The sequence below is a fragment of the Geotrypetes seraphini genome, chromosome 13 (assembly GCF_902459505.1).
Source record: "Geotrypetes seraphini chromosome 13, aGeoSer1.1, whole genome shotgun sequence".
In the NCBI taxonomy this organism is placed as follows: domain Eukaryota; kingdom Metazoa; phylum Chordata; class Amphibia; order Gymnophiona; family Dermophiidae; genus Geotrypetes; species Geotrypetes seraphini.
The window spans coordinates 76904933-77049111 of NC_047096.1; the positions used below are offsets into that span (position 1 = coordinate 76904933).

At 44.8% G+C, this 144179-nt stretch overlaps 4 protein-coding genes and 1 non-coding gene across 5 annotated transcripts in view; 4 read left to right on the plus strand and 1 right to left on the minus strand.

The window, feature by feature from the left end:
* Nucleotides 1–11075: 11075 nt before the first annotated feature.
* Nucleotides 11076–11147, plus strand: TRNAC-GCA. The gene has a single exon. It is a non-coding gene; the product is annotated as a tRNA-Cys (tRNA).
* Nucleotides 11148–29271: 18124 nt separating this feature from the next.
* RPL23 (ribosomal protein L23) lies at nt 29272–38285 on the plus strand. The gene is made up of 4 exons (XM_033917412.1): nt 29272–29343; nt 29580–29663; nt 31595–31723; nt 38141–38285. Exons 1-4 carry the CDS (start codon nt 29331–29333, stop codon nt 38263–38265), a joined length of 351 nt encoding a protein of 116 aa, XP_033773303.1. The 5' UTR covers nt 29272–29330; the 3' UTR covers nt 38266–38285.
* Nucleotides 38286–45273: 6988 nt separating this feature from the next.
* CWC25 (CWC25 spliceosome associated protein homolog) lies at nt 45274–55727 on the plus strand. The gene is made up of 5 exons (XM_033917564.1): nt 45274–45387; nt 49181–49359; nt 54269–54367; nt 54516–54677; nt 55589–55727. The coding sequence occupies exons 1-5, from the start codon at nt 45274–45276 to the stop codon at nt 55701–55703; spliced, it is 669 nt and encodes a 222-aa protein (XP_033773455.1). The 3' UTR covers nt 55704–55727.
* A 15470-nt stretch (nt 55728–71197) lies between these two features.
* On the plus strand, nt 71198–117097 carry PIP4K2B (phosphatidylinositol-5-phosphate 4-kinase type 2 beta). The gene is made up of 10 exons (XM_033918193.1): nt 71198–71721; nt 79828–79925; nt 80306–80402; nt 88280–88432; nt 89766–89912; nt 95265–95303; nt 111558–111671; nt 112309–112564; nt 113067–113170; nt 113345–117097. The coding sequence occupies exons 1-10, from the start codon at nt 71572–71574 to the stop codon at nt 113423–113425; spliced, it is 1239 nt and encodes a 412-aa protein (XP_033774084.1). The 5' UTR covers nt 71198–71571; the 3' UTR covers nt 113426–117097.
* Nucleotides 117098–130696: 13599 nt separating this feature from the next.
* PSMB3 (proteasome 20S subunit beta 3) overlaps nt 130697–144179 on the minus strand; it is a 24187-nt gene continuing 10704 nt past the window's right edge. Inside the window, exons 3-6 of the mRNA XM_033918833.1 lie at nt 143931–144038; nt 141571–141748; nt 131735–131829; nt 130697–130814 (exon numbers count right to left, since the gene is read on the minus strand). Of these exons, the coding sequence (XP_033774724.1) occupies nt 130766–130814; nt 131735–131829; nt 141571–141748; nt 143931–144038 (430 nt within the window). The 3' untranslated portion in view covers nt 130697–130765. The remainder of the gene's footprint in view (nt 130815–131734; nt 131830–141570; nt 141749–143930; nt 144039–144179) is intronic.

Genomic DNA, 144179 nt, shown 5'->3' on the forward strand with positions numbered 1-144179 from the left:
GGTAGCAGTCGGGAGGACTTCCTTGGGCGTGGGAGCACACTCCTCCCCTCCCCAACGCTACAACTGCCAAATCACTTAAAAGGCACAGCCGTTCGATGCACCGTCTAAGGTGCACATCAAAGGTGCCTTAGCAAGCGCCTTTGCGAAGTGACCGAACCTCCACCTTTTCAAACCCACCTAACCAACCTACTGTTCTGTTTCCTTCAATTACAATACCTGACACAGTCATTCCCAAAATGTTAAGTACAACACAAAAATACACACAAGCTATCCTACTGATTACCCTGATCCTCGCCAACTGGAAGGCGACAGCAAACAACATCTTCCCAATATCAACTATATCAAATACTAACGGAATTCTCCACCCATCCAGACGAATCACAGTAGACAGAAACACAAACTACCAGACCTACACCTACCACCCCAACACACAAATAACAAGAAGAAGACTGACAAACCTCTACAAGACCAAAACACAACCTCACCAAAGATCACTCATCTACCCGAAAACAACTCACAGCGCTCCAACAAACTACACCAATCTCACATGTACATACTTAAACATAAGGGCTATAGGCCCCAAGACAGAGCACATAAAAAAATGGATAGAAAAGGGAAAATCTAGACTGCTTCTTCCTCACAGAAACCTGGCTTACTTCTGAATCAAACCCCAGAATAACGGAAGTCTGCCCCAAGGGATACAAAATGATAGTGGTCTGCAGAGAAAATAAAAGAGGAGGAGGATTGCCATCATAGCCAGAAACACCTTAGACCTAAAAACACAAGACAAAATTACTACCCCATACATGGATTTACTAGCCTGTCAAATCTCAGGCATTTCACTCAAAGGTACCCTAAACTGCATGCTTTGCTACATAACACCAGGAAACTGGAACACAGCAAAACCAAAATTCAAAGAATTTATATACCAAAACTCATTAATGACCATTTACAACTTAATCCTAGGAGACCTAAACCTCCACCTCGAAAACCAAGCCTCCAAACAAGTAGAAATCTTACTATCTTACCTCGAGGCCTTAACATACAAGATATTAGACCTTCAAGCCACACATGAAAAAGGTCACCAACTCGATATTGCAGCAGCCTACATGTCCCAAGAACCCACACAACCAGAGTTTCACACATCAAATGGAAACTGGTACCATTCCCTCTGGTCAGATCACTATATATACTCCTTCAATATCAACTGGACCAAAAACAATAGCAAACCAATCGCACAAAAAATAACCTACAACTCATGTAAGCACATCAATCCCACCAAATTCTGGACGAAAACAGATGCCATAATCCAAGACTATAACCCCCAAAACTTCATCTCACAATGGAGCCATCTAAGTATAGCAACCCTAGATGAGCTAGCCCCAGAACAAACCAAAACCAGAATCTATAGAAAATCTGACAAATGGTTTGACAATGAACTACTCCTACTAAAAAGGCAATGCAGACAACTAGAAAGAAAATGGAGGAAAAGCAGTCAAGATTCCAAAAAACAGCATGGAGGAAACTGAACCAAAAATATAAACAAAAATGAAAAACATACTACACAATGCAAATAGGAGAAGAATCCCAAGACACAAAAAAATTATTCCAACTACTAAAAGAACTCAGATACCAAACCCTACCTGACAAGTAACAATGCCCCCACACCCACAGCCACCCTCTTAGCAACATTCTTCAAAGACAAAATCGCAACTATCAGATCAACTTTCAATGGAATGCCTATGCATCTAGAAGAGATCACAACACCCCCCACAGAAAACGAAGCAGTTGCAGCAGACAGAACATGGTCCCACTTCTCACCCATACAATAGTCAGATCTCAACAAACTTTACAATAAATACAGCCACGCAGCCTATGACCTCAACCACTGCCCCCCATACCTATTGAAAACCTCCAGTACACTATTTCGCACCCTGCTCTTGCAATGGATACAAACTTTACTCACGGACGGTCTTTTCCTATAAGACCTCAGCAAAATCATCATCACTCCAATCCTAAAAGACCCCAAAGGAGTAATAGACCCACCATCCAATTACAGACATAGGAAAGCCTAGTCATTCAGCACAGAGGCGGCTTAAGCCCCTGTAATCACTGCATTGATAATGAAACATGTGCACTCCCCTATACACCCCCAAAACCCTTTTCTACTGGCATATAAGTGGCTCCTGCAGCTATAAGGGCTATTAGGATGGTAGATAAGTGGGTCTAGGGGATTCTGGAGGTGGTTTGGTGGGCTCACCATGACCTATAAGGGAGCTGCAGTGAGGAGAAGACATGGCACCCTTTTTGTGAAGTTCACAGCAGTGTCCTGTAAGGTACCCTACTATTTAGGTGCCATGTCTGGGTGTCACTTTGCAGACCCCTCCCACGTCCAACAGGGCTTGTTCTAGGCATTCTTGATTTGGACAAAAAGTTGGACGAAAATGTGGTATAAAGATGGATGATTTAGCAACTTGGATGATCAGATCGGCAGGACGTATACTTAGACAATTTTCGAAACAAAAAAATTTTTAGATGTATTTTTCGAAAATGTGTCTAGGCTGTTTTTTACTTTGGATGACTTGCAACTTAGACAAAAACAGACTTAGATGTTCCTTTCGATTATGCCCCTCTATCTGTATCACATAGAGGGGCATAATCAAAAAATATGTCTAAGTCTGTTTTGGGCCTAAGTCTCTAGTCGCCCAAAGTCAGAAATGTCCAAAGTCCATTCTCGAAAAACACATCCAATATATATATATATTTTGAGAATTGTCTACTTATACGTCCAGCTGTTTGATCGTCCAGACTGCTAAGTCGTCTATCTTTATACCCCATTCTTATCCAAAAATTTGTCCAAGACAAATTTGCCTAAATGCCTAGAAGAACAAGCCCTATTGGATGTGGGAGGAGCCAGCAAAGTGATGGACTGGCCACCCAGACATAGCAACAGAGTAGTGGGGCAACTTACAGGGCACTGCTGCAAACGTCACAAAAATGGTACCACATAAACATCTCACCACAACTTCCTTATAGGCAGGGCCGGATTAAAGAATGGGCCCAAGAGGCACGTGCCTAGGGCCCGACATTGTCAGGGGGGCCCCAGGGCCGGCGTTATAGGGAGCAAACAGGGCAGCTGCCCTGGGCCCCACTTATCCAGGTGCCCCCGCGGTCCGAAGTGCTTTATTAAAATGCTACATTTTCCTTTACAGAGGGGCCCGACATGGCAGCTTGTGGGAAATGCTGCCATGTCGGACCCTTCTGAAAATGAACCTCCCGGACGACGCTGCCTGCACTTCCGCTGCACGTGCCTCTGCTCAGATTAGAAAAGATGATGGGCAGACGAGACCCATCCCCACCGGCTCTCGTGGGTTCCAGTACTCCAGTACACCCGCCTTCCTGCTGCTGCTGGGTCTCCCGGTTCGGATCTGCAAGGGGAAAGGATCTTTGACAGATGCGGGAAAATAAAAGATCATGGGGATGGCAGGTATGTTTTCCTCAAAAGCAATCTTCTGCAACTGCCAGCAAATGAAAATGGGCAGGGTTTTGTTTGCCAGTGACAGGAGGCTACCCAATGATCCACACACCCCAATCCAAGGCCCTCCCCGACCATCCTAGGCCCCTTATTCCAGTCCCCCTCCCTCCCTCCCTAAATTCCTGATGATCTAGAAGGTGTAATTGGGGCAGGAGTGATGCCCATTCACTCCTGCCTATGGCCACAGTTGCATCCAATATGGCAGCTGCAAATTTTACCACAGATTTATGGTACCACTAGGGGTCTTGGTAGTAACATGAGACTATTGTAGCCACCCTATTCAGTGTGGCTGCAGCTATAGGCAGGAGCGAATGAGCATTGCTCCTGTCCAAACATCCGACTAGACCATTAGGGATTCAAGTAGGCTTGGGGGACCAATGCGGAGTGTGGAGGGTGCAGGACTAAGGGCCTCCTCCCATCCTTTTGTTGCCAAAAATAATTTTCAGGGTCCCCCTTCCAAGAGCAGATAACCCCCCACCTTCCCCAAACAAAATGAACATTCCCCTAGAAGACACGGGAAATGATATAAAGTGAAAAAATTTTGGCTACCTATCCTTAATATGTGCCTATGAGAAAGGGTTTGAGGGTCTGTACTGGAGGAGAGTGAGTGTGTGTGCGTGTAACTTTGAATGACACAGATGTGACCCATCTTCACTCCAGGCTAAAGGACTTGGGGATATCTGTTGCTGTTCTCACCTGGTTCCACACGGCCTAGTTCTCATTAACTTCTCTCTTCTACTTGCTGGGCACCACATGGCTCTATCCTGGAAAGTGTATAGAGTAAGGAGAGAGGTCTGCAAAGAAACTAAACTGATTGGGGATAGCTCAATAGGGAGACCTGATCCTGACTTTCAGAAAACAAAAAGTAACCGAGCGAAGCTACTTCTGGCCTACAGTCCTTACAGGAAAAGGACTGGATGCTGCTGAAAGAGAGAGGAGGTGGGGGTCCAAATCTTGGGTGCTGTTGATGTGCTTTGTCTAAGTGAACAGGAGCACTGGGGAATGGGGAAATGAGGAGGAGACGGAGGGAGAAAAAGAGAGATTGGAGCTTTTGAAATATAGTGAGAGGAGAATTCAGGTTTTGGCTTACGTCCAGAAGCTAGAATATAACTGAATGATTGATAAAGAGCAAAGGCAAAGCATCACATAGAGAATTTTAACAATTGTCTGTCAAGAGTGAAAGATGTGTGATCTTGAAAGTTGCTCTGAGGAGATCAAGAGGTACACTCCTAAAACCTTTGCAACCTTTTGATGCTTTTGCAACTTCTTGTTTTTTTATCTACATATTTCTATTTTTAGTTTGTGATTATTTATTCCATACTGGGTGAGGGTGTATCTGTGTTCTGTGTGTATGAAAGACATGGTTTTCTGTTAGCGTTGACTAGCCTTGTTTTGCGAAATGCATCGCGCATGATTCTAGGGAGCACTTTGAATAAACCTGATTTGAATTTCCTTATTGTCTGTCGATCTTCTTTTGTTTCATGTTGGATTCTTTGAACTGCTTGCCTTGTTGTTTTGTCACAAGTTAACATACATGGAGTGGAACGTACTAGAGGAGTTACAGATTTGGTTGTCTATACATACATATGGGTTATAGTTGGTCGACATAGAGTGAGGCAGTTGAGAGGCGTTGTAAACTTGGTTATTAATATAGACATATTTCGGATAGTATTACTGCTTTACAATATATTTGAACACTTTTATATACGTATTGAAAGGGTTCAGTAGGTAAATAGGTGGGAAGAGAAGGAAGAGGGATTTGTTCAGAGATGTTTGGGGTTGCATAGAAGAAAAACTGTGTACTGGTATGCTGATCTTTGTTTTGAATTTTAAAAAAAGAACTAAGGGTGGAAATAAAAAAGTAAATAAAAAACAGATAAATGGGGGCGGAGCAGGGGGTGGGGCAGGGCCTGGGGGCCCAGTGTACTTGTGTGCCTAGGGGCCCTCAAAGAATTAATCCTGCCCCGTTATAGGTCATGTTGAGCCACCCAAAACCTACTATACCCACCTGTCTACCACCCCAATAGCCCTTATGGATGCAGGTGCCACCTATATGGCAGTACAATAGAGTTTTGGGGGTTCACTAGCCCACCCTCCAGACTACTTAAGCCACCTCTGTGCAGCTCAACTATGCTTTCCTATGCAGGCAGGTATGTACGTTTTTATTCTGATTTTTATGGCAGTGTGGGGGGGGGGCATTGATCACTGGGGGAGTGTGTGGAGGTCTGTACTTTATGTCTGTAGTGGTTATCTGGTCACTTTGGATACCTTCTGGGCATTTAGACCTGTTTTTAGATTACCTAAGTCACTACGTATAAGTTCCGTCTAGGCAGTCTCATTAAACTTTCAGTTATACTTGTAGTATAACTTGTACTAAGTCTAGGTCGGCCCACATTCCGCTTACTTCCCACCCTAACCACTCCTTCAAAAATGCCCCTTTTCACTCTGGGCGTACAGCAGCAATGAAAAGGCCTAAGCTATTTTTAGATACGTCTAAAACCTGTTTCGATTATTGGCACTTGGACAACCTGTCTTTGATCGTCCAAGAACCAATTTAGGCTGGTTTTTAGACATATTTATTTTTTGATTATGAGCCCCATATTATATACAGTATAATCTTAACAAGAATTGAAGCATACAAGACATTTTCAACATAGTTTCATAGGCTTCCCTGATCATATCCTCTGACCACAACTTTGCCAGTTTCACATAGTATACTTCCAGTGTGGTCATATGCATCTCCATATGATAGAATTTTAAAGGTACAGTACCTTAAATTATAACTAAAGAATGACATGGTGGTTGTTACCTGTGGCTAGCCATGGGTAGCCGTGGGTAACCCGCCGAAACAGGGAGAGAAAAAATAGTGGTCGCTGCATGGACGGGGACAAAATGGTCTTGTCTCCACAGTGAAGCAATCATGGATCGCGTGGTCCAACATCCCCACCCGATCATCGCATCCCACATCCTGCCATCTCCCACCCTCCACCTCACCTTAGGTGCCAACTTTAATTCTTCTCCCAGCCGCATGCTTTCAATAAACTGTTTGCGTCAGAAAAGATTTAACAATTTAAGCAGCTGCACGTATGTGGTTTATTGAAAGCGTGTGGCTGGGAGAAGAAGAGTTAAAGTCGGCACTTAAGGTGAGGTGGAGGGAGGGAGATGGTAGAACGCTGCGATTGGTGGGAGGGGGCTGCTGGACCAGGCGATCCGTGATCGCGCGTGTTCACGGCTCACACTATGAAGGAGGGAGTGAAAAAGAAAAAGATGCTGGGCCAAGGGGATGAAGAGGGAGAGAAAGAAACCCACAGCAGGAACGAAAGGGAAGGACAGGCAGGTGAGCCAGATGTTGGAAGCAGGGGGGGTGGAGAAAGAGGGAAAGAAGCTAGATGGGGTTGCAGAGAAGAGACTCATTGGTGAGGAAGAGAGGGGAAATCTGGACACAGGAAGGTAACAGAAACAGAAGATAAATTATGTGCATGGGGGCATAGGGACAAAGACATAAAAGGGAGATACATGGGGGGAATTATGTGCATGGGGGCATAGGGACAGAGACATAAAGGGGGATGGTATATGGACACATGGGGGCCAATACCAGATACATAGGGGAGATATTAGAAATGGGGAAAATAGGAACACAGAAGAGAGATAGTTTGTGGGGATGGAACAGGGACCAAGCTCGCAGGCTCCGGCGGCTTGCACAAATTACATTGTAACACGCCATGAAGGTAAGAGGGAGGGAGGGGAGCTGAAAGGCGGTAGAAAGGAACAGACGCTGAAGGGGGTGGTGAGAGGGAAGGGTGGTGGTGGAAAGGAATGGAACAGATGCTGAAGGGGGGTGGAGAGGAACAGACGCTGAAGGGAAATGTGGAAGACATAGCGGGAGAAGACGCTAAAGGAAAATAGGGAACAGAGAGTGGGGAGAAGACACTGAAGGGAAATGGGGAACAGAGAGTGGGGAGAAAACACTGAAGGGAAATGGGGAACAGAGAGTGGGGAGAAGACGCTGGAAGGGAAGAAGACAGAGATGCCAGACTATTGGGGGGGGGAGCGGAGGGAAGAAGATGGGTGCCAGACCAATTGGGGGGGTTTAAGGGAGAGGCACAGTAACAGAGCAAATGGAAGACGCAGAGAGAAGACAGACAGTGGATGGAAGGAATTGAATGAGAAGATGAGGAAACCAGACAACAAAGGTAGAAAATTTCTATTTTTTTATTTTTTTTTTTGCTTTAGGATAAAGTAGTATATTAGTTATATTGATAAAAATTTATAAACAAAGTCCTGCCAGCTGAACATCTCTTTCTCTAGTTCAGCAGCCAGAACTTTAATTTACAAGGAAGGAATAAGCTAAGTATCACAGTACTGAGGCTTGTATGGATGCTACAGGGACAGTAGTCGCGGGGACAATGGTCGCGGGGACGGGGATGGGGCAGGGACAGTGGTTGCAGGGACGGGGACAGGGATGGTGGTCACGGGGATGGGGCAGTGACAAGGATGGTGGTCGCAGGGATGGGGCGGTGATGGGGACAAATTTTTTCCCCGTGTCATTCTCTAATTATGACCCAAATGTGTAGATTGTTGTTACTTCTTCAGTAAAGGATGTGACAGGCAAACTCTGTACATAATGACAAAGCTGCATATAGAGTATTCAAAAGTGTCCACAGTTGCAGAAACAACAAGGGGACTTCTGCATAGTGAATATTATGTTGATGTTTTTCTTGTTTTGTTTTTTTTTTTAATCTTATTTTATTATATGGTATTATATGATGGGCTGTGGGATTGGGGTATTATTGTGCACTGATTACTTTGTGGGCTATATCGAGTTGTTGTACTATTCTACAGAAGTGTTATTGTGGTGATTATATTGTTATTGTTTTTATTATAAAATTCTAATAAAAATTGAAAAAAAAAAAAAAAAAGTGTCCACAGTTGTCAAAGCAAAGTCATTTTTAAGCTGAGGTATAGATTTAACCGTACTATCTTCAGATTTCCTCAAACCGTGCATTTTGAGCCTCAATGCAATCTAGAAATGCTTGTTTAAAGTGTCATGCATCAAGAGCATGACTGTGGCATATGTTTTGGCTTTGTCCTCCAGTGATGATCATTCAGATTGAACTGCTTATTTGTATCCACCATCTGGAAATATAAAATAGATATTAAGGGGCTCATAATCAAAACTTAAACATGTCTAAAAACCTGTCCAAGTCGGCACTTGGATGACCTAAAAGACAGGTCGTCCACGTGCCAATAATCAAACCTATTTTTTGGACATAACCAGGGACCTTTTAGGCCTCTGAATGCCACTATGCACACAGAGCTAAATGGGGTGTATCTGGAAGAGTGGTTAGGGCAGGATGTGGGCTGACCTAGACTTAGTCTCCTGCAGAGATAATCGAAGGTTTTAGGAGACTTCCTGGATGGAACTTATAGGTTGTGACATAGATGATGTAAAAAGGGGTATAAGTGCCCAAAAGATATCCAATATGACCAGATAACCACTGCAGAGACAAAGTAAAGACCCTTACACACTCCCCCAGTGATCACTGACACCCCCCCTGCAAAGATTGGAATACAAACATACATACCTGTCTCCAGAACATCAGCACCTGGTATAGAAAAGCCTAGTAGAGCTGTACATAGCTCTCTTAAATAGTCTGGGGGGGTGGGCTAGTGAACCATAGAGAGGAGGACCCAGACCCATAAGCCACTTTAACAACTACATTTATGGTGGAACATCTGCGCCCACCAAACCCCCTACAAATTCTACTGTACTGACATATAGGTGTCACCTGCAGCCATAAAGGCTATTGGGGTTGTAGACCGGTGGGTATAGTGGGTTTGGGGGGGTTCTGAGGGGGGTTCAGCATAACCTATAAGGAAGTTCTGGTGAGATGTTTGCATGTGGCACCCTTTTTGTGAAGTTCACAGCAGTGCCTTGTAAGGTGCCCCACTGCTCTGTTGTCATGTCTGGGTGGCCAGTCCATCACAATGCTGGCCCCTCCCTCGTTCAAATGGTCTTGTTCTGGGCGTTTGGAACTTGGACAAAAATGTGGTCTAAAGATAAATGTACTGGCAGTCTGTATGCTCAATGGTCTGGACGTCCAGATATATGATTTTCGGTGAAAACAATTTAGATGTCTTTTTTGAGAATGGGCATTTTCCCCACTGCCGACTTTGGGCATCTAGCGCTATATGTCCCAATCAGACTTAGACATGTGTTTTGATTATGGCCCTCCACTCCTTTATTGCTATTTGGACAATACAATATTACACATCCTCTTCCCAAAGGAATTACGGACTTTCTGATACCTGAGGCTCCAACACTGTCCCTGTAGTGAACACAAATGATTCACCTTCTTACTATGGAAAGATATGATGTGAAAGATCTTAACTCATTGGGCAGGAGGAAATTTTCTGTTATATGGGAACCTTTTGGTAGCCAGTTGCATCATCTAATGGGGCAAATCTTTTGTCCAGCAAAACATCCAGACCCCAAATTATCTCTGCTGCGACATCCACAACCCAGGTAGCGCTCATCAAAAAGCTAGTTGAACTTGGAGGCCAATTTGTCCTACTGGGCACGGGACTTTTCTTGTTTCTGGGCGGCTTAGATATCGCAAAAGGAGTGAATTTAACCAGCAGGGGTAGGCAATGGTGATACACAACCACATTCTGGCAATGGGGAGGTCGAATCATCAATCAATTGACAGATATTGACAAGATGGAGGTAAGGTAGTCAGAGAAGCAAGACTTAGCTGCTTCCCTGGATCATTGTGTCACATGACCTCTCCTAGCTGCCAACATTTCAGAACAATTAAGGGTGCCAAACAGTACAAATTACCCATCCCTGGATGAAATGAAGGAGCTTGCTCAATATTGGGGGTGCCCTGCACCCACAGAGCTAGTTCCTATGATTTGAGCCTGGCTCTGCTAAAGACTAGGCTGCAGCAGTAACTCTTCATGAGCCAATAACTTTGGTGTGGTGTTTTCCAGTCCTCATGTGCTGGCAGGCTTTATGCTGCTTCACCCTGGCCTCCAACAAAGGCTTTTTGTCACTATGGAAACCTGAGTAAGGGGCAGAGTGCTACAAGGCTGTCAGGGCCTGATCTCTGGAGAGCCCTGCACTGAAGTTACTAGTTCAGGCCAGCTTATAGCTCAGCAGCAGAGGTAAAAGGGGCAAGGCTATAAGAAGGAAAGAATATAGTCAGAGACGGTTGGGAGATAGTGAGAGACCCCCTGTCTGGTGGTTCTGAAAGGGAGCCCACATTCTGTTGCCCATGGATGCCTATAATTCAGATCCAGTCCTGGCTCTGGGTTACTTCCTGTAAAGCTACCTTTCTCTCTGAAAACACATATTATTACATTAGCATCCTGTATGCTTTTGGCATTTTAGGAACTGAGGACCAAAATAATGCATCTGATTTTACATCAAACATGTCTTTTGGCCTTGAGATGTGAGATTGCATATTAAACAACAATGAAATGATATCATACACCAGAAGCTAAGACATTACCACTAGAAGCTGCTTTAAAGTAGTATGGGGGTATAGCTCAGTGGTAGAGCATTTGACTGCAGATCAAGAGGTCCCTGGTTCAAATCCAGGTGCCCCCTTGTGTGTACATAATTTTTAAATCATTGCTGCATAGTTGCATTCTTAGTCCACTCAAATGTATAAAAATAAAAGATATATTCCAAACTAGACAAAAAGTGATACTTTTTATTAAACCAACAACATATTTTTGACAAGGTTTTGAGAGCTAAATCCTTTTCTTCAGGTCAGTGCACTGATCTAAAAACATAAGGGTTGCCATACTGGTACAGACCTAAGGTCCATGGAGCCCAGTATCCTGGTTTTCAACATTGGCCAACCCAGGTCACAAGTAACTGGAAAAAGTAAAACAGATTTTTTTTGCTGCTTATCCTAGGAATAAGCAGTGGATTTCCCTAAGTCTATTTTAATAATGGATTATGGACTTTTCTTTTTTTCTTTTGTTTTTTTCTTTTTGATGTTATTGTGGTCAAATAAACCAAAAAAACAAAACATTAATTATGCACAGATCTCTATATAAGTCCACATAAGGGAGGAGACAATACACATTACAGAGAGAATGTATATTTCAAGAAATGATAAGAAAATCAAATACACAGTGTTATATTACTTCTTCAAATAATCATTAGGACCTTCCTATCTGGGATCAATTGGTGTTACTTCACATTGAAGCACTAGGCATTACTACTCCTTTTCCCTCAAGAAAAAATTGCAATTGGGAGGGTTAAAAAAAATATAAGAATTTTGATCCAATTGAATCAAACACTTACAGTGAAATCTTAACTGAAATTTTGCTCCCAATGTTACCACATATTGTTTTAATTCAAGAAACCTTTTCCTCCTTGTCTGAGTAGTTTTCGAAACATCAGGAAACATAGAAATCTTACTTTCTAAGAAGGACACCTCTTTAAGTCTAAAAAATAACCTCAAGAGTGCCTCCTTGTCTTGATTAAAGACAAACGTCACCAGAAGGGTTGAACAACATATAATTTCCTCTTCTGAGGTTTACAAAATTTTTGTGATATTCAAAGGGCTAACCACCTCCGGTAAAGCCGTAGAAGAAGATTTATTTTTTGATATAGGTAAAAAATATATTTTTTGAAGGGGAGGCAGACCATTCTCTGGGTATTTTAATACTTCCTTCAGAAACTTATAAAAGGAGTTTTTCGGAGATATTGTCAGCAATTTAGGAAAGTTCAGAATCCTAAGGTTCAATGATTTAATATAGTTTTCAAAGTTTTCCACCTTTCTTGCGAACAATAGTCTGTCCTGGGTTAAGGAAGTCTGAGAAGTTTGTAGTCCCTGGACCCGCTGGTCTAGGTAATCAACTTTTTCCCCCTGAGTCTTGATTTGCTCCTCCATTTTATCCATTCTATGAGCCTGAACAGTGATCTGGGGAAGGGTTCCAACACAAAATTTGTGCAAGGAGTCTAATGCCATCCAAATTGATTCCAGTGTGAATTCAGCTGGTCTTACCAGTGAAGGGACAGACAGAATCTGACCAGCACTCGCTGAAGATTCCAACGCCTCCTCTACATTAGATGACCCAGCCGTGGTTTGAAGTGGAGTCAGCAAGCCCTCAGACTCCATGAGTGATGTTAACTCTCATCCTTGTGGAGCTCCTTTTTTGTTTTTTAAATCATTTTTATCAGAAAGGGGATAACAGGAACAACACTGAGACCAAAAGTGCAAATACAAAAATGCAAATACAAACAGCAGGTGAAAGACCAGAACTTCACTCTCTTTAGAAGTTTACATAGATAGTACAGTTGCAGTAGAGCATCAGAGGGATACTAGCCTCTCCTGGCAGACTAAAACAAGGAAATAGCAAAAAAGTGATTGTTCAGTATAGCCCATCGTTCCTTGAAATGCTCAAACGATGTGAATGTGCCCGTCCCGTCATCGATCATCTCATAGAAGGTACAGGCCCCATGAAAAGCCCAAGTTACAAAGGGGCTGCGTCCCAGACCCGATGGAAAAGCAGGGTTACCCATCAGCTGCAAGAATGAAGGTGCCAAGGGTGTTTTGTCCTGAGCTCTATGACACCACCGCCACGCCAAACAAAAGGGTTTCAAAAACTTAGCTTAGAGGGCAAGCCCCCCCCCCCCCCAGCGTTACGGGGGAATGCAAAAGGTTCAGAAATGTGAATGGAGCGCACCAGTCATTCAACCACCCCGGAGGGGAAAAAACGAGCAGATCCGGTAATTCCCTCATGGATAAAGCACAGAAGAGCCGCCACATTAAAGGCTCTAATATCTGGTAGACCGAGACCACCATGCCCTCTAGGGAGGGTCAGCTTAGCATAACTAATGCGCGCCGAACGAGAGCGCCACAAAAAGGTGGTAAAGACAGAACAAAGTTTGCCAATGTCGTGTTGCAAAATCCAGAAGGGCACCGTCTGTAATGGATAGAGAATTTTAGGTAAAAGGATCATCTTAATGAGAGCAGCCCATCCAAAAAGGGACAGGGGGAGAGCCTTCCAAGTATCGCCAAGAAGTCTAATCTTCTCAATGGCATCCAAGATATTAGCCTTGTAAAGAACCCGGGGATCAGGGTGTAGGTATATGCCTAGGTACCTCAATGGTTTTTTCACCGGTGGTATGGGCAGATGGGCATGCCAAGGCTCCCATCCAAGTCCCGTGAGAGGCATCACCTCCGACTTATCGCAATTCACTTGGAGGCCCGAGATGACACCGAAATTCGCCAACAAGCGAAGAGCTATCGGTAATGGATGGGAGCCTGGTTGAGAAAAAGTAAGATGTCATCGGCAAACAGAGTGAGGCGGCCTTGTGGAGCTCCTAATACTCCCCAATCCCTAGGCTGTAGAGGTGGGGCAGGTCCCGTGGGACTGAGCGAAGCTTCGCTCCCGAGAGCTGAAATCTCTCTCTGATTCGGCGCAGCTGGTTCGTCCCTGGGAGAAGAAGGAAGGGAGGGTTCCGTCTGCCGGGCTGAAGCAGCGACTCTCCCTCTTCTTTTAGGCATCGCGATTCCAGATTTACCCCGAAGAACAATGGGTAAAGCAGGTAGGAAATATAATGTCCGCAGGAGGTAACTTCTCAGTGTCCTCACTGCGATGCCATCTTGTCTCTCTCCGATTATGGACTTTTCTTGTAGAAAGTTATCCAAATCATTTTTAAACCCTGCTAAGCTAACTGCTTTCACCACATTCTCTGGCAACAAATTCCAGAGTTTAATTACATGTTGAGTGAAGAAATGTTTTCTTTGGTTTATTTTAAATCTACTGCTTAGTAGTTTCATTGTATGGAAAGAGCAAACAAGTGATTCACATCTACCTGTTTCACTCCACTTAGTATTTTATGGACCTCTATCATAACTCCACTCAGCCATCTTTTCTCCAAATGCACAGCTTTGGGGCGCCTGGATTGAGGCGCCAATTTATAGAAGTACCCTATATGTATTTTCTTGTCCATGGAGGGCTTAGAATCTAAGGGCTTGCTTGATATTTTTTTTTTTTTTTTAAAGCTGAGTTTGTAAATTTAAGCTATTTTTTTCAGTCACTTTTAAGACAATAAACTTTTCAGCTGAAAATTCATCTTCATTAAGGAGATTAAAAGTTCTGCTTATATGGCTTGTCCCTAGATCAGTGTATCGCAAACTGTGTGCTGCTGCACCAGTGTGCCTCCTGAGATTTCAGGTGTGCCACAGTACAGTGGAGAAGAGAAGAAGTGCTGGCACCTGTAAGCAATCTCCTGATGCTGGCACCTCTTGTATCTGCTGGCCCTTTTCTTCAGCGCAGGTCCTTCTCTCAGCTCAAGGCCCGTTTGAAGGGCCTTTGTACATGTGCTGACATCACGCATGCATGTGACATCATCACGCTGACACCAGTGCACTTCCGGGTTTCTCGAGCCGGCGACACTAGATTTAGTGTGTCCCGGCTCAAAAATGTTTGCGAGACATTGCCCTAGATTTATGAGCCTAGAGCTACAAATCAGTGCTAAGCTCATAATTTTTCATCTTCCTATATCCACCCCTATTCCCACCTACTTTTTATGCTCCTGAATTTTGGAGTTTATTGAAAGTTTGAGTACATTTTTAAAGTGACCAATTTAGGAGCATAACTTTCAAAAGGGCATTTTTACTAAGCTCTGAAAAAAAAGTGGCCTTAGCGCACCTCTACATAGGTTTCACACTATTTATTGTCAAATATATTTTATTGAGCTCAAAGTAAGAAAATACAAAAGCAGTAAGAAATACAAAAACATGCTCAGTTTTTGTCAATAATAAACAGCTCAACGTAACTCCTCATACCTTCTAAACCCCATTGTCCCCTTAGTTGTCCCATCACTAAGAGAAAAGATGAGAGAGACCAACAAGAAGCATCAACCAACAATGTAAGCTCATGAGAAATTCAAAGTAGAGCTCCCCAATTCCCCCTAACTCTCCCCCTCCCCAGTCCTCCTTCAAGGCAAACCCATATCTCCCAAGCAGGGAAAAAAGAAAAACAGTTCCAAAACAAGCAACATAAACCTAAAGTGGGTCAAAATGATAGATCAACAGTTCAGGAGGCGGCTACGTGCCACCGAAGTCATAGTGTTCCAAAAGGGCTCCCAGGTGCGCTGGAAAGTGCATCCGTGGAGAGAAGAAAAGTCCTGGATGTCTCTCCGCTCCCACTGCAAAAGAGTGATCAGGCGACTTCGCCAAAGGGAGTAGTCTGGTTCCTTCCGGTTCTAGCCACTAGAACAGAATACACTTGAGGGCTATCACCACAGTCCACCGGAGAAATGCCGCAGTCCCTGGTCGTCGTGGGGAAAAATGTAGAGGAACCCCAAAAAGAAGCACAGGGGAACGTCGAATAACAATATTCCAAATACTTTCCACAAACCGAAAAATAGCTTCCAGCACATATGTCCCAAACCTGCTTCAGGAACATCACAGCGGGGGACAAGCAGCAGATGTTCGAAGCCCCGACAGGTGGACTCTTGTAGGAGAAATATACAAGCGTAAAACCACTTTGTAATGTTGTTCCCGAAAGATAGTATATTTACGAAACGCAGGCAATTTGCGTACAGTGCTGAGAATAGTACCATGAGATCACGTGCCCACGCTTCTCTCAGTTTAACATGGTCAAGCATGGGGGGCTCATCCTTCAAGTGGCGATGATGAAATTTAAGGGGAACAGAGAGCTGCGATCCAAGGGTAAAAGCTGTGGACAGCAGCTCCTGACAAGAAGCTGCCAAATGCAGGGCGGCAAGGAAGCAATAGAATGATGGATTTGTAAATAGTTTCACACTATTTACAACCACGTGCAAATGTTGTTAGCGCATAGCTATTAAAAAAAAAAGTATCTCATGAGCACTTACTGCTACCCATTTTGTAGACAGTAAGGGCTCAAGCTCAACGATTTGCTAACCAGTTAGTGCACGCTAATATAACTGTGCTAACTGATTAGTGAAGGAATGCCAACTCTCTGCCTTGACACGCTCCCTCAAAAAAACATTTTAACACACAGTTAGTATTCAAAGAATTGGAAGTTACCAGTAGAGTAGTAAAGGGGTGGGGGTAGACCGCCCCAGGCGCCGTCTTCATGGAGGGCGCTGATGCCAGTGCCTCTCCTCTCTGCCCCCCCATCTGCATGTCTCTTTAATCCCCCCCCCTTTATAAAACTGTACAAGAGGTTTTTAGTGCTGGCCAGCGTGCTGAATGCTCTGCACTGCTCCAACAGCCATAGAGTCCCTATGAGCATCGGAGCAGCACAGAGCATCCAGCACGCCGGTCGGCGCCACAAACCTCTTGTGCAGTTTTGTAAAAGGGGGGTAAATGTTCGCCAGCACGAGCAGCATCTTACACTTGCCGCCTGTGCTGGCCTCAGTTCCCTACTGATGTCACTTCCTGGTCGCAGAACCAAGAAGTGATGTCAGAAGGGTGCCAAGTCTGGCACGAGCAGCAGGTGACAGATGCTGCTTGCACTGAGAAGCATTTCAAGAGGTATGTGGAGGGGGGGGGACCCAAGCGGTGGGGAAGAGTGGAGGGAGAGCGCTCAAGCAGTGTGGAAGAGTAGGGGGTGCCTAAGTAGTGGAGAAGAGTGGGGAGTGCATGGCACAGCAATGCCAGGCACCACTTCCCTGGATGCCAACCTCCCTCACTACGCCACTCACAGTTACCACAGGACATCTGAGCTTATCCCATGATATGCCATTTTAAGATGCATTAGGTGCACATTAATGCCTAATGCAGGTCAGTAAAAGGACCACAGAGTAAAGAACATATGGCTATCAGGCCCTAATTATGCTGTTTTTCAGATACTAATGTAACCACTAGGCTACTCCTCCACTCCATTAGAGTGCTGTACTGTACTGTGTCCATTAGAGGTGCCATTCTAAATCCTTCTGTCTGCCTAAGAGACTTATATGCTCATTTTCAAAAATAAACTGCTTACAGTGCTGAATACTTAGAGGTCTTTGTCTATGATGAGCTTTCTAAGACTCTATGATGAGCTTTCTCAGACTATCATTGTATGGTATTCTCAGAGACTCTTCATAAAACTGGAAAACATGATGTAGTTACAAATAAACAAACTTACTTCTAATATGTAAAAAAAAACAAAAAATAATCACATCTGTGTTTCTGATGTCATATTAAAATGACTGTTCTCAAATTCAGCTGGCCTCCGCCTCCATTGTATCTGGTTTTAATGCAGCCCTCAGCTTGAGAATCTCCACATGTGTGACTGTTTGTCCATGGAAAAAGCTGATGTTGCACACCTGTAATAGATGTGTGGACAGCAGGATAAACAGTCACACAATCCCGCCCTTCCCTTCCCTTGCTGAATTATAAATATAAATGTTACCTATATGACTTTGGTATATTAACTGAAGGAAATTTAGAATGGGAACGTTAATAATGCACTGAATTGAATTCTCCACCCATACCACAGTCAACGGCAGGCTCCACCGACCAATGACAGCTCTCCCGCATAAAGAGCTGTTTCTTGAGCGGACTTTGACTGGTTGTGGAACTGGAAAAAAGAAAAAAAAAGCAGATAGACACCTAAAAAAGGCCAAAAAACATCCTTCTGCTGAAAATATCCAAACCACAATTTTCGAAAGGCAGAATTCGGAAGTTTTAAACTGCAGTTCATCTAAATAGCAAGGGGGCACATGGAGATGTGTTTTGATTAGAACTAGATGGAGACCAAAATTAGGACATCTTTCAGCAATAATGGAATGGGAAGAAAAGTCCAAGACAAAAAATGACATTTTTATCTAGATCTTTTCAGTCATGTCCCTCCTGGGTTCTAAAAGGTGCCCTGATTGAGCAGCTGACCACTAGAGGAATGAAAGCATGACCCCCTCCTTAATCTCACAGTTGTTACAGACCCCCCTCCCATCCCTCTAAGAAGTGAAAGTGATGGTGGATACTAGGCTCTATGACAGCTTCAGATATTATAGCCAATAGAGCAGCAAACAAGTAAGGAGTAGCCTTGTGGTCAATGCAGTGACTTTGAACAACGGGATCCAGATGTAACTCCCATTTTATCTTTTATTTCTGTACAGAAAGGGTTACAGAAACTTCAGACACGTTGTGCCAAGTGTGTTGAACTTAGCGGTGAATATGTGGAATAACTTGTAAGTTTCATGGCTCCAGGTCATTCCCTTCTTGGTTGGGCTGAGAACTTTTTAACACCCCCTTGTAGTTCCCTACTACTTCCTTACTTTTGTGAAGAGGGACCATATCCACTCTTCTCCAGTCCTCCGATACTACTCCTGACTCTAGAGAAGCATTGAAAAGGTCAGCCAATGGAGCCACCAGAACTTCCCTAAGTTCCTTCAGTACTCTCAGATGTACTCCATCTGGCCCCATCGCTTTGTCCACTTTTAGCTAGCTACTCACGAACACAGCCCTCTGAAAATTGATCAGGGTCTACCACTCCTTCATCCCTATTACTACTACTATTAATTATTTCTATAGTACTACTAGATGTACACAGCGCTGCACAGAATCACAAAGAATAAGAAAACAGTCCCTGTTTTAAAGAGTTTACAATCTAAACTGGCAAGCCAGAAAAAAACAGGATGTCATGGATACAGTCAAGGGGAACGGTCAATCAGCAGGCTGGGTTGGAGGGCAGAGGAGTATGTCTTCTGTGGTCCCACTCCCAGTGCTTCAGCCATGAACACAGAACAGAGATATTTGTTAAGCAAACCAGCCTTATCTTTATCAGCTTCTACATATTTCTCCCCTTCACCTTTGAGTCTCACAATGCCTCTTTTGTACTTCTTCTTATCACTAATATATCTAAAAACCGACTCCTAAAAAGCCTACCAATCACACAGCCCATAACCCCCCCAGAGCACCACACAATCACTGGGGCCTATCTGAACATTCGCTCGGCTAGAAACAAAGCCCAACTGATTAAAGATTGGCTAGAAGAAACCACCTCGACATACTTCTCTTAACCGAAATATGGCTAATTTCCGATCAAGACACCATCATTGGAGATCTACTTCCTATAAACTACAAAATCATCCCGCTATCAAGACATACCAGGAGAGGAGGCGGCCTAGCTATAATCCTCCGAGACCACTTCCAATTACAAACTCTAGACTCCAAAATGACCAATGACCTGGAAATCCTCTCCTGCAAACTATTCAAAGCAGACTGTAAAGATAACCTGACCATTACAGTATTCTACTCCCCCCCCCTAACAAATGGAACCAAGCTAAAGAAGATCTTTACGAATTCCTCCTTGCAAACTCCACCGCTGGCACCCACACCCTTCTCGCCGGTGATATAAATCTACACCTGGAGCAGGCAGAGAATTCCAACGTTTCTGATCTCTTCTCCTTCCTAACATCCCTAGGATTCTCTAAACCACCCCCAACCAAAACACATACCAAAGGACATCACTTAGACCTGATCTCATTCCTTCCTAATACCCCCGCTTCCCCTAGCATAAGCTTTAAAGACGAAACCTGGACCACCACCCCTTGGTCAGATCACCTCCGATGCAACTTTAACTTACACTGGCTCAAAAAACAAAACCAAAGGCCACCAAGAACTACCCATTAAGAAAAAATAATTTGAACTAGAGGTCAACTAAATCCTGAAGAATTCTGGTCCCATTACAACCCAACACCCATCACAGACCCAAACCCCAACTTCATCCCAAGTTGGAATAACTTCAGCATCCAGGTTCTAAACGACCTGGCTCCACTAAAACCCTGCAAGAAAAAACATCGCTCATCTGCCAACTGGTTTTACGCCAACCTCCTAGCTCTGAAACGAGAAGTGCGCAAACTAGAGAGAATTTGGTGCAAATCCGGCACAGACACTGACAGATACTCCTGGCGCATAAAAGTTATTGAATACAAAAGAATGATCAAAGAGAAACGCTCCAAATATTACGCCCAATCAATCAATACCCCATCCCTGAACAGCAATAAACTCTTCAGACTAGTCAACTCTTTATTTGACATCAACTCATATAAAAGCTCCCCCACAGATCTTCCACCCTCCCCAACAAACCTAGCCAACTACTTCACCAAAAAAATTCATAACTTAAAAACTACTCTTACAACAACAAATACCAGCCCACCAACCAACCTACCTACCCCAAACAATGAAGGTGCAACTGCTGACATGACTTGGAATCGCTTTGAAAACCCAGACTTAAACCTATTTCTCGAGCTATACTCTAAATATTCCAAATCCAACTGCCTACTAGATAACTGCCCACCCTCCATCATGAAAATAGCTCCCCCCCCTTCAAAGTGGAGCTCTTCAACTGGGTCACCCTCTGCCTGTCCACTGGTTACTTCCCGCTGGAGCTCGGCCACATCCTCATATCTCCAACCATCAAAAACCCCAAAGAACCACTCTCCACAGCCACCAACTACAGACCCATTGCCAACATTCCCTTCTTCCTCAAAATCATGGAAGGCCTTGTCAACCGGGACCTCATGTCATACCTCGAGAAGTTCGACATCCTTCATGACTCCCAGTCTGGATTCCTCACTAACTACAGCAGGGAAACCGTCCTAGCGTCACTAACCGACCACCTCCTCCAACTATTCTCCCAGGAAAACAGCGCTCTGCTACTCCAGTTTGATCTCAGTAGTGCCTTTGACCTGGTAGACCATGACATTCTGCTTAGTTGCCTCGATTCCATAGGCATTTCGGGAAAGTACTAACTTGGCTCACAGGCTTCCTAAAAAACTGCACCTACCAAGTCCACAATGAGGGAACCTACTCCCATACCTGGTCCAACCCCCTGTCACCTTCCCTATTCAATATCTACATGGCTTCACTGGGACACATATTATCTGCCCGAAAGTTGAAATCCTACATTTATGCAGATGACATTACAATTGTCATCCCCATCTCCTCACTGTCACAAGAAACAGAACAGCACATCTCTTCAGTACTCACCATGGTCAAACACTGGACCACCCGGTTCAAATTAAAACTAAATCCAGAAAAGACTAAACTCTTCCTTGCAAGTCCCAACCACCCTACAACTCAACGGTCTAACTTACCCTATCAATCCCACCATCAAAATCCTTGGAGTCATTCTAGACCGCTGCCTGACCTTCGAAGACCACAACAATGCTCAGGTCAAAAAATGCTTTTACACCCTCTGGAAACTCCGAACCATCAAACATTACTTTGACTTCCCCTCCTTCAGACTACTGGTCCAATCCCTAATATTAAGCACCCTGGATTACTGTAATATAATATATTTGGGCTCCTACAAGAAAACCATCAAACATCTGAGACTCATTCAAAACACCGCCATCCGACTAATCTATGGCCTTAAAAAGTCAGACCATATCAGCCCTTACTACAGAAAACTTCACTGGTTGCCAATAGAAGCGAGAGTCATCTTCAAATTCGCCTGCTCTGCTTCAAAACCTTATCTGGCTCATCCCCAATATATCTGTATCACCACTTTGCGTTCCCAGGCACCAATCGAACGCGCAATGCCTATCTATTTACTTACCCTTCCCCAAAGGGATGCACCTACAAAAGATTCCTTAATAGAACTCTCTCATTCCAAGCTGGCAGATGGACAGATTGCCTGACCACCCTCATCTCATCTGCCCCATCGTACTCTTCCTTCAGGAAATCTCTCAAATCTTACCTCTATGATAAATTTCTCGAACCCCTCCCCTCCAAATAACCAAACTCTACCACCTCTCCTTCCCCCGACCTCTCCTTGCATAGTAATCCACTTCAACCGCATTATACAGTCTCCTGCATCGTATCTTGTTCTTAAGTCGCTCGCACTGTATTTTCACTGTATAAATATCTCCACTGTAAATGTACAGGCTCTTGCATTGTAAATCTGCATTGTATCTTCGCTGTATAAACACCCATGCTGAATATGTACAGTCCCTTGCATTGTAAACTGCGCTCAACTGCATAGTACATTCCCTTGCATTGCATCTTCGCTGTGTATGTACAGTCTCTTGCATTGTAAACCGCTCCGAACTGTTTGTGGTATTGCGGTATACAAAAATAAAGTTATTATTATTATAAAATATGTCTTGTCCCCCCTTTTTACCATAGTATTGACTCTGTAGGAATACTTCTTGAACATTTTCTTTGCTGATATTGATAACACTTTAGGAAAGCTAATAAACTTTAAATGACAACAACAAGCTGCATTTTCAAGAATTCCATTTTACTCTTGAGTGAATGATTACGTAACTTTAATGAAAGCAGAGATAGTTACCTCGAGGGACTGTACCTTGTTTTCTATATCAGACATTACTACCGAAGGTCATTTCATAAATAATGCACTTTTTTAAAAATTTACATGTTTATTTTTATTTTTAACCCTTTCAGGACCAAGGGACATATTTGTCCCATAACTTTAAAATCCTATAAATTTTGATTGGGATAGTCTATAGTTCTAAATTTGATATGTACGGATTCCATATGATACTGCCTTTATGTAAACAAACTGGTTCCGACATTCATTCATTAGCGTCGTTGCCAGATTGACGAGAAGATTCACTTGCCACACTGTCCATAAGCCAGAAGTTTGATTTTTTTTTTTTTAAAATAATGATATTTCACAAAAAAAATCAATTTTTTGGCATCTGCAAGCCCTTTTTACCATAAAAATGTCGTCAAAACCACAAAAATTGGCCTACGATCCTTATGGTCCTGAAAGGGTTAAAGTATTTCTTTACAATCCTTTAATATAGTCTCCCTGCTTTGCAATGACGACGTCCCAATGTCGGGGAAGCTTCATTATTCCATCCAAGACACTGTTTTTGTTCAGTTGAGAGAGAGAGTGGTTGATCCTTGGAACGAGCTCCTGGTGCAGGTGATCGAGGCAAACAGCGTGCAAGAATTTAAGAGCAAATGGGATGCCCATGTGGGATCCCTTAGAGCAGGGATCTCAAAGTCCCTCCTTGAGGGCCGCAGTCCAGTCGGGTTTTCAGGATTTCCCCAATGAATATGCATTGAAAGCAGTGCATGCACATAGATCTCATGCATATTCATTGATGAAATCCTGAAAACCCGACTGGATTGCGGCCCTCAAGGAGGGACTTTGAGACCCCTGCCTTAGAGGGTTAAGCCAAGGGAACCTGTCACCAGGAGTAGGATCCCTAGGATAGTAGACTTGGGGGTGGGTCAGTAGAGTGGGCAGACCTGATGGGCTATGGCCCTTAACTGCCGTCATCTTCTATGTTTCTGTGTTTCTTCTATGTTTCTAAGTTGCCGAATGGCTCAGGTAACAGCAGAAGAAAGCTCTTCCAGAGATGCAACATGATGTCCATGCATGTTTTGTTTTTTTTTTCCCAAGTATTTCTTTACAGTCCTTCAATACAGTCTCCCTGCTTTGCAATGACTGAGTCCCAATGTCCTGGAAGCTTCATTATTTCATCCAAGAAACCATTTTTGTTTAGTTGCCGAATGGCTCATGTATTGGCGGAAGAAAACTCTTTCAGAGATGCAAAACCATGTCCACATATAGGTTGTGTCAACTTTGGAAAAAGGTCGAAGTCTGGTGGACTCATGTCTGGATTGTAGGGAGCATGAGGTAAAACCTCCCAGCCATATTTGCGTAGTTTTTCAATGACATTCCCTATGTACAGGCGAGCGTTGTAAAGAATGAGTGGCCAAGCCAAGAGCAACTGAAGTTGAGTTTTGTGCATTTTTCTGCACATTTTTTGCACAAAAATCACGATAATACACTGCTGTGACACTTCTTCCACATGGAACTTTGTCTGTGATGATGATGATGCCTTCATGATCATAAGCAAAAATCATTATTTGTTTGACTTTTGATTGAGCTCGCTGAAATTGTTTTGGTCGTGGGGAAAATGGAGCTCTCCACTCGTCATTGAAACACTATGTGAATACGGCTGGGAGGTGTTACCTCATGCTCCCTACAGTCCAGACATGAGTCCACCAGACTTCGACCTTTTTCCAAAGTTGAAACAACCTATATGTGGACATTGTTTTGCATCTCTGGAAGAGTTTTCTTCCACCAATACATGAGCCATTCGGCAACTAAACAAAAATGGTTTCTTGGATGAAATAATTAAGCTTCCAGGACATTGGAACTCAGTCATTGCAAAGCAGGGAGACTGTATTGAAGGACTGTAAATAAATACTTGGGAAAAAAAACAAAACATGTTAATTAAAAAAAAAATAAAAAATAGTGTGCATTATTTATGAAATGACCCTCGTAACATTCTTAGTCTTGTTAACCATCCTTTTTTAATAATTCCCAACATCCTATTTGCTTTCTTGGTTGCCACCGCACATTGGGTGGAAGGTTTCATCATATTGTCTACGATGAGACCCAGATCCTTTTCGTGGGCACTAATCCTCTTTCTTCAGTGGGAACACAGTAGAGGGAAGCATGGCAGGTTGCCATTGACTGGAATTGGGTCACTGAGGTAAGGAATGCTGGATTGGGGACAATGGAGAGAGAGTGAGAGTTGCTGGCTGAAGGGGGGGGGGACAGGGGTGAGAGATGCTGGCTGAGAGGGGCAGGAGTCAGAGAAAGCAGAAAAGGGACTCTGAGACCTAAGTGAATGGAAAAATAAATGGCTGATAACACAAAATAGAAAAAAGCTATTCTGAATTTATTGAAATATGTCAGCTTTCACAAATGTTTTTCAACAACTTAAAGGCAAAATGAAGTATTATCAAACAAACCAACCAAACTTCACTGAGGTGGGCTTTCACAAAGGTGTGCTGCTAGAAGAAAGTGACTAACGGGAAGATTCTTAAAACTTTGTGGTAAAATCCGATGGGCCACTGTTGCAGGCATATTAAGGTTTTGCAAAAGACAAGTCATTCTCAAAAACCTATGCATGCAAATGAGGTTTGTGGAGAGTCAAAGTAACATAGTAGATGACGGCAGATAAAGACCCGAATGGTGCATCCAGTCTGCCCAACCTGATTCAATTTAATTTTTTTTAATTTTTTCTTCTTAGCTATTTCTGGGCAAGAATCCAAAGCTTTACCCTGTACTGTGCTTGGGTTCTAACTGCCAAAATCTCTGTTCAGACTTACTCCAGCCCATCTACACCCTCCCAGCCATTGAAGCCCTCCCCAGCCCATCCTCCACCAAACGGCCATATACAGACACAGACCATGCAAGTCTACTCAGTACTGGCCTTAGTTCAATATTTAATATTATTTTCTGATTCTAAATCCTCTGTGTTCATCCCACGCTTCTTTGAACTCAGTCACAGTTTTACTCTCCACCATCTCTCTCGGGAGCGCATTCCAGGCATCCACTACCCTCTCCGTAAAGTAGAATTTCCTAACATTGCCCCTGAATCTACCACCCCTCAACCTCAAATTATGTCCTCTGGTTTTTACCATTTTCCTTTCTCTGGAAAAGATTTTGTTCTACGTTAATACCCTTCAAGTATTTGAACGTCTGAATCATATCTCCCCTGTCTCTCCTTTCCTCCTGGGTATACATATTCAGAGCATCCAGTCTCTCCTTATAAGTCTTCTGGTGCAAGCCTCCTATCATTTTCGTCGCCCTCCTCTGGACTGCCTCAAGCCTTCTTACATCCTTCGCCAGATACGGTCTCCAAAACTGAACACAATACTCCAAGTGGGGCCTCACCAATGACCTGTACAGGGTTGCTATATTTGCATGTGACGAGTCACTGGTGATAGCAATCGGCACCCACATAGAATACATCTGCACATTAAAAAAAAAATGATGACCCCAGAATTAAAGGATGGCAGGAGGGATGCCCATCCCTCCTGCCACTAGTGATCCCCCTCCCCAATGATCCCCCCTCCCGGAAAGAGGGATGGCCACTCCCTCCTGCCACTGGTAATGCTCCCCCCAACACCCCATACCTCTCAGTCCAAGGCTGGCTAGAGGGATGCTTACTTTCTCTAGCCGGCAGGCCCGCCTCTTCAAAATGGCGGTTCTTCCCTTCCACAGTGCATCCTGGGATATGCTGGGGAGGGGGCCTAACACTCTAATTGGCCCAGATGCCTAAGGTGGGACTCACTGGCAGCAGGAGAAAGTGGGCATCCCTCCTGCCAGGGGCATGTCGGGCGGTGGGAATCACTGGCGGCAGAAGGGCGTGGGTATCTCTTCTGCCAGGGGGATAAGAATCAGTAGCAGCAGGAGGGAGTGGGCTCCCTTCTGTCAGGGATTGTCAGGGGGTATGGAGCAAAATTTTCTGGCAGGTTTGAGCTGTCAAAAGCCTTACTTTCCTGTCTAAGCCTGAGCCAATCACAGCTCAGGCACAGACTAGAAAGTAAGGCCATGACAGCTCAGAACTGTTGGAAAAGTTTGCCCACAAATGTAGGTTGAGTGACCATCTTTAAAGGCATGGTGGGTTTTGAGACTCTTCCCCTAAGTGAGAAAAACTTGAAGGCTGTTTGTTTTCTCTTAGAGAATGACATGGGGACAAATTTTCCCCCATCCCCGTGAGTTATTTTCCTGTCCCTCCTCCATTCCTGCAAGCTCCATCCTCATCTAAACAAGCCTAAGACACTTTAAAATCATAAGTGTTCGAGGCTTGTGCGGTTAAGGCAGAGCTTACAGGAATGTGGCAGGGGACAGCGACAGCAACAAAACTCATGGGAACGGGGACAAATTTTCTCTCCCACTCCTCTAAGCCCTCTCCCAGTCCCCCCTTCCTCAAATTTCCCTTCACAGCTTGCAACTCCTTCCCTCCAGGGTCAGCATTAGGAAACGCAGTGCTTTGATAAAGAGGCTCTCCTCAACCATGCTGTGCTCTCTGCTGGTCCCATCCACTCTGAAATACACTTTCTATTGTCATGAGCACTGCACTTCCTAATGCTGACACTAGAGGGAAGGAGCAGGGAGCACAAAGAGACCTTAGAAGTGAGGGACTTAGACTGGCAGTAGGTGGTGGCAAGAGGGCAGAGAGCTGGATTAGGTGAGAGGAGGCAGGCAGGGCAATGAAAACTACACTATAGCACCTGACTGTCCCCATTATTAAAACCAGGGACAGATGGATGTCAAACTAGGAGGAATTGGGGACAGAGGTCCGAAATTGGGGACAATACCAAAAATCACAGATGTCTGGTCAACCTTAGTCTTACACTGTCTTCAGAGAATCAGAAGGAGGGATTGCCACAAAAGAGAGAACAGCAATGGTGCAAAAGCAGAGATTACCATAGAAATGATCAGTTTTGCCAGTAAGTTCGGAGATCCAGTTAGCAGCCTTAATATAGCTGGCAGGGATCTCCGGTTCAAAACATCTGCAGCATGATTCCCCCATGCAAAAAACTATGGCAGCCTGTGGTGCTACTCCAAATGCAAACACCAATTCTTTAGACATACTCAATTCTCGTGTCTATTCAGTTCATGTGTAAGAATTGAGCATGCCTGGGGTGCTGGGGTTAGTGGCTCATAGCACTATCTTTGAGTGCTGCACTTTGTGTGGCACAGTGTTTACAGCTACAGCCTCAGCTCTCTGAGGTTGTGGGTTCAAACCCACGCTATTCCTTTGTGACCCTGGGCAAGTCACAATCCCAACGAATATAAACCTCACTGGTTAGGGTTCAATTATAGAATGGCACACGAGCCCTCAATACATCAGCATATATGATTGTTCTGATTGAGTGTAGTTGGTATGCTTACTGCTGTTTAACTTTCCTCTTTTTTCAAAAAGTATAAATCAAGACTAAATACAGCAAACATTTCATTTTTTACTTATCCTTTTAATGCAGTGTCTCTAGTATGCTGTTTTTAGTCTTGATTTATACTCTTTGAAAAAAGGAGGAAAGTTAAACAGCAGTAAGCATACCAACTACACTCAATCAGAGCCCAAGAAAAACAATCACATATGCTGATGTACTGAGGGCTCGTGTGCCATTCTGTCTTTGAACCAGTGAGGTTTATATTTGTTGTGGGAATTTCCAATTTGCCTCACTTTCTCATCTTCACTATTTTTTTTAGTGTTTACCAAATCACAATCCCCCCATTGCCCAGGTATATTAGATAGTGAGCCCTCAGGCACAAACAGGGAAAATGCTTAAGTACCTGAATAAATTCATGTAAACCATTCTGAGCTTCCCTGGGAGAACAGTATAGAAAATTGAATGAATAAATAAATAAAACATGGATTGGAGGGTTGCGGCTGGGGTGGGAGGCAAGAAAGATGAAATGTATGCCCACCCAAAAATTGATTCCTCCTGGCTACACCACTACAAATTGATTTTTTTAAAATCATATCTGCACCCTTCTCTACTTCTAATCCCAGACTTCATTCCTTTCATCTCACTGCCCTGTACCTGGAATAAAGTACCTGAGTCCATCCGCCACGCCCATTCCCTTGTTCAAAAGTAGGCTGAAAAACCCACCTTTTTGAGATAGTCTTCAACTCATAACCCTATTCCCCTCTGCTCACCACCCCAGCCAGCAGTTTAACTATCCCCTAGCATCCTGTTTGTCTGCCTTGATTGTTTTTAGGCCATAAGCTCACTTGAACAGGGACTGTCTTCTTTGTGACTCTGTACAGTATTGTGTACGTCTGGTGGCGCTCTAGAAATAATTAATAATAGTAGTAGTATGTTGCCAAGTTCTGTATAAACTTGGACAGCCCTGATTTATAGTCAACATTTACTAAAATCCGAGACATTTTGGGGGAACGTAATCAAGAAATTCACACCCCACCGAGCACTGCTTGCCCCTGAGTCACCTGACAGGAAGAATGGCATCTTAGCAACTCCTCCAACCAGTACCACGTGAACGGGATCCTTTCTTCCCGGCATGCTTTGCTTTCTGCTTTCTCTTTCCGGGAACCAAAATGTCTAAGAGAGGTACTGGGCTGAGCGAGCTGCGGGTCGGAATCCGTCGCCATCCTCCATCCTGGTGCCGATACCGGTGCTGGATGTCGCGCGGTGCAGGAGCGCCTCACAGCTACTCGCGGCAAGGCTGAGGCTGCGAGTGGAAAGCGGGAAGGTTGCGGGGAGGGGGGTAGTTTGGCCTTGTCGACGGGACGCCATGTCGGGCATTGTGCTCTGTTCTGACTTTTTGCTTTTCTTCTCTATCCCAGGACGTGGTGGTTCGTCTGGTGCGAAGTTCCGCATCTCCCTGGGTCTCCCTGTGGGAGCTGTTATTAATTGCGCCGATAATACGGGTAAGTAAAGGGGGGGGGGGGTCCTGTTAAATGGTGCTCATATACCGCCCTTCCCTCTCTCTCTCTTGCATCCTCTGTTGCTTTGCTGCGAGCTACTTTCCTATATCCTTTCGATAAGCTGCAGCTGAGTTCCCCTTCGCTCTGGCAGTCAGACACGCTTGCTTTGCTCTCTTTTGTGGGGCTGTGTATTAACTAAGTAAGAGTTGGGGTAGCCCGGTCCGGCCTTTTTAGTAGGATTATGCTTACAGCTCCTAAACTATCTAGCACTTCCTGGGAAACCTTGCGAGAGAGATTGCCATGCACCAGTGGTCTCGAACTCAAACCCTTTGCAGGGCCACATTTTGTATTGGTGGGTACTTGGAGGGCCGCAGAAAAAAATAGTTAATGTCTTATTAAAGAAATGACAATTTTGCATCAGGTAAAACTCTATAGTTTATAAATCTTTCCTTTTGGATAAGTCTTAATAATAAGATTGTAATTTATAGCTAAAGAGACATATGATCAAGAAACTGTTTTATTTTACTTTTGTGATTACGATAAACATACTGAGGGCTTCAAAATAGTACCTGGAGGGCCGCATGTGACCACTGCCATACACCAATTCTTAGGCCCAGTGCTGATTCTCTCTTACTCAAGTGCCTGCTGAAGAGGAGGTTTCGTGGTCTTAGAAGTGGTGCTCTAGTACTGGTCAGAATTTTGTACTGGAGGCCTGATTAGTAGTAATTACTTTGTAGAGCCTTTGATATAAAAGTGTTGAAAATGCTATCAAACCTATAGGTCAGAGGCATTAAATTAGGGTGTCTGGATGAGTTGGTAAAAGGATCAAGTATCACACAAATTACAAATCAAAATAGCTAGTACCCTGTCCCCCTTCCCCCCTGATATTTCCAATTTAGCTATGATGGTCAAATAAGACAAGTTTATTTAGGTCCAAATCCAATATAAACTGAGGACTAGGCCCATATTCATAAATTCTGATCGCTTCATCACAGTTAAGAATGTATGACTAAAAATGTATATGCAACCACAAAAAACAGGGAGGAATGGAGGGAAGTATAATACAAAAATTCAAAAATATCACTCCAAAACAAAAGCAGCACACAAGCCAAGAAAGCTAGCTTATTACTTAAGCGAAAGAAAAGCCTTAGACAAATGGAGAGATGTACCTGCACTCTTCTACCAAAGCATCATAGACAAAAACTTTTGCACAAGTTTAAAGTTAGTAGATGGGAGCAAAAAAAAATAGCCGATTATGATTAATGGTAAAAACCACTGAACACAAACAGGCCAGGCCAGCGATCGTTTTGTGGCCGGTAACCACTGCTTCAGGGCCTTAGTGCCAAAACCAGGCTATCTGGTACACAGATCCTAACTGCTGCTGGTTGAAAGCAGCAGTTAGGATCTGCGTACTGATAGCCTGGATTTGGCGCTAAGGCCCTGAAGCAGTGGTTACCGGCCATGAAACGATCGTCGGCCTGGCCTGTTTGTGTTCAGTGGTTTTTACCATTAATCATTCTTGGCTATTTTTTTGCTCCCACCTATTAACTTTAAACTTGTGCAAAAGTTTTTTGTCTATGATTCTTTGGTGGAAGAGTGTGGGTACACTTCTCTGTTTGTCTGAGGCTTTTCTTTCGCTTAAGTAATAAGCTAGCTTTCTTGGTTTGTGTGCTGCTTTTGTTTTGGAGTGACTAAAAATCTGTGCGTTCAAGTATTTTTTTAAATGTCACATATAGGTTAACTGCTATAGTTCCAGAGGAAAATAAATATACAGTTTGCATGTAGTATGGCATTGAAATCATTAGGATCACAGTTTATCTTGTAATCATTCCATCATTTAAAAGAAATAGATGGCTTATGAGCTGGGAAAACAAGCAATGTGTGTTAATAAAATGAAATAAATAATGGTTAGGTTTGAACTGGATCTTTCTCAGGTGCCAAGAACTTGTATATTATCTCTGTGAAGGGCATCAAAGGACGCTTGAACAGACTGCCAGCTGCTGGAGTGGGTGACATGGTTATGGCCACAGTGAAGAAGGGCAAGCCTGAGCTCCGGAAAAAAGGTGAGTGAGAGTAGTACACACTGTGGTGAGCCGGCACTAGCATTGGTGCTATGTCCAGTTCCATGAACTATGCCCCTTCTAAAAAGCACTTGCTTGGTCTGTGTGCAGTGGCCCGGTGAGTTGTCGTGGAAGGGTATAGTAATCCCACCACTTTGGGTGAGACTGCAGCTGTGAGTGCTGTTAATCTCAATCGGTGGTGTAACAGTAGTAACAGAAATATCATTCACACAACAGCTTTAGGAACCAAATATGATTTTTAAAAAAGCTTTTAAATAACTAAAATGGGAGAAAACTATGCACTCAGATGGGCAGAATGTCACATGTTAAAATAGAGGTTTGTCATCTTGGGTTAATGTCTCTAAATGTTTACTTTTGCACATACTATAATAGAAAGAAATCTCACCCCAGACATAGTAAATGGAATATTATCTAAAATCTGATTCACTTCTAGTGTTCACCTTAGTATTTGTATTATTCAGAGAGCTGCCTTTGGAAGTGTAGTATGTAAAGGCAGCATATCAAAATATGCTTGGAAATTCTCTTGTATCAGGCCTGTGGCAACCAAAACAATTGATTGTTATCTGGTTGTTGTGGTGGTTTTTTTGTTGTTGTTTGTTTTTTATACCACATTTTCTTAGTCTGATTGCATTTGTTGGCATATGTGTGCTAAAATCAGTGGCATAGAGGATCTCTTTTTCTCATTTCCAATTCACAGCTGTTCTGTATTGCAGAGGCTACTTTCACTTGTTCCCAGCTGGTCCTGATATTACCTCTCCTTGGAGGTCTGCTGTATCTCCACCCACTCTGATGCCAGCATCTGTTAGAATGGGTAATGGCAGGACAGGTGCAAGTGTAGTGAAAGTCTTAGCTACCTCTGCTGCAGATGAGCTCTGGAGCCAGTTGCAGATGTCCACTGCAGCAGGGAAGGGAAAAAGGTGACGTGTTGGAATGGGTTTCTAGCCTATAGTATGAGGAGGAGAGGGCAGGGAGATGTTGGGGGTGGGAGATAGTGGAGGAGAAAGGGATTGGGATTTGTCATACTGCCCTTTTGTAGTTTTATATAACCATACTCGGTGGTTTACATACAGGTCCTTCAAACATTTTCCCTGTCTGTCCTGGTGGGCGCACAATCTGTCTAACGTACCTGGGGGCAGTGAAGGATTAAGTGACTTGCTCAGGATCACAATGAGCAGGAGATGTTATAGTGCCAGAGGATATTTCTGGACTGAGGTGTGGTGTGCTGTATGTATCTGCTTGTTTAGTAAAGTGGTATAAGACGTCTGCAAATGGAAATACTTTTATAGAATGGCCTTGTAGGATCTGAATAGTTAAAAAAAAAAAAAAAAAAAGAATGCTGTTTCAGTAAATACATTTTCAAATGAGTTTTGTAATGAATTACTGTATTGCATAACAGTGTAATTCTGACAGAAATGTTACTGATAATTTTTGTTCACAGCAACTCAGTCCTTTGTGGGAATTTTTCTTACTTTTCAAGAAAACTTCAAAGTGCTAGATGCCGTTAAAAGCTTTCTTATAAGTAAATCCTTCCTGTATTGAGATTTCTATTTTTAACTGATAGGAATAACAGATTTATTCAGCATTGTGATCTTTGGTTCAATATGCTCCTCTTATTTACTGCCCTTTCATTTCTACCTTTTGAAAAAAAGAATATATGATCAATTTGTGACTTCAGTTAGTCAGATGTCGGTAGAGGTATTTTTTATTTCAGATTTTTTCTTATTGAACCCATTCTCATAACAATAAATAGTAAGATCAGCTATATGTACATATAATTTGCATGATCCAGGTATCGTGCAAATTATGTGTACATATTTCACATATTTGAATGCTCCTTTAACCTCTTACTTCAGGCTTCTTATGACCCCCTAGGCGCTTGTATCACCCTCCAAAAAAATTATCCACAGCAAGGGATTATCTAATAATCTCCAAAGCCAAAACATATTCCACTTCCCTATCCTCTTAGATCAAATTTCTTGTTTGTGGAGGCAGAATTTTGAGTCCTCCCATATCATTAGATTAATTTTTTCTTTTTAAGAGTCATTGAAGTCCCACACACTATGAATTAGGGAAAAATATTCCTCTATCTCTAAAAGTAGAGGATTTTATCCTCTACCCAGTGACTCAGAATATATTTCTCACCAATTGTGTATGCCTTCCTCTGCAATAATCATGCTACCTTCTCTACTTGGTCTAACATATTCCCCTTGGGTTAGGAAATACTCCTTGGCTCAGTAGAGATTCCAAGAAACACATTGCCACCTTCCAGTATATTTAATTTTGGGCAGGTCTATAGCATGTTCCAGGGTTCTCTCTTCCCATGACACTTCAGCCAGGCTTCTGGCACTGTTCCTGCTTAGACATACTGGTGAGAGTTAGAAGGATTTAAAATGTTAAGCCGAAAGTTGGGTACTGCATCTGGGCCAAGACTCTTCTCACTCCAGTTTCCAATTTTTTAGCTGTCTTAATTTGATCCATTCTATAACCTTTGATGGCTTTGCTTTTTCCGTTAACTGTCCATGCTTTTATAGGATTTTCATGTAAGCTTTTCCAGAACTTTTTCTGTTTCAGCTTTAACTGGTAATGCTTTAATTGTACTATATTCTTCCTCCATTCCCTCTAGAATTGCTTTGGGTTCTTTCTAAATTTTGTTATCTTCTATGAGCATGAATTGAATATGGTGGTATATACTGAGTTTCTCTGTCAGTGTTGCTTGCCTTGGTCTTTGTGTGGCCCTTGTGAATATATCCTTGTGAAGAGAAAGGAAAGGTGATAGGTGGTTTGGGACAGGGTGTTGGGATCCTGTCAGTTCAAGCCTTCAATGCCAAATAAAAAGAAATAGTATTGCTTTGGGAATGTTGCTTGAGCTAAATGACATTCTTGTAGAGCAGGGGTGTCCAACCTGCAGCCCATGGTCCGCATGCGGCCCCGTGAAGTATTTTGTGCGGCCCTGCTCGCACTCTAGGGCAATGCAGTGTTTTCCTCTGCCGCCCCCAGGTGTTTACCATCTTGTTGGCTCCCTCCTCCGTCTTGCTGCAGTGTTTGCTCAAAGCCGCAAGCAGTGGATCCTATGTGCCTGGCTGACTTAGAAGTGTTCCCTCAGACGTCACGACATCAGAACATTTCCAGATCAGCCGCAGGAGGCACGTGGAAGCCGCTGCCCGCGGCTTTGAGTGAACACTGCAGCAAGATGGAGGAGGGAGCAGGCAAGGTGGTAAACATCTGGGGGCAGCAGAGGAAAACACCACGTCAAGCACGAGCGGGGCCACACAAAATACTTCACGGCACAGAAGGGAGGGAGGGAGAAGGGTGTGTTGGGACTTTAGAGGGAGGCGCTGCCCATGGCTTTGAGCGAACGCTGCAGCAAGATGGAGGAGGGAGCAGGCAAGACGGTAAACACCTGCGGCACAGAAGGGAGGGAGGGAGAAGGGCGTGAGACTTGAGAGGGAGAGAGCACAAACTTATGAAAAATGATGGCAGGAAGGAGGGAGGGGCATGAACTTAGGGCACAAAATGAAGGGAAAGATAGAGGGGAGCATGAGCCATAAGATGGAAGAATGGAGGGAGTGAAGGAAAGAGATGCAGAGGTGAGGGAGATAATAGAAAGGGAGAATTGGATGTCAGAGAGGGAAAGAGATGGTGCAATTGGGGAGATAAAGAAAGAGGAGAACTGTTGGGCAGAGAGAGCAGGGATGGAGACAGAGATAATTATTGGACATGGTGGTGGGAGAGGAGTGAGGTAGAGATGCATGGGCGCAGAGAGAAGGAGAACATGCTGGGCCGAGGAAGCCGCCTGGACTTTTTTTTTTGGGGGGAGGGGAAGGTATTAAAAGAAGTGCCAGATTGGGCGTGGAGGGAGAGCATATGAGACCAGAAACAGATGACAGAGAGAGAGATGGTGGGCATATGTCTGAAGAGAGAGAAGTTGGACCTGGGGTGGTGTGGAGAAAGAGGGAAAGAAAAACTTGAAGAGAGAACTGTTGGGAAGAGAAAGAAAGAAATGGTGGGCCTGGGGAAGGGAGGCAGGCAGGCAGGGGGAGAGATGGAATGGGGACAATTGGAAAGAGAAAGGGAGAGAAGTTGGATCTGGAGATGGGAGGGAGAAATATTAGGCCTGTGGATGGAAGGCAGAGAGATGCAGCATTTCTTTTTTTTTTCCCCTCTCCATTTCATTGTTCAGCATCAAGGGGGAGGTGAGAAGAAAAACAGAAAAGAGAGGGAGCAAAATGTTGGACCATGGAGATAAGAGGAGTAGAGAGGGAAGGGCAGGAGGGAAGAAAGCTGGGATAAGATGATGCTAGGGGATGGAAAGTGACAGGGAGTTATAGCCTGGAGAGAGGGAGGGGGATTCTGAAAGTGGTGAGCCATGTGGCTGAGGTCAAAATGGAGATGACAAGATGAGTGATAGAGCAGTGAGGTATAGTGGTAGAAATGTGGTAATGGGAAGTAGATAGCATGAAATAGGAGGCTGGGAAAGGAGTGAGATGGGAGAGCTAGGGACTGAGAGAAGATGGAGAATTGAGAGGTAGCTGAACATTTAAAAAGAAGGGTGAGAAAGAAGGCAAGATTTGAGAGGACAGAGGCAGAAAAGAAAAAGTTAAGAAAGCTGAAAGGGAAAAATCAATACGTTGGAGACAGGCATAAGAAGGAATTGGAGAGAAGAGGAGAAAAAGGACAGACACTGGAAAGAGAATTAGTTGAAGATAGAGAAAAAATAGAAAGAGAAACTGGGACCAAGATGATGGAAAAACAAAACATCCAGACAACAAGGTGGTATAAAACTGGAACGCTCTTCTGGAGTCTGTCATAAGGGAAAATACCCTCCAGGGATTCAAAACAAAGTTAGACAAGTTCCTGCTGAACCAGAACGTGCTCAAGTAGGACTAGTCTCATTTAAGGCACTGATTTTTGATCAGAGGGCCACCGCGTGAGCGGACTGCTGGGCACGATGGACCACTGGTCTGACCCAGCAGCGGCAATTCTTATGGTCTTATGTTTTATTTTGAATTTATTAACTGGAATATGTTAGCTTTGGGATATGTGCATCACAATTACTTTTACATTCAGTGGCATAGTCATATACAGCTGATTTGGGGGAGGGACTGGAGCCCCATATTAGTGGATGGGCACCAAAGTTTTTCCCTGCCTGAGTGCAATTTAAAAATACTTGAGCTAGTGGGGATTCCCAAGCCTACCAAATGAAGACATCTTCCTCCAGTCTGGCAACTCAAAATCTCCAAGCTTTGCAGCCAATGGTAATATCCTCAAGCTGCCCCTGCTTTCATGCATGCATGAAAGCCAAGGGGGGGAGGGAAGGCAGTAGCTCTGCAATATTGCTGCCAGCTGCAGAACTTGGGCACATGGAGGGGGAAGAGGTGGCCGTCAGTTGGTGAGGCTTGGGGATCCCTATAGCAGGGGAGATATTCATTTTGAGGGAGCCTAAGCTCAAAGTGGGAGGCCCAAAAAAGTAATAATATTTACCCTGATTAAACGATCTTCCATGTTCACTGCTGACAGCTGATTCAGCATACCTTCTCTGATGAGGCTCACTTCTGAAGAGCTATCACCGTAGCTGTAATAGAAGTGAATGAGAGAACCAGGAGCGCACATCCCTGCTCATCAGAGTTGGGATGCAAAAGCCTGTGGCTGCTCCCACTGTCAGCGGTTCACATGGAGGGATCATTCAGTCAGTATTACTGCTTTTTTTGGGTTCCTCTCCACAGTGTCCATTTAATGAAGGTTTATTATTAGATACATACATCTTCTATATTAGTGATTACAGATTTGGGCAACCTGCTCAACCTTTTTTTTTTTTTTTTGCTCATCGGCTAGTGTTAGTGTTTGTGCAGCCCTAGAAAAATTTTTCGGCCAATGCAGCCCAGGGAAACCAAAAGGTTGGACACCCCTGTTGTAGAGGGTATTTAGTATGTTCACTTATTTTGTCATTTTCTATTGAAAGATGAGATATAAAGCCAAATAGAGAAATTTTCATGTGCAAACTGTTAAAATGCATAATTCCATTTAATAAACAGTTGTGCTGCATTGCAGCCTTTGTCTATTGAGGCTTGATGAGGCATTAGTATACGCTTCATTGTATTTATTGGGCTGTCCTGTTGCAGGTGCTCTTTTCTAACTATTGTGTTCCTGAAGCTAAAGCCACGAGGGCATTAGTCTCTCTGTAGTATTAAAGTTGGTGTTAACATTTTAATAGAAAATGTGCTGAATCAGTTAATTACTGTTGGGTAACAGTAACTGCTCTGTTGGAACATCAGAGGAGATGCTTGAGTGGTTTTTCAGGATCAGAGCCTGAATGTTTCATTGCAGTTCTGATACCTGGTCTTGAACAGCTTGTAGAGAAAGATACTGACTGTTGGCTTTGTCCCCCCTTCTTATGAGCAGTTCATCCAGCGGTGGTAATACGACAACGGAAATCATATCGGAGAAAAGATGGAGTGTTCTTGTACTTTGAGGACAATGCGGGGGTTATTGTGAATAACAAAGGTGAAATGAAAGGTATGGGATGAGTTTTCAAGATCTGCGTACTACCAAATGCTGTATATGAATCTCTAGTTTTAAAAAAAATCCTGAATGTAGAAAACTAAGTCGGGTAACTCAACTATAAGTTCATTTGCTTATGTTTAAGTGTCTAGTGGTGAAAATGCTGCTAGTAATTAACTCCTCCCCCCCCAAAAACAAAACCCACTCAACCCTCACAAAACACCATCTGACCTGTATTCATACTGCAGGAGGCAGGCTGGCTAACTTCTGCAGTTGGTAGGTAGTGTGGATATCCAATGCCATGCCATTTTCAGTGACTGGCATTAGAGAATGACACGGTAGTTGTTACCCACGGCTAGCTGCGGGTAACCCGCCAAAACAGTGACCAAAAAAAAGGTCACCGTGAGTTTGGGGACAAGGCCATTCACCACCCTGTGGAGTGGTGAATGGTAGCACGGGGCAGTGAACAAGTAGTGAACGAGCGTTCGATCCGGCAGCCCACTCTCTCCCGCCGGCCGTCCATGCATCTCCCTCCCTCCTTTTCCCTTACCTTTTCTTCTTGAAACTGGTGATTTCTATAAGACTATGAGCTGTATTACAGCCAGAGCCTTGAAGTCGCGTTGCGTTGCCTGCTGGAAAAAGTCTCCTCTGACGCAACTTCCTGTTTCCGGTTGCATTGGAGGAGACTTTTCTAGCAGGCAACCCGACGCGACTTCAAGGCTCCAGCTGTAATACAGCTCGTAGCCTTATAGAAATCGCCAGTTTCAAGAAGAAAAGGTAAGGGAAAAGGAGGGAGGGAAATGCACGACTGGCTGGCGGGAGGGAGCTGCTAGACTGCGTGAAGGGTGCTGGGATGGGAGAATGGAGAGGAGAAGACACTGAAGACGGGGATGGTGACGGGGCGGTGAAAGAGACAGCGGGGACGGTGATGGGGCGGTGAAGGGGACGGCAGAGACAGGGACGGGGCGGTGAAAGGATCAGCGGGGACGGGGCGGTGCAGAGGATGGTGGTCCCGGGACGGTGACGGGGACAGAATTTTTCCCCCGTGTCATTGAATATCCAGTTTATTTTGGGCTGGTGCAAACTTAACTGGCTAAGGCTAGATGCACATAACTCCGATCATGTACCGATGGTTGCTAAACCAGTTTTACTAGTTTAGCGACTTGACTGAATTTGCTGATCTGATGTTGAAAACAGCTCACCATGTGATTTTCCATGCAGTCGTACATGCTCCGATTCTGACATGAAAATGACCTCATTACTATCAAAATGAGGTCGTTAATAGGCCATGAAGCAGATGGCCCGTTTTAATAACATTGCATGCCATAATCGGATCGCTAATGCCAACCTGAAAAAAGATCCAATTTGTCATTCGGAAATGGATATCAAAAACTCATATCGTTTGAGTAAGCCTCAGCCCCACTACTCCACCGCTATGTTACCTCATACTTGCGGGAAGAATTACGTGGCACTTCATCATTGGCTGCCCATATACGTTCTATTATTTAACAACAAATTATTAATATATTTATTTTCTAGTATCTTCTGTTGTATATACGTAAAATTTTTTTGTATGGATACTTAGCTTTATAACTATCAGCCAACGCCTGGGAGTCTGACCCGACATAACATGTTTCGCACCAAAGAGTGCTGTATCAAGGGTCTCCCTATAGAAAGGGAAGCTATTAAATGTGTTCATATGCAGCTGCCTCTCCTAATTCATACGTTATCCTTATCTCACTTTTAAATCTATACACTGAAAAATCTAACCTGAGAAAAAGAACAGGTCTGTTTTGTTGTTTGTTTTTTTTCTTTTCTTTTCCCTATGGGCACAGATGGTGTGTGTGTGTGTGTGTGTGCCACAAATGCAATATCTGCCCCATAAAAAAGTCAAACAACCCCCGGAAGAAAAGTAGAAGCAGGAAAGATGCCTACTCCTTTCTCTGCTAACCAGTTCTTCCCCCCCCCCCACCTCCCTGACTCCACTCTCCCTATTTTAGAAAGAATCGGCAGGAGGGATGACCACTCCTTCCTGCCAGCAGTTGCCCCCCCCCAAAACCACCCCTGTACCTGTACAGAATGATGACAGCAGGAGAGATGCTCACAGACCCATCACTCCAAAATAGCTGGCCTTTCCCGATGCAATCTGGGATGCAAGGGGATTGGCACAAATGCCTAAGGCCAGGGGTGGGGTCTTAGATGTCTGAGCCAATCTCAGGATGCACCGGGAAGGGCCGCCATTAGAGTAGTGGGCCTGCTAGCAGGAGGGCCTGGGTATCCCTCCTGCTGTCATCTTTCTATAGAGGTGGGGGCATCCCTTCTGATGTTTTCTAAAGTAGGGGGAGGGGGGTCATGTGAGGGGAATGGTGTTGGTCAGTGGAGGGGGTTCGTGGAGGCAGGAGGGAGTGGACACCACTTCTGCCTCTATTATTTTTCTAGGGGCGACTTGACTCTTCCCCCCCCCACACACTTTTATTTATTTATTTTTTTTAATAGGGCAGATATTGTGTGCATGTAACACGCACACATCTGTGCCTTTAAAGAAAAAAGCTCAAACAGCTGGGTGGCAGGAGGCTGCTTTAAGACTTCCCCTACTGCTCAGCTGTTTGGGCTTCCCCAAACTGGTTCTCCGCATGTGAGAGAGCTGGTTTCTAAGTAAGCGATCAGATGGGATTACAACTGCCCTCCACAAAACCCATTTGCTTGGACAGCCGTTTGAACGTTGATCGCTGTTTAGAAATCGCATGATCTTAGTGACTGTGCTTTGTCCATCTTAGCCCTAAGTCAATATTTAGTGCTGGCCAGTTGAATTTATAGCAGCCCAAAATAAGACTGCTATTTGTGTGGCGGGTTATTGCACAATGTAGCTAGTTAAACTTTAGTAGCTAACCAGGAATATTCAGCAGAAATATCCAGTTATCTTAAGCTGAATATGTGGATTTAGCTGGTTAATTGCTGTTGAACAAGTCAGTGCAGTTTCTGGCTGGTTAAACAGCATTGAATATCGCCTGGCTTGTCTCCATCTCCATAACAACCAAGTCTTTAAATGTACACAGCTTTAATGTTTTGGGGGGAGGAGTCCCAAGGGACCAAAAAAGACATTGAGCCCAATATTCAAAAGATTTATGCTCCTGAATTGACCGCTGAAAATTTACTACGGCTGACTGCCTCACTTTATACTCTAAATTCACTAACTCCTAAATTTAGAAGCATGAAATGGTGGGGGGGAGTTAGCTTAGCACTAATTTTCAGCACTAGCTCATAAACCTAGGGAAGTGAATTGACAGTCCCTAAATTTATAAGCATAACTTTAAGTTCCTAAATTAATATGGCTATTTAGTTGAAAATAAGTTACAAATTTAGGAGCCTAACTTAACTCAGTTTCATTTGAGTAATAAGCCCTTGTGTCTGGGCTGTGATAGAGACTGATTCTGGAAGGATATTAATTTTAAAGTGGCATTCCTGGGGTTCTACCCAGCTGCATTCATTGCTTGGCTTTTTCTCTCTTTGGGTGGGGGGAAGATTTGGCGTGGTTTCCCAGCAAAAGTAGGAAGGGTATGCCTCTGCAGCTCTTGTGATGTGATCTCTTATAATGTAAACCATTCCAGGTTCTTTTTTGGTTAAAAGAGCAGTATATAAGTGTAAATGTATTATCCCAGGACAAGCAGGCATGATATTCTCACATGTGGGTGACGTCATCTACGGAGCCCCGATGCGGACAGCATTTCAAGCAAACTTGATTGAAGATTCAAGCTTGCTGTGCTGCACCACGCATGTGTGCCTCCTGCTCCACTAGAGGGCGCATCCCCTCCTCGTGGTCTCCAGTTCGTTTTTTTCCGTTGTGCTAAGAAGACACGTTTTTTCTTAGCTCTGCCCCAGTGCCTTCTTTGCACCGCGATTTGTTGTTTTTTCTTCGTTAAAAGTCGCTGTGCGTTTATTACTTCTTCTTCTTCTTCCTGCTCATCGCGCTTAACGCGCTTTCTTTCGATCCGGGGGCTCCCGGGTCGTCGCGGCCGCGTGGCCTGATAGGCTGCGGTCGCCTCAATTTCCTATGTCCCGGCCTGCTACGGGCTTTAAAAAGTGCACCGGGTGCGAGCGTCTACCATCACTCATAGACCCGCATCCTCTGCCTGGGGGCCGACCATCCGACAGAAACTTGCCCCCAGTGCGCAACCTTCCAACACCGGGCGCTGCGCCGACGACGGGCCCGCATAGCGGACCTGTTTGCGACCGATCAACCCTCGACCTTGAGATCGGCCCTGGCTTCGATCTCGGCCTCGAGTACCTCGGCCCCGCCTCAGTACTCGACTTCGAAGACCCCGAGCTCCCAGAAGTCTTCGGCTCCGGGTAAGTCCCCTCTTCCTTCCTCAGGTTCCATACCTCCAAAGAAGCCAACCTCGGGGACAATGGCCGGACAAGGGGGGAGTCCCTTACCCACGGCCCCGGCGAAGCCCCCGAAGACCTCGGGACGTGCCTCCACCACTCGGGAATGCTCTGAATTGAGATCGCCTCCGGTGGAGTGCACCGTGGCCTCGGGTATTCCAGGAGCTGCTCCGAGCAATGATCACAACGGACTTATCCGCTGCCATGGCTCACCTTCAATCGACCTCGACCTCGCGTGCGCCGGACCAGCCTGAGCAACACATCGAGACCCCTCGGGGCAAAGTGCACCGTTTTCGCCGCCTCTCTTCTTCTTCGGATTCCTCTTTGAGGCGCTCGTCCCTGGCGGAGCTACGCGGGGCGAAACGAAGATCGAAGCCCCTCGAAGCTTCGGGCCGTCGACACTCAAAAAAGGCCCGGAGTTCCCCTCCGGCTCGAGGCCGCTCACCCTCGACTCTATCGGGGGGACCGCTACGGGTTACCGAACTATCTCTCACTAACCCAAAGCTTCTACTGACTCCCCCCCGGTCCGAGGCTCTAGGCTTTCGCCGAGGGAGTTCGGGGAGAGGTCTCCGACCCGACATCGGTCGGTGCCCCTTACCCCGGCGGTGTCCCCGAGGGGCTCCTCGAGGCGACGCAGGTCCTCGACCCCGGAGCGCTTCCACAGCGCGTCCCCGGTGTCGGATCGAGGGTCCGAGCGAGAACCTCGCTATTCAAGGGAGGCTTCCCCCTCCTCAGCGAAACGGAGGTCTCGGTCACCGTCCCCGCGAGGGGCCACAGGATCCCACCGACCTTCCTTCACGAGGTTCGTCCAGGACATGGGACGTGCCCTTGACTTGGACTTACAATCTGACTCGAGGTACTCCAAGGAGTACTGGCGGAGCTGGATATGCCTTCCCCGCCCCGAGAGTCTCTCCGGCTACCGCTGAACCCGGTGCTCCAGCAGACCCTTATCAGGAACCTCGAGACCCCCTATATGGTGACGGCGGTCCCATCTAAAATGGAGTCTAAGTACCGAACGGTGCCCTGCCCAGGGTTTGAGCAACCACAGTTGTCCCACCAATCTTTACTGGTGGAGTCTTCTCTGAAGAAAGCTCACCCCTCTAGGGTGTCCGCGGCGGTTCCCCCGGGACGCGAAGGCCGGACACTAGACAAATTTGGCCGCCGTTTGTATCAGAACTCGATGATGGCCTCAAGAGTCCTGAACTACACTTTTACCTTTTCCTCTTACCTGAAACACCTCATTGGGCTGCTGGGCGCCTTCTCGGGGGATTTACCTGCCCCTCGCCAGGCAGCGTTTGGCCTCCTCCTCGAGGATTTTTCCAACCTCCGACTGCACTTGTTCCATGCCGCTTACGACGGCTTTGAACTATCTTCTAGGGTCGCAGCCTTCGCGGTGGCCATGCGCCGACTGGTGTGGCTGCGGCTCGTCGATATGGACCCTAACCTGCAAGATCGATTAGCAAACCTCCCTTGTGTCGGGAAGGAACTGTTTGATGACACTATCGAGGCAGCCACGAAATGGTTGTCGGAGCACGAACGTTCCTTTGCTTCCCTTGTTCGGCAAAAACCCAAACCACAGGCCTCTCGCTCTTTTCGGGGATTGCCTCGCTGCAACCCCCAGAAGTCTACACCGGCCTTTTCCAGGCCGCCGCGGCGGCGTCCCCAGGCTCACCCTAGGGCTCTTCCAAAATCACAGCCTACGAAGCCGTCTCCGTCCTTTTGACAGGCTGAGCGGACAGGGGCTGGCCCCCTCCGCACCTCCACCTGGCCTCCTTCCCATCGGGGGCCGCCTACGAGCCTACTATCCTTGCTGGGAAGCCATAACGTCGGACTCATGGGTCCTTGGCGTGATCTCATCGGGGTACTCACTCAACTTTCGAGAGGTTCCTCCCGACAGCCCACCAAGTGCATGCCCTCCCAATCGAGCGCAGTTGTCCCTCCTCCTCTCCGAGGCACAGGATCTCCTTCGCCTGCGGGCGGTGGAACCGGTCCCCCAAAATCAAAGGGGCCAAGGGTTTTACTCCCGATACTTCCTGGTACCGAAGAAGACGGGAGACCTGCGCCCGATTCTGGACTTAAGGCGCCTGAACAAGTTTCTGGTGCGGGAAAAGTTTCGGATGCTTTCCCTTCCGATCCTTTACCCTCTGATCAACGAGGGCGATTGGCTCTGCTCCCTCGATCTGAAGGAGGCCTACACCCATGTTCGGGTGCACCCTGCTTGTCACAGATTCCTGCGTTTTCAAGTGGGGGACCTCCATTTACAATACCGGGTCCTCCCCTTCGGTCTGTCCTTGTCCCCCCGAGTCTTCACGAAGTGCCTCGTAGTGGTCGCGGCTGCCTTGCGCTCCCAGGGTCTGCAAGTGTTCCCCTACCTGGACGATTGGCTGATCAAAGCCCCGACCAGGGAGGGGGTTATCTCAGCGACCCGACAGACTATTACTTCTCTTCAGGGTCTGGGTTTCGAGGTAAACTTTCCAAAATCCCAGCTGTGCCCCTCTCAGTCCTTACAATTCATCGGGGCCGTGCTGGACACGGTCCGTCTTCGTTCCTTCCTCCCTCCCCAGCATCGGGAGGCGTTGGTAAATCTGAGCCGACAAGTCTCGAGATCGACCTCGGTCTTGGCACGACAAATGATGACGCTCCTCGGCCATATGGCCTCCACCGTCCACGTTACCCCGCTTGCCCGCCTTCATCTGCAGTTATCACAGTGGACTTTGGCCTCACAATGGCGTCAGGATCGAGACCCGATCAACCGCCACGTGAAAGTGACTCACTCCTTGCAAAGATCGCTCCGTTAGTGGGCAGACTCTTCGAATCTTTCCAAGGGTTTGCTCTTTCTCGCCCCTCCACACCACAAGGTCCTAACCACGGACTCGTTGGAGTATGCTTGGGGGGCTCATGTAGACGATCTCCACACTCAAGGTCTGTGGTCCAAAGAGGATTGTCGCTGCCACATCAACGTGCTGGAGCTCCGGGCCATTTACCTCGCCGCAGTGGCCTTCCAACACCTGCTTCGCGACCAGGTGGTTCTCGTCCGCACGGACAACCAGGTGGCGATGTACTACGTAAACAAGCAAGGAGGGACGGGGTCATGGTCCCTCTGCCTAGAGGCTTTACGGCTCTGGGAGTGGGCGATCTCCCAAAATATCTCCCTTCGAGTGGTTTACATACAGGGAGAACAAAACTGCCTGGCGGACAGGCTCAGCCGCCTCCTCCAGCCACACGAGTGGTCCCTGCATTCCCAGGTCCTGCGACAGGTGTTCGACGCGTGGGGGACTCCCCAGATAGATCTGTTCGCCTCCCCCGACAATCAAAGACTGCCTCTCTTCTGTTCAAGGATATACTCCCCGGACCGTCTCGAGGCCGATACCTTCCTCCTCGATTGGGAGGGGAAATTCCTCTATGCGTTCCCACCGTTTCCTCTGATTCTGAGGACGCTGGTTCATTTGAAATCGGTGAGGGCCACTCTGATCTTGATTGCTCCTCGATGGCCTCGCCAGCCTTGGTTTTCCCTACTACTTCAACTCAGTGTCAGGGAACCTCTACTTCTGCCTGTATTTCCCTCTCTGCTATCTCAGAGTCGGGGTTCGCTGTTACATCCCAATCTTCAGTCTCTTCATCTAACTGCTTGGTTTCTTTCCCCCTGACTTCTTCCTCTGTATCGCAGTCGGTCAGGGAGGTGCTGGAGGCTTCTCGGAAAGTCTCGACCAGACTATGCTATTCCCAGAAGTGGACTAGATTCTCTTCCTGGTGCTCCTCTCACCGCCAGGACCCGGTGTCGGTCCCTGTGCCCTTGGTTCTGGAGTATTTGCTTCATTTGTCTCACTCTGGCCTAAAGACCAATTCCATTCGAATGCATCTTAGTGCGATTGCTGCTATTCATCAGCCCCTGGATGGGAAGGCTCTTTCACTCCATCCCTTGGTCTCTTGCTTCATGAAGGGTCTTTTGAATGTTCATCCTCCTCTCAAACCTCCTCCTGTGGTTTGGGATCTGAATGTGGTTCTGGCCCGACTCATGAAACCACCGTTTGAGCCTATGGATAAGTGTCATCTTAAATTTCTCACTTGGAAAGTGATCTTCCTACTCGCCCTCACGTCTGCTCGAAGAGTTAGTGAGGTGCAAGCTTTGGTGGCGGACCCACCTTTCACTGTATTCCATCATGACAAGGTGGTCCTCCGCACTCACCCTAAGTTTTTACCTAAGGTGGTGTCTGATTTTCATCTCAACCAGTCCATTGTTCTGCCAGTGTTCTTTCCCAAACCCCACTCTCATCCTGGAGAGGTGGCGCTCCACACTCTTGACTGCAAGAGGGCGTTGGCTTTTTACCTTCAACGCACTCACGCTCATCGGACGGTCCCCCAATTGTTTTTGTCCTTTGACCCTAACAGATTGGGGCGTCCAGTTTCCAAGCGCACCCTGTCCAACTGGTTGGTTGCTTGTATTTCTTTCTGCTACGTTCAGGCTGGTCTCGCGCTGCATGGTCGAGTTACGGGACATAAAGTCCGAGCTATGGCAGCTTCGATAGCCTTCCTCAGGTCTACGCCGATTGAGGATATCTGCAAGGCTGCCACATGGTCTTCGGTTCATACTTTCACCTCTCATTACTGCCTGGATACACTGTCCAGAAGCGATGGCCTGTTCGGCCAATCGGTGTTACGTAATCTGTTTTCTTAAATTGCCAGCTTCCCTCCACCTCTTCGTTATTAGCTTGGAGGTCACCCACATGTGAGAATATCATGCCTGCTTGTCCTGGGATAAAGCACAGTTATTTACCGTAACAGGTGTTATCCCAGGACAAGCAGGCAGCATATTCTTAACACATGGGTGACGTCACCGACGGAGCCCTCGGTACGGACCTTTTTAACTAGAAGTTTCTAGTTGGCCGCACCGCGCGTGCGCGAGTGCCTTCCCGCCCGACGGAGGAGTGCGTGGTCCCCAGTTTCTTCGTTTCCGCGAAGCGAAGAAGACGCGTGTGTTTTTTCAACGGCCGTTGAAACCACTTTTTTGCCTTCCCGCTCGCGCTTTTTTTCCTAATTTTTCTTCTTTTGCCTTCGGGTATCTTTTTCTTTTGCTTTGTAAAAAAAAAAAAAAAAAAAAAACCTTGCTTTTTTTCGACTTTTTTCGATTTTGCCCCGGCGGGGCCTGTTGCCATTATACAGGCCTCGGGGTTCGATTTTGCGGAGGCCGTTTTCCCCTTCATGCCCCCGCAGGTCGGTTTTAAAAAGTGCCAGCGGTGTGCACGCCCGATCTCCATCACTGACCCACACAATTGGTGTTTACAGTGTTTGGGTCCGGAGCATCGGGCGGACTCCTGCACCCGCTGTGCCACTCTTCAAAAGAGAACCCTTAAAAACCGAAGAATTCAACAAACTCTTCTCTTTGGCTCCGGGTCGGCGATGGACTCCTCGACATCGACAGCGGTACCACAGAAATCTGCACCGTCTACTTCGACACCGCCCGACCCCACATCGGCGTCTCTGGCGCCAGGTAAGCCGGCTAAGAAGCCTTCCTCTTCCCTCGAGCGCCCTCCAACTACGGTGGCGACGCCGACCTTACCGGCATCGCACCGGTCCCGCAAGCGCTCCGCCCCGATCTCGGTGAGTGCCTCGTCATCGGCCTCCTCATCGCCGGGGCGTGGAGCGGCATCTAAGGAACCGAAGAAAAAGAAAGCGGTTCCGATGCCACCCCTAGATGACCGTATCTCGGCCATCTTAAAAGTTCAACTCCAGGAACAGTTACAGCAACAACTCGAGCACCTGTTGCCCACTATCCTGGCACCGCTCCTTCCGGTACCAGACCGGCCCGAGCCCCGTACCGAACCCCCGGTATCCACCCCTTCGGTACCTATCAACACCTCCATGCCGATTCTTTCGGCTGAGCAGCTTCATTTATAATGGGATCATAAAATATAAAATAAAACTTAAAATTAGAATTGGAATTTTTAAAAAGTTGCTGGGTAGCTTGCACAAGTAATAATATTGAATAGCAATTAAGATAGAATCTGCTGTCCTCCCCCTACCTAGCTAGCATTAGGCTTAATATTCCGGTGCTTGAAGAAGCTGATGCTAATGTTTCTGGCCGGTGTGGGGCCTTGATTTTTTTTCTGTGCATACTCAAGGCCTGCTGGTTCCCACCCTTTCAGGACTGGAATAGTAAGCCTAATGCCGGCTGCGCGGAGGGGGAGGATGGTAGCGCTGGTCATTGGGGGAGAGGGGTTTGATAAGGAAAGTAGCATCTTTCATCGGGGGGAGGGCTGGGTTTGTGGAGGACAGAAATGCCAGGCATTGGGGGAGAGGGTGGACAGCAGCGCCGCCAATGGGGGAGGAGGACAAAAGTGACAGTCATCGGTTGGGGATTTGAAAATAAACTGAGACGCCCATTTTATTTTTACCCCCAAATCTCAGTTTATATTTGAGTATATATGGTAAATGAAGCCCTTGAATTATGGAATATATGCATTTGGACAAGCCAGGCTGTTATTTCAAGTGTGTGTCAGGAGCTTCATTGTGCTTTAGATGAATGCTGAGAGATTTTTTTCTTTTTTCTTTTGATCTTAGTTCCAAACCTCTGAGCGCAACCGACAGTTTCCAGACTCTGCAGGCAATAACCAAGGGAAAGTGGCTCAGAATCAAAGAAACAGGTCTCGGTCCAGGAGTGTCTCCAAGTCTCCTCCTCATTATTCCCTGACTCAGGATAGGAGAGCGAGGTCTCGTTCTCCTCCAAGACATAGTAAACAGTGAGTAGAAAAGAGAGCTGAGCATGGGCCTTGAGGCCATATGAGATGTCAAGAGGAATCTCAGGTCCTCTCTTGGACAGTTGTTCCTTGAGGCTGAAAAAGGGAAGTTGGACAACAGATTACAATGAATGTATTTTACCACTTGTTTCTCACTTTAGAACCATGGCAGGCACAGGCTTAGTGGCTGCTGAACCCAGGAAGAATTTAAAAGTTCCTGTGATCTTTAGCAGTCTTTTTCTATAAATATGTTTTGACTGCAGCCAAACAGGGCATCTCTACTTCTCTGAGCTTATGCAGGGATTCCTGCACCGTCATGACTCGATTACCATGGGGGGGGGGGGGGTTCCTCTGCCAAGCGTCTAAAAAATGCAGCTTCCCACAACTTCCTGCCATGGCCACTCCAGACAACTCCCACAGCACCCTGATATCAGTTTTTGATGTACAAGATAATGCTGCCACCTTAGAAAATGCTGGTTCATCTTCAGAACTTGATCTGGCTTTGCAGTCCATATAGCCAGTCCTTATTCAGGAGCAGCAGAGTTCTTTCTGCTTGCCATTGCTTCCTCAAACATACTGGTCTCCAGAGCACTATGATTCTCCCAGTGACTATGAAGCCTCTTGGTCACTCAAAAGGTAGCCACATTCCCATTATTGCTAGCTCATATCACTAGGAGCAGCGTGTCCATCTAAAGCAAGAAACAATAGAAGAAGGTTCCTGTCCTAAATTCCTGGAGGAGACGGTGGCAATGCCTGTCCACAAGATACTTCACAGTCTTCAATCCCTATCTGTCTCCAATTACGGTAATACCGAGACATCATGGACTTTACTGTAAAGTATTACTAACGCCAGAGCATGATCAACAACCCCCATACCAGTCAGTAGTATCTGAAGTGGCTCTCAAAACTACTAGATCTTTCAAACAGGCATATATCCCTCCAGGGAAAGAGTGCCAGGCCTTAGATGCCATGAGGAGAAAAAGTACACCAGAATGCCATGCTGAACTTTAGACATAAGTTTGGGATGGTTATCTTTAAGTAGGTGGTCTGGAATAAGTATCTCTGAGGATAGAATTGCTGGAAGTGGTAAGGCATTTGAATTGTGACTGCTGGCTTCTGTGGAACTGTGATGTTTAGTAGCTAAGCTGGGAATAGAGAGCTCTCTAACCATGGAGTAATGTTAATAAGAACAGCCATACTGGGTCAGACCAATGGTCTATCTAGCCCAGTCTCCTGTTTCCAATCCAGGCACAATACCTGGCAGAAACCCAAATAGCAACATTCCATGCTACTGATCTAGTTCAAGCAGTTGCTTCCCCCATGTCTGTCAGGAGTGACGTTGGAAGGGCAGGATTGTCGGCCATGGAAATGGAAAGTCTGGCTCCCACAGTGAGTATAGCTTGTTGATCTACTGCTGCTGCAGCTTTGAGAAGCAGTAGCAGCTGCTATGGAGGAGAAGAGGGGTTGGGATGCAGATGCTGGATTGGGAGGGGAAACAGGGGAGAGGCTGGATGGAAGGGAAAGTATGAAGGGGGGCAGGCTTTGAATGGAAGAGAAAAAGAGGATAGAATTAATGAGACTGGAGAATAAGAGGAAGTGAACTAGGATAGCTGGACTGAAGTTAACAGGTGGAAAGCTGAAGGTATACAGTGAAAAAAAGAGAAATTGAAGACTAGATAGTAAGAGAATTAAATCTGCACAGTGGAGAAAATAAATTGAAGAAAGCCGGAAGAAAAAGAGGAAAGAAAAACAAAAAATGGATAAGAAATCCTGGCAAGAGAGTTAAGAGAAGATGAGGAAATTGGAAACCAGAGACTGGGAACCAAAATCAGCAGACAACAAAGGTAGAAACAAGAATTTTATTTTAGTTTACAATAGAAGTAGTGTGGTAGCTGTATTAATAAGCATTAAGAATTATAAATAGAAAATGGAAATAAGGTGATTATCTTTTCACAGAATTAATTTTGTGGTTAAACAATTTTTATTGGAGTCAACTGAACAAGTTAAACGCAATACATACAACCAGGTCTTACATACCAAGACCTCAACAGACATAAGCAATGCCAAAGTCCAGGTACCCTATTTTTAAAATAACAGTCTATTATCAAAAAAACAACCCCCCTCCATATACTACCCAAATCAATAAGAGCCGGGCAAAGCTAAACCGCCCTATGAGCTCAGGCAAACAGAGTCCCATCAAAGCCCGTCAAACATGTCTCTTATACCCAAACATAGATAGTACTGGTCAAACAAACCCTGGATAAGAGATCCCATACCACGCAGTCTGATTGAACTAATTTTAATACATTTTTTGATTGGCATCCAAAGCTACCTTCCTTGGGTCAGGGCAAGCCCCCATAACAGCAGAATACTATTCTGACCTGAAGAGGAAGTTGGGCCTCTGAAAACTAATTCAAAAATGTATTTAGTCCAATAGAATGGTATCATTTTATTTTCCATTTGTTGTTTTATTTGCATTTAATTCTAATGCAGTGCTTGGAATATATCAGTTTTTAAATTTATATCTGCTATCTTTATACTTTGCATAGTATAGGGGGACATGCATCACTTTCTTTTTTTTCTGGTGTTGCACTGCAGAGTCTAATTTTTGTATACAAATTTCTAATTCTAGCTTGTGGTTACTTGTCTTATTCTGTGCTGGAGAGAGTCTATCTGTGTTCTGCATATGTGAAAGAGACATGGTTTTCAGTTAGCATTGACTGTGCAGAATCGATTTGCATTAATCTTACTTGTTTAGTTTTCTAATAGGTTTATTGATGATTAGTGCCCACTGCAGATTAATTTTAATGCTGATCATATTGAAAGGTTGAGCCCATATCTTATCAAATTGCACTGGTTACCTATACATGCATGTTGTTTTTTTCAAATTTATACAATAGCATTTAAAGCTCTTCATAGATTAGGCTCAAGTTATATATGTAAGCCTCTCCTTTCCTCTCTCTGATCAGAGTGGGGCTTTCATATACCATAAGTTTGTGACCAAACTGCATGACTTTTTAGAACATAAGAATTGTCGCTGCTGGGTCAGACCAGTGGTCCATTGTGCCCAGCAATCCGCTCACATGGCAGCCCTTATGTCAAAGACCAGTGCCCTATTTTAGTCTAGCCTGACCTGCGTACATTCTGATTCAGCGGGAAGGTGTCTAACCTTGTCTTGAATCCCTGGAGGGTGCTTTCCCCTATAACAGCCTCTGGAAGAGCATTCCAGATTTCTACCACTCTCTGGGTGAAGAAGAACTTCCTTACGTTTGTACGGAATCTATCTCCTTTTAACTTTAGAGAGTGCCCTCTCGTTCTCTCCACTTTGGAGAGAGTGAACAATCTCTCTTTCTCTAAGTCTTTTCCCTTCATTATCTTGAATGTTTCGATTATGTCCCTTCTGTCTCCTCATTTCAAGGGAGAAGAGGCCCAGTTTCTCTAGCCTCTCACTGTACATCAACTCCTCCAATCCCTTAACTATTTTTGTCGCTCTTCTCTGGACCCTTTCGAGTAGTACTATGTCTTTTTTCATGTATGGCGACTAGTGTTGGACACAGTATTCCAGGTGGGGGCGCACAATGGCCCAGTACAGAGGCATGATAACCTTCTCTGATCTGTTTGTGATCCCCCTTTTTAATCATTCCTAGCATTCTGTTCACCCTTTTCGCTGCTGCTGTGCATTGCGCGGACAACTTCATTGACTTGTCTACAAGTACTCCCAAGTCTCTGTCTTGGGGGGGTCTCTCTGAGTACTGCACTGGACATCCTGTATTTGTGTATATGATTTTTGTTACCGACATGCATCACCTTGCACTTAACCACGTTGAACCTCTTGCCATTCCTCGAGCATGTTTGTCTCATTGTAGGTTTTCGCAATCCTTCTGTGTCCTCACTACTCTGAATAACTTTGTATCATCCACAAATTTAATCACCTTGCTCGTTGTACCAATTTCCAGGTTGTTTATAAATATATTGAAGAGCAATGGCCCGAGAACTGAAACCTGCGGCACTCTACTTGTGACGTTTTTCCAGTCCGAGTATTGTCCATTTACCCCCACTCTCTGTTTCCTATCCACCAACCAGTTTTTAATCCAAATGAGTATATCACCCTTGATTCCATGGTTCGCAATTTTTCAAAATAGTCATTCAAGCGGGACCTGTCAAACGCCTTCTGAAAATCCAGATATACAGTGTTGACCAGGTCACCCTTGTCTATCTGCCTGTTTACTCCCTCGAAGAAGTGTAGTAAGTTTGTCGAGCAAGATCTTCCTTTGCTGAAGCCGTGCTGGCTGGTCCTCATCAGATTGTGTTCCTCAAGGTGATCAATGATGCGGTCCTTTATTAGCGCCTCTACCATCTTTCCCGGTACAGGTCTGTAGTTTCCCGGATCTCCCCTCGAACCTTTCTTGAAGATTGGCATAACATTCGCTACTTTCCAGTCTTCCGGAATCCTTTCTGATTTGATTGACAGATTGGTTATTAGTTGATGCAGTTCATCTATAACCCCTTTCAGTTCCTTGATTACCCTTGGGTGGATGCTGTCCGGTCCTGGGGATTTATAGTTTTTAAGCCTTTCAATCTGCCTGCATACCTCTTCTAGACTGATCGTCGATCCTGTCAGTTTCCTGTCTTTGTTTCCTGTGTATAGCCTGTCAGTTTCTGGTATATTGGATATATCCTCTGAAACTACAAACAGTCCCTATGAGCCATTTGTATCTCAGCCTCATGAACCTTTAAATATGGTAGTTGCTCCTTATGATTATGCTGATATTTTAGACAGGTGGAGTTCTGATTTGGAAATATTGTTAGTAATGCTCAACATTAGACCTCTGATAGGATACCTTGTGAGAAGGCCTAGTGCCTGTAGTGTGGAACACAGTTCCTTCTAAAGAACTTTTTATTCCACTTGCAGGTATAACTCCAGTGTGGATAGGAGAGAGAAAACCAGGCCCAAGAGCCCTTCTCCCGAGAAGGATGGATATCGTAGACAGCATGCTTCTGGCTATACTAGGTAGGATACAGTTGTTATAGATTTTTATAAAATTAGTTTTTAAAAAATAGTCCCATATTGTGCTCTGTAAGAGAAAGTAACCACTGATGTAGGGATGGCCTAGGAACTGCTGAGTTACCTGGCTGCTTTATGGTATTTTTTTAAACAGGAAGTTATCTTTAGAGGAGCTAGAACATAAACGTCAGGAAATGATGCAGGATGCCAAGTGGAGGGAGAAAGATCGAATAAACAACATCAGGAAATACAAACAGGAGGAGGACAAGGAACGTGACCTGGAGAAGCGCAACTCCAAGAAGCGGAAGTTTATACAGTAAGTTTTTGGGGATCATGCTACATACACCCAGCTAGTCAGGTTTTTAGGATATCGACAATGGGAGATTTGCATACACTAGGAACAGTGCAGGCAAATCTATCTTATGCATAATGTGGATTTTGTTCTGAGGATTGTGCTAGGATTATTGGTGCTGTGGCTTGTGTTAAATGCTTCGTTCCAAGTTCTGGATTCTATGGTGTAAGTTTATGGCACCTAAGCATTTGTGGTATCTATTTGTGAAATAGCCTTCCTGACAGCTTCAACATGTTTACACATGTTTGAGGTAGGCCCAACTTTCCCACCAAAGTGAACATAGGTTTGGGCATATTTTGTAACATATCTGGATATCTTGAACTTTGCCCAATCTTTGCCCCCCTTGGAACACCTGTATTTATAGGGTGTAAAATTTTTTTTTTTTTTGAAAGTCACTTCCATGTATCTGTGGTCTTCTTTATAATAATCTAACTGATATAAAAGTGTATATTTTGCCAGTAGATGGGTACAGGAGTGGAACTTGGGCAGAATTCACAAGAATGCATGTAGCTTATACCGTAAGTTAATTTAGATGTGTAATTTAAAATAAAAAAAAATCTAAATGTGGACATTTAACACCTGCTATTGAGTAGGTGTAAACATTCCTTTCTGCAACACAGAGGCAATTTCTGCCTTTTACACAGACACTTGTTTCTTGTTATAAAATAGCATTTCGAGTAGGTACCTACTTTACCCTCTTAAACTAGCTGCTGTCTAAAAATATGTGTAGTGTGTTGGCAGCATGTCTAACTCTGGGCAATTTTATTAGTGCCTCATTGTGTATGTAAACCACTGTTTTTAACCTGTGAACAAAAAAATAAGGTTTTATAAAATTACACTCTTCAAAGCCTTAGCTACTTTCTCCTTTTTCATAGTGACATGAAACTGGACAGTGCAGCATCTTCTTCCCTAGAGGATCGAGTGAAACGCAATATTCACAGCATCCAAAGGACATCATCAGCACTCGAGAAAAGCTTCATTCAACGATAGAGGCTGCTATGACAAGGGTCTGAGACTCCTACATCTTTGCCTCTATCTGCTGCAACTTTGACTAAAGACTTGATACAGTGTCTGCAGGAACAAATTGTGATTTGCTCCACTATTCCCAGTGCTGGCATATTTTATCTTTTTGTATCTCATACAGTGTTTGTGTGCACTCATCTTACATGGACATAAATTGTAAATTAGTCTGCCTTTCTGTGACTAATGGCTTCATGTAGCATAATTTACTACTCCAGCATGCCTTCTCCATGCCAGTTTTTTTAAATTTTTATTTAATAGCCAATATGTTTGGCACATAAGAGATGAAATCATTTAATGTCAACTCTGCTCCCCTGCAAAAGTTGTAGTACTAGACAGAAGCTCCTATATTAATCCAAAGATCAACTATTTCTGCTTGCCATAAAGAGCCAGTAGGGTACCTAGATTTGATTCTCATAAACATACTTTTACTGCTGTAGCGCAAATGCCAAACACTCCACTTTAGCTACCACAGCCATATACTGTTTGCATGCAGCAATTGTGGACTTAAGGTTTCAAAAGCTATGTCATAGTAAGATGGGCTGTGTTTTTATTAGTTGGGACCTCAATCTGGCCCTCTCTGGGGCGAGATGCTAGGCTCATCTGTAGATGCTGTGGGTGCACTGAACCCAAAGCTCTGCCAGGAAAGGTCACTGGTTATTCGGTCAAATTTACAGAAAAATACTGAGTATCTAGATGTATGATGCAGCAACCTTGCAAACATACCCATAACAAGCTAAATTCTTATAAGTCCTTTTCCAGATCCCACTCTAGTCTTTCTCTGTCAAATTCAACTGCAACTCTTTGTTCCAATTAGTAATAACACTTGCTGATGTGGTAAAGGAAGTGGCCAACCCCTTCACTAATGCTCTTTTAATAAATTGGGAAGACGTACTCTCTCACAAAGTACTTCCTTAATGGCAGTAGGAGCTTGCAACATTTCTCCCATCCAGATGCTCTGCTAAAGCTTTCCATAAATGAAAGAAGGTACTCCAGCTTGATCAAGAAATCTTGTAACCTCCTGCACCAGATCTTCAAAAAACCTGCCATGAAACACAGCCCTTCTGCCTTCCACCCAACCACATCTGTAGAAAAGGACATACTGATATGTAGGCATTCTCTGAGGACAAGCAGGCTTAATATTCTCACAGGTGGGTGAGGTCATCCATGGAACCTGGTATTGATGCTGCTAAGTGCACTGTCACTTTAAATCTTTAGGTAGTGCCCATACTGCCCAATGGCTCTTTGTTTTCTACAGAGTTGAGAAGCTATGTCTTCAGTTTCCTCTTCAGCATGTCAAACTTTTACTTGGGGGAGGGGGGGAAGGTGTTGTACCTTCCCATTCCTATTTTTTTATTGTTCTCATAATTCTTCATTTTTATCATTTTTTTAGCTTGGGTTTCAGTTCTGTAAACTTTTCACTTTTGGGCCTTCAGGCCACCTTGAACCCTTTTTTCACCTGGGAGTATTGACACGTTTTCAATAACCTTTTTACTCAAGCACCCCAGGTCATTGAGTCTTTTGACTTGGTGTCAGCTGTGTTTCCCTCCATGTCATAGAGGGTTCTGAGTGGCTTCAAGAAATGTACTCTATATAATCGGATAATTTCAACCTCTGATCCAGATAATTGGTGTGTCCAGTGTCTGGGGCCTGAGCTTTGGGACATTAGGTGTGACATCTATCTCCACATGCAAAAGAGTACACTAAAAGCCCCCAAACTATAGTTTGGCAAACATTTTGGTACAACATAGGCATCGAGCATGGCAGGAGATTCGGAACCCAACACTTAGCCTCCCATATCTTTTGGCACTGGCACTGTCTGCATCGAGAGCAGCAGTAGACATGACACATAAGAAAGCTAAGAAGCATAAATATTCTTCCCCTTCTAGTCAGGCACAGCTTCCGCCCAGGTGTTGACTTTGACACATAGTAAGTATCAATGCATGAAGGAGTGTTCTCCATCCTTCTAGATGATGTTTCCCCTCATTGGCATGCCTTGACATCAAGGTCTCTCACATCTGGTCATCCAGTACAGCAGATTGTTTCCATGCTGATGTCTTCCTGTACCGGCACTGACTCTCCAGGAGGAGATCTGGATTATGTTCAGAGAAAAGCTTTCAGGACTACTGCAGATGTAGTTTTCTGAGGCTTCCATGCCTGCCTCAGCCCAACCTGAGGATGAATTGAAGCATCAAGGGTTGGGTTTGGCACAGACCTACTCAATGTAAGCATCATCATCACCAGAGGGCTTTCCCCTGGGTCAGACCATTGACTCATGCCTTGACACACACTCTCAGACTCCTCAAAGTATTCCCAGAAGGGAATACTTTGAGGAGTCTGACTTGGATATCTCTAATCATTCAGATGAGGATTTGCCACAATAAATCAGCAGAAGAATCCTATGGAATACCTTCTGAACCTTCTCTTCCTCGAAGACAAGTCTCCACCAGAAAGTGTATCTTTTACTGGTTTTCTATGGCAAATGGGTCAAGCTCTACCCATTAAAGTGTATCTTTTACTGGCTTTCTGTGGCGAATGGGTCAAGCTCTATCCATTAAAATGGGAACAGAAGAGGAACCTTGCTCTGAGTTTTCTTACCACCTTGACTATGAAGCATCACCAAATGAATGTATTAAAGTGCCTTTACATAGGGTCAAGAAAGATACTCTATTTAAGAACTGGGAGAACCCTCTACTGGTTTAGGTAGCTCCTAAAAAAAAAAAAAAAAAGAAGACACAATGTATAGAATTCAAAACTGTCTAGGATTTGAGAGAACACAACTGCAAGATCATTCTTTAGCTCACGTAGTTCAAGATCTTATGCTTCTGCTTCTCCAGGAAGAGAAGCCAGCACATTAGAAACTTTTGGAAAAACACATTTCCTAGTCATCTATGCTCATCAATAGAATCATGGACTACCAGTTCTATTCTTCTGTTTATTTGAAATGCTTGCTTAAACAACTTCGAGAGTTTGAGGAATTCTTCCCTCCAGCGCAACTGAAACAATTTCAACAATTATCAAAGAACTTGTTCATTAGAGGAAGTACTTGGTTAGAAACATTTTTGATGCATCCAGTGTTTCGTCTCTTAAATATTTGCAGTGCCAATTGCAATTCGCTGATTAGCTTGACTGAAGGTCTCAGAGCCTGAAACTTCACTGCAAGAATGCCTTGCTGATGTTCCTTGCAAGGGTGATGATTTGTTTTGAGATAAGACCGAAGAGACAGCAGATAAGATTAAAAAAACACACAGACACAAACCTCTGTCATCTTCTAGAAGATTTTCTTCATCTAGACCAGGGGTGTCAAAGTCCCTCCTTGAGGCCCAGAATCCAGTCGGGTTTTCAGGATTTCCCCAATGAATATGCATACCAATTATTACACAAATGGGATTTATAATTCCTATTCAATAGCTCTCATATATTAAAACATCAATTCATACACCATAAAGAGCTATAAATCTATTACCACAATTTTAATCAATCAACATTTATTTCTTACTTAAGGTATGATAAAGTCATTGATATAATGGAATTTATGATAAATAGATATAAACTTATTGTTTTAGTATTAGGATTGTAAAGTATTTGTATTGTATGTTATAGAACATGATTTCTGATTGAACCTTGGAACAACTTTCAGCCCCTGATGACGCTGATGGGCGAAACACAGTATTGTGTTGGGCATAATGGTTCAATTTTGATGAGATGATGTATGAGCATGAAGAAAAAATCAAGTGGATGAATAAATCGAGTTAAAAGAACAAAGTTTGCACAGTATTTGAAGATCACGAAGTTTAACATTTGGCAACACGTGAAGTTTGATATGAACTTTTAAAGGGTGGGAAGGGTAGCTAGAGATATTTATTAGATTTATTTAAGATATATGAATTGAGGAAATGTTTGATTTATATGGAATTTAGTAAGAAATAAATGTTATTGATTAAAATTGTGGTAATAGATTTATAGCTCTTTATGGTGTATGAATCCATGAATATGCATGAGATCTATTAGCATACAATGAAAGCAGTGCATGCAAATAGATCTCATGCATATTCATTGGAGGAAATCCTGAAAACCCTTCTGGATTCTGGCCTTTGAGGAGGGACTTTGACATCCCTGATCTAGACATTCATACTACTATAACTTGAAATGCTGTTACTTGGCTATCTTCATCATCCTCTAGGCCAGCAAAACAACAAAAGACACATAAATCATAGCCTCATTCTCAGTCTAAACAGCAGTCACTTGACTATTCCTCCCAATCTTCCCTTTAGAGGCAGGTTGATCTTTTTTTTCCATTAACGCTGGACTGTTATCACAACAGATCTTTTTTTCACTAATGGACTGTTATCACAACAGATCAGTTGATGCTTCGAGTTGTCACTCCAGGCTATACTCTCCACTTGATCAAAAAAAACTTCAAACCATCCACCAAGAATCTCTTTTCAGCTCTCTCCAGAGGACCCTCCTTTACCAAAAACTCTCAGCCCTTCAGCTAAATGCAAAGAACCTGTTTCTCTGGAGGAGAAGGGCTGGGGGGTCTATTCCACATATTACCTGATACCGAAAAAGATTGGATGCCTTTTCTCTATTCTAGACCTCTGAGGCCTTAAACCAATACTGGCTGAAGGAGCAGTTTTGCATGGTCTCTCTGGGAACCATTCTATCCCTGCTAGACAAAGGAGGCTGGCTTTGCTCAGAAGATTTCAAAGAAACCTACACTCGCATATCCATCCTACCTGCTCACAGAAAATATCTTTATTTCCACATAGGTCCCAGACATTCTTAGTACAAGGTTTAGCTGTTTGGGTTGGTTTCTGCTCCTTGTATCTTAATGAAATGACTAGAGGTAGTAGTGGCAGCATTTTGCACATGGGGTTTAATGTATTTCCCTACTTAAACAACTGGTTGATCAAGGCTTCATCATAGCAAGCAGCTCAGCATGCCATCAGTTCACAGTTTGTCTTCTAGACCTGCTTGGGTTTTCTGTAACTACCAAAAGTCACACTATTTTCCTCTCAGACACTACTCTGGTCAAGCTTTTCTACAGAAGCTGAGAAATAATAATCTCATTCACCTGTCAGGCTCCACTCTGCAACACACTTTTGCATGTCAGATGTTAACACCTTCTCAGTCACATGGTATCAACAGTGCACGTCGTCACCTCAGAGTTCCACAGTGAACCCTGTTGACCCAATGGTCTTGAGCCATGGGACATATGTCTGCTCACATCTAAATCACTTTGGTTCTCTGTCATACTTTCCAGAAGTGGATGATGCCACGCAGTCTTACTCAGGGTATCCGATTCCAACCTCCTCACCACCAACAACTTCTAACCACAGATGCTTTGATGCTAGAATGGGGGACTCATTTGGATGGTCTCCACACTCAGGGAGTCTGGTCTTGCCAAGAACAGACCCTCCATATCAATCTTCTAAAGTTAACGAACAAAGAATACTCTCGTCACATTTCAAGACAGTTTGCTTCAGCAGCTAGTACATGTTCAAATAGACAACCAAGCAGCTGTGTTCCATCTGAACAAATAAGGGGGCACAGGATCTCATCCCCTTTGTATGGAGGCAATAGAAATTTGGAAATGGGAATCTACTGGTGGAATACTTGGGGTAGTTTACTTACCAGAGACACATAATGTGTTAGCAGACTTCTTCAGCCTCACAAATGGTATCTCAACATAACTATCTTTCAACCAATTTTCTCTAGATGGAGAACACCAGACATAGATTACTTTGCTTCCCTTACAACAGCAAACTTCCACAATTCTGTTCCAGACTTTTTGCCTTTCTGTTTCATTGGGGAAGAGGTTCCGCTACACATTTTCTCCGATTCCTCTCATAGGGAAAACTACTCAAGCCTCACCATGATTGAGGTACAATGATCCTCATCGCACCTGTTTGGCCATGCCATGTTTGGTTTCTACTCCTGGAGCTTTTGACCAAGTAACAGTGGAAATTGCAACCATTTCCAGTGTTGCTAACTGAAAACGAAGGGTACCTACTTAATCCCAATACCTGCTCATTAGCACTAATAACATGATTTCTTTCACCAAACAAATAAATACTTTCTACCATCTTGCTTTATTTGCCAGCAGTGTAATTAGTGAAAGCTTGATACCCCTTAATATCCAAATATCATTTAACTGCCTTCCACAACTGCAATGAGTGGGAAAGAATAAGGCTAATCCTGCCACTGCCTCTATATGAGGCAAGGCTGGGTTAACTATAAGTAATACCCTGGCTGACTCAACAAGGATCATATATATATGCCTTTTTGGCCTGTGCCCAATAATACAGCATGGAATTTGGCAATGTCATACCTTCCCTCTCCTTGGGCTATATATATATATTCCAAACTGGTTCTGGATAGATGCTCATGCCAAATAAAATTAACCTTGCTACTATTTGGTTCAGGAAAAAAACATAAACACATGGGAACAGGGTATGGAAGGTATTGAAACAAGCAGAGTAAATGTGGCAGAATAGTCATTTTCTACTGAGTGATGATTTTATTCTTGTATTTATATAGCCTTGTAAATACTTTTTGCTCCTTTCATTAGGAATTTTTTACATTTCCAAAAATGATATTAATGTAAAGTCCAAAAAATAAAAGCATAGCACAGGAAGCATATTATTTTCAGAAATAGGTGTTCACTTGCTCTGCTTCAAAAGGGTTCACCTTTTAAGATGGGCCACTTTAAAAATAAAATCATGAAATGCATCTTTTGGCTTCCTAGTATTAACCTGTACTACAATGCAGATGCTGGCACTGCTGCATTTATCTCATAGTACCCTTCTTTTACTAACGCATAGCGTGGGTTTTAGCGCCAGCAGCGGCAGTAACTGCTCTGGTGTTCATAGAATTCCTGTGAGCGATGGAGCAGTTACCACTGCTGCCGGCGCTAAAACCCACACTGCGTTAGTAAAAGAGGGGGATTGTGAGGTATTTTGTGGTTTCTGCTTTTTGTATTATATACTTGCCTGCTGGAGAAGATAATACTGCAATAACAGACAATGTCAATGTTAGGTTAAAATGAGTATCCCTTGTTAGGAAGGAAGGAGAGGGTTTTGTTGCCAATGTTGTGTATGTACATGCACATATTGATTAGATAATGCTGAATTCTTTATTAAACTTAAATTTTTTGATCAGCTTTGCTTTTTAAGTATAAGCAGTCTGTAAAGGACTAGGTAACAGTTTCTTTGAGATATGAGGTTTAGTTTATAAATATCACACTGAAGGCATTTGCATAGTGTTGTGGTGACAGGCCTTGAGCGACTAAATGGTTGCAATTATTTCTTCTTTTTTTAATGTAACAATGGTTATCACTTTTTATTTAGTCTATGGCTCTCTGGCTGATAAATGCAATCCACCATTTCACATACATCAGCTTGGTGTTATTTACTGACATAAGTTTCCTTGTTTTCCAGTGTACAAGCATACTCTATATCAGTGTATCACAAATGTGTGCCTCCTGAGATTTATTCTTATAATCTAGCACGGTTTAAGTCTAAACACATAAATAGTGCAGAGCTTCCAAGTTATTCAGGAGGAAGTTTTGGCCAGATTTAGATTTCTGACAACTACATCCTGATGTATAAAGGGACCTACAACACAGATGGAATCAGGAAGGATTAGGTACTTACCTCGATAATCTTCTTTCTAGTAAATAGGCACATCACTCTGGAACATAGGGGTAACGAACCTCTGAGAATGAGATCCTATATAGAGAGCCTCATCTAAGTTTTTTCTGCTCTGCTTCCTCTCATTATGGGCTGTCCTGTAACTCCTAAGTTTGAATCAAAGCACATGGTCAGCCCTAGAGAAGAAAATGGAGTGGTACAGGGACTCCCCAAGAAACTACTACTAATTTCTATAGCGCTACCAGAAGCATGCAGCACTGCACAGAGTCTCAAAGAATAAGAAAACAGTCCCTGCTTGAAAGAGCTTACAATCCAAACAGGCAAGACAGACAAATGGGATGTTATGAAGTCTGTTCTGCTCATATGAACCATATAACATGAAACAATCATTAAACATTTAACTTTGTAACAAGGTGGAATGAACATACCACCTACCTGAGTGCAACCTACACTAACAGTCTTGGAGTTTTGAAAGATACTCCATGGTCTCTTCACAATAGTAGTGGTTCTCCCTAGTGTTGATTGTATTGGACAGAGAAAAGAAATAAGAACATAAGCAGTGCCTCTGCTGGGTCAGACCAGAGGTCCATCATGGCCAGTAGTCCGCTCACGCAGCAGCCCATCAGGTCCAGACCTGTATGTAACCCTCTATATATACCCTTCTATCCCCTTTTCCTTCAGAAAGTTGTCCAATCCCTTCTTGAACTCCAATACCGTACCTTGTCCTATCACACCCTCTGGAAGCGCATTTCAAGTGTCCACCACCCATTGGGTGAAGAAGAACTTCCTAGCATTGGTTCTGAATCTGTCCCCTTTTAATTTTTCTGAATGCCCTCTCGTTCTTGTAGTTTTCGAAAGTTTGATGAATCTGTCCCTCTCCACTTTCTCTATGCCCTTCATGATCTTATAAGTCTCAATCATATCCCCTCTAAGTCTCTGCTTCTCCAGGGAAAAGAGCCCCAGTTTCTCCAGTCTTTCAGCATATGAAAGGTTTTCCATACCTTTAATCAAACGTGTCACTCTCTTCTGAACCCTCTCAAGTATTGCCATATCCTTCTTTAGGTACGGCAACCAATATTGGATGCAGTACTCCAGATGTGGGCGCACCATCGCCCGATACAACGGCAGGATAACTTCTTTTGTTCTGGTTGTAATACCCTTCTTGATTATACCTAGCATTCTATTTGCTTTCTTAGCGGCCGCTGCACACTGTGCCGATGGCTTCATTGTCTTGTCCACTAATACCCCCAAGTCCCTTTCTTGGGTACTCTCACTCAATAACAGCCCTCCCATCGTGTAGCTGTACCTCGGGTTTCTGTTTCCCACGTGCAAGACCTTACATTTCTCTATATTGAACTTCATCTGCCATCTTGTTGCCCAATCCCCTAGTTTGTTCAGGTCTCTTTGTAAATCTTCGCATTCCTCTTTAGTCCTAGCCCCATTAAATACATAGAAACATAGAGTATGATGGCAGAAAAGGGCCGTCGGCCCAACACGTCTGCCCACTCAAAAGAACCCTCCCCTTAAAAGAACATTCCCCGAAGTGAATCCACATGTTTATCCCATCGTTTCTTGAAGTCGAGCACGTTGCTGGCTTCAACTACCTGACGTGGAAGGCCATTCCAACGATCAACCACCCTTTCGGTGAAGAAGTATTTCCTGATGTCACCATGAAATCTCCCACCCTTGAGTTTGAGCGGATGTCTTCTCATTGCCGTGAGACCCATATGAAAAAGGATATCGTCCTCCACCTCGGTACAGCCTGTAAGATATTTGAACGTCTCTATCATGTCTCCCCTCTCTCTGCATTCTTCGAGAGAATATAACTGCAGCCTGCTTAGACGTTCTTCATATGGGAGATCCTTGAGTCCTGAGACCATCTTAGTGGCCATTCGCTGAACCGATTCCATTCTCTTCACATCCTTTTGATAATGCGGCCTCCAAAACTGAACACAGTACTCCAGATGAGGTCTCACCATGGTCCTGTACAATGGCATTATGACTTCAGGCTTTCGGCTGACAAAACTTCTTCGGGTGCAACCCAGCATTTGTCTAGCCTTGGCTGAGGCTTTCTCCACTTGAGTGGCAGTCTTCATATCTTCGCTAATGATTACACCCAGGTCTTGTTCTGCGACAGTTCTTGTAAAGGTTTCACCATTCAGGGTGTATGTTCTGCTGGGGTTATCGCTACCAAGGTGCATAACCTTACACTTTTTGGCATTAAAACTCAGTTGCCAAGTATTAGACCATTGTTCCAGTAAAAGTAGGTCCTGCCTCATAGTGTCGGGCACGGTTGCGCTGTCAACCACGTTGCATAGCTTAGCGTCATCGGCGAATAGTGTAATTTTACCTCAAAGTCCCTGAGGCAGGTCTTGTACAAAGCTATTAAACAGTATCGGACCCAAGACCGAGCCCTGTGACACTCCACTGGTCACTTCCGACGTTTCTGAAGGGGTACCATTTACCACCACCTTCTGAAGTCTACCACTGAGCCAGTCTTTAACCCATGCAGTCAATGTTTCTCCTAGTCCCATCGTTTTCATCTTGTTTAATAACCTACAGTGTGGAACACTATCAAAAGCCTTACTGAAGTCCAAATACACGATATCCAGGGACTCTCCCCTGGCCAGTTGTTTCATTACCCAGTCAAAGAAGCTTATCAGATTGGATTGACAAGACCTTCCCTTCATGAATCCATGCTGGTGGGGATCCCTCAGCCTCTTGTCATCTAGAATCATATCCAATCTGTTTTTAATCATTGTTTCCATAAGTTTATACACTAACATAGTAACATAGTAGATGACAGCAGAATGGTCCATTCAGTTGCCCAACCTGATTCAATTTAAATTTTTTTAAATTTTTTCTTCTTAGCTATTTCTGGGCAAGAATCCAAAGCTCTACCCGGTATTGTGCTTGGGTTCCAACTGCCGAAATCTCTGTTAAAACCTACTCCAGTCCATCTACACCAGTGATCTCAAACTCGAACCCTTAGTGGGGCCACATTTTGGATTTGTAGTACTTGGAGGGCCACAGAAAAAAATAGTTAATGTCTTATTATAGAAATGACAACTTTGCATGAGGTAAAACTCTTTATAGTTTATAAATCTTTCCTTTAACAGTTAAAGGAAAGATTTATAAACTATAAAGAGTTTTACTTTACGCAAAATTGTCATTAACTATTTTTTTTGCGGCCCTCCAAGTACCCTATTTTTTCTGTAGCCCTCACATTTAAAGTTTAATATCTTTCCTTTCTCAAAACTGACACATTTCAATCATTATATTGAAAATAAAATCATTTTCCCTACCTTTGTTGTCTGGTGACTTTATTTTTTTGTGCATTTAACTATGTTTCCAGGGTCTTCTTGTCCTTTGACTGGTTTTCTCTCCATCTTCACTTTCTGCCTTGCATCTTCTTTGGCATTAACTGCTTTCTTTTCAAAATCTACGTTTCCATGTCTTACCTTCCCTTCTGTCTCTCTCTCTTCTTCTGTCCCTATTTCCATGTTCTGACATCTCTTTCTTTCTTTCCTTTCTCTCCCTCCTTCCTTCCTTCCTTTCCCCTGGTCTGGCATCTGTCTCCTTCCCTCCCCAAACTTTTTATTTCTTTCACCCTGCCCCCTTCTTTCTTTCTCTCTCTCTCCGTGCCCCCTTTCTTTCTGTCTTTCTCTCTCCATGCCCTTTCTGTCTGTGTCCCATCTCCCTTCTTTCTTTCTGTCTCCCTGTCCACCCTTTCTTTCTTTACTTCTCCCTGCCCACCCCCAAGCCACTACCATCGGGGAACAGGCCGCCGCCGCCGCAATCAGGTAAAAGTCCTTGAAGTGCCTCTCCTTGGTCCAGGAAGCTGAAGTTCATCTCTCTGCACCATCCGTGTAGTTTGGTGTCGTCTGCGAATTTTATTATTTCGCACTTCTTCCCTGTTTCTAGATCATTTATGAATACATTGAATAGCAGCGGTCCAAGCACCGACCCCTGCGGAACACCACTCGTGACCCTCCTCCAGTCCGAGTAGTGGCCCTTCACTCCTACCCTCTGCTTCCTACCTGCCAACCAATTCCTGATCCGGTAATACAGACATGTCTGAGACAGCAAGCAGGCTAATGAACATCTGACAAGGCAGGCTTCCAGAATGATATGCCTATTTACTAGAAAGAAGATTATCAAAATAAATACCTAATCTTTCCTTCTAGTGCAGGGGTCTCAAAGTCCCTCCTTGAGGGCCGCAATCCAGTCGGGTTTTCAGGATTTCCCCAATGAATATGCATGAGATCTATTAGCATACAATGAAAGCAGTGCATGCACATAGATCTCATGCATATTCATTGGGGAAATCCTGAAAATCTGATTGGATTGCAGCCCTCAAGGAGGGACTTTGAGATCCCTGTTCTAGTGCAATAGGTACATCATTCTGGAACAGATGATGTATCAAAATGAGAGAATGACACAGGGACAAATTTGTCCCTGTCCCCACTCAATTTCCTTGTCCCCACTCAATTTCCCTGTCCCGTCCCTGCGAGTTTTGTCCCTCATTCCTGTAAGTTCTGCCTTAACCACTTAAGCTTTGAACACTTATGATTTTAAAGTATTTGAGGCTTGTGCAGATGAGGTTGGAGCATGCAGAAATGGGGCAGGGACAGGAAAATAACTCACAGGGATGAGATGGGAAAATGAGTTCCTGCGAGGACAGGGAAAAATTTTTTCCTGTGACATTCTCTAATCAATACAGTCCCCTTGAATCTAGGGTCGGACAGATGAGCCTGCTGAAAGTACTGAAGATCCGAACGCAGTATCCAGTTTGGCCACCACATTCACTCTATAAAACTTTGTGAAAGTATGGAAGGAAGACCATGTGGCCACTCTACAAATTTCTTAAGGGAAACTGCTCTAGACTCCGCTCAGGAGGAAGCTATGTTCCTAGTGGAATGGGCATTTATGGCTACTGGCATTTGCTTTCTGCTGCCAATGTAAGCCAAAGAAATGGTCATATGAATCCAACTAGAAATGGTTGCTTTCCAGTGCAATAAGGATGGTATGCTGAACCAAGGGTCTTGCATCCACTCCCACGAGTCCACTACAGGAGATACTGATCCCTGTTTTCAAAACTTCCTTCTTTCCCTGCTTCTGCTGTCCCAATCAGTTATTTCTTTTGCAAGTGAGCCTGCAGGAGCAACTTTGATTTGCTTGGTCTTCTTTTTTGTTTTTTTTTGCGGGATTTTGTATTCTTGTTCAGCTCCAGTGACTGTGTAGCCTGCATGAGAGGAGCAGATTTCGGTCTGAGGCTGACAGGTGGATCCTGCAGAGACCTGCTCAGCCTGCCTGCTAGAACTATGGAGCTCAGGGGTTTCATCTGTTGTTTGCTCACTCCTTGACTTGATCAGGAGTGCAGCGCAGGCTGTATGGGCATCAATTGCATTTCTTCAGAGCGCACACGGTGTCGGCTACACTTTTCTCCCTCCTGTTTGTGGTGTTTGGATCCTGGTCCTGGGGGTTGAGATTCAGTCCAACTGGCAGCTGACGAATCAGAAGAGGCAGCTTTCTGGTGGCAGAGGTCTTCTGCTTATTCAAGCTACCCTGAGAGGAGCTGTGGCAGTCTGTGCACATCTTCCTAATGTCTGGTCTGTGAGTAGGGTTGTCACAGCCCATAGAGCAGTTTGGGGAGGTCTGAAATTGTTTTTTTTTTTTTTTAAGTTATATTTTGTTGTAGCCTTGTTCCCCCACCCCAGAAATCCTAAAATTGGTAGTTTTTGAGATCCTCTAGTGGAGTTACAGCTATTTTTTCAACAGAAATCCTGTTGGCGGCCATCTTGAATTTTTCCCGATTTGAATTCTAATTTCTCAAACTTCTTTAAAAAGACTAATTTTTTATTCTAACCACAAGGGATGGAGTCCTTATGCTCCAATGACATTAATTCATGCAAAGATTGTGCTGGTTGGGCACATGAAGAGTGTCCTTGTGCTGTATGTTCCACTGGGAGTCAGGAACCTCATGTTCAGCTTCTAACCACCTTATTAATGCTGCCAAATGACTGTTGGGACGGAAAAGAGATGATTTTACTCTCAGGGTCCCACGATGTGGCGCAGTGCCTAATAAAGGTTCTGATGGTCCTACAGTGAAAAAAAAGCGCTCTAACCCTCCTCTTGAAAGGGGTTCCTGGTTCTTTATGCCTGACTTTGTGAACTTGCTCTGAAAAGCCTATGTTGATGGCACTGTGGCACCTTCTGGATCAGCTAAAGAGCAATCATCTATGCAGACTCCTGTATTCCAGCATCTGCTGCTCCACAGAGGCCTGTGTCTCCCTAGTGGTTCTGTGGTTTCTCCACCTCTTTTCTCTAACTCATTGTCTCTCAAACTGTGTGCCATGGCATAGTGGTGTGTCCCGAAGAGATTCTGGTTGTGCCACATGAGATTCCAGAATTTTACTTTATTTTAAAAAATGATCTTCAAAGTATACACTAGAATAGATAACATGCATGCTGCGTACACGAGGCTGTCAGTTTTATGAGCGTCTGTGTAAGGATGCAACCATCCAGACAAGCATCATGCTGATCCTTGAAAACTAACAGCAAGTAATTTTATTTTTTTATGCAGTAGTTATCCTAACTTGAGCAACAAAGCAATCTTATCTTTGTGAACTTTTTCAGCTCTGACAGAAATTAAATTTTTAAAAACCCAATAACTGTAGATGGTGGATGATGAAATGCGTGTTTGCATGTCAACTATTGAGCCGCGTTTTGAGTTAATTTGCACTCAAAAACAAGCACACCTATCACATTGATTAGCAATTCTATTCTATCTACCTTAGTTTCACCATTGTTACAATTACCCATACATAGCGTAAAGAACCTTAAATAAATAACTCTCAAATTTAATTTTTTGTTGGTTTTTAAATTTTATAATTTCAATTATAATGTGCTACAAAAAAAATTTGCTCTGTTTAGTGTGCCGTGAAAAACATTTGCTCCATTTAGTGTGCCGGAGCTAAAAAAGTTTGAAAGACACTAGTCTAACTCCTCTTCTGTGGTTTTGTAATAATTTTCTTTCTTTCTTCCTCCCTCAGGCTCTATCCTATCCCACTGGTTTAAATGGTAGCTCACATGCCATGCCCCACAATGGTTCTAACCTTTTCTCCTGCTTGTTCCCATAATTCTGTTATTTTCTGCTTCTTTTCCCCAGGTCTGGCTCAAGGGACTGTGGCACCCTAAGCTAACTTTTGCATCGGTACCCCCCTACCCAAGATCCAGTAGCTCCCCTTTATCTCATGCTATTGATAAAGGGTGCCAAAATCTTGAATTTCAATCTAGCATTTCTCCCTCCCTGCCCTCAGAGGGCAGGGGGAGATGCTGGACTGGGATTTTGGTGCCCTTTGCACCCTGGGCCAGGCCAGACCAGGGCCTCTCTTGTCCATAGGTTAAAGTCAGCCCTGGTTTTCCCATAGTAGGTCAATTGATAGCTGCTGCTCCTAGTGGTTCTATTGGAATCACCTGCTCTCCATTCTCCCTTGGTACCTCTACTGCTCTGCTCTATCTATCACATAGGATCTGTTGGTATGTCCCATACCCTTCCTCCCATGTTTCTGTTGGTATTTTTCCATTCCACCTCCCCAACATTTAAAACTGTTAGTATCTTCTACTTCTCTTCATCTAGTGTTTTATTAGTGTCTCCTTTCCTCCCGGTTTTTCTGTACTTATATCTCATTCTCTCACTTTCATAGTCCTCCCTCTTTTCCACCTGTGTTTTTATTGGTCTCTCACACTTCCTTCACCCCTATCCTGGTGTTTCTGTTGGTATATCCATTCTCCCCCCCCCCCGCCGCTTAATTCTTGTCGGTATCTCGTCCCCCAATTTCTGTCGGTTTCTCACTTTCACCTCACCCAGTGTTCCTGTTGGTATATCCCACTTCTTCTGTCCTCTCTCCCTCCCCATTCTGTTAGTATCTCCTGTCCGTCTCCTCGCTCCAAGTAGCTTTGGACCGAGCCTCACACTCCCCTCACCCTTATCGTGTGTTTGTTCGTATATTCCACTCCTCCTTTTCACGCCCTCCCCCGTGTGCAGTTGGTATTTCCCCGCTCCCCTCCCCCCCCCCCTCTGCCACCGCCATCTTGGCGCGTCGGAAGCAGCAAGGCCGGGCGGGAGCCCTGGGCCGCGGCGCCGTGTTCCGGTCTCGGTCTCGGAGTCTGAGGTTGGGATGGCCTCCAACTGCACGAGCTCAGCAGCGGTGGCGCTTAGCGCCAGCAAAACTAAAACCAAGAAGAAACATTTCGTCTGTCAGAAGGTTAAGCTCTTCCGGGCCAGCGAACCTCTGCTCAGCGTTCTCATGTGGGGGGTCAACCACACGGTAAAGGATTCTCTCTCCTCGGTCATCCTCACGCTCTCTCGCCTTCCTCAACCCAACCCCTCCCAAATCTCACCCGGCTGCATGACCACATCTCCTTAATCTCGCTACCTGACACCCTTACTTCACCGTCATATTGCATTTTCTCACTTTCATGCAGAATACCATATCCCACCAATAAATCGCATATTGTCACCCTGCATCATATCCCCTAACCACCACCTGGTGCCCCTGCTCCTCACCGCACTCGCATCACTTTTCTGCCTTCTCCGCCACACATTTTTACTCTCCTCCGTCTCCTGCTCAGAACCTCTAACATAATTTTCTTCTTATTTTTGTACTTGAGTGTTATATAGTGCCTTATGTAACGTTATTAAAGTTTGCAATTAATCATGTAGAACAATAAAATAAGATAAATGATAAAAGTACATAAACTATTACTAATATAAAGGTAAAAAATGTGACAGCTGAATCACTGGCAAGATCCTGACATCTGTCCCCATCACATGCCTGCTTCTGACCTACATCACCTTGCCTCTGATTTGGGGTATCGGTCACACAAGACCTGGTGCCTCACCTTTGATATATACACTTCTCCAGGTCTTGACATTCTTTAACTCCTCTAACTTGCATCTTGACATCTCCTCTTTCCCCCCACTCCTTTAAATCATTCAAAAGATGATACAAAAAAGTATGTAAGGCTTAGCATTTGTAGAATAGCTATGGGTGGGTACCTGCCCATCTATAAATTGCACATATTTGATATGTCTGGTAGGGATATCAAGCCCCACCATTGAAGATTTCTGACATCTCTCCCTCTGTCGCAGGCATTCTGACATCTCTCAACTCCACCCCAAACCGTACCTTTTCAATCCTTCAGTGCTTCCCCAGCGGAGAACAGGAACTTATATCTACTACTCAGACCAGCCCAGAGCCATCCCTCTGATGCACCTCGTTTCCTTATTGGTAGGACCAAGTCAGAGGGAAGGCTCTGGACTGGCACAAACAGTGGGTATGAATTGCTGCTCACTGCCAAAAAAGCACTAAAGAGTTGAAAAGGTGCAAGGAGGTTGTGTAGCACTGATTGGTCACCTGGGGGGTGGGGAATGGAGGGAAAGATGCAAGATGGAGGGAAGGTTCCCTTGCTCACCCTCTTTGGACTTAGGCCTACCCCACATTGTATTTCTGTCTATGCACTTGCTTAGCACAGAGCATATTGTAGATTTTGTGCACAGTTTGCTGCATTATTATGGTCATCCAGAGCAGATGGGAGCTTAGTGCATAAAAATACAGTACTTATCTGCAAAGACCTGCATAGACATTATAATAATGCTTATTTAAATCCAGTGGTAATTAAGTTATTAGCTATTAAATTGGGATGCAGTGAAGTGTACAGAAAACTGGAAGGCTGAGCACAGGACTTTCCAAAGTGGGGGTTACAAAGAGGATTAAAATATTAGACTAACTTTCTGCAGCTAGTATTACGGTAGTAAGAATTTTGTGCTTGTTTCTTATCTTTTGCATGGGCATGAAGGACCCCCAACTTTTTTTATTGCTTTGTTGAAGAGGGATGGATCAATGGGAAAAAGGCAGGGAAATGAAGAGAGATTATTTATATTCTGCATTATCTAAACATTCTAAGTGGATAACAATTAACTTGGTAAATCAAGATAGACAGTTTGGTTACAGCATTGGGTGCCATTGGTTTTTAAATGTATGCATGATTTTGATTCTTTCTGATGTATAGTTTTGGAACAAATACAATCTACTGAACGGTGAGGCAACCGCATTAGCTCCATCAATGTGAACAAATATGGCTTTTTCTATTTTGATTGTTATTCCTTGGGATATGAATGAATGGGCAGCTTTTTTTGTTTTTGCTCCCTTGTTGTGTAGGGGGTGGAACTTGATGATATACATTTGAAAATCTTTTGGCATCATTGAGCTGGTTGCCATTCCACTTATGTACAACCGTGTGAGAACAGTGAAATAATTAATCCCCTGATGCCGCTCCTGGTGAATCTGGGATTCCCTGTCTGGATTTGATGGAATGTGGCTTTGCAATTGAACTTGTTACATTCAGAGGCTTCATTGAAGATAGCTTGTGAAGATGCGCTTAATAACTGTTCAAAAAGTAACTTATTTTTACAATTTAACTCTAATAATCTAACTTTTTGAGAGGGTTTACAGTGAACACACTTGTTGGGAGAAAAGGAGCAGCTTTTGTTTAGATGTTCTTGATTTCAATTACCCTAATGTTGATTGGATAAATGTTACATCGGGGAGCACTAGGGAAGTAAAATTTTCTAAACATAATACAGTAAATGACTACTTCTTGGAGCAGCTGATCCAGTGACTGCTTCTTGGAACAACTAGTTCAGGAACTGACAAGAGGGAGAGCTTCTAATTCTAGTCCTTAGTGGAATGCAGGGCATAGAACAAGAGGTATTGGATCCATTGGGAAACAGTGATCATAACTTGATCAAATTTGAGCTAATATCTGGAGTGATGTTGCAAAGGAATCTACTGTAGCAGCATTTTGATGTTTTTTTCCTGACTTTTAGTCTGTACATTGCTTAATGTGTAATAAATTTTCAAGTAGGCATCTATGATAAAATGAGGAAAATGGTTAAAAAGAAGCTAAAAGGATCAGTTACAGAGGTTAGGAGTTTAAATCAGACATAGATGTTTAAAAATAAAAATATTAAACACGTGGAGGCGCATTTTCGATAGGACACCTTAAGTCTGAGGTTGGCCGTTTTGGGCAAGACAAACTCAGTAGAAAAAATGTCCCTTTTTAAAGCTGCCAGATATCTTTATCTTTTATTTTTGAAAATGACCTCTGCATAAGTTTTGTTTCTTAGGACATCTGTCTTTTATGGCTATTTTCAAAAATAAAAATGTTCACATGAAAAACGCACAAAAGCAAGTTTTGTAGACATACCAACTACCTTGTCTGATCGTGGCAGGAGAAACCCCATCAGCTGAGCCAGTTTTGGGGATTCCTGCTGACTCAGCTGATGGAAATTCCCCCTGCCAGGATCAGCTGAACTGGCAGAGAGATTCCTCTTTTCCTCACTCGCTGACAGGCACCGATCCCCCAGCCTCCTCTACAGAGAGCCTCCACACTACACTCCTCCCCCCAACATCTCCTGAAAGCACTGGCGACACCCCCACATTACCTGACACCCCCGTACCTTACACTACAAAATTGGCAGGAGGGAAGCTCACTCCCTCCTGCCTACAGGGTCATGTGCTGTGAATGATGGGTCTTCCCCCTCCCACTGCATCTCAAGATGCAGTGAGAGGGGGATGGCCTGTCAGTCGTAGCACATAGTCCTGTATGCAGGAGGGATTAGAAACATAGAAATAGACGGCAGATAAGGGCCACGGCCCATCTAGTCTGCCCACCCCAATGACCCTCCTGCTGATTTTACAATGCAAGTAGGTGTTGGGGGATGTTGAGAGGGAGGGGTGTAGTGCGGGGGCTCTGTGAAGGGGGCTGGGGGATTGGTGCCTGGGAGGGAGAGGAATCTCCCTGCCAGTTCAGCTGATCCTGGAAGGGGGAATCCCCATCAGCTGAACTGGCAGGAATCCCCAAAACCTGCTCAGATGATGGGGATTCCTCTGCTCTGATCAGCTGATGGCAAGCCCTCAATATGCTGTTTTTTTTCCTCCATCTCTTGGTGGTGGGAGGGAGTCAGTGACCACTGGGTGAGTAAAGGGGGGATCATGCCTTAATCCCTTCAGTGGTCATCCAATCAGTTTGGGTAACTTTAGGGCTCTTAGATGCAACTAAATCAGGTCTAACCTCCGCAACCTAAGTTCCCTCTAGGAAAGCTTTGATTATGGTTGCAGTATGTCCAGGTTTAAGCCGCCTTATTCCCGCCCATAACACACCTCCCAACACGCCCCTTTGAGCTCTGGACTGACTTAGAAGTGCTGCTGCACATCCAGAAAGTTGGATTTAATATTAGCACTTGAACGTCTTCTATTAGGACATCCAAGTCCTAACAGGCAGGTTTTTGGACGTTTTTAAAGTTTTTGATTATGCCCCTCAAAGTTTACTACTATTTAGTTCTTATACACCTTTATTCCGGGACCAGTAGGTCATTTTCCTTCACCCACCAGGGTCTGTAGGAATCCGAAACTTCAGAGGTTTCCCACCCTCCCCCCTTATATATCTCCTTCCTGAGCAGCCTCACCAGTCTTTTCTTCCTACAAGCTAGGCTGTAGGAGCTTATTTTTTCTGCTCGTGTTTTTATTTTGTGATCTTTCAGTATTTTAGATTGAAACAATTTTTTATTGATGATAAGAACCCAACAGAATATACAAACGGGTCACCAAAATTGGACAAATTTACAAACAGAAGCAAAAGCATCGAGGGCAAACAGTATCATCAAATTTTAACAAAGAATTGATAGGATTCAAATATCCCCATCCCAACTACAAAGCAAGAGTACAATCACAGCCAACTCAGGGCCCTGAACTCTGATGGGCTCCAAGGATCCAGAACAGACCCCCCCCCCCTTCCCACCAACCCCTCCCTTGGTGAATTGGTAAGAAAAGCAAACAGTGAATAGTGGTGATCAGTAAACAACAATCCAGAACCCGAAGAAATAGTAGTAGAACACCAGCAACATTAAAAAAAACCCAAAACAACAACCTTCCACCCCGGGACCCTGTCCCAATTGAACCCCCCCATCTAGCATTCCAAAACATACTCTAGAAAACCATAAGATCGGGTCCCCAAAGCCCAACATAGAACAGCGGAACAACATCCCCAAGACCCAATCCCTTAGATACCGAAGCAAGCAGGCCAAATTATACCGTTGCATATCCATGAGACCAAGATCCCTATAGAGAACAAAAAGCCACTTGGGGTTTACTGCCCCCCCCAAAAAAAAAGTTAGAAAGAAGTCTATACAAAGAAAGGAGATCTTTCTGCAGCAAGCGTAGAGGGAGAAGCTGGAGCACATAGAGCCATTTTGGGAAAATCATCATATTAAACATGGAGAGAAAGAGGAAGCAGTTTCCAAGAATCCAAATGATGGCGGGTATAATCCATCAATAAAGCCAAATTGACCTCTTTAAGTTGAGAGGTATGGGCCGTGAGGTGCATTTCAGTATTTTTTGTTCGCGGTTCTTGCCTTATGTTGTGGAAGTTCCCTGTGGGGACATCCTCGACTGCGGGAGATCGCAGACTGTTGGAGAATGTCTGCTTCTGGGGAGTTCCCTGCTCAGCAGTAAGCCCCCTGGATAGGCTGCACATCACATTGGGGCTCTGGGACCTTTCCCTTGGGAGCTAGCTCACCCCAGGTTCATCCGTTAGTGGGTGTGGTGCAGGCTGAGACAGTTCCATGGAGGCACGACCGGGATCGGAGCCAGACTGTGACCGTGACCTTCCATCAGGCATTTGTGTGGCATGTCCACGAGTGGCGGAGGTTTGTGGCTGTGGTGATCAGGCTGGTAGGGCAGTCAGAAGACTTGAAATCCATATTTCCAGTTCACTGAGGCAAAGGATCTCCCTGCAAGCTGTGTTCAGCTGTATGCAGTTTCTCTCATTCAGCATAGTGAGTAAAATGTTTGTTTTGCTGTGAGCACATGGTTATGTGAGAGCAAGCTAACAGCTTGAATCAGAGATTTGGGGGGTCTTTAAAAAGTTATTTTTCGTACTTGCCAACTTCATTTTTGAAAGAAAACCACATAGATTACCTCCCCAGGGCAGGATGGGACGGATGCATGCCTCATTTGCGGTGGGTGGCTATCGGTTGCACAGCCGTGTTCCATATGTGCTGTGGCCCACAAGGGGTGGGGGGACAGATTTGCTTGAATACGGTGCCTTTGACCTCAGGGGAGGATCTTCAAGCACCTTATGCCCTGACTCCTGTGAAATTGGCATCATTTTTGTCTGGAGCCTAATTCCAGACAGGATAGTCGGTTCGGCCAAACGGTTCTAAAAAATAAAATCCAAATGTATTCTCTATTCATTGCCAGCTACCTCCATCCCATTCCTAATAGCTAGGGAGTAACTGTGAGAATATGCTGCCTTCTTGTCCTGGGATAAAGCACAGTTACTTACCTGTAATAGGTGTTATCAGGGACAGCAGGCAGATGTTTTCACAACCCTCCCTTCTCCCCTAGTTGGCTTCTTAACTTGTTTATTGAAGTCCCACAAGCTGACATCAGGTGGGAAAGCACTCACGCATGCATGGTATGGGCAGTCTTGAAACTTCTAAGAAGTTCTAAGAAGCTTTGACAGGCTGCTCCTGATTGGTGAGGACCAACTTTAGTGCAGGAAGAGGCGGTCAGAGCGTACCGCGAGTGATTTCTTTCACTCGCTGGCGCTCCAGCTGCTCTCTCCTGCCTCTCCGGCTGTCCTATCCTGCCCGGTCATTCACAATCGGAAAATACTGCGAATGACTGGGATTGCGACTCGCCGACCGCAAATGACGGGGGGTGGGGCGGGAGCACTGTATACACACAATATAATTGTATTGACAACACATAGGGCTCCTTTTACTAAGCTGTGCTAGGTTTTAGAGCACGCTACATTGCACTTGTGTAGTGCGAGGTTAGCGCGCGCTAAAAACGCTAGTGCAGCTTTGTAAAAGCCCATAATGGTTAACCACAAAATTAAAATACACAAAGCACACTGTATGCTTTTCAACATTCTTTTTTTTAAAATTTATTTATCATTTTCAAATTTAAACAATCAAGCTAACACTTGTATAGAAAGCTTTAAGCCATAAGATCATAATATTATAAAGATTATTTAAATAAAGAAACAATACATGCTTAAACAACTCTAGTCCCCAATTAATGGATTCCAAGATTAAACTTAACGGAATAAAGAAAAATTAATGAATGAAGAATACATTGGCTGATTTGACTGAGATCAAGTTGACTTATTTAACATTCATTCCTACCAGAAAACAGATAACCCCATGCAAATGCAGGACCAAAAACTAAAAGTACTAATATTTACAAACAAACCCTAAGATGCAAGACTCTGCAAGCAGTACAACCCCAGAGGAAAAGAAACCAATGCATTTCTTCCTGAACAGACAAATCAATCACTGAATAAAATCCTTAACAGACAAATCAATTACTAAATAAAAGCATTGCCCTACCGTTGTTGTCTCTCTCCTTCCATGTGCTTTGCCTTCAGGCCTGCCCCCTGGTGTTATCTTCGGGCCAGTCCACGGTGCAATCAACGCGGTGTCTTCGGGCCGGCTCCCTGAGTACTGCATTGCACAAAGCTGTGGGCAGTGGCTCCTTGCGTGCGTCCCGCGCCTCATCTGGAAGCCTTCCCTCTGACATTGCGATGTCAGAGAGAAGGCTTCCGGTTCAGGTGCAAGATGCGGGTAGGAGCCTTTTCCCAAGGCTTTGTGCACTGCAGCACTCAGGGAGCCAGCCCGAAGATGCTGCATTGATCGTACCGTGGACCAGTGGCTGAAGAATGCTGTCTTGGGCCCATTGCACATGCCGGCCCTGTGGACCGGCAGAAAATTGCTGCGCACTGGTCCACAGATCAGCAGTTGAAGAACACAGATCTAGACTACGATAAGAGAAAAATTCTTTAGCTGAGTGTGGGAATTGCATAAGAATAATGGACAGAAAATCTTAAGTGTGTTACACTTCTCCCTCCGTATTCGCTGTGATAGGGTATTAACAGACCTTCGAATACAGAAAAACCGTGAATAACTTTTTGATATGTTATTTTGATATAATATTTCTATTAAAAACCATCGTGAATATGGTGAAACCGCAAATAACATGGTGGGAGGCCTGGCCTGTTCCTGAAGGAGAGGCAAAACACAGTGAAGAAAGTGCCGGGAATCAGCGATTTTATCTGTAAACGATTGGAATCAGCGATTTTTCTATGAAAGCTGATGTCATTTGGGTGAGGAGCCAGCAAGCTAAAAACCGCAAATAATCGAAACCGCGATTGCTGAAACCACGAATACGGAGAGAGAAGTGTATTGATAAAGGTGGATTCTTTTTTGGATATTGAGTAGTTGATTCCCTGCCCTTACGCAGAGAGAGCTTGATACTTATTCTGCTTGAGTTGCTTGTGTTAACTCAGTGTACTTTCTTTTCTTTCAGATTAATGAGTTGAGTAACGTTCCTGTCCCTGTCATGTTAATGCCTGATGACTTTAAAGCTTACAGTAAAATTAAAGTGGACAATCATCTTTTCAACAAGTAAGTGGATGCACACTTTCCTCAGCAAATCCTTTAGGAGATACCATGTTCTGTCAGAAGCTTGTTTGTCAAAGAATAGAAAAAGCACTGCCTCATTGGAATATAAATGGCTCTCTTCAGATTTGTAAGCAAAAAAACGAGAGCTGATTAAAGAGCAATGGATTTTGTAAGGACATTAAGCTGTTATGATGTGAGTCATCTGGCTTTTTAAACCATTCTAACATGGTGCATGCCCTGAGCAGCTAACCAGTGTGATTGTGTGACAGTGTACTCTGCACAGAGTAGATAATTCCCCCCCCTCAATGGTGAGATTCTAGTTCAGTTTACAAATTGTATGAATGCTCATCGCAGGCTGATATGTTGTCACTTTGGTGCTCTAGGGAAAATCTGCCTAGCCGGTTTAAGTTCAAGGAATATTGTCCAATGGTGTTTCGAAATCTGCGGGAGAGATTTGGGATCGATGATCAGGATTATCAGGTAATAAAAGCTTTCAGGTTTCCTTTGAAAAGCTTCAGATAGTCACCATTGGTGGTTGGAAGAGAATGAGAAGCACTGCAACTGCTGTTGGGGGGATTTTCCAGGGTCAAAGACTTGTATGAGACATGGATGATATTTGAACTTCCAAAATAGGGTAATATAATTTATCCCAGGACAAGCAGGCAGCATATTCTTGACTGATGAGTGACGGCACCGACGGAGCCCCGGTACGGACAATTTTAGAGTGATTGCACTCTAAGAACTTGGAAAGTTCTAGTAGGCCGCACCGCGCACGCGCGAGTGCCTTCCTGCCCGACAGAGGCGCGCGGTCCCCAGTTTCTTAGTTTCCGCGGAGCTAAGAAGACGCGTTTTCAACAGCTGTTGAAAAATTTTTTTCTCTAACCTTCCCGCTCGCGTAAACTCTTTTGGCTCTATTGCCTTTTTTTCTATTACTTTATTTGTGTTAAAAAAAAAAAAAAAACACCTTAATTTTTTTCTTCAATTTGGTTTTTCCCCGGCGGGGCCTACTGCCACCATCGAGGCCTCGGCCTTCGATTTGGCGGAAGCCGTTTTTACTTTCATGCCTCCTCAGCCAGGTTTTAAAAAGTGCCAGCGGTGCGCTCGGCCTATATCTCTCACGGACCCGCACAACTGGTGCCTACAGTGTTTGGGTCCTGAGCATCAGGCTTCCACCTGCACCCGCTGTGCCATGTTGAAAAAACGTACTTTGAAAAATCGCCAGATACAACAGCGATTACTTTTCGGTGCCGATATGTCCGATCCCGAACCATCGACACCGGCATCGGCACCTGCACAGTCGGCACCTACTTCTTCGACGTCGCGCGATACCACACCGGCGTCGCACCCAGGTAAGCCGGCTAAGAAGCCTTCCCCGCTGGAGTGCCCTCCGGTCTCAGTGGCAGCGAGCCCAATCCTGCCGACCTCGAGGCGCCCACGGAAGCGCTCCGCTCCGATTGAGGTTAGCCCTTCGACCTCGGGTTCCTCTTCGGAGTGTAGAGCGGCACCAAAGGTACCGCAGAAGAAAAAAGTGGTACCGGTGCCTTCGCTGGACGAGCGAATTGCCGCCGTCCTTCAAATTCAGCTTAAAGAGCAATTGCAGCAGCTCCTGCCTGCTCTTCTGACACCGAGCCTTCCAGTCCTGGTCCGGTCTGAGCTACCGGTACTGGCAGTGGAACAGCCTCTTTTATCGGCATCCACTTTGTCGGTACCGGTACAAACAGCTTCCTCGGTATCCATGCCAGTTTTAGCGCCGGAACCGAGATCTTTACATCAGGCGGTGCAAACCTCGGCACCCGATAACATCTCCCGGTACCGGTTCACAGAGGTCTGGTAAGTCGACTCACAAAACTCAACACCTAGAACCCTCCACACCGGAGTCTCGGGACCGTAGTTTTCAGGTGAGGGACCCTGATCTGTGGGGTGATTCAGAGGAACCACTTCTCTCTGAGGGAGAGTGTTCGTCAGGGGACGAGGATCCTTCTGTATTAGATCCGTCCTCTAAACCTGATGCATCTTCTTTTACCTCTTTTCTCAAAGAGATGTGCGACTCTCTCTCTATTCCCTTGGAGGCTGAATCCAAAAAGTCTTATGTTCTTATGTTATGTTCAAAGCATTCCTCGATGCACTGGATTTTGACCAGCCTCCAAGGGAATTCTTGAAATTGCCTCTCCATGATATTTTGCGAGAGACTTTCTATAAAAATCTAGAGACACCTTTGACCATTCCAGGAGCTCCTCGCAAACTGGACTCCTTGTATAAGGTCATAGCTATTCCTGGCTTTGACAAACCGCAACTCCCCCATGAATCTTTACTAGTGGAATCTACTTTAAAGAAATCCACAGGGGCTAGTGTATACGCCTCTGTCCCTCCTGGCAGAGAAGGTAAGGCCATGGATAAGTTTGGCAAGAGGTTGTATCAGAATGCGATGCTGGCTAATAGATCTGGGAACTATGCTTTTCATTTTTCGTTCTACCTTAAGCATCTCATTCAAAATTTTGCATCTTTTGAAAAATTCCTCCCTGGCCGTAAAAGATCTGCTTTTCGCCAAACCTCTTCATCGCTCTTACAACTCCGTAAGTTCATGGTCAGATCGATCTATGAAACCTTTGAGCTGACCTCTCGGGCCACGGCTATGTCGGTGGCCATGCGTCGCCTGGCCTGGCTCAGAGTTTCAGAACTTGATGTCAATCATCAAGATCGACTGGCTAATGCACCTTGCCTAGGGGATGAGCTGTTTGGAGAATCCATGGACTCCACTACACAAAAGCTCTCAGCTCATGAGACCAGATGGGATACTCTTCTCAAAACTAAAAAGAAGACCCCACCTACCAGGCCTTTTCGCCAGCAGTCGGCCTACCAGCGTAGATTTGTGGCTCGTCCTTTACCACAGGCCCAGCAACAACCCAGGCGTCAGAGGCAACAACAGAGACAAGCTGCTAGACCAGCACAGCAGCAACAACAAGTGAAGCCTCCCCCTTCACAAAAATCCACTCAACCCTTTTGACTTGGTTCTCCAGGACATAGCCAGTCGCCATCCTGCTGCCCACCTTTCGCAGCCCATAGGAGGACGCCTTACTCTTTTCATAAGCCGTTGGGAAACCATCACCTCGGATCAGTGGGTCCTCAACATCATCCGCCACGGCTACTCTCTCAACTTTCAGACACTTCCTGCCCAAAGTCTGCCAAGAAAGTCTGCTTCAAACACTTCTCAGGTTTCACTCCTTCTTCAGGAGGTTCAATCCCTCCTCCTTCTGAACGCCATAGAGGAAGTCCCTCTAGATCAAAAGGGGCAGGGATTCTACTCCCGTTATTTCCTAGTCCCCAAAAAAACAGGAGATCTCAGACCCATCCTAGATCTTCGCGATCTCAACAAATGCTTAGTCAAAGAGAAATTCAGAATGCTCTCTTTGGCCACTCTTTACCCTCTTCTCAATCAAGGCGACTGGCTATGTTCCCTCGATCTCAAAGAGGCATACACTCACATACCGATCGATCTGTCCTCAAGACAGTACCTACGCTTCATGATCAATCGTTGTCATTACCAGTACAAGGTACTACCCTTCGGTCTTGCCTCCTCTCCAAGAGTGTTCACCAAATGTCTGATTGTGGTGGCTGCTTTTCTGCGTTCCCACCACCTTCAGGTGTTTCCTTATCTGGACGATTGGTTAATAAAAGCCAATTCATCTCAAACAGTACTTCAGGCCACCAATCAGACCATCCTATTTCTACGTTTGCTGGGGTTCGAGATCAATCTACCCAAATCTCATCTCATCCCCACACAGAGACTTCAATTCATTGGAGCAGTCTTGGACACAGTCCTCATGAGAGCGTTCCTGCCGTCCAACCGTCTTCAAATGCTTCAATCTCTATGCCAGCAGGTGCTTCCACAACGTTCCATCTCTGCCAAGCAAATGATGATACTCTTGGGTCACATGGCCTCTACAGTTCATGTCACACCACTTGCACGTCTTCACCTGCGCACTCCTCAATGGACCCTAGCTACCCAATGGTCCCAAGCGATGGATCCTTGCTCACGTCACATATCTGTAACATCATCTCTTCGTCAGTCTCTACAATGGTGGTTGATATCCTCAAATCTCTCCAGAGGTTTTCTGTTCCATCTACCTCCTCATCAACTTGTCATCACCACCGACGCCTCCCCTTATGCCTGGGGAGCTCATTTGAACGAGTTCCAAACTCAAGGACTTTGGACAGCTCAGGAAATGAAGCATCACATCAATTTCCTGGAACTCAGAGCAATGTTTTATGCCCTCAAGGCCTTCCAACATCTTCTCTTTCCTCAAGTCCTCCTGCTGTGCACAGACAATCAAGTTGCGATGTACTACATCAACAAGCAGGGTGGGACGGGCTCTCGCATCTTGTGCCAGGAAGCCCAGAAGATTTGGGCTTGGGCCACAGATCACCATCTATTCCTGAAAGCTATCTACATTCAGGGAGAACAGAATTCCTTGGCGGACAAGCTCAGCAGAATTCTCCAGCCTCACGAGTGGACACTCGATCCTTTAACTCTGCAGTCCATCTTCGCTCAGTGGGGCACTCCTCAGATAGACCTCTTTGCAGCTCCTCACAATCACCAGCTGCCCCTATTTTGCTCCAGACTCTACTCTCCTCACCGTCTGGCAGCAGATGCATTTCTCCTCGATTGGACCAATCGGTTCCTGTACGCTTTCCCTCCTGTACCTCTCATGTTAAGAACCTTGTTCAAGCTCAAGAGGGAACGAGCCACCATGATTCTCATTGCTCCACGGTGGCCCAGGCAACATTGGTTCTCCCTTCTACTTCAACTCAGTTCCAGAGAACCTTTTCTTCTTCCACTGTTTCCTTCTCTGCTTACACAGCATCAGGAGACCCTTCTACATCCCAACCTCCAGTCTCTGCACCTGACAGCTTGGTTTCTCTCGGCCTGACTTCTCATGATACTCTTTTGTCCCAGCCTGTTCGTTCAATTCTGGATGCCTCCAGGAAACCGGCCACTCTGCAATGTTACCATCAGAAGTGGACACGTTTTTCTTCCTGGTGTCTTCTTCATCATCATGATCCCACTTCCCTTGCAGTGGAGACCTTGTTGGATTATCTTCTTTCTTTGTCTGACTCTGGCCTGAAGTCTACTTCAATCAGAGTCCACCTCAGTGCTATTGCGGCTTTTCATGAGCCAGTCCATGGAAAACTCCTCTCAGCTCATCCCTTGGTGTCCAGGTTCATGCGGGGTCTTTTTAATGTGAAACCACCTCTTAAAGCCCCTCCTGTTATCTGGGATCTCAACGTAGTTCTTTCCGCCTTAATGAAGCCTCCATTTGAACCTTTGGCTACCGCTTCTTTCAAGTTTCTTACTTGGAAGGTACTTTTCCTTATTGCTCTTACCTCTGCCAGGAGGGTCAGTGAGTTACATGCACTAGTTGCGGATCCACCTTTTACAGTCTTCCATCATGACAAGGTGGTTCTGTGTACACATCCAAAGTTTCTCCCTAAGGTTGTCTCTGAATTCCATCTCATTGTTCTGCCTGTCTTCTTTCCGAAACCTCACTCGCATTCTGGAGAACAGGCTCTGCATACTTTGGACTGTAAGCGGGCTCTGGCTTACTATTTAGACCGTACTAAGCCCCACAGATCATCTCCCCAACTCTTTCTGTCCTTGGATCCGAATAAATTGGGACATCCTGTTTCTAAACGTACGTTGTCTAATTGGCTGGCAGCGTGCATTTCATTCTGTTATGCTCAGACCGGACTGACACTGGAAGGTTCTGTCACGGCCCATAGAGTCCGAGCTATGGCAGCATCTGTAGCTTTCCTCCGTTCCACTCCTATTGAGGAAATCTGCAAAGCTGCCACTTGGTCCTCAGTTCATACTTTTACATCTCATTATTGTCTGGATGCATTCTCCAGACGGGATGGACACTTCGGCCAATCTGTTTTGCAAAATTTGTTTTCCTAATGGCCAACCTTCCCTCCATCCCTCTTTTTGTTAGCTTGGAGGTCACCCATCAGTCAAGAATATGCTGCCTGCTTGTCCTGGGATAAAGCACAGTTACTTACCATAACAGGTGTTATCCAGGGACAGCAGGCAGATATTCTTGCGTCCCTCCCACCTCCCCGGGTTGGCTTCTTAGCTGGCTTATCCTAACTGGGGACCGCGCGCCTCTGTCGGGCGGGAAGGCACTCGTGCATGCGCGGTGCGGCCTACTAGAACTTTCCAAGTTCTTAGAGTGCAATCACTCTAAAATTGTCCGTACCGGGGCTCCGTCGGTGCCGTCACCCATCAGTCAAGAATATCTGCCTGCTGTCCCTGGATAACACCTGTTACGGTAAGTAACTGTACTTTTTCTCTTCAGGGTGGATTGGTGCTATTTAACCTATTTATAAATGATCTGGAAATTGGAATGACGAGTGAGGTGATTAAATTTGCAGATAACACTAAACTGTTCAAAAATGTTAAAACTCATGCGGATTGTGAAAAATTGCAGGTGGACCTTAGGAAATTGGAAGACTGGGTGTCCAAGTGGCAGATGAAATTTAATGTGGACAAATGCAAAGTGATGCACATTGGGAAGAATAACCTGAATCACAGTTACTGGATGCTAGGGTCCACCCTAGGGGTTAACGCCCAAGAAAAGGATCTGGGTATCATTGTAGACAATATGATGAAATCTTCCACCCAAAAAAGCAAACAGGATGCTGGGAATTATTAAAAAAGGGGTGGTTAACGAGACTAAGAATGTTATAATGCCCCTGTATTGCTGCATGGTGCAACCTCATTTGGAGTATTGCGTTTAGTTCTGTTCTCTTTATCTCAAGAAAGATATAGTGGCACTAGAAAAGGTTCAAAGAAGAGTGACCAAGGTGGTGAAGGGGATGGAACTCTGAGGAAAAACTAAAAAGGTTAGGGCTCTTAAGCTTGCAAAAGAGACGGCTGGGGGGGAAGATATGATTGAGTAGAACGGGTACAAGTGGATCAATTTTTCACTTTGTCAAAAATTACAGACTAGGGGACACTCGATGAAGTTACAGGGAAGTGCTCTTAAAACCAATAGGAGGAAATTGTTTTTCACTCAGAGAATAGTTAAGCTCTGGAACGTGTTGCCTGAGGATGTGGTAAGAGCGGACAGCGTAGCTGGTTTTAAGAAAGGTTTGGACAAGTTCCTAGAGGAAAAGTCCATAGTCTGTTATTGAGAGAAACATGGGGGAAGCCACTGCTTGCCCTGTATTGGTAGCATGGAATATTGCTAAACCTTGGCTTTTGGCCAGGCACTAGTGACCTGGATTGGCCACTGTACTTGATGGTCTAACCCAGTAAGGCTATTCTTATGTTCTTATGGTGGAAAGAGTCTGGGCCTTTAGCACCTCCTGGTTGAAGATGCTGTCTCCTTTTTTTTTTTCCCCCCTGTGCTGGGTGTGACAGATGTGGTCCTCGCTTTTACGTGCCACATGACTGCTGGTGGTCTCCAGCACTTGGTGATGATTGGAATGGTGTGGGTATGGAGCAATGTTCTGAAACCTGTTGCCATACTTCCCTATCCCCCCCCAAAGAAGAGCTCCCTGCCACTGACAATAGGTGCTGCATGCAGGAGGGTGGGAGGAGCTGGAGTTTAACACAGTCCTGTGCTCACCTCTCCAGCAGTACCAAGACCCTGGGGGGAAGAAGAAGGCATCTCGAACAGTGTTATGGAGGTGTTGCCGTCATGTGACAGTTGCTGAAGAGATTGTAGGAGTTCTTTGAGATATAGCAGGCTGGTTGTTTCGTTTGTTTGGAAGCTGCTTTGAAGAGTATGTAAAAAAACAAATTCAGAGGAGAACTGTGACTATTCAGGAGCAAGAGTGAAAGAAACTGAGGAGATAGGGGAAGCTGCACCAAGCACGGGAACTCCTGCACATGCCCAGTAAACCAAAAAGCATATTTAGGAAGAGAAAACCACCAGCATATAGGCTTATTTTATTGTTCCTCTATCTCTCCTACTTGAGTCTAGAGAATTAGCTCTTACTTGTGTACCAAACAAATTACTCAACCAGCTATTGCTTCGGGTACAAACTTAGATTGTAAGCCCTCTGGGAATAGGAAAATACTTATTGTATCTGAATGTAACTCACTTTTAACTACTGGGAGAGGTGTGAACTAAATCTGAATTCCTTACCCTTTTATGTAGTGTGTTAAATTTATTTAGAGACATTCATGGACATTAAGTCCTTTGCATACAGTGTGATGTGTTGTCTTGCATGATGGGTTAATATAGTACTCAATTTGATCATTTCTATTTTTCTGGAGCCTCATGGTGGGAGAAAATCCCTGTTTATCAGGCAATTTCTCTCCTCATCCTTTTCCCCTATTTTTTTTCTTTCCATAGAATTCTCTGACACGGAGTGCTCCTGTGAATAGTGAAACACAAGGCCGCTTTGGTTCTCGTTTCCTTAAAACCTACGACCGAAGGTTTGTCATTAAGACAATAACAAGTGAAGACGTGGCTGAGATGCATAATATTTTAAAGAAATACCACCAGGTACAGTTCAAGTTTCAAGTTTGTTATGGATTTGATTAATCGCTTATTCAAAATTCTAAGCAATGTACAAAGGAGTAAAATAATAAATTACAATTATCAAGGGGAAACAAACCAGATAAGCACGACTGACTTGTAAAAACATATGATACAAAATGAAAAAATAGGGAAAGAAATACAAATTAATGATAGTAAGTAAGACGAGTAAGGGAAAAAAACAATAGGAAGGGGGAAAAACAGTGAGCTTCAAAGAAAATAAGAGCTAAGGTTCAGTTGATGCACCTAATCTGATTTTCTAGTTGATATACCTAATCTAATTTACTAGTTGTCAAATGCATCCTTAAAAAGAAAGCATTTTAACTTGCTCTTAAATCTATCTAAATTATGTTCTTCCCATACATGAATTGGGAGTAAATTCCATGTTTGGGGTGCTGTGACGGAGAAAATAAATTGCCGCCATGTATTTATGGTTTTAAGTGAGGGAGCTATTAAAAGATGTTGGTCAGTAGACCTGAGTAATCTTGTTGATGTATAGGGAATCAATAGTCTATGAATAAAGGCGGGAGTTTTATAGAGAAGAGATTTGAAAGTCAATAGACTTAATTTATATGTTATGCGGTGTGCAACTGGAAGCCAATGCGCTTCCTTAAGTAAAGGTGTTATATGGTCAAATTTTTTAGCTTTCCTTATGAGTTTAATTGAATCATTTTGAACGATCTGTAAATGTCGGATTTCTTTTTGGGCAATTTCTTTAAATAGCACGTTGCAATAGTCAATTTTTGAAATCACCAGGGAATCCGGTATTCTAAAATGGAAAGAATAGCATAGGCTTGAGGGAGGGAGGACTTTCCTGTGATTGGGTATTGCTGCTGGAGCCACTGAGGGTCAGATCATTGTGTATGTGATTATATTTGACCTCTGCTTTCAGATTTTATTGAATATTTGATTGCGGTGTGTTTTCAGATAAATAAGGGGAGGGAATTTTAAAAAGCTAGCTGATTAGAGGACTGACTTCAGATTATTACATTTAAATGAAGCTTTTGGTACCACCTCCTGCTTTACATCACCTCATTATTCTGGTACTGAGAACCCTTTTCCCATTTCTGCCAGTGCACTCACTCCTTCTCTGTGTCATCCTCTGCTATTTTGGTACATTAAAACCTCCCAACTCCTGGCCTGCAGCCTCCCCTGCCTCTAGTAATGTGATTCCACATACAGCTTTGCCAGTATGCTTCATTCCTGCTATGTAGTTCGCTGCCATTCCAGTACTGGTAGGTCTCATCACATTATCCCTGATGCAAGACATTAGTTTTGAACTGTCTTCTTTGCATTTTAGTTTATTGTGGAGTGCCATGGGAGTACATTGCTTCCTCAGTTTCTGGGAATGTATCGCCTCACTGTGGATGGTGTAGAAACGTACATGGTTGTGACCAGGAATGTGTTTAGCCACAGACTTACTGTGCACCGGAAGTATGACCTGAAGGTAAGGAACAGCTTCTGCATCAGAATCTAGTCTTTCATACTCACAAATAGTAGTAGTAGTAGTAGTAGAAGCAGTTAAGTGTTATGTTTATAGTCAATAAATGAATCTAGAAGTGACTGGAGGAAACAAATGATTCTTTGTCCAGCTAATGTTTTAATTGTATTGTGTTGCAATCGTGAAAAATCAAGCAACTTACCCTCCAATATTACATCATCTAAAGTTCGTATACTTGCCTTCATCTAATGCTTCCAGATGTCCTTAAACTCGCTAATTTGAATCTTGGAGTTCAGCCATAGGGACTGACAAGTGGATTTATGGATCGGAATAGGTGTTAAATTATTAATATATTTTAATGTCAGCCATGTGTCCATCAATATTCTATTGTCCTTATATTACCTTGGAAACTTGATACTCAAAATGTGACATAATCTCAGTGAAGACAGGAGCTGCCATTATCCCAGGACAAGCAGGCAGCATATTCTTAACGCATGAGTGACGTCACCGACAGAGCCCCGGTACGGACACTTTTAACTAGAAAGTTCTAGTTGGCCGCACCGCGCATGCGCGAGTGCCTTCCCCCCCCCGACGGAGGAGTGCGTGGTCCCCAGTTTCTTCGTTTCCGCGGAGCGAAGAAGACGCATGTGTTTTCAACGGCCGTTGAAAAATCAGTTTCTGCCTTCCCGCTCGCGTAATTTTTCGTTTTTCTTCTATTTTTTCCCTTCGGATTACTTTACTTCTATTTAAAAAAAAAAAAAAAAACTCGTCGAGTTTCCTTTATTTTTTCAGGCTGGCCCCAGCGGGGACTGTTGCCACCATACAGGCCTCCGGCTTCGATTTTGCAGAGGCCGTATTTCCCTTCATGCCCCCTCAACCGGGCTTTAAGAAGTGCCAGTGGTGTGCACGCCCGATCTCTCTCACCGACCCGCACAATTGGTGCCTGCAGTGCTTGGGTCCAGAGCATTGAGCTGACACCTGCACCCGCTGTGCTACTCTTAAAAAGTGCACATTGAAAAATAGGCAGATCCAGCAAAATATTCTCTTCGGTACCGGATCTGCCATGGAACCTGCCGCGACGTCGACGGCACCTCAAAAGTCAGCACCGACTACTTCGACGCCACCGGATCCTTCTTCGGGGTCGCTGGCCCCAGGTAAGCCGGCTAAGAAGCCTTCCACTTCCCTTGAGCGCCCTCCTGCCACGGCTGCGACGCCGGTCCTCCCGGCACCACACTGGCACCACACCGACCCTGCAAACGCTCCGCTCCGATATCGGTGAGTGCCTCGTCATCGGCCTCCTTGTCGCCGGAGCGTAGAGCGGCACCTATGGTACCGAAGAAGAAAAAAGCGGTACCGGTGCCTCCCCTGGACGACCGCATTGCGGCCATACTCCAAGCCCAATTACAAGAACAACTGCAGCAGCAACTCCAGCAACTGTTGCCGGTGATGTTGGCCCCGCACCTTCCGGTACCGGACCGGTCCGAGCTTCGCACGATCCCATCGGTGTCGACCTCCTCGGTACCGCTTAACACTTCCATGCCGGTGCTCTCGGCTGAACCACACCGTTCCCAACCTACGGTGCAGGCCCGCTCTGATACCGACCCTTCCCGGTACCAGGAACGACACCGGTCTTCCTCTCCCGGTACCGCCTCAGTACGCTCCGGCAAGTCTCTCTCCAAGACCCGCCATGCCGAGCCCTCCACACCGATGTCCCGCCGTGCGCACCTCGACATCAGGGACCCGGACTTATGGGAAGAATCCTCGCACGATACCGAGGAGGACGCTTCGTAGACAGACGAGGAACCCTCGGTGGCTGATACCGGTTCAAAACCCGAACAGTCCTCTTTCACCAAATTCCTCAGAGAGATGTCGACGGCTCTTTCCATTCCCTTAGAGTCCGACTCTAAAAAGTCCCAGGCTTTTCTTGATGCCCTAGACTTTGAGCAACCTCCCAAGGAATTTCTTAAGTTACCCGTCCACGACATCCTACGGGAAACTTTTTATAAAAACTGGGAGAACCCCCTCATTGTCCCCGGGGCCCCTCACAAACTGGATAGCTTGTACCGGGTCATTCCGATCCCAGGGTTTGACAAGCCTCAATTGCCCCATGAATCTCTCCTGGTAGAGTCCACCTTGAAGAAAACTCAGGGCTCCAGTGTCTATGCCTCCACCCCTCCTGGCAGAGAGGGAAAAACTATGGATAAGTTTGGCAAGCGCCTTTTCCAGAATGCGATGCTGGCCAATAGGACAAATAATTACACCTTTCACTTCTCCTTCTACATGAAGCATCTGGTGCAACAACTCTCCTCCTTACAGAAATACATTCCTGAACGTAAGGTCCCCCTCTTCCAACAGCAAATTTCCAGTCTGCTCCAACTCCGGAAATTCATGGTTCGTTCCATTTATGACTCGTTTGAGCTAACCTCTCAAGCATCTGCCATGGCTGTTGCCATGCGGCGTCTGGCCTGGCTGAGGGTTTCTGACCTCGACATTAACCACCAAGACCGCCTGGCTAACGCGCTTTGTCTTGGTGACGAACTCTTCGGGGAGTCCCTGGACTCAACAACCCAGAAACTCTCGGCACACGAGACCAGTTGGGATACTCTGGTGAAACCTAAAAAGAAGACTCCGGCTGCTCGCCCCTACAGACAGCAGTCTTCCTACCAGCGCAGGTTCTCGGCCAGACCTCTCAACCCACCGCCTCAGCAACCTCGCCGACCTCGTCACCAGCATCAATCTCAGGCTCGCTCCCAGTCTCACCAACCTGCCAAGCCTCTCCCTCCGTCAAAAACATCTCAACCCTTTTGACTCTTTTCTCCAGGACATAGCCAGTCTCCCACCATCATTGCCTCTTCCTCAGCCTATCGGAGGACGCCTCCATCTTTTCCTCAGCCGTTGGGAGGTCATCACATCAGACCAGTGGGTCCTCAACATCATTCGCCACGGCTACTCTCTCAACTTTCAGACTCTTCCACCAGACAGTCCTCCCAAAGAGTCTGCTTTCCGCTCCTCCCAATCCTCCCTCCTCCTGAGAGAGGTCCACTCCCTCCTTCTTCTCAACGCCATCGAAGAGGTACCATCAGACCAAAGGGGTCAGGGATTCTACTCCCGCTACTTCCTGGTTCCCAAGAAGACAGGAGACCTCCGTCCCATCCTCGATCTCCGGGACCTCAACAAGTGTCTGGTCAAGGAAAAGTTCAGAATGCTCTCCCTTGCCACGCTTTACCCTCTTCTCTCTCAACACGACTGGCTATGTTCCCTAGACCTCAAAGAGGCCTACACTCACATTCCAATCCATCCGGCTTCACGTCGCTACCTCCGATTTCAGATACAGCACCGCCACTATCAGTACAAAGTGCTACCCTTTAGCCTCGCATCATCGCCCAGGGTGTTCACCAAGTGCCTTATTGTTGTGGCGGCCTTTCTCAGGTCTCACAACCTCCAGGTGTTCCCCTACTTGGACGATTGGTTGGTAAAAGCACCTACGTCTCCGCTTGTGCTACAAGCCACTCAGCACACCATCTCCTTCCTCCATCTCCTGGGGTTCGAGATCAACTACCCCAAGTCGCACCTGCTTCCCACACAGCGACTTCAGTTCATTGGAGCCGTTCTAGACACCACTCTGATGAGGGCGTTTCTCCCCTCCGACCGCCAACGGACCCTGCTCCACCTCTGCCATCAGGTGCTTCTTCATCACTCCATTCCAGCTCGGCAGATGATGGTCCTCCTGGGCCACATGGCCTCGACGGTCCATCTGCTTCCTCTGGCGCGGCTCCACCTCAGGACACCTCAGTGGACTCTGGCCAACCAATGGTCACAGACCACGGATCCTCTTTCTCATCCCATCTCTGTGACATCGCCTCTTCAGCAGTCTCTTCAATGGTGATTGAACTCCTCCAATCTTTCCTGGGGTCTACTCTTTCATCTACCCCCTCACTCCATGATCATAACCACAGATGCCTCCCCCTATGCATGGGGAGCTCACCTGGGAGATCTTCGAACTCAAGAAACTCTGGACCCATCAAGAGCGTCAACATCACATCAATTTCCTGGAACTCAGGGCCATGTTCTATGCTCTCAAGGCCTTCCAGCACCTTCTCTACCCTCAGGTTCTTCTCCTGTGCACAGACAACCAAGTCGCCATGTACTACATAAACAAGCAAGGCGGCACCGGATCTCCCCTCCTCTCTCAGGAGGCCATCCGCATCTGGACCTGGGCCACGGCCCAGTCTCTTCCTCAAGGCTGTCTATATCCAGGGCGAACAGAACTCCCTGGCCGACAATCTCAGCCGCATCCTTCAACCTCACGAGTGGACCCTGGATCCATTTAATGGAAGAACCTTTGATTTACTCCAGTTTATTTTGTGGGATGGTGGTTTCAGGATTCCTCAAATGAAGCAAAACGTCATTGTATATGCAGAGACCTTGTATTCCCGACTTGCATAAGGAATACTTTTAATCTCCTGTGCCTGTTGAATAACCAGTAACAAGGGTTCCAATACGATCTCAAAAAGCAAAGGAGATAACGTACACCCCTGTCTAACTCCCCTTTTCAGACCAAAACGTTCAGAAAAATTATTAATGTATAAAGTAGCGTAAGGGGAATTATACAGGGTTTGAATCATTTGTATAAATCCAGAACCAACCCCAAACCAATCCATTGCTTGATACATAAAGGTCCACTCTACACGATCAAAGGCCTCTGCATCCAAGGATACAGAAAATGCTGGATCATCCATGGCTTTTGTTAAATTGTGTTGTTTGAAGAATGTCTTTGAGCAACGAACCCCGTTTGGTGCATACCAACAATATAAGGGAGAGCCTTGGCCAAGCGTAAAGCCAATAACTTAGCCAGAAGTTTTCCATCTACATTAATCAAAGAAATAGGCCCGTAATTTGAAACCAATGTAGGATCTTTATTTGGCTTCGGCAAAACCATAGTTAAAGATTCTGCCATAGTACCTGTAATACAACCTTTAGTCAGTTGAGCCTGATATAAATTTAATAGATGAGGTAAAAGGGAAATTTGAATTGATTTGTAAAACTCCACAGTGAACCCATCACCACCTGGAGCGGATCCAACTCTAAGGGACTTCAACGCTGTTTGTAATTCTTTCAGCGATATAGGCTCCTCAAGAATCCCTTTTATATGCTCCAGAAGTTTTGGTCCCTTGATTAATTTTAAAAACTCTAAACCCTCTAGTTCTTTATTTGAATAAGGCTTGGAAAAATATAAAGCTTTATAAAAGTTCAAAAATTGTTGTAAAATATTTCCAATTTGAGAATGAGTCTCTCCCTTGATTATCTATGGAGGGGAGCAACAGAAACCTTATGAGCATTTTCACCTTTGTTTCTTAGGGCTCAACGGTATCAAGGGAAGCAAGCGACAAAGAAAAGGTTGGTACAGTTGGGGTTGTGACTTTTCCCAATTTCTTGAGTATTACTGAATCACTTTGCCTTATGTCTTTTTTTCATGTTTGCTGATTCTAAAGTACTGTAAATGCAGTGAGTACTTGTCATTGTGAACATCAGTGTTTTCAGACCCTTTTCTGGAGAAACACCTAGGCAGTAGAGCTTTTAGGATTGCCACAGTGACTGTGCATAAGAGATTTGTGTACTGTGAGTTTCTAGAGTATACAAATTTTATCTTATTCATTGTGACAGTCCTGAACACCTTACTAATAGGTGTGCCTCCGGGTCTAGGTTGAGAAACACTGGTGATTGTAGAAAATGGATACAAGAGGAGAAGGGGTGTGTGTGCTGTGCTTAATATATATTATCAAAGGAACCAATTCTACAGTGTTGGTTCCCAAACTGTGCAACAAGACCCTCTCCTATGGGTTAAGCAGTAAATGTTCACATGCTCCTCCTGTTAATGGAATTGGGGACTGAGCACAAACTGACTGCTGTTCCAGTGCAATAGGTGAGACATTCTAGACAGCTGGGTTATTTCCCCATACCTGCATGCTGCAGAAGGAATCCACTACGGATTTTTCACTTTGCCTCTGGTATACTTCACTGTGCAGTGTAGCACCCTCCACAGTTTTTTCCTTCTGCACGCATGGCTGCAGTTGTGTGTTTTCTGCTCTCCCTATTTTATTACTTTAAATTCAATGTAATTTCATACTTAATGTAAATTTGAAGCTCTACCTGCTTGAGAATTCACAGACTGGTTTGTAGCTGACAGGCCAATCCCTTTTTGGGTACCTGTTGGCCAGCCTGCATAATTTTATCTGGAATGCAGGCTGTCCCTGAAGTGGCTCACCTGCTGTTAAGCGGGAGTTGAGCGCAGGCTGTTAGGCGCCCTTAGGAAGCTCAGCAGGGTCTTTCAGGGTGCTGGTTGCGTCTTTGTGCTTCCACCCATCCCGGTGCACATCCATTGATCCGCAGGGGGTAGATGTATAGTTAGACAGAGGAGTCTGACTGGTATCCCGAAGATCAACCTTTGAGGACCAATTCCCAGCATTGTGGCAATTAAATTCTTGTACAGCTACTGTGAGAGAGCTGAAAGCAGTGTTGCAGCAGGGATCCTGTCGGGTCACAGTGAGTACACAGGCTGACGGTCTATGAGAGATATCGGGAAGGTTGGAAAAGTGGAGTTTTGAGTGTTTCTGGATGTTCCCCCTCCTGAAAAATCCTAAAATCACCATTGTTCAGGAAATGTGTAAACCAGGGGTATCCAACCTTTTGGCTTCCCTGGGCCGCATTGGCAGAAAAAAATTTTTCTGGGTCCGCAGAAACACTAACACTAGCAGATGAGTCAAAAAAAGGTTGAGCAGGTCCCAAATTTGCAATTACTAATATAGAAGATGTACATATCTAATAATAAACCTTCATTAAAGGGACACTGTGGAGAGGAACCCAAAAAAGCAGTAATACTTACCCTGACTGAGTGATCCTCCATGTGCACCGCTGACAGTGGGAGCAGCCACAGGCTTCTGCATCCTCACTCTGATGAGCAGGGATGTGCGCTCCTGGTTCTCTCATTCACTTCTATTACAGCTATGGTGAGCCTCTTCAGAGGTGAGCCTCATCAGAGCGGGGATGCTGAATCAGCTGTCAGCAGCACACGTGGAAGATTGTTCAGTTAGGGTAAATATTGCTGCTTTTTTGGGCCTCCCACTCTGATCTTAGGCTCCCTCAAAATGAACATCTCCCCTACTGTAGCTAGTAGGGATCCCCAAGCCTCAACAACTGACAGCCATCTCCTCCCCCTCCAACTTCCTAAGTTCTGCAGCTGGAAGCAGTATTGCAGAGCTGCTGCCTTCCCTCCTCCCTGCCCCCCCCTTTGGCTTTCATGCATGCATGAAAGCAGGTACTGGTGGACCCGACATGTTTCGCTGCTGCTTCGTCAGGGATTTGAAGAGTCTATGCGGGATGGAGGTTAACAGCATGTGTGGAACCCTGACGAAGCGGCAGCGAAACATGTCGGGTCCACCAGCCTAGTACAGCAACACTTTTGAAGATAAGTACACATACTTCGCCTCGCCTCTCAACCACAAGTTACCTTGCTTCTGCTCGAGGATCTATTCCCCAGATGTCTGGAGGCCGATGCTTTCCTTCTGGATTGGTCGGGCAGGTTCCTTTATGCGTTCCCTCCCTTTCCTTTGATTCTAAGGACGCTTGTGCATCTCAAGTCGGCAGGGGCCACAATGATTTTGATCGCTCCTCGGTGGCCTTGGCAGCCTTGGTTTTCCCTTCTTCTTCAACTTGAGTGTCAGGGAACCGCTGCTTCTGCCTGTATTTCCTTCTCTGCTGTCTCAGAGTCGGGGTTTGCTGCTGCATTCCAATCTGTAGTCTCTGCACTTGACGGCTTGGTTCCTTTCCGCCTGACTCTTCCTTTTGAGTTATCCCAGTCGGTCAGGGATGTTCTGGAAGCTTCTCGGAAGGCTTCTGCTAGACAGTGTTATTCTCAGAAGTGGACTTGGTTCGCCACATGGTGTGCTTCGCATTGTGTGCATCCCGTGTCTGCCTCTTTGCCTTCGGTTTTGGATTATTTGTTTTCGTTGTCACAATCTGGCCTCAAAGCTACTTCTATTCGGGTCCATCTTAGTGCGATTGCTGCCTTTTATCAGCAGCTTGACGGGAAATCGCTCTCGGTCCACCCTCTGGTGTCTCGGTTTATGCGGGGTCTCTTGAATGTCCATCCTCCTCTCAAGCCTCCTCCCGTAGTTTGGGATCTTAATGTGGTTCTGGCTCAATTGATGAAACGTCCCTTTGAGCCCATGGATACTACCCATCTGAAGTTCCTGACTTGGAAGGTGATGTTCCTGATTGCTCTCACTTCTGCTCGCAGAGTGAGTGAGCTTCAGGCTCTGGTTGCGGATCCGCCTTTTACTGTTTTTCATCATGAAAAGATGGTCCTGCGTACTCATCCTAAGTTTTTGCCTAAGGTGGTGTCCGATTTCCACCTTAATCAGTCTATTGTCCTTCCGGTGTTTTTCCCTAAGCCGCATTCTCATCCTGGTGAGGTGGCGCTTCACACTCTTGACTGTAAGCGGGCATTGCCTTTCTATCTCCAACGAACCCAGTCTCATCGGAAGGTCCCTCAACTTTTCTTGTCCTTTGATCCCAATCGGTTGGGCCGTTCTGTTTCCAAACGCACCTTGTCCAACTGGTTGGCCGCTTGTATTTCCTTCTGCTACGCTCAGGCTGGTCTCTCATTGCATGGTCAGGTCACGGGGCATAAAGTCCGAGCGATGGCAGCTTCTGTCGCTTTCCTCAGGTCTACGCCAATTGAGAAGGCTGCCACTTGGTCTTCGGTTCATACCTTCACCTCTCACTACTGTCTGGATACTTTGTCCAGGAGCGACGGCCGATTTGGCCAGTCGGTTTTGCGTAATCTGTTTTCCTGAATTGCCAACTTCCCTCCGTCCCTTTTTGGTTAGCTTGGAGGTCACCCACATGTAGAGAATATGCTGCCTGCTTGTCCTATGATAAAGCAGTTACTTACTGTAACAGGTGTTATCCAGGGACAGCAGGCAGATATTCTCGCAACCCTCCTACCTCCCCAGGTTGGCTTCTTTGCTAGCTATCTGAACTGAAGACCACGAGGAGGGGATGCACCCTCTAGTGGAGCAGGAAGGCACACATATGCATGGTGCAGCACCAGCAAACTTGAAATCTTCAATCAAGTTTGCTTGAAAAGCTGTCCGCGATGGGGCTCTGTGGATGATGTCACCCACATGTAGAGAATATCTGCCTGCTGTCCCTGGATAACACCTGTTACGGTAAGTAACTGTGCTTTTCCCAGCCTCCTATTCCCTTCTATCTACTCCCCATTACCACATTTCTACCACTGTACTCACTGCTCTCTCACTCAACCTGTCATCTCCATTTTGACCTCATCCACATGGCTCACCACTTTCAGAATCCCCCTCCCTCTCTCCACTGGTCAGGCTATAACGCTGTCCCTTTCTTTCCATCCCCTAGCATCATCTTATCCCAGCTCTCTTCCCTCCTGCCCTCCCATAGTTCCATCTCTCCTCCTCTATCTCCGTGGTCCAACATTTTGCTCTCTCTCTTTTCTGTTTTTCTTCTTCCCTCCCCCCTTGATGCTGAACAATGAAATGGAGGAAAAAAAAGAGAGAGGTGCTGCATCTCTCTGCCTTCCATCCACAGGCCTAACATTTCTCCCTCCCTCCCATCCCTAGATCCAACTTCTCTCCCTTTCTCTTCCCAACTGTCCCCCATCCCATCTTTCCCTCTGCCTGCCTGCCTCCCTTCTCCAGGTCCACCATTTCTTTCTTTCTCTTCCCAACAATTCTCCCTTCAAGTATCTCTTTCCCTCTTTCTCCACACTACCCCAGGTCTAACTTCTCTTCCTTCAGACCATTGCCTTTCCATTTCTCTCTGTCCTCTGTTTCTGGTCCCATATGCTCTCCCCCCCCCCCATGCCTAATCTGGCACTTCTTTTAATACCCTCCCACCCAAAAAAAACCCATCTCTGAACAAATCCCCCTTGCTTTAATCATCTTATCCTCACTCTCTTCTTTCTAGACAGCATCTGTCCTCTCTCTGTCTTCCATGCAGCATCAGCCTCTTCCATCCACTGTCTGCCCTGTTTCTCTCTGCCCCTTCCATTTCTCTGTCTGCTCTTTCCCCGTTCCATATGATATCTTCCCTCTTTCTGTGCCCCTTCCATAAACTGTCTATCCTATGCCCATTCTCTCCTTTGTATATGATTCATTTCAGCTTCACCCCCCCCCCTCTATTTTTCTGTCTCCAACCCTCCCCTATGCTCTGACATCTCTTTCTTCTCCTTTCCTTCCTTCCTAACTACTCCACCCTATGGTCAGGCATCTCTATCTCCGTCCCTTCCCTCCCCCATGCCCTGTCATCTCTCCTCTCCTTCCAACTCCCCCTTCCCCTCCATTACCTGGCATCCTCTCTCATTCCTTTCTCTCCTTCCTTCCTTTCCCCTGGCCTGGCATCTGTCTCCTTCCCTCCCCTCCCATGGACTTGACATCTCTCATTCCTCTCCCTTTTCCTTCTCCATCCTTCCCTCTCTCTCCCCAATTGAGTGCAGCAGCAGCATTTCTCTTCCCCCCTTCCCTGTGCAGAAGCAGCATTTCTCCCCCCCCCACCCATCAGCAGCGCAGCATTCACCCCTAATTACCCCTCATGGCCAAGTGAAGCATTTGCTTAATACTGCTGATCCCTTACCCGTTCTCCAGCAGGGTCATGCAAAGCACTGGGTTGTTGGCCTTGTCCATGGAGCAGCGCTGTAGGTTCCTCGTGGCCATGTGCAGCAAGGGTCGGCTCTTGTGCACGCCGGGGAAGGGCTCGATGCCACCTGCAGCTGCCCCGGCTCAGCTCACCCCCAGCAGGGTCATCAGCTCCTCCTCAGTGGCTGCATTGATGTTCAGTCACTATGGGTTCCCCAGGATCTGGCTGAAGTTACAGGCGACACTGAACTTGCGGCTCTTGGAGCAAAAGCCATGCCTGCAGCGTTTGCTCAAAGCCGCTGTCTGCGTCTTCCATGCGCCTCCTTCGGCTGATCTGGAAGCGTTCCCTCTGATGTCGCATTGTCAGAGGGAACACTTCCGGGTCAGCCACAAAAGGCACATAGGATCCGCTGCTCACGGCTTTAAGCAAACGCTGCAGCAAGACGGAGGAAGGAGCCGGCAGAGGAAAACACCACATCGTGAGCAAGGCCGCACAGAATTCTTCACGGGGCTGCATGCGGCCCATGTGCTGTGGGTTGGACACCCCCGGTGTAAACAATGGCGATTTTGGCACAAATTTGGTGTTAGTGTCCATCTTGGATTTTTAGCAATCTTTTTTTTTTTTTTCTTCAGCTCCCTGCTTCTTCAAAACTTTATTGTTCAATATATTTTATTGAGCACAGAAGAACCAGAAACAGATATAGAAAATACAACAAGATCAGCTCAGGAATTCTCCCAGAAGCAATCCACCACCCCACCCCCCAGCCCCCAATCCCCTCACACATATACCATAAGATGTACTCCATACATAGACAACAAGGAATCATAGACAAAAGGATACTAAACAGAACAGAGTTACATAGGTAACAAGGCTAACAATTCAACAGACGGCTATGGGCCACCAGTGTCATAGTAGACCAAAAGGGTTCCCAAGTGCGCTGGAAGACCCGTCCAGGCAAAGAAGAAATATCCTGCACACCTCTGCGCTCCCAGGAGAGGAGCGTAATCAGGCGACTGCCAAAGTGAATAGTCTGGGGCCTCCACCTCCATCCACTTAAGTAAGATACACTGTATAGCTGTCAAACAGTCCAACGAAGGAATGCTGCTGCCCCAGGTCGATGAGGATGAAAGTGTGGGGAGGCACCCAACAACACCAAAGCAGAGCGCAGTACAGTAATGTTCCAAATGCGGTCCACAAAGAGAAAAATAGAGTCCCAAAAGGCTTGCACTGCAGGACAAATCCAGAACATGTGGCCTAGACCAGCTTCAGGGGCATGACAGTGCTGGCAAGCTGCAGTTGGGTGAAGCCCCGCCAAATGAGCTCGCCGTGGAGATATATACAATCGGAGAACTAATTTGTAATGTTGTTCCCAAAATACAGTATATTTGCCATAAATCGGTAACTTTTTTATAGCAGTCAATAGCACATCCTCAGACAATTCCACATTTAAATCACGAGCCCAAGCATCCCGTAATCTAATATAGTCAAGCAAAGGGGACTCGTCTTTCAAATGTCTATGGTAAAATTTTAATGGTACCAGCTGTTGGGAGCCAAATGTGAATGCCTTAGACCAGGGGTGTCCAATGTCGGTCCTCGAGGGCCGCAATCCAGTCGGGTTTTCAGGATTTCCCCAATGAATATGCATGAGATCTATTTGCATGTACTGCTTTCAATGCATATTCATTGGGGAAATCCTGAAAACCCGACTGGATTGCGGCCCTCGAGGACCGACATTGGACACCCCTGCCTTAGACAATAACTCCCTATTGGAAGTCGAAAAATGATTACAAGGCAGAGAGGAGATATAATGATGGATCTGCAGATAGACAAAGCCATCTGTTGGAGGAAGAACAAATTCCTCATATAGCTGGTCAAAAGATTTTATCCTGCCTTCATCATCGACTAGATGAAACAAATAACGAATCCCCTTTGCTTCCCAATGCACAAAACTAGCATTATCAATCCCAGGTGGAAAATGCACATTAAAGCGGAGCGGTAAAAAGGGAGATATAGTGGGGCTAAGTAAGTGAAATTTGCAAACCCAGTTGTAGTGGGCAGTGCAACAAGGCACTGGGTGCAGGCCCCCAGTTAGAAAGTAAAGCAGAGTGAAGAAAGGCACTAAAGTGAGTAGCAGTAAAACAAGAAAGTTCTAAGGAAGTACAGTCAAACCTCGGTTTGTGAGTAACCTGGTTTGCAAGTATTTTGCAAGACAAAACATTCTCGCAAAACGTGTCTCGCAAACCGAGCGTTGACTTGATTTGCGAGCATCCCCCCTCCCTCTGATAACCAGCATCGCTCCCCCCCCCCCCGCTCGAACCGGCACCCCCCTGCCTGAACAACTTGAACTTGCCCCCCCCCATCTGGCACCGGCACGCAACCCACAGGACGTGCCGGTGCCGCTAGAAGATCTTCCTGCCTCTGCTGGGCCTTGAGCTTGCATCTGCGCATGCTCAAGGCCTTCTAATTCTCCCTCTCGCCGAGATTCTCAGAGATCTCCGAGAATCTCGGCGAGAGGGAGAACCTGAAAGACGTACAACTACTGCAGAAGAATAAGCATATTATAGAGACTCACCCGGCCCAATAATGAAAACGGAAGACCCCTCCACAACTGTAGCTGGTTCCCAAATGTAGAAAATAAGGGGTCCACATTCAAAGAATATAATCGGGAAAGATCAAGAGGAATACGGACCCCAAAGTATTTTAACTCAGACTCCGCCCATCTCAGGGGAAACCGCCCCCTCTAAGCAGTGCAAACAGCCATACAAGAGGGCAAGGCCATGGACTTGTCTAAATTCAAAGAGAGGCTGGAGTGGAAGCCAAATTCAGAAATGAGATAGGGCATGGGGTAAGGAAACCTCAGGATCAGTGAGGATCAAAAACATATCATCTGCAAAAGCCAATATTTTCAAAGACTCTCCCACAACACGGAGTCCTCGCACCTCATCAAAAAGGCGTAAAGTACAGAGCAATGGTTCCAAAAAGAGCAAAAAGAGTAGTGGAGAAAGAAGACAGCCCTGGTGCGTGCCTTGGAAAATGGGAAAGGAATCTGTGCGAGTGCCATTTACAAGCAAGGAAGCCCATGGATTAGCCCCCCCAGCCCATGGATTAGCCCCCCCCAGCCCCACATACGAAACAAAAAGGACCAGTTTACACTATCAAAAGCTTTGGAGGCATCCAGACTAACAAACAGTGTATCAAGTCCAAGATCCTGGCAATGGATCCCTTCGGTGACTTGATTGTAGCCCTGTTGCTTCTAGTTCTTCCTGCCATTTTCAAAAAATTATTATTATTATTATTTTTTTAGTTTAGATATTTGTTAGTTAGTTATGTCTTGTCTGTCTGTTCGTTAGTGAGCTAGAAAAGTCTGCCTGTTAGATAGTATGAAAGTCTGCCTGTCAGAGAGTTGAAAGATTGAAGGATAGAGTAGTTAGTTAGTTAATTGTTAGTTAAGGCTGCCTGTTTGTTAGTTGGCTAGAAAGGGCTACCTGTTAAATAGTTTGAAAGTTAGAAGGAAAAAGTGCCTGTTAAATAGCTTGAAAGTTTGAAGGATAGAGTGACTGGTAAGGTCTGCCTGTTGTTTAGGTTGAGAAGTCTGTCTTTTTGTTGGCTAGTTAGAAGGGTCTGCCTGGTTTGAAAGTTTAAAAGATAGTCTAGAAGTTAAATAGCTAGTTGTATGTGCCTGTTGGTTGTACTCCGCCTTGTTATGTGTTGAGTTCTTACCTTGGCGGTTATCCGGAGCCCTTCCTTGAGGCCCTTTGCAAAGGCGCTCTCGCTAAGGCGAGCGCCTTTGCCGCTTGCCGAACGGCTGCGCGCCGTTGGCACGCCTCCTTTTATGGAGGAGGAGCCCGGATGCTAGCTGCTGATTAGGTGGGGGGTGGGCGGAGCTACTCTCACCGCTGCCCGGATGTCTCTTTCACCTGTTCTGGCGCCCTGCTCTGCTTTTTTCTGATCTCCTTCGCCTCTCTCTGCTTGCCCTCTCTCTCCTGGCTTTTCTCCTGCTTTCTCCTGCCTCCTGCCCAGTACTGGCCTTAGTTCTTCAATATTTACTATTATTTTCTTACTAGTCTTATAGCCTGTTACATTAACAGGTGCTAGAATATATGTGTGTCTGTCTGTCTTTCTTTCTTTCTCTCTCTCTCCTTAGCCGCTTTCTGTATTTCTGTCTTTCTTTTTGTATTTCTTTTTCCTCGGCTGTCCACCCATTCTCCCTTCCTTTTACCTTCCCTGTGTCCACCACCACCCCTTCACTGCTCCCCTTATCCAGCAGCAGCCCTTCTTTCTTTTTTAATCTCCCCCCCCTGTCCAGCAGCACCTCTTTCCTGTCCCCCTGTCCAGCAGTAGGCCTCCCTTCCTTTTTCTCCCCCCCGTCTCTTCCCCTGTCCATCAGCACCTCTTTCCTGCTCCCCCATCCAGCTGTAGGCCTCCCTTCCTTTTTCTTCCCCCCAGCACCTCTTTCCTGCTCCCCCGTCCAGCAGTAGGCCTCCCTTCCTTTTTCTCCCCCCCATCTCTGTCCCCTGTCCAGCCCTTACCTCACGTGTGCCCTCCGCCAACAGTCGCGGCGGCCTGCAGGCGCCGACAGCCGCCGTGGCTGGCAGCCTCCATGCCACCTGAAGCCGACAAAACCCTAAGCCGCGCACGGAAAAAACCTAAAGGACCTAAAGCGCACGGAAAACGGGAGCACGCAGGTAAGAGTGCACATGCACGGCTTAGGGTTTTATTATATTAGATTCTAGATCCCCTGTGTTCATCCCATGCTTTTTTGAACTCCATCACCATTTTCATCTCCACCACCTCTCCCGGGAGCGCATTCCAGGCATCCACCACCCTCTCCGTAAAGAAGAATCCTTACATTGCTCTTGAGTCTACCACCCGTCAACCTCAAATTATGTCCTCTGGTTTTACTATTTTCCTTTCTCTGGAAAAGATTTTGTTCGACATTAATACCTTTCAAGTATTTGAACCCTTGTTCTCTATTGTGGATAATACTGTGATTTTTTTTTTTTTTTTTAATTGTAATTTAAAATATAACACATCCTCTATAATAAAACCTTAAGCTCGCATGGCACTTACAACTCCGTGTTACCTGACAGCGTGATGTGTGCTTCCGTGCCGAATTCTATTTCAGGCACGTGGGACGGCTTGCGGCGCATGCAGCGATTTGAGCAGTGGTGGCGGTTTGACTCCTGCGCTGCTGCTGCCAGGACGCCTCTTCTCACCCACGGACCAGCAAATGCAGCAGCCGCCGGGCATTTGCTAGGCTGGCCCACTTCGATAATGTGAGGTGGTCTGGCCTAGCAAAAGCCCTGAGGCTGCCCGGGCTAGCAGATGCTGGACAAGGGGAGCAGGGAAAGGAGAAGGCCTACTGCTGGACAGGGGGATCAGGTAAGAGGTGCTGCTGGACAGGAGGGAGGTAAAAGGAAGGGGGAAGGCCTACTGCTGGACAGGGGGAGCAAGGAAGAGGTACTGCTGGACAAGGGGGGGGTAAAACGAAGGGAGAAGGGGTGCTGCTGGACAGGGGAAGCAGGGAAGAGGTGCTGCTGGACAGGAGGGAGGTAAAAGGAAGGGAGAAGGCCTACTGCTGGACAGGGGGAGCAGGGAAGAGGTGCTGCTGGACAGGGGGGAGGTTAAACCAAGGAAGAAGGGCTGCTGCTGGTCAGAGGGGAGGTAAAATGAAGGGAGAAGGGCTGCTGCTGGACAGGGGGAGCAGGGAAGGAGTGCTGCTGGACACAGGGGAAGTAAAAGGAAGGGAGAAGGGCTACTGCTGGACAGGAGGAGCAGGCAAGGGGTGGTGGTGGATAGCTGAGGAAAGAGAGAGACAGAAAGAAAGAGTGACAGACACACACATCTATTCTAGCACCCGTTAATGTAACAGGCTTAAAGACTAGTAATGTATATTAAGAAAGAAAAGGAGATAACTAAGATATGGATAATTTTGAAGATATGGATAAAGAGATAACTAAGCAATAGATAATTTTGTGATTTTTCTTATTGCAATTTAAATTATAAAATATACGGTAATACATATTAAGAAAGAAAAAGATAAGTAAGAAACATGATATTTATAACAAGATATTAACTCACTTTTAAATGTGCTTTGTTCCCAGTAAGGTGGACTAGAAATTATCAGACAATCTCTTTAGTAAAGAAAAAGAAGCTTTGTAGGCAAATTAAGTATTCTAATTAAGGGCCCCTTGTACAAAGCCGTGGTAGTGATGCCGCTATGGTAAATGTACCAAAGCCCATAGAAATTGAATAGGCTTTTGTGCATTTATCACAGCCTTGTAAAAGGGACCCTAAGACAGTAAAAAATAAATTTCTCTATTACCTTATATGGCTCTCAGAGGTTTAATTAGGCTTCCAGCATTTTTGCCAGGAAATAATTCAAAAAAAGGGACTTCATTCACTTTAGCTACACCCTATGAGGGCAGAGTATTTGGGTTCACTCTAAAAAATATGTCTGGAATAAGCTTATTTTCCAATTCGACATATGCAGTATCTTATTCTCTTCTGGCAATGAACTTGGCTGAGGAGTGGAGTTCTTGCTCCCACCTGGAGACTTCAGTAGGGGAAATGTCACTTGTATTCAATAGAGGATTAAATAGTACTGTAAAATGTTGATCCATCATGCCTTTAGAGGTAACAAGCCCTTTTGAAACTCCTTTCCTTTTCCCCATAGAAAACAAGAAAGATATTCCCTTGCTTGTGGCTCCTAAAGAGGTGTGGTGTGCCCTTTGGACATGCCTCTTCAGGCCCATGGCAAGATGCCAAAGTAATGGTATCAGTAAAGAAGCCCTTCTCTGATGTCAGACATCCAAAGATGTCTGCTCTGCCTCGGCCTGAACAACAAACTCTGGGCTAATGTTTCCCTAATTTTGTGATATTTTTTTTTCCTCCTCTGTTTCTATTACTGTCTGTCTTGTAGACTTTTATGTAAACTGCTATATTGGATATGCCTAATAACAATACAGGCAATCCCCAGGTAAAGAATGAGTTCTGTTTTTAAAACCGTTAAGTTGAATTTGTATGTAACTTGAATCATATATGTATTTATGTTTTCCTGTACAGTACACAGTCTGTATGTAAAAACATTAAAGAAACAGTCCTCAAAATAAAGTACTATAGTTTAAATAGAAAAGATTTGAGGTCTGCACTACACCTACTTTCATTCTTCACCGTACTGCATACTGGAAGGGGATCCCTTTCCATCAGTCTCACTGTTCCCTCTCCACCACCACATCCAACATTTCTCCCTCTCATTTCTCTCTTTCCCATGCATCTCTACCTGACTCCTCTCCCATCACCATGCCCAATAATTTTCTTCATTTCCTCATGTACACCATTTCTCTTTCCCTCTCACTCAGATACCCATCCCCAACAATTCTCCCTTTCAATTCCCTCCTTCACCTCAGCATCTCTCCCTCACTCCCTCCATTTTTCCATCCTTTCCCAAGTTCATGCTCCCCTCCCTCCATTCTGTGTCCCAAGATTATGCCCCCTACCTTCTTCCATCCAGTCTCAAGTTCTATAATCCAGCATTGCATGTGTCTGTTAGTAGTTAAAAACAAACAAAAAACCCCAACCCTACCAACAAGAAGAAGCTGTAAACATGTCACAATGTGCCCATCTCCCTCCCTCCATTCTCTGTCCCAAGTTCGTGCTTCCGTCCCATTGGCGTTTACATTTTCTGGCCGGCTCCCTCCTCCTCTTTCCTTCCAGCTGCACACTAGTTTCTCTTGACAAAGCCATGGGTAGCTTATACGCTGCCATGGCTGACCCAGAAGCTTTCCTTCTGATGTTAGGGAAGTCTTCTGGGTCAACCACGAGCAATATGTAAGAACTGCTACCCATGGCTTTGTCAATAGAAACAAGTGCACGACTGGAAGGAAGAGGAGGGAGCTGGCCAAAAAAGGTAAATGCCTGCAGGATGGAGGCAGGAACTTGGGACACAGAATGGAAGGCGGGGCACATTGGGACATGGAAGGGAGAACGCGGACACCCCCATTTGTAACTAGGAGTCCGACGTAAATGAGATGTTCGTTACCTGGGGACTGCCTGTATATTTATTTATTTAATTTTCTATACCGTTCTCCCAGGGGAGCTCAGAATGGTTTACATGAATTTTTTCAGGTATTCAAGCATTTTCCCCTGTCTGTCCCAGTGGGCTTACAATCTATCTAATGTACCTGGGGCAATGAGCAGGGTAGGTTTGAACCCACAACCTCAGGGTGCTGAGGCTGTAGCTTTTAACTACTGTGCCACTGTAAATCAGTGGTCTCAAACTCAAACCCTTTGCGGGGCCACATTTTGGATTTGTAGGTACTTGGAGGGCCGCAGAAAAAAATAGTTAATGTCTTATTAAAGAAATGACAATTTTGCATGATGTTAAACTCTTTATAGTTTATAAAATTTTCCTTTAACAGTTAAAAGGAAAGATATAAAAACTATAAAGAGTTTAACCTTATGCAAAATTGTCATTTCTTTAATAAGACATTAACTATTTTTTCTGCAGCCCTCCAAGTACTCTATTTTTTCTGCAGCACTCACATTTAAAGTTTAATATCTTTTCTTTCTCAAAACTGGCACATTTCAATCACTAAATTGAAAATAAAATCATTTTCCTACATTTGTTTGGTAATTTCATCAGTCTCTGGTTGCACTTTATTCTTCTGACTGTGCATCCAATATTTCTTCCATTCTTTCAGCCTCCTGTATGCTTCCTCTCCTCCAGACCTCATTCCTTCCCCCAACTTTTTCTTTCTTTCTCTATGTCTGTCTTTCTCTGATTCCGTGTCCCATTTTTTGCTTTGTTTCTGGCTCCCTGTCCCCCCCCTTCTTTCTTTCCTCCTTCCTTCCCTCCCCCATGCCACCGCCGCCGGGGAATAGACTGCTGCTGCTGCCGCCATCGGGAACAGGCCAAGATCTCCACGCTTCTCTTCTCCACGGGGCCAACCAACTCTCGCCACCCGACGTCAATTCTAACGTCGGAAAGGACGTTCAGGGCAGCTAGGCAGCGATTGGCTAGCCAGAACGTCCTCTCGATGTCAGAATTGACGTCGAGCGGCGAGAGAAACAGGGAGATCAAAGAGCACGGTGCTGGCCTGTTCCCTGATGGCAGCGGTGAGAAGGGAAGGGAAGCAATTTGGGCACCAATGCTCTAGACGAGCCGTACTCTAGGGAGAACAGTAGAGGGTGGCCAGCTGTGCGGACCGCCCCTCCACCCCTTGATACGCCATTGGAGCAGCAGCATGTCTGGCCGGCTCATTCTGTTCAAAGCCGCAGGTGGCGACTCCTTGCGAGATCCGCGCCTGCGTCTGAAGCCTCTCTGATGTTGTGATGTCAGAGAGGCTTCCGATGCAGGAGTGGATAGCGCAAGGAGCCGCCAACCCGCAGCTTTGAACAGAACGAACCGGCCAGACACGCTGCTGCTCCATAAGGAAGAGAATGATCCAGTCCAGACCGCGGGCCGCAAATAAAACTTGGAGAGCCACATGCGACCTGCGGGCCTCGTGTTTGAGACCACTGATGTAAATATATAAAATTGATGTTCTGGCAAGGAGTGAATATAGCTTTTGGCTAGTAAAACATTGCTTTGGTACATCTCATTGGTTGGATAATAAGGAAGGTGAAATTTTATTTATACCTGTTAATTTCCTTTCCTTGAATTCTACTGGAACAATCCAGTGGCCTGCCTTTTGGAAGACTGTAGTGTACAAGATATCTTTCAGGCTTAGCCTGCTCTTAGAGTTGTGTATATAGTTCATTGGAAGTAGTGTGCTCATGTTTTATGTTGTAGTGGTTTTGATGGGATTAAGGTGGTGTGTGGCAAGATAGTCCTAAACCTGCCTTGGTAGTGGTATACTGTAGAATTCCAGGCTATGCAGGCCATTATACTACACAGGTGATATAACATAAAACTTTATTTATGAATTGGAAATACCTTGTGGTCCTATGCGATTTACAAAAGATAAAACCAGCACTTTTAACTGTTGAATTTACAATCAACTGAAGCCATACAATAATCCATTTTCTAAATTTACTAAACAAATATATTTTCATTAATCTTCTAAAGTGCATGTAAGAGAATGATAGTGAAATTAACAGTTGAATTATAGACTCACATTTGGCCACTTGGTAAGAAAGTAGATTGCTTACATATCTTTTATACAGTCAAACCTCGGTTTGCGAGTAACACGGTTTGCGAGTGTTTTTTTTTGCAAGACGAGCAAAACTCTTGTGAATCTTGCCTCACAAACCGAGTGTTGACTCGATATGCAAGCCCAAACCCTTACCACGATTGGGTGGTGGCATGCAGCACCAACCCACAGGACGTGCCGGTGGGACCTTTGCTGGGCCTTGAGCATCTGCGCATGCCTGGCAAAGGCTGCCTGGCTTCTGCTATCTCCGAGATTCTAATGAGAGCGGGAGCCAGAAGGATGTGTTACGAATCGCCTGTATTTCCATTCATTCCTATGGGGAAGTTGCTTTGATATACAGTGGTGCCTCGCATAAAGAACGCCTCGCACAGTGAACGCTGCACACAACAAACTTCATGTCATGATTCATACAACGAACTTTGTTTCACACAACGAAGTCGCCCGAGCTTCCACGATCGCTGCCGATGTATTGCATCCTTCTGCGCAGGCACTGCAGGCAGTCGTTAGTCACTGCGCTTAACGCGTTTCACATAACGAACTTTTCGCATAACAAACTTGCTCCTGGAACGAATTAAGTTCGTTGTGTGAGGCACCACTGTACAAGCACTTTGGTTTACGAGCATGCTTCTGGAACGAATTATGCTCGCAAACCAAGATTCCACTGTAGTTGAATTTTTTTTACTGATGGAAATGTGAAATATTCAGTATCTCTACCTCCATCTGCTGGTAGGGGGACTGAACCCATTGGTTTGACTTGGACTGGACTAGTATTGCAGGACTCAAAGAAAATTCCAAGCAGATTTGAATAAATTTCACCTTCCTTTTGCAGGCCAAGGAGCTGCCCACATTCAAAGACAATGATTTTCTAAATGAAGGTCAGAGACTGCATGTTGGGGAAGAGAACAAAAAGATGTTCCTGGAGAAGCTCAAACGAGACGTGGAGGTGAGTGGTTGCTTTAACCATTGCCTAAATGTTCAGGATTCTCCTGCATACTAGGACCATCTCTCAAAAGCCCTAGCTTTTGCCAGGAGATATCCTCTGTATCCTCGGCACAGTGTATTTCTAGAGCTTTTTTGTTCTTTGTTTTGCAAGGATACATGAGAAAACATCTAACAGTCGTCATTAGCTCTTACTGCAGAGGGCATGCAGTGCCTGCTTTCCCAACCCCCAGAGACCCCACATTTGTGACTCATGCAGGCTTAATCCAAGGCTTTATAAAGAAGGTGAGAACCTTTTTCTCCTGTCCCATGACATTCCCAGGCTGAACCCCAGAAACAGCATGGAACAAGCCACTACTGCTGCACTGTCCCTAAGGATATTCCAACCCTTCATATTTTCATGTTGTCCCTTTGATTTTGTTGGAGTTGATGTATTCAGTTTTCTTTATAACAAGTTGCAAAATACAGTAAACACATGGTCTTCTGGCTGATGAATGCAATATGTTGCCCATTTTACTGGGTAGGCAGATATTTCAGCAGGAGAGCAGGGACATAGCCTGTGTATGTGTTATTTTTTTGTTAACATTAAAAAAAATTCTCTTTGTGCAGTGCTGAATCTTCTCTGTTGAAATTCTTTCTAGTTCTTATGGCAACTGAGAATTATGGACTACAGCTTGCTGGTAGGGATCCATGATGTGGACCGTGCAGAGCAGGAGGAGATGGAGGTGGAGGATCGGACTGAGGAGGATGAGTTTGAGGATGGTATTGGCGGGAACCCCATCTGTTCCTATGGGACTCCACCTGACAGCCCCGGCAACCTCCTAAATTTTCCCCGATTTTTTGGGCCAGGAGAATTTGACCCCTCAGTGGATGTGTATGCCATGAAAAGCCATGACAGTGAGTACCAGTAGGAGCAGGTCTCAGGATTGCACTAATAAGTGCTCAACTTCCAGGCTGTAAAATTCCTACATGCTTCTAAATCTCTCATTTCAAACCAAAATTGTTGGAGGGACCAAGTACATGTGATGTTGCATCATATCATTCACACCAATACAAATTTGACTGCAACAGCTAGTCAGTTTGGCTGTGTAAGTAAGTACTGCCCCATGTGTATAGAGCAAGCAGTGCCCAAGTTAGTGCGATTCATCATCTTCCTTGCTAATCTTTCTGCTACTGTTTCTATTCTACAGCAGTGATGAGGTTTCAGGCATTGTGACACAGTTACTACAGAAAGCTTTTGTAAGTGCAGACTGCTTACAAAACAGCTCTAATTTTAAAAAGATGTACCAAAATCCTAGACCTCCCATATTATGGTGTCTTGTGAAGCATGGGAAAAGCACTAACCAGCAGAGGTGGCGTCCCTGCTCAGTGTCAATGAAATTCAATGTTTGTTTCTCAGATGCTCCAAAGAAGGAAGTTTATTTCATGGCCATTATAGACATCCTGACACCATATGATGCAAAGAAGAAAGCTGCACATGCTGCCAAAACAGTAAAGCATGGGGTAAGCAGATTTTGGACTTTTCTTTTCCATGGGTTGGAGATGTCAAATTCTGGCCTTTTTCCATTGGGTCTCTTCTAAAACATGGAGTAAGCTTGACTGGGAAGTCTGTCTTTCTAGATTTTGCAGATATGCAGGTCTGTATTTGACATGTTGTATTTGTCTTGTGTCTTCCAGGCAGGTGCAGAGATTTCCACCGTGAATCCAGAACAGTACTCAAAACGCTTCATTGAATTCATGTCCAACATCATCACGTAGTCCTCCTTTCTCCCTCCCTCAGGAAGGTATCCCCAGAGACTGTGTGAGTGCAGACTGCAGTGCATCTGTGACACGGAGAGGTGCTGCATTGGATGCTTGTGCACACCGGACATGCCATTTTGCAGGGTGCTTGTATTACATGTTACTTGATTACTCCAGATGACTGACGTCTGTTACAGAAATGCCATCATGTGCATTTAAGGACTTTTTTTAATCTCATTGCTTTAGCACTGCTATTTATAACATTTTTCTGTGCTCATGTTGAAAACCAGTTCATGGAAAAAAACCATGAAGAGTTGCCTTTTGTGGTGTGGGATTCTTTAAAAAGGCAAAAGGTGTTCTGTACGACATAACCCTGCTTGGAGACCTCAGGTGGTGGTGAGTAAAATCTCTACTCGCTGCCACTATGAGGATGTGGATTGCTCTCAGTTAATTTATTCTTAGAAGATGGTTTCTGAAGCTGAGTAAGGCATTTGCCAGACAGACACTTTCTCTTGCAGAACAATTTTTTTTTTCTAATGTGAGTTTATCTTTTGACATGCTGACCAATAAGGGAAAGTAGAAACCTTTTTTAATTGCATGCTTGTGAATCATTGGTAATGCTGAGATCTTGTGAGAAAACATTTTTCTTTTTAAAAAAAGAGAGAAGCCAATGGCTAGGTCAGCTAACCCATAGGAAAAACCTCTGGGACAACTTTATTACACCATAGGGTGGGGGACTTGGAAGTTAATGAAGAGAGAGCTCTGGAAATTTCCTTTTCCTGCACGGGGTATATCTAGGATGATTGGTATAAGTTCCCCAGTCCTGCACTGCTTGGAGAATGTCACTGTCTTGTCCAATTTTTCTGATTTGGCTCTTTATATACAGCAGCAGTTCTACTGTATGGTGGCTTTAATGTAACACTGAAACAGGGCCTCCAGAGTTAGGTCCTGATAAGACAGCTATAGATTTAATCTCTATTCTCAATAATGACAAGAGTGTTACATCAGTTAAGTTAATGTGAAACTGATTACCAGCCTAGAACCTCTCATTTCTCTTCCCCCAGCTGCCTAGTTTTCTCTCATGATTTGATAAGTTACTCATTATGTGTGGTTTAGATCATGGCTTTTTGCACATCCCTTCTTAAAGGTGTCTTAAGCACCATATTTATCCTGGCATTTATCACAGCTATGCCTCACTTCTTTGCTTCCATTTCTTAAACAGAATTTTCACTTGATAATGTTTCATGGTCCTTGCCTATTAGGAAGTAGATTTACTGAGGTGGTTTTAATCTTGTCATTGATCCTCTGCCTGTTAATTGCAGGTGCCTTGTGAGTATGTCACTATAATTTTAGTTTAGAGATTCTACCTCCTCAAAGGAGTGGAAAGATTGTGCTAGTTCCCTATAGTATTACTGGGGGAATTCTGTGCAAAAACATTTAAAATTCTGTGCACAATATTTTAACATTTAACATTCATAATTTTTTGCATAGAATCCCCACACTCACTTTTTCCCCTCCTTGGCTCCCTTCCCAGCCGCAGTTATCTTCTCACAACCCCCCTCTGTCTGTGCCCAGGGTCTACCCTTCCCACCTTTTTTCTCTCCCTGGACCATACTCCAACCCTGCCTTCCACTTCTTAACTCTGGATGCATAAACCCTCAAGTCTCCTTTGCACACCCCCCCCCCCCCCCAATGCTACACTTCTAAGTATCCTCCCTCTCTGTGCTTCTCTTGCTGTGCAATCAGAGCTGGTAAGGAAGGCAGATTAGTTTGGCAAAGTTGGTGGTGAATGGTTGCATATCAGGAAACATCCTTCTCCTTTGCCATATTAAGCCCAACTACTCATTTGAACCATATGCTGTTCAAACAAGCAATTGGGCCTAAGGCAGCAGAGGAGAAGGATTAAGCACCGTCTCCTCTTGCTACTCCACTGGTGCAGGGTAGAGGAAGGGAAATGGAGGATAGCTACTGTGTAGGTGCCTTTGCAGAATTTCTTTAGCAGTACACACTAGTGCTGCCCATTCAGGGAAAAAATTTTCAATTCGGCCTATTGAATTGATTCTTCGATTTGCTTTTCATGTTCAAGTGGGAGTTGTGTTTATTTTTATTTTATTTTTCCTAAAGTCCTGGTGAGTTTATTTTGTATCCTTGCCACGCACCCCATGCCAGCGTTGTGGTGTAAACAAAATAAGAAAGACTTTTCCTCTCTCTGTTAGGTTCTACCTCACGCTCGCTGTGTAACACCACCTATGGCAGGATACACATTTCAAATCTGACATATTGTAATTACCAAATAGAAAATAAAATTATTTTTTTCTACCTTCCCACTGCCATATTCAACATTTGTTCCTTTCCCACTATCTACCATATCTCTCTCCCTGCCTTGTGCCAAACCTCTCCATTTCCCTCCATGCAGCATCTTTCCCTTCCTTCCCTCCATTATGATGTACAACATTTTTCTCTCTCCCCATATACCCTCTCTTCCTACTCTTCACTCTATATCCAACATTTCTCTCTCTTTCTTCTCCATGCATGTCTCCCTCCCCTCCACCATATGCAGGATTTCTGCTCGCCCTTCCTCTCCACCCCCCATGGGCAGCATCTTTCCTCCCCTACCACCCATTCCCCTGTGTAGCAGCTTTCCATCCCTCCCACTCTCTCATCCCCCTGTGCAGCAGCACCCCACTGACTCTCCCACCTAGAGACCTGACATACCTCTGAGGCTTCTTAAAACAACAGTGGCATCGCTCTGAATGGGCTACTTGCACCCTGCCCCGCTAGGGCTTCCCTTTGCTGCATTATCAGTGATGCAGTAGAGGGAAGGCCCCCCTCCCACAGCAAGGCAGGCCTCAGAGGTATGTCAGGTCTCTCACCAGGTTGGGGGAGGTGTTGGGGTATAATCGGACAACACTAGTACACACACTGCTGATGAGCTAAAAGTGAATAACATTTTGTCATTCTTAATGTGATGTACTTCACTATCCTCCATTACTCTTAGATAAGAATTAGTGCTTTTAAAGTGAGCTGCAGTAGTATTGTTTAAGGGGTCCTGACAGGTAGATCAGGACTGGGTGGGATAGGCTTGGCTATTTCTTCTCAGAGATCTGTGCATCCACTTTTGATAGAAATAGTGTAGTCAGTTAAACTTAATAGCAGGGGAAGGGAAGCTGTGCTTTTTCACTCCAAGTTTATTCCATTGCCTGCAGTTCTGTTTCAAAGTAAATGTCATAGCAAGACCTGAGCCGAATTTACTATCAAATCAAAAACTTGCATTGAATTATTCAGTTCTTGTTCAAGACACTGTCTGAACAAAACATGGAGCCTGTGTGCTTGTCTGTTTGCTGTCCTCAAGAGTATTTATACCTGTTGCCTCCTCTTCATGTGATGTTGCCATATTATGTGTAAAAAATGCAATTTAATCTTTTTTTAATGTATTATGCCATATGTAACTTGTTTAACAAAAGCATTTTTGTATATTGTTTACAGTTGAAGTAGCATTATGTTTTTAAAATTGTAAGTTTGGTTAGGCAGTATTTTTTTTGTTGTCAAATAACTGAAAGGTGACATGCAAATTTGAATTTCTTTTGTTTTTTTAAAGAAATTTTGTGTTTCTTGTCCTCTGGATCTAGGTCCTTTCAACTCCTGAAGTATTTAAAAAAAAAAAAAAGATTAATCATGGTTTATACAGTTGCCTCTGAACTTAATTTACTGATTATTTTGTTATGAAGCTGGGTTTACATAGTCATGGTTTGAATGTAGATGAATGTTGCCTAGAGGCTTCCTTCCTACTAAAATGCATTTGCCATTCAGGTAGAAAAATTGTCTCCCTTAGAATGGGAAAGGACTAGAGGGGGGACTGTGTGCTTGTTGATGCTGACTACCAACTTCTCTGCCTCACAGTTGATTCAATATGAGTACCATGCCTCTTACCCCTCTTTTCCAGTGGTGTGTTAAGTGTATGTCAGATGAAAAAACTATTTCTTACTTGCTTTTTGTTTTCCCTTGAGGCCTACCAGACCAGTCCAGAAGCTATAGCAGATGGAGTCAGGAAAAAAAAAAAGTGCTGAATAATGGCACTGTGGCTGTTTTACCTTTTCAGCATTTAATAACCAAGCAATACAACGGTGACCATATCCACTGCACAAAACAGAATTGCTTATCCTTCACCTATTTCTCTAGATTGAAAAATTTCAAAAACATATTTTGTTTAAAGGAAAAAAAAAATAGCAACAGCCAAAAAGATCCAGAAAAGCAGGGAATTGAGAGTGGTATGTTAGAACACACATACAAAAAAGAAAAATAACAGGTAAGAAGTAATTTTATATTCATTAAAATCCTTCCCAGACCAGTGCAGAAGCTATGGGATATAGCAAAGCATATAGCCGCCTGCCCTGAAAACTTTAGCTCCAAAGGAAGATTCCTCTTGTGCTACCCTATCTAGAGTAATGCTTCCCAAGTGAAGTGAAGACCAAGTTGCAGCTCTGTAAATATAAATTAGGGTGCTAAGCTTTTAGTAAAATGAACTTTCAAACTCTAACTAGTGGTAGGGTGCTTACCTAAAAGAATGGAAGCGGGAGAAATCAGATTGTCTAACCAACAGCAAGAAAGTAGGTTTGGCAGCTCCTAAAGCTATTACCTGCAAAAAGCATTCAACAAATCATTCATCACTTTTATGTATCTTATAAAAGTTCCATAGTTATCCTTTCTAAAGGTGGTCAGAACAACCAGTTGATTGACATGAAAGGGGATGCTACTTTTGGAAGGAAGGCACTGCCTTAATAAAAACTTCAGCTGCTGAAAGTAGGAAAGAAAGGATCGCTGTAGAATAGTGCTTGGAACTGAGCCAAAATTATAGTTAGAACCCCCCTCCCCTCTATTTTCCAGGTGTGATCTTTAAGCACAGTTTTCTTAAGAGGCTGTCTTAATGGTTTGAGAACTAAATTGAGATTACAAAGAGAACAGGAAGACCTTACAGGAGGCTTAAGCTGATTTATATTATATGAACTAAAGTGAGCTGCTGCAGAGGATCTTTGCAAATATATAAAAGAGACATGAGTCACCTAGCTGCAATTCTAAGGAAACCAAAACTTCCCAATGGCTATGTTGGAGATCAAAAAAACAACATGCCTAAATGTAGCTAAAGAAAGGGAACTTGCCTAGTTGGTGCATTAAGATTCAATCTATGCCAGATCCTAGTATTCACAATTGAAGTGGATCTTTTTTTTAGACTGCAGAAATATAGACATTACAGCTGCTCAAGAGCTAGGTAGTAAATGGAGGAGTATCCTAATGGATAGTGCAGTGGCCTGAGAACCAGGGCACTCAGGTTTGATTTCCACTGCAATTCTAACTTGTGACTCAGGGCAAATCAGTTAACCCTCCATTGCTCCAGGTACAAAGAAGTATCTGTATATCTAATATAATAAAACCCTGCATGCTTCTGCGATCTCTGTGGTGGCAGTATGCGCGTTTACCAGTGCCGGAAGAGAAATTGCAAAGCGCCGGCCTCCCTGCTCTATAGGTCCTCCATCCAGTCCACCAAAGTGGCCCAAGCAAAATGGCCTGGCAAGACCGGAGCCGGCGCAGGATTTGAATTTTGTTTTGTCAGCCCACGTCAGCGCCTTCCCCCTCTGACTGTGGTTCCGGTTTCCGGTTTGGGGAAAGCGGGTGCGTGGCCGGAAGAATGGCCAGCGCAGGATTTGGATTTCATTTTGTCAGCCCACATCGGCGCCTTCCCGCCTCAGATTGCGGTTCCTGTTTCCGGTTTGGGGGAAGTGGGTGTACGGCCAGAAGAATGGCTGGTGGGTGCGTGCCCTGAATGAAGAAAGCGCTGGTAATTCTGTACTTTTACAGAATCTATCCCCCCCCCCTAATATACTCCAGCAGACCCTGCAAGCATTCACAGCTGCCTGTCTGTACAGCAGGAGAGAGAGAGAGATGGCCTTGGGGAAGGAAGGAGGGGACAGGACAGAGAAAGATGGCAAAAGGGGTGCAACAGGGTCAGAGAGGGTGTACCGCTGCTGCTTTGGGGCACTGAGGGAGGAGGGGTTGGTACGTCAGGACCACCTCGGGTAAGTAATAAGGGTCCAGGAGGCCAGATGGAGGGTCATGGGTGGGGTCAGAGTCAGGATATAAGTGAGGCTATTCTAGCACCCATTACTGTACCAAATGTAACAGGCTAAAACACTAGTAATATATAAACCACTTTGATTGTAACCATAGAAAGATGGTATATCAAGTCAAGAAGAATCCTCCAGAGTTCTATAGCTTGAACCAGAAGCCCCTGTTCTTGAGGTAGCTTCAAAGGCTGGTCAGTCTGAAGATGCACTGTGTCCATGAGCACCAAAGCCTCCTGCATGCTACCAGAATGACTGACTAGACTAGAACACAATCTTTGGAATACTTCCCAACACTGAGTGGAGGAAATAAATATAATAAACCCTTTTGTGACCAAGGTTGAATTTGAGCATCCAGACCCTCTGATAATTGCTCTCTCGTTCAAATGAAGAAGTGAGAAACCTTCACATTGGTTAGCAGTTCTTATGAAATCAAATGCTTACCATGAACGTTCCCAGTCTCCTAGATAAAGAGAGTTCCTATGACAATATCAACTTGGATGTGCTGAACTCCTGCAGCATAGCCAAGAGAACTGACAAGCATTTTTTTTCTGCTCCAAGAAATATGATTCACTTGTTGATGTAATGGAAGATTAGATTCTTACATCATAATCTTCCTTCTGGTAGATGTGTCTATGAGCCTGACTATAGGGGATTTCCCCATACTTGCGAGTTTTAATGCAGAAGGATGAAATGTAATTCTTCAGCTCTGGCTATATTGCCCCTTTCAGTTTTTACCAAAGCAATTGATCAACACTATACCATAAAAAATACATTTCTGTTCTCTGTAAAACAAAATTGAACCAAGTTAACATACAATGGAATCACAGGTGAAATGAACAACCCACTTGTTAAACTGCATCCAGTACTAACACTTATGAAGCTCTAATAGACTCACTTATTTTTTTTAATGTTTTATATTTTACTCTTCATATCAGACTGGCAGGAGAAGATCCCCAGCTGTGGACATACACCCTGTCTGAGGCAGTAATCGGGCAAATTCTGACAGGGGAAGATTATTGAGGCAAGAATTTAATCTTCTGTTCTGGTGCGGTGACATACCTAAGCTGTGGAAGAAGTGGTAGAAACAGAGACTGTCTGAATTCAAGAAGGCATGGGATAAGCATGTGGGATCTCTTAGAGAGAGGAAGAGATAATGGTTACTGCAGATGGGCAGACTATATATATATATATATAGAGAGAGAGAGAGTGGAACATGTAGCTGCTCTACAAATTTCATTGGAGGAATTGCCCATGTCTCTACCCATGAAGATGCCACACTTCTAGTGGAGTGTGCTCTCAAGATAATTGGTGGCTGTTTCCCACAGCCAATGTATGCTGATGAAATGGCCATACAAATCCATCTGGAAATGGTTGCTTTAGATACCAGCTTACCCAGCATAGCAACATTGGTTAAGACAAACATGATCTGAAAGCTGAAAATCATTGGTTACACTCTGTACGTCCAATAGTTGCAAAATTTTGTCCCTCTTTTTGGGACCCATGTTCCGAAAAATGAGCAATCTTAACTTCTGGTTGACATGGAAATACGATACTACTTTGTTAAAAATGAAGGAACAATGCAAAGAGAAATACCTGTCTGTAAATCTGAGGAACAATTTTCTGCATGATAGTGCCTATATCTCTGACACTATGGCTATGAGAAAAGCTGTCTTCACTGTTAGATTCAACAGTGACACCTCTGCAAAAGCTGAAAAGATGCCTTGCTGAGCCTACTCAAGAATGTTCAGGTTCCATGAGGGCAAACAGTTGTCTTACCGGAGGCCTCAATCTGAGTCCCCCTTTTTAAAAAAAAATCTATGACAGGATATGAAGCTATGTCCAACTGTGCTCATTAATACGAGAGACCTTCTACTTTCTCAGGGATACAACTGCCAGCCCCCTTTCCAGGCCAGCCTGCAAAAAAGCCAAACCACTGACACCAATACAATTGAGGGATCCAGCTGAGCTTTTGTGCACCATTGATAAAACAACCTCCAGGCCTTAGCATAATCAACAATGGGGGTAGCAATAACTATATTCAAATAGCCTTTTCGCAGTAGGGCTGCATGCTCAAGAGCCATGCTGTAAGACCAAAGCATTCTGGACTCTCTATGGGAATTAGACCCTGCAACAGAAGATCTATGTGCACTGGTAGCTTGAGACCCTCTGTCCTTTTGCAGGTGCACCAGATCCCCATACCATGGTTACCACAGCAAATCCGGAGTCACCAGGATTACCAGTCCACGATAGTTGTCTATTCAATGGATGACCCTGCCTATTATGGGCCATGAGGGAAAAACATACAGTAGACCCTGTACTGGCCATGGTTGAACCAGGACATCTAAGCTGTTGCTTTCTAGCTCAAACCTTTTTGTGATCTGCTGATACCATGAGGTTGATCATTGGGCACCCCAAGTGTCGCACTATGCATTTGAATGCCTTCTAGGACAGAGACCACTTTCCTGGGTTTAGGATCTTCCTGCTCAGATAATAGGCCTTAACATTGTCTACTCCCACTACATGCGCCACAGAGATTGCTTGCAGATGGAGCTCTGCCTAACTAAATAGCATCTTGACTTCCAGATGCAAAGGAGCACTTCTCATGCCTTCCTGCCAATTGACATAGGCCATCCAGACTGCTTTGCCTTCCAGAGATTTCTCCAGAGTTTGCAAGGCAAGCCGAATGGCCTGTAACTCTAAAAGGTTTATGGACCAACTTGAAAAACTGAAGGTGGACAAAGCGATGGGACCAGACGGGATCCATCCCAGGATACTAAGGGAACTCAGAGAGGTTCTGGCGAGTCCTATTAAAGACTTGTTCAACAAATCTCTGGAGACGGGAGTGATTCCTGGGGAATGGAGGAGAGCGGATGTGGTCCCTATTCATAAAAGTGGTCACAGGGATGAAGCAGGAAACTACAGGCCGGTGAGCCTCACTTCAGTTGTTGGAAAAATAATGGAAGTGTTGCTGAAAGAAAGGATAGTGTATTTCCTTGAATCTAATGGGTTACAGGATCCGAGGCAACATGGCTTTACAAAAGGTAAATCGTGCCAAACGAACCTGATTGAATTTTTTGATTGGGTGACCAGAGAGCTGGATCGAGGACATATGCTAGATGTAATTTATTTGGATTTCAGCAAAGCCTTTGATACAGTTCCTCATAGGAGGCTGTTGAACAAACTTGAAGGGCTAAAGTTAGGACCCAAAGTGGTGAACTGGGTCAGAAACTGGCTGTCGGACAGACGCCAGAGGGTGGTGGTTAATGGAAGTCGCTCGAAGGAAGGAAAGGTGACTAGTGGAGTCCCTCAGGGTTCGGTGCTGGGGCCAATCCTGTTCAATATGTATGTAAGTGACATTGCTGAAGGGTTAGAAGGAAAAGTGTGCCTTTTTGCAGATGATACCAAGATTTGTAACAGAGTAGACACCGAAGAGGGAGTGGAAAATATGAAAAAGGATCTGCAAAAGTTAGAGGAATGGTCTAATGCCTGGCAACTAAAATTCAATGCAAAGAAATGCAGAGTAATGCATTTGGGGATTAATAATAGGAAGGAACCGTATATGCTGGGAGGAGAGAAGCTGATATGCACGGACGGGGAGAGGGACCTCGGGGTGATAGTGTCCGAAGATCTAAAGGCGAAAAAACAGTGTGACAAGGCAGTGGCTGCTGCCAGAAGGATTCTGGGCTGTATAAAGAGAGGCGTAGTCAGTAGAAGAAAGAAGGTGTTGATGCCCCTGTACAGGTCATTGGTGAGGCCCCACTTGGAGTATTGTGTTCAGTTTTGGAGACCGTATCTGGCGAAAGACGTAAGAAGACTTGAGGCGGTCCAGAGGAGGGCGACGAAAATGATAGGAGGCTTGCACCAGAAGACATATGAGGAGAGACTGGAAGCCCTGAATATGTATACCCTAGAGGAAAGGAGAGACAGGGGAGATATGATTCAGACGTTCAAATACTTAAAGGGTATTAACGTAGAACAAAATCTTTTCCAGAGAAAGGAAAATGGTAAAACCAGAGGACATAATTTGAGGTTGAGGGGTGGTAGATTCAGGGGCAATGTTAGGAAATTCTACTTTACGGAGAGGGTGGTTGATGCCTGGAATGCGCTCCCGGGAGAGGTGGTGGAGAGTAAAACTGTGACTGAGTTCAAAGAAGCGTGGGATGAACACAGAAGATTTAGAATCAGAAAATAATATTAAAGATTGAACTAGGCCAGTTACTGGGCAGACTTGTACGGTCTGTGTCTGTGTATGGCCGTTTGGAGGAGGATGGGCAGGGGAGGGCTTCAATGGCTGGGAGGGTGTAGATGGGCTGGAGTAAGTCTTAACAGAGATTTCGGCAGTTGGAACCCAAGCACAGTACCGGGTAAAGCTTTGGATTCTCGCCCAGAAATAGCTAAGAAGAAAAAAAAAAAAAAAAATTTTTTAAATTGAATCAGGTTGGGCAGACTGGATGGACCATTCGGGTCTTTATCTGCCGTCATCTACTATGTTACTATGACCACTTCCTCTGTGATGGAGTCTATTGGCCTTGACCTCCACAGCCATAGAGACTGGCATCTGTAGTCACTCACCCTTGTTGAGAGGGATACCGCTTGCCAGGGACTCCGATCACAGCCACCAACACAAGCTTCACTGAGCTTCTACTGTCCAAGCCAGCAGCTTCTGGAATGAATCCTTCTGTGGAGACCAGCAGGACAACAGAGATTCCTGGAGGGGATGCATATATGGGCCTTTACCCAAGGAACCACTTGTATGCTCACTGTCATTGTGCTCAGGACCTGAAGATAGTGCCATGCTTCGCTACGAAGTCTGAGATCTGTTTTATGAACTTATGTTTGCATGGATCGGGGAAAAAAAGACATGGTCTTCCGCTATGTTGAAACATTCCCAGGTATTCCAAGTTCTGAACCAGTTCCAGGTGACTCAGAAGTTGACAATCCAACCCAGGTCCTGCAACTTGGACCACTTAAGACACTGCCTTCTCTCCTGTTTTGGACGGAGCCCTGCTCAGCCAATCATCCATGTAAAGGATGCACTTGAATTCCTGTCTTTCTGCGATGGGCTCCTACCACCATTATCTTTGTGAAGGTATGAGGCACCATTGCCAGCCAAAAGGGGATTGCAGAAACCTGGAAGTGCTACCTTAGGAAATGGAATCTCAAAAATCTTCTGTGTTCTGGTTAAATCGGAATATAGAGATAAGCATCTGTCTAATCCAAGGATGCCAGGAATTCACCTGGTGTGAGTGCCAAAATGACTGAGCAAATACTCTCCATGCAAAACTATGGGACCTGTGAAGTTGCATTGACTGACTTCAGATCCAGGATTGGCCTCCAGTCTTCTGAGTCATTTTTGGGCACTATGAAGTATATAGAGTATCTGCTCAAGCCCGCTTCTGGCAGATCATTTTGTGGATTCCTTGGCAGGACTACCAGAAAAGGCAGTCAAAATCCAGGTGACAAAGCCAATGGCTCGAATGGCTTTGTCACCTGGATTTTGACTTCCTTTTCTGGTAGTCCTGCCAAGGAATCCACAAAATGATCTGCCAGAGGGTAGTTGAATTTGAGTCTGTAACCTCTGATTATGTCCAGCAGTAGTCCAAGCTAATCCATGCCTATGCCTCCCAATAGTCCATTAGCCTTCCTCTTATCTGTGGGAGCCCGCCTTGGGCTGGACAAACAAGTGCTGAAATTCAGGAGCCATGCTGTAGTCTTTGTCATTGTCTTAGCCCCCTTTAAGGAGCCTTCTGGAACCTCCCAATGCTCCATTATTAAAGTAGTAAGATCTGTATGTGAGGGTAAAAAAGTCTGAGCTTGTGAAACACTCATAATTCAGCACTGAGCAGCCTGAAGTCTGCAGAGATTCCAGGTTTAACTCCCACAGCATCTCTGGCCTAAGTTTCAGCAATGCAGATGCTTTAAAGAGGCGGTATACTGTCTGGTCCACCCCCTGGTCAAGGGGGACCATAGCCGCCTCCATCCCCATATGTAACGTCTTCCTCTCTCTAATTCCCTCCCTAGCTGCAAAGGGAGTGGGGAAAGAGAAGGATGCAGGGTACCTCTCTCCCACCCTCCCTCTACTGCCACATACAATATTTCTCCCTCTTATTCCCTGGACTGTGTGTAGCATCTTTTGCTCCTGCCCACCAGCCCCATGTCCAACATTTCTGCTTCTATCACCCCCTCCATCTCCATGCCACATCTCTTCCTCCATTCCCTCCACCACCTTGTCCAACATTCCTCTCTTGTATCTATTCCATTGTTTCCAACAGTATGTCTAACATTTCTCCTTATATCTACCTCACTCCTCCCATAACCATATCCAATAATTCTCCTCTTTCTTCCTTTCCCCATGTACACCATCTCTCTCCCTCTCATACCCATGCTTAACAATTCTCCCTTAACAATTCTCCCTACCCATCTCGGTATCTCTTTCCTCCCATCCTATGTCCTGAGTTCATGCCCCCGCCCTCCCTTCTATGTCCCAAGTTAGTGCTCCCTCCCTCCTGTGACCCAATGTGCTGCTTTTTCTTCCTCCCTTGTGTGTCAGAAGTTCATGCCCCCTCCCAAGAGTGTGTACCTGTATTCTGGCTGACTCTAAAACATCCAAGTAGATCCCTCCTCCTTTCTAGCTGCACTTTTCTTCACAAAGCCATAGGCAGCAGCAGAGTATGGCCAGAGGTCCTGATGTGCTCCCAAATATAGGGTCATAGTCTAAAGCGCGCGAGGACAAAGGCGCGCCAACAACTGAGCACAGGACTTAATTGCACCGAAGAAAAACCATATTTTAAAAGGCTCTGACGGGGGGTTGTTAGTGGGGAAACCCCCCCCCCCCACTTTACTGAGATCGCGCTGGCATTATTGGGGGGTTTGTAACCCCCCTCATTATACTGGAAACTTAACTTTTTCCCTGTTTGTTAGGAAAAATGTTAAGTTTTCAGATAATGTGGGGAGTTACACCCCCCACCCCACCCCCAACATGGCAGCGTGATCCCTATTAAGTAGAGTGGGGGGGTTCCCCCCCCACACCCCCATCAGAACCCTTTAAAATACGGGTTTTCTTCGGCGTGATCAAGCCCTGCGCTCAGTTGTCTGTGCTCGGTTGTTGGCGCGCCTTTGTCCTCGCGCGTTTTTGACCTGTCACCCAAATATGATATCTCGCACCTCTTCCAGCCCACAGTCCATATCCCCTCCACCTTTCCCTAGCTATGTCTTCTCTTTCTCTGCTTTCCCCATTGTCCACCTCTACCTCCCCCTTATGACCTTCCCTTTCCCCATCTCTCTCCCCACCAGCCCCATGTTCAACATTTCTGCTTCTATCACCCCTCTCCAGCTGCATGCCACATCTCTTCCTCCATTCCCTCCACCACCATGTCCAACATTCATTCTTGCATCCATTTCCATATGTTCCATTGTTTCCACCATACCCATTTCTCCCTTTCTCGCTCCTCTCCCATCACCATGTCCAATAATTCTTTCTTCGTTTCTCCATGTACACCATCTCTTTCCCTCACACCCATGCTTAATTCTCCCTTTCTATTCCCTCCCCCCCACTTCAGCATCTTTCACCCATCCTTCCATCCTGTCCCAAGTTCATGCCCCCTCCCTCCCTTCTGTGTCCTAAGCTTGTGCTCCCTCCCTCCTTTCCAGCCTTTGTCCCCTCTCCATTGTCCCCCAAATTCATGCCCCGCCATTTGTCCCAAGTTCATGCTCCCTTCCTTTCTTGTCTCAATGTGCCTCTATTCCTCCCTTGTGTGTCCCAAGTTCATGCCCCCTCCCAAGTGTGTGTACCTGTGTTCTGGCTGGCTCTAAAATATCCAAGTAGGTCTCCTCCTTTCCAGTTGCACTTTTCTTCGCAAAGCCACTTTCGCAAAGCTACAGCCAGCAGCAGCAGAGTATGGCCAGACGTCCTGGTGTGCTCACAGGTATGACATCTCTCACCTCTCCCAGCCCCCAGTTCATATCCCCTTCGCCTTTCCCTTGTCCTGTCTTATCTTCCTTCTCTGCTTTCCCCGAGTTGCCCACCTCTCCCTCCCCCTTATCTCTTTCCCCATCTTGCTCCCTCCATCAAATCTCCCTCTCCCCATTTTGCCCCCTCATCTATTTCTCCCTTTTCTCCCTCATGTCCATCTCTCCCTCTTACTCTGTCTTTTCCAAATCCATCTCTTATTGTACCTCTTCTGCCACCTCTCCCTGTTCTCTGATGTCTCCAAATTCATCTCTCCCTGTCCCTCACATCTGACATCATCCCCTCCCTCCCTCACATCTCTACTTCCTTCCATCATCTGAGTTCAATATCCCTCTTTTCTCCCAGTCCTATAAACTCTTTACTGTTTTTTTTTACACCTAGCTACTGGCCAGCATCTATTTCTCTCCCTTCTGCTACGTTTACATTTAACTTCTTAGAAAAGTGCTGCGCCACCCTGCCGCTGCCCCCAGCGTCTTAACTACGGCCCGCCCTCTCTGACAACTTCCTGTTTCTGCTAGGGTGGGCTGCAGTGGAGAGAAGATGCTGGGCCAGCGGCAGGGTTGTGCAGTGCTTTTCTAAAAAAGTTAAACGTAGCCATGCGGCGGGGAGGAGTAGATGCAGGTGAAAGGGTGTGGCAAAGTGTGACGACCAGCAGGCATGCTGGCTGGTAGCAAAGTGCTGCTCCCAGCCTCACAAGAAGTGGGGACTCCACCCCCAACCCATCACCCACAGGATGGGCAATTTTTGGGGAGGCCATGGCCCCTGTGCAACCCCCCCCCCCCCAAACAGTCACAGAGACATGGTTCAATGATTCCACGAAGTGGAATGTAACCACTTTTTAGAAAGGATGTAAGATGGATGGAGTGGGACTATATGTGACAAATAAAATATTAAAGCAGTTGAAATACAGGGGTCCTAAGGAATGGAGGAAGCATTACACAAGTCAACAAAAATTTTTTTTTCTTGGTACCGTGGTTTTGTGTGGTGTTTTTTGTTTTTTTTTTAAACCTGTTCCTGGGGTTATTTGGGGTGCTGATTCAGAAAAATTGCATTGGGATAGACTGCATCAGCTAATTTCTTATATAAAGCTGAATTTATGTCTTTGGGATAGCAGAGCCAAACAGGAACATTGGGCAAAAAAAGATTGGCCTCTGAGGAGAATACATGGTGGTTGGAGGACAAAATGTAATTCATGAACCTTTGGTAGCATGAGATAGAATCATACTCTGATATAATTGATGAAGTATTCACAATCTCTTTATATAAGCTTTGTGTTAGTTTGCAGATGATCTCTGAGGATGGTTTGTCTTATGTTTTTTATAATTTTACGTATGCAAATTATGTAAACTGTTTAGTGCTAAATAGTATAGAAATTTTTAAAATAAATACAAACAATACTGCTACCACTACATAAAAAGCTAGGCCTGAGGAAAATTTGTAACAGCTTTGAATAAAGATGGTTCGTGCATCGACTACATAGCACATATAATACCTAGACTTACCATAGGAAAACTGAAGGCAGGAATTTTCAATGGTCCACAGATCAGATAACTTATAAATGACCTACACTGTATCGCATCAACAACTGAAATTTAATCATGTGGAATTTATTACCAGAGAATGTGGTGAAAGCAATTAGCTTAGCAGGATTTTAAAAAGGTTTAGCTAATTTCCTAAAAGAAAAGTCCATAAGCCATTTTTAAGATGGACTTGGGGAAATCTATTGCTTATGCCAAGGATAAGCAGCACAAAATTTGTTTTACTTTGTGGGATCTTGCTAGGTACTTGTGATGTGGGTTGACCACTTTTGGAAAATGGGCTTGATGAACTTTAGGCTGTCACAGAAAGGGAGCTCAGAATGGTTACATGAATTTATTCAGGTACTCAAGTGTTTTTCCCTTTCTGTCCTGGCAGGCTCACAATCTAGCTAATGTACCGGGGGCAATGGGAGAATTAAGTGACTTGCCCAGGTCACAAGGAACAGCATGGGTTTGAACCCACAACCCCAGGGTGCTGAGGTTGTAGCTTTAACCACTGTGCCACACACTCAGGATAGCCATAATGACTATACACAAGGAATGAAGACATATGTACAAATCTGTCTTATAGCATGAAAATTGTAAGAGCTTCAGTAGTAATAGGAACTGCTCTTTAAAACACAGAGTTGAGGAGAAATAGCACAGCTTCAAGCAAAGTTCAGAGATTCCTTAGATACTCTAAGTTAAAGATGGTTCAACTACAGCAGAATATTATCATATTTCACAAACCATAGGCCACAGCTAATACATTGATTTTACAAACATGAGTATTGGATGCGGTGTGCTTAAATGAGGTGACCTATCTAAAGCATGAAAACTCATTTGGTATACTGCTTAGTTTAAAAGTTTCTGCCACCAACTTAGTTAACAATGAATGTACCAGTACCTTTTTAAAATCCTCCTGTCTCTCCCTTGCTGAACGGCTGCCTCCTCCAATCTCACAGCCAGTTGCACAAGGCAGGAGCGAGCTTTTCGAGGTCCAGCCTGGCCCTGCGCCGCTTCTTGAAGGGCTGCTGTCAGTTCTTGTGGGATTCATGAGACCTGACAGCAGCCATTCAGGAAGCGGCGTGGGGCCAGGCTGGACCTCAAAAAGCTCACTCCTGCCCTGCGCCACTGGCCACGAGATTGGAGGAGGCAGCAGTCCAGCGAGTGAGAGACAGGAGGATTTTAAAAAGGTACCGTTACATTTGCTGTTAACTAAGTTGTTGGCAGAAACTTTTAAACTAAGCAGTATACTGTATTTTACTTCATTAACGCCACGGCTAATACCATGGGGCGGCTTATCTTACAGGTTTAAAACATAAATTAGCATTTGCTGCAGCTTATGGATGGGGTGGCCTATCGTTGGGGAAATACGGTAGTTGTGATCCTGGATCCATAAAACCTTAATAATAAACTAGTAAAATGAAGAAGGCCTGGCCAACATCTGGGTCTTTGATGATTCTTGTAAGTTGTATGTTCAATTGTTTTAGTTAGTGCAGGGGACAAGTTATTCAAATCACAATATAGCCTCTGCTTTTTCTTCCCTTGTTTGGTACTTCTATAGTCACACCAGGTATTTGTAAAGAAAAAACAATTTTATTTTATTTTTTTAATTGCAAACCATGTTGAGCAGTAGGTACTACTACTAAACGAGATACAAAATATCTACCACAATAACCAGCATGGTGCTGAAGGCTTTCACAATTTTATTTAGAAAATAATACAGAACTTGCTGCAAGCAATAAGAGAATCAATCCATACGGGCTTTCAGTAGCTTGGTTGTAATTTTGTCCTTTTCACTGCAAGAGGAAAAAAAATATTAAACTAAATTGTTGCTCTAAAAGTACCCTGCCACTCCAAGAACATATGTGAGACTAGTAGTCCGTCAGCTACCTCAAGTGTCTCTTTCAAATCCTCCCCCTCATGGCCTATAAAATTGTAGACATATTAGACATATCACAAAAACATCCAGTCCTGAAAAAAGAAGGCTAAAAGAGGCACAGTTGACAAAAAAAAACAATTTTCTAAAGGGCCTTGACTTTAGCATTGCCATATTTAAAGGCTCAGACTTATTTGTCCTATACACATAATCAGTCACACACTTTACCTAATTTTATCTCCAACATAAAAAAATGCATGTGGGGCTGTACAGCTTATAAGCATTTCAATACCACAGTGCTAAAATCAACATACTGCTTTGAGTAGGCTTTTTCCCCTTGGATTATAAGGGAAATATGTGACCATACAGGGAAAGGTTTAATGGATTCTAAAGCTCATAGTGTAAGAAAAAAGGAAGAAAGATAACTGAATTAGGGATATAAGAATATTATATCCATATTATACATTTGGCTTGTCCTGCACATTGCCATGTTGAGGGACCTGGCATCAATGCCCAGTTCAGATCACGCACTTTCTAGCTCAGCTAGAACTGTGTGGTGGTAACATCTAATGCATTCATTAGATGGTGTTTTAGAAGGCACCATCACTAGCCAAAGGTGAGGGAGTGAAAGCTTGTGTAGCCCTTTCAACCCTTACTCCTGCAAAGTAATGTAAGATGAAACTGCTGGACCAACTAAGTCATGCAAGTTTGCTGGCTTACTACAAATATTATATGATAAAAAGGCACCTTCAGAAGTACATTACCAGTCTTACAACTTCCTATATACACAGCAATTTGACATCTAGTAGAAGTGAGCAGCCAGATGACTGAAATACTTACATGACATGTACAATTACACCCATGCCAGACATGGCATCTCTATCAACTGCATTCAGCATTGACTGGGAAATGGTTTCAAATAGGTCATCGGGCTCCTGGAGACAAGGAATAGGAGCATGTCATATACCTCTCTGCAATAAACGCCGAGCCTTGAGCATCCCATGCTCCTAGTAATGTAGATGACAGCAGATAAAAAAAACCTGCATGGTCCATCCAGTCTGCCCAACAAGGTAATCAAACCTGTCCTAGGTGTCCACGGTCCACACATGTTTTCAGGATAGCCCTACTGAATATACATGAAAAATCTGCATGCCTGTCAACTATTATATACAAATCTCTTATGCATATTCAGTAGGGCTATCCTGAAAACCCAACTGGCTTGTGGACCCCTATGAGTACCCCTGACATATTGTATGATGCAATATGTCTGTCCCTTACCATTTTCAGGGCACAGACCATGGAAATCTGCCCAGCCTTGTTCTTTAACTATTGAAGCTGCCATTGAAAGCCCAGTAGAACGTATGATGTAGCTTTTAACTGTTAGACTGAGCATGTTTCTTTTCCACCACTTTGGGCAGTTTTTTTCATTATGACTTTAGTATTTTGATCTTTTCTACTGAATTACAAGACTTTCTGACCCCTGACACAGGTGGAGATGCCGAAACATGGTCCGTATTGGGTCCATCATTAAAACAGAATTGCCCGGAACTTTTAAGGCCCTTTGTGCTTTTTTGTGTTCTGCAAAATTGGTACTCTTACTCCACCCACCCTTGAAATGAAGAACCGGTATGCTGCCCTGGAAGTGGAGAGAGGAGATGAGAGCATCCTAGAGAAAGGAAGGACCAAAGCTTGAAATCCCTAAAATTGCTGGATCCATGACCACTAGGAGGCGTAAAGTAGTGGTGGTTGGCAATTCCCTTCTGAGAGGTACAAAAGTGGCCTGGGAGGTATGCTGTCTACCTGGTGCTAAAATCTAAGATGTTACAGACAGCTTGCCAAGACTCATCAAACCTGATGACTATTATCTGATACTGACACTGCCAGAGCATATCAAAAGTGGCTTTGTGGCTATGGGAGAGAAGGTGGTATTCTCATCCATCCTCCCTGTCGAGGATAAGGGCAAGGTCAGTGAAGCACATATCCTGGAGATGAATGTGTGGTTATGTGGATGGTATCATCAAGCGCATTTTGGCTGGACCATGAGATAATTTTCCAAGGGCTACTAAGCAGAGATGATATACATCTATCAAAGAAGGGAAGAAGTGTCTTTGGCGGCAGGCTGGCAAATCTACTGAAGAGGGCTTTAAAGCAAAAGTGATGGGGAAGGGTGATCAAAGCCAGCGGGTGAGTATAAGCCCAATACTCCACATGGATGGGAAAAGGGGACAATATCTGGAAAGCAGTATATACCAGTGGTCTCAAACTCAAACCCTTTGCAGGGCCACATTTTGGATTTGGAGAGCCTCAGAAAAAAAATAGTTAATGTCTTATTAAAGAAATGACAATTTTACATGAGGTAAAATTCTTTATAGTTTATAAATCTTTCCTTTTGGCTAAGTCTTAATAATAATATTGTAATTTATAGCTAAAGAGACATGATCAAGAAACTGTTTTATTTTATGTTTGTGATTATGAAAAACACACCGAGGGCCTCAAAATATTACCTGGTGGGCCGCATGTTTGAGACCACTAATGCTCAAAGTATGGGAGACAAAATTCTGGATCTAGAAGCAGTAATGGAAGAAGATGAGTTGGATAGCGTGGCAATCACAGAGACATGGTTCATGGAGAACCATGACTGAAATGTAGTTATATCGGGCTATAATCTGTTCAGGAAAGACAGGGTGGGAAGAAAAGGAAGAGTTATATGTTAAAGATCACATTAAAACCACACAATTGCAGGATCTGTAGGGCAAGGAAGAGGCTCTGTGGATCAATTTGGAAAGAGGGAATGGTGAATATATTTACATTGGTGTGATATACAGGCCTCCTTCACAGACGGAAGTAGTAGACAGAGATTTAATAGTAGACATTCAGAACATATATAAAAAAGGGGAAGTCTTACTAATAGGTGATTTTAACATGCCGGATGTTGACTGGGGTATTCCTATTGTGGGGGTCTTCTAGAAGGAGAACTGTTCCAGCAGTTGGTAATGGAACTCACATGGGATGGGGTCATACTGGACTTAGTGCTTACAAATGGAGAAAGTGTTTCTGATGTTACAGTAGATGATCATCTGGTATCCAGTGATCACTGCATGGTACGGTTTAATATTAAGATGGGTATAGAGAGGGCTCATTCAAGGCTCTAGACTAGAGAGTTGCGCGGGGACAGAAATCCCACCCGTCAAAGTCCCACCCGTCCCCACCCGTCCCCGTGAGGAATCCCTCCGACCCACCCTTCCCCGCGAGGAATCCCCTCCGTCCCCACCCGCCCCCGCGAGGAATCCCCTCCGTCCCCGCCCGTCCATATAAACTTCAGAAATAGTTATTTCATTTAATTATGCTACTGAATTAAAGGCTCTGGTAGAAACCCATTTACAAATAAGCAAAAAGACTTTATTAATTTGAAAATATTAATTGGGAAGAATACATACTTTGCAAATGGGTTTCTACCAGAGCCTCTAATGTTTATAAATTTTTATCAACACAACTAATATACTACTTTATCCTGAAGCAAAATAAAAAAAAAGAAATATAATTCTTTTCCTACCAATTCTTTTCGAGTGGCTACCAAGGGAAGGGGCGGTCCGCCCTGCCACACCCCGCCCCGGTTGCAGCACAGCCGGCCAGGTCCCCTTACTTTTGTGGCACTTCCCCGACCGACTGACAACAGCCCCGGTCCGACAAACCTCCCTGCCCTTAACTGCGAATCTAAATTACCTTATTACAGCTGCTGTAAGAAGATAATTTAGATTCGCGGCTACAGGGCAGGGAGGATTGTCGGACCGGGGCTGTTGTTGGTCGGTCGGGGAAGTGCCACAAAAGTAAGGGGACCTGGCCGGCTGTGCTGCAACCAGGGCGGGGTGTGGCAGGGCGGACCGCCCCTTCCCTTGGTAGCCACTCGAACCGCGAGGCTACTCTCCTCCTTACCTGCACTGCCTGCAGCACAGAGCCAAACGGAAGTCTTCCCGACGTCAGCGCTGACGTCGGGAAGACTTCCGTTCGGCTCTGTGCTGCAGGCAGTGCAGGTAGGGAGAAGAGCCGCGCGACTGAGTACATCCAGCCCCGCAGGAACCCCGCGACCCTCGGAGGTGTCCCCACGGGATCCCCGCGACCCAAAGGGGGAACCCGCGGGATGCCCGCGGGATTCCCGTCGTCCCCGTTCCCGTGCAGCTCTCTACTCTAGACTTTAAAAAAACTAACTTTGTTTGGATGGGGGATTATGTCAAGGGAACGTCTGGAAGGAGTAGAAATGCAGTGGGCAAAACTGAAAGTGCGATTGTAAGGGTGACAAATCTTTTTGTGAGGAAAATAAGTAAAAGTAAGAGAAAAAGAAGGCTGCTTTGGTTCTCAAAAGTAGTAGCTGAGAAGGTAAGGAATAAGGTTAGCTTTCTTAAACTACAAAAGATTGCAGAAAAAATATCTGGAAAAGTTAAGAGGCTGGTCGTGTAATCAGGAAAGCAAAGATGCAAATGGAAGAAAATATAGCTGACATGGTTAAACAGGGAGACAAGACATTTTTTAGATATATTAATGAAAGGAAGAAGTGCAATAGTGGCATTGTGAGACTCAAAGGTGAAGGGGAGGAATATGTAGAAACTGATAAAGAAAAGGCCGAATTGCTTAACAAATATTTCTGTACTGTGTTCATGGCTGAAGCGCTGGGAGCGGGACCACAAAAGACAAATGTGAATAGGGATGGAAGAACATAAGAAGTTGCCTCCGCTGAGGCAGACCAGAGGTCCATCTCGCCCAGCGGTCCCCTCCCGCGGCGGCCCATCAGGCCCATTGCCTGAGCAGTGGTCCCAGACTATCCCTATAACCTACCGCAACTCCTATCTGTACCCCTCAATTCCTTTATCCTCTAGGAACCTATCCAAACCTTCTTTGAAGCCTTGCAACGTGCTCCGGCCTATCACAGCCTCCAGAAGCGCATTCCATGTATCCACCACCCTCTGGGTGAAAAAGAACTTTCTGGCATTTGTTCTAAACCTGTCCCCTTTTAATTTCTCCGAATGCCCCCTTGTACTTGTGGTTCCCCATAATCTGAAAAATCTGTCCCTGTCTACCTTTTCTATACCCTTCAGGATCTTGAAGGTTTCTATCATGTCTCCTCTAAGTCTCCTCTTTTCCAGGGAGAACAGCCCCAGCTTTTTCAGTCTGTCAGTATATGAGAAGTTTTCCATACCCCTTATCAGTTTAGTTGCTCTTCTTTGGATTCCCTCAAGTACCGCCATGTCCTTCTTGAGGTACGGCGACTAGTACTGGACACAGTACTCCAGATGCGGTCGCACCATTGCACGATATAGTGGCAGGATGACCTCCTTCGTCCTGGTCGTGATACCTTTCTTAATGATACCCAACATTTTGTTTGCTTTTCTTGAGGCTGTGGCGCACTGTGCCGACGCCTTCAAAGATGTGTCTACCATCACTCCCAGATCTCTTTCAAGGTTACTTACCCCTAGCAGTGATCCCTCCATTTTGTAGCTGAACATCGGGTTCTTTTTCCCTACATGCATGACCTTGCATTTCCCTACGTTAAAGTTCATTTGCCACTTTTTGGCTCATTCTTCTAGTGTCATTAGGTCCCTTTGCAGATCTTCGCAGTCTTCCATGGTTTCAACCCTGCGGTAGAGTTTGGTGTCATCCGCAAATTTATGTTCAAATGATTTTTATTATTTCAACCAGAACATACAAATAGAAGTTGCATACAAATCCAAAAAATAACAGTGCAAGTTCACCCCCTCCGCCCCATCCCTCCCTTCCCTCCCCACCCCAAAAGTCCAATGCCCCTACCATGGCTGAGAGTGTAAGGTAGTCCTAACAATTCAAGAGTCTACTGCAAGCATATGGTGTGAGGTCCTGCCAGAAGCATTCCCAGGTCTGACAGAATTTGCGGCCCGGTCCACGATCTAAATCTCCCACTAGTCTCCGCTCCAGCGTCGCATGAACAATCATCAACGCTCTCCATTGAGCGTAGGAAGGGGGTTCTTGGGACAGCCAGTTAGTAAGAATTGCCTTCTTCCCCATCAAAAGCACTCTAGTGACAAAAGCTGACATTCCTTTGGGTTTGGGCGCAGCTATATTATAATGTCCAAATAAAGCTTTCGGTTGTGGGAGCCAACGCCTCTGCCAGAGCTGCGTAATATAGTGCCCTAAATGTCGCCAGAACTGTTGAATTTTGGGGCAATTCCAAAGCATATGCCCCAATGAAGCGTTAGCTTGTGCACATTTCGGGCAAGAGTGAGTTGTAGTAATCCCCATCCGGGCTGCTCGTTCCGGCGGGATATAGAGTCTCAAAACAATTTTTAACTGCATTTCCCAGTGGACAATATTAGGAGACACCTTCAGAATATTTTTCAGCGTCCTCTGTAGCTATTGGGCCGTTAGCGTGCAGTGCAAGTCCTCAGCCCATGTTGCCGCTAAGATGGCCAAATTGGGGCCAGAGTGCCCATCCCGGATCCCCACTATGTGAAATCGAAGCGGAATCCGCTGTTGTGCAGAAAGGCTAAAGATTCTGAAAGAGCCTCCCTGTTATCTTCCTCAAGATGGTGCGCCGGAAGAGATTGAACGTAATGTCGGATTTGGTAATATGCAAAAAAATCATTGGGTGGTAAAGTAAATGTCCGATGTAAGTCAGCAAAAGTTGCCAGTTTCCCCTCCTCGGAGAATAAGTGTAATAGGTATTGAAGTCCCTGCACACCCCACCTCTGGAAGGCGGTATTTTGCAGTCCAGGCTGAAAGGCTCCATTGCCTTGGATGGGTAAGTATAATGAAACCTCAGAAGGCAATCTAGCAAATCTGCAAACCCACTTCCATGCTCGTCGAGCCGGTGCAAATATCGGGTACTGGGCCACCAACGGACGAAGCCGCGGGTCTGCCACATGCAAGAAATAACTCACATGAAACGGAGCCAGCAAAGACAACTCCAATGACGTCGCAGTAAAGTCAGACGTCCCCCTAAACCAATCATTAATGTGTCTCATCTGGTCATCCGCAAATTTAATAACTTCGCAATTTGTTCCCGCCTCCAGGTCATTAATAAATATATTGAACAGGAGCGGTCCCAGCACCGACCCCTGCGGAACTCCGCTCGTGACCCATTGCCAGTCTGAGTAATGGCCCTTTACTCTAACCCTCTGTTTCCTGTCCGCCAGCCAGTTTTTGATCCATCGGTGGACCTCCCCTTGCACCCCGTGTTTCCACAGCTTTTTAAGCAGTCTTTCGTGCGGTACCTTGTCGAAGGCTTTTTGAAAGTCAAGGTAAATGATGTCAATGGATTCCCCTTTATCCACCTGGCTGTTTACCCCCTCAAAGAAGTACAATAAGTTTGTGAGGCATGACCTACCCTTGCAGAAGCCGTGCTGACTCGACTTTAGCTGTCCATTGTTTTCTATGTGTTCATAGATACTGTAATAGATCCAGATCTATTTTTCAGAGGGTTGTGTTCGTGAGGAGCTAGCTAAAATAAAGGTAGACAAAGCAATGGAATCGAATGGTGTACATCAGAGGGTGCTGAAAGAACAGGGAAGTTCTGGTAGCTCCGCTGACTGACCTTTTCAATGAGTCTCTAGAGTCAGGAGTGGTGCCAGAGGACTGGAAAAGGGTGGATGTGATCCCTATACATAAAAGTGGAAGGAAGAATTAGGGAATTACAGGCCAGCAAATCTAACTTCTGTGGTAAGCAAATTAATGGAAACACTTTTAAAATAGAGAATGGTCAAGTTTCTGAAATCCTGTGGATTACAGGACCGGAGGCAACATGGATTCACTAGAGGTAGGTCTTGTCAGACAAATCTGATCAATTTCTTTGACTGGGTGACCAGAGAATTAGATAGAGGATGTGCGCTAGATTTTATTTAGATTTTAGCAAAGCCTTTGACAGTGTTCCACAAAGACGTCTAATAAATAAACTGAGTGCTCTCAGGATGGATCCCAAAGTAACAGGCTATGTCAAGTACTGGTTGAGTGGAAGGCTACAGAGGGTAGCAATCAATGGAGATTGCTCTGAGGAAAGGGATGTTACCAGTGGTGTGCCTCAAGATTCTGCTCTTGGGCCTGTTCTTTTAACATTTTTATAAACGATATTGCTGAAGGGTTGTCGGGTAAGATTTGCCTCTTTGTGGATGATACCAAAATCTGCAATAGACACACCAGATGATGTGAATAACTTGAAGAAAAACCTAGTGAAGCTTGAAGAATGGTCTGAAATTTGGCAGCTAAAATTTAATGCTAAGAAATGCAAGGTCATGCATTTAGGCTGCAAAAAACAGAGGGAACGGTACAGTTTAGGGGGTGAACTTATGTGCACGATGGAAGAGCGGGACTTGTGCGATTCTATGTGATGATCTTATTGTGGCCAAACAGGTCGAAAAGGTGACGGCGAAAGCTAGAAGGATGCTAGGTTGAATAGGGAGAGGTATGACCAGTTGGAAAAAGGAGGTATTGATGCCTCCTGTATAAGACTTTGGTGAGATCTCATTTAGACGTGCACAATTCTGGAGGCCACACCTTCAAAAAGATATAAAAAGGATGGAGTCGGTCCAGAGGAAGGCTACTAAAATGGTGTGTGGTCCTCCATTATAAGGCGTATAGGGACAGACTTAAAGATCTCAATCTGTATACTTTGGAGGAAAGGCAGGAGAGGGAAGATATGATAGAGATGTTTAAATACCTCCTTAATGTAAATGCACGAGTCGAGTCTCTTTCATTTGAAAGGAAGCTCTGAAATGAGAGGGCATAGGATGAAGTTAAGAGGTGATAAGACTCAGGAGTAATCCATTTAAATCCGGTTTTAGGAAATTTTATTCCATAGCGACGATATTAGCATCTTTAATGAATGATTATTATATTTCTTTAAACCAGGGTAAAATATCTTTCGAGTTTACCGCAACCTTTGACTTAGTAGGTCACTCTCGCTTGTTATCCTGACTTGAATCTTTAGGTTTATCTGGCACTGTCTTGAAATGGTTTGAATCATTCTTAAAGGACAGATCATTTAGAGCAGGGGTGTCCAACCTTTTGGCTTCGCTGGGCCGCATTGGCCGAAAAAAATGTTTCTGGGGCCGCACAAACATGCAAACGCTGCAGCAAGACAGAGGAAGGAGCCGGCAAGACGGTAAACACCCGGGGGCAGCAGAGGAAAACAATGCATCGCCCTTGACCGGGGCCACACAAAATACTTCACTGGGTCGCAGGTTGGACACCCCTGATTTAGAGTATCATTTTCATCTTCAATTTCACATTCTAGTAAACTTACTAGTGGTGTACCTCAGGGATTGCTACTTTCCCCATTATTATTTAATTATTATTATTAGGTGTTTTTATATATCGCCTATCAAGATTATCTAAGTGATTTTACAGTTAGGTACTCAAGCATTTTTCCTATCTGCCCCGTGGACTCACAATCTAATGTACCTGGGGCTATGGAGGACTGACTTGCCCAGGGTCACAAGGAGCAGCGTGGGTTTGAACCCACAACCTCAGGGTGCTGAGGCTGTAACATTTTTCTGTGTCCCTTGGTGGCTAGGATTCAAGAATTTCAAATTAAGAGCTATTTCTATGTAGATGATATCTTATCTGTGGTTCCTTAAAGGTTGAATAGATTTGATTTAGTACCCTTACAATCTGTCTTGACATGATTGATAAGTGGACTATAGATAATAAGCTTGTCTTGAATCCTCAAAAAACTACCGGGATTTGGATTACAGGTACTTCTAGTTCACCTACTATAGCACCCACACTCCACAATCAGCCAATTAGACTTTTGGAAAATAGGAGAGATTTGGGTGTGCAATTAGAAGTTTCTCTATCTTTCAAATTCCAATTAACTTGTCTTGCCACTTTGGTTGGTTATCTCAAAGTTGAATTACGGCAATATTATTTACTCTGGTCTTTCAAAAATAACTCTTAAAAAATTGCAGACTATTCAAACTACTGCCATTAGAGTATTAACAAACGCCCCTAGATATAACCACGTCACTCTGCTTCTGAAAGATTTTCATTGGCTTCCGATAAAAGTCAAGACCAATGCATAATAAAGCTTTGACTCTAACTTTTAAAGCATTACAGAGAGGGCAACCAGAATATTTAGCCAATCTTTTGATCCCATATAGACCAGCTAGAAATTTACGTTCCACTAATGGTCATCAATTATCCTTACCTTCAGTCCTGCTTAGTGCGATTAACCTCTACACGTAACTCTGCCTTTTTTGCTTCTGTACCTTATCTATGAAATTTGTTGCCATTAGAATTACGTAGTGAACTCTCATATATTAAATTTAGAAGACTATTACAAACTTATCTTTTTGGATTGGCATACTCTTAATTGTTTGTTTGTTATTTTAATCAGGGGATATTCACTATCATTTTGGTATGAACGTTGGGAGAGAGATTTGCAGTTGCTGCTTTTTACAACTGTATTTTAAGTTTTATAATTTTTTCTATTTTAGTTAGAATTTACTTTGTAAATTGTTATTATTTTCTTTGTATTTTACTTTTCTATTGATTATGGAGTTCTTTTCTTTTTTTGTTTAGTACTATGATGTTTCGAAAAGTGGTCTATAAATACCAATAAACATAAAACATATCATTGCTTTCTCTTAACATGAAATAAAATGGAGTACACAGTAGGATTTCCCTCCAAAATTCAAGTCTAGCCCCTCTCCACTCACCATGTCTGGCTCCCAGAGGGACTCGCACATGCCATACATTTGCTCTGAGCATGTTCCACTCACAACAAAGTCTTCTGTAACCATAGGACAGCCTATCAGATCCAGCGAGCATATGAAAGGTTCATAAGTATAGGGATGTAGTCCAGCAATAACAGGTTCAATGTAATAAGGACCAAACCTATGAAAAGCAGAAGGGCAGTTTATATGACAAGTCTTCCCAAACTAGTTCTGGTGACCCACACACAATTAAGTTCTCAGGATGTCAGCAATGAGTATGTATAAGAAACTTTTACATACACATATATCTAAAATATGTTCACTAGAGAATGACACAGGGACAAATTTGTCCCCATCGCTATGGAATCTCAATATCCCCATCCTAACCTCACAAGTTCTGTCCTATCCCATATTCCTGTTTTGCTCTACCTTAACCACAAACCTCGAAGGTGTGAAAAACATGAAGAAAGACCTAGCAAAGTTTGAAGAATGGGCAGAAATTTGGCAGTTAAAATTTAATGCTAAGAAATGCAAGGTCATACATTTAGGCTGCAATAACCCAAGGGAAGGTACAGTTTAGGGGGTGAAGAACTTGTGTGCACGACAGAAGAGCAGGACTTGTGTGTGATTCTATGTGATGATCTTAAGGTGGCCAAAAAGGTTGAAAAAGGTGACGGCAAAAGCTAGAAGGATGCTAGTTTGCATAGGGAGAGGTATGGCCAGTAGGAAAAAGGAGGTATTGATGGCCCCTGTATAAGACTTTGGCGAGACTTCATTTAGACTACTGTGTACAATTCTGGAAGCCACACCTTCAAAAAGATATAAAACGGATGGAATCGTTCCAGAGGTAGGCTACTAAAATGGTATGTGGTCTTCACCATAAGGCATATGAGGACAGACTTAAAGATCTCAATCTGTATACTCTTTTGGAAAGGCAGGAGAGGGGAGATATAGAGAAGTTTAAATATCTATGCAATGTAAATGCGCATGAGCCGAGTCTCTTTTATTTGAAAGGAAACTCTGTAATGAGAGGTATAGGATGAAGTTAAGGGGTGATAGGCTCCGGAGTAATCTAAGGAAATACTTTTTTCAGAAAGGGTGGTAGATGAATAGCCTTACTGGGTCATAACCAATGGTCCATCAAGCCCAGTAGCCTATTCTTTCGGTGGCCAATTCAGGTCACGAGTACCTGGCCAAAACCCAAGGTGTAGCAATATTCCATGCTACAGATACAGGGCAAGCAGTGGCTTCCCCCGTGTCTCTCTCAATAACAGACTATGGACTTTTCCTCCAGGAACTTGTCCAAACCTTTCTTAAAACCAGCCACGCTATCTGCTTTTACCACATCCTCTGGCAACATGTTCCAGAGCTTAACTATTCTCTGAGTGAACAGACTCCCAGAAGAGGAGGTGGAGACAGAGACTTGTGTCTGAATTCAAAAGGGCCTGGGATAGGCATGTGGGATCTCTCTAAGAGAGAAAGAGATAATGGTTACTGCGGATGGGCAGACTAGGTGGGCCATTTGGCCTTTATCTGCCATCGTGTTTCTATTTTAAAGACTTGTGCAGATGAGGTCAGAGCTTGCAGGAATGAGGTACTGACAAGGACAGAGATTGTGGGGAGGGAACGGGGACAAATTTGTCCCCATGCCATTCTCTATATCACTGTGGATATCCTGAGAATCTGACTGGCCATAGGGTGTTCTGAAGTAGCAGAATAAATTTATATTGCAGCAGTTTAATAAAATATATCAGTTATACAAAAAAAAAAAAAAAAGGTTTCAATTACAGCTGAATTGAGCATTGCAAGGGTTAAAGTCACCCTTTCACAGGTAGGAATTATAACTAGCTGATAGATACAGAATGCCGAGTCTCTGGAGAAGTCACAATGAGAACTAAATTCACCTCAAAGAATGTGAAGGGTGGAAAGCACACTGTTGAAGGTTTGAGAAAGGGGAAGGGAGTTGATATACTGCCTGCTTGTGGTTACAATCAAAGCAGTTTACATATTATATACAGGTACTTATTTTGTAGCTGGGGCAATGAAGGGTTAAGTGACTTGCTTAGAGTCTCAAGTAGCTACAGTGGAAATTGAACCTGGTTCTGGCATTGCACTAACTATTAGGTTAATGGCCTTGCATCCTCATCCTCCAACTGTTGCAGGTGCTAATGCTAAAACAATACTCCCTCCTCCACTGCCAATATTTTTTTACCCAGTGGTCTCACCTGATAAGAGAAGTCAGGCTGGCTCTGAACAGACATTATTTCTTATGCCCTCTACTAGTCACCTGTCTGTGTGAGGTAACCAGTGCCTGTCTACCAGGTGGGTTTTTTTTTCTGTATAATGTAGCAAGTGAAACATACCGTCTCTCGTACAACAGATTGGACACCATGCTCATGAAAGTCTGGGGTTTGATCTGCCGACCTTCCCTCAGTTCATAAAGATTCAATCGAAACTTCAGCCTCTGGGCACTGCAAGTCACAGACATCAATTTTGGTTAATATTTAGTTGCAGAATCTAGTCCTGCTATTGCAGGGAGGTGTAATTCCAGCACCACAGATTCTACCTGGAACAGATATGTGGATAGACAACTACTACACATGCATAATTTG

Excerpts from the sequence above, each read along its gene's own strand:
- RPL23 (XM_033917412.1), top strand. Across the intron at positions 29,664-31,594 it reads TAATTGCGCCGATAATACGG|GTGCCAAGAACTTGTATATT; the intron begins GTAAGTAAAGGG and ends GATCTTTCTCAG. Across the intron at positions 31,724-38,140 it reads GCCTGAGCTCCGGAAAAAAG|TTCATCCAGCGGTGGTAATA; the intron begins GTGAGTGAGAGT and ends TCTTATGAGCAG.
- CWC25 (XM_033917564.1), top strand. The coding sequence starts at position 45,274 with ATGGCCTCCACCGTCCACGTTACCCCGCTTGCCCGCCTTCATCTGCAG. Across the intron at positions 49,360-54,268 it reads CCTCCAAGACATAGTAAACA|GTATAACTCCAGTGTGGATA; the intron begins GTGAGTAGAAAA and ends TTCCACTTGCAG. Across the intron at positions 54,368-54,515 it reads CATGCTTCTGGCTATACTAG|GAAGTTATCTTTAGAGGAGC; the intron begins GTAGGATACAGT and ends TTTTTTAAACAG.
- PIP4K2B (XM_033918193.1), top strand. The coding sequence starts at position 71,572 with ATGGCCTCCAACTGCACGAGCTCAGCAGCGGTGGCGCTTAGCGCCAGC. Across the intron at positions 79,926-80,305 it reads GACAATCATCTTTTCAACAA|GGAAAATCTGCCTAGCCGGT; the intron begins GTAAGTGGATGC and ends TTGGTGCTCTAG. Across the intron at positions 80,403-88,279 it reads TCGATGATCAGGATTATCAG|AATTCTCTGACACGGAGTGC; the intron begins GTAATAAAAGCT and ends TTCTTTCCATAG.